Raw genomic sequence first — 135453 nt, 5'->3', positions numbered from 1 at the left:
GCTATAATGCATGGAAAATTTTCATAATATTGCTTTTTCAAGTATGCAATTTCTGCTGCTTGTGGTTGTGAATAAGAGGTGGTTTATGGGACACTGTTAAGATGTGGTGTATTCTGTATAGGTTATTATATCTGTCACCTTTTTGCTCTCTTCTCTCCCCAGTGTGTGCAGTGGACTGTTTTGGAATTTTTTTAATACATACACATATGTTACTGTATGTATGTTAGAGAAGGAAAGATCAAAGAAATATACCTTGCATTCGGAGGGAAAGGTGGCGAGGTTTGCGATGGTCCATAGTACTTGGGGGAGTTCATTACAGTCTGTGGATGGATCTTGAGAAAGCTAGGAAAATGAACCACTGGCCTACAAGAGCTGTGTAGAACACTGTTCTCTCTTTGACCGTCAATAAAGGGATCATTCTGCCCCTGCAGTAGTTTGCCTTCCTCACTTTAAAAAGTTTCTCTGTAACCCATGACACATGACTAGCTGCAAAATATTATTTAAACTGGGTTCACCCCTATTTAGGCAATAGGTTTTGACCTTGAATCATCCACCCTTGTTGATCATAATGTTCCATGTTTGGACACAGGCCATAGAATTTCCCTAAAATAACCCCTACACAATAGCTTGCTCCTGAGGGCATTCTGCACCAAAAAATAAAAATTTTGTGAACAATATTTTAAAATTCTGCCAAATTCTGCAAATGTTATTTGTTAAATAAATGTGAAGGCTCCAGTGTGGCACTGGGGAGCACAGGCCACTGGCTGTACAGAGGTGAGAGATCATTGTACAGCTCCCCCCCCACCCCTGGGACACAGACTCAGCAGTGTGGCTGCCCCCAAGCCTGACACAGCACAAGGACCAGGCCTGCCTCAGAAACACCCAAGGTCCCTGCCCCCCCATGCCAGGAGCACCAGGTGTGAGCAGGCAGGATCCACCTGTGGAGGTGCTTAGTGTGGGGGGGATCCAGGTATGGGTTGAGAGGGTTCTGTGTGGGGCAATCTGCGTGCGGGCAGCTCAGTGGGGGATTTGGGTGCGGGAGGGATCTGGATGCACAGGGGCTTGTTGGAGGATTCTGGGTGCAACAGTAATGGGACTCCGCAGGGGGGTCCGGGTGTGGGGGAGGATAGAGCTCGGTGGGGGATCTGGGTGTGGGGGATCCAGATGCTAGGGAGTGGGGTGGGATTCCAGGTGCAGCTGGTTGGGGCTTGGTAGGGTGAGGATCTGGGAGTGGGTGGCTCGTCAGGGAGGTACAGCTGCAGGGGGAGAGAGACTTGCCAAGGGGAGGGGGTTCTGGGTGCGGGGGGAGGTGAGGCTTGGCATGAGGGTCTGGGTATGAGGGGGTCTAGATGCACAGGGGTTGGGCAGTTTCGGGAGCAGCTCCCTGTACAGTGATCCCTCCCCCTGCAGCTGAGCAGCGATAGGTGCAGGAAGCGCGGGGAGGTGGGGGTTTGCAGAGCTTCCTACAGTCAGGGGAGAAATCTGGGGGTAGGTCTGACACTGCCCCGGATGCTGCAGAGGGGAAGAGGAAGTCTCGTCCTCTCCAGCCGAGCCGGGACTAGCAGCTGATCCTGGTGCAGGGTAGGAGCCACCAGCCGGCTCTTCCCCAGTCCTGCTCCCTACCACACAGTGATTTACCTCTTTGCCGGCTGCCCTGGGCACCCAAAACATACTGCTGGGGAGGGTCACATGACTGCTGTTATGGCTTCCCTTGACTTCCCCATCAGAAAATAATTTTTCTGCAGGAAAGCAAAGAAATCTGCCGGGGACATAAATTCTGTGCATGCATAGTGGCACAGAATTCCCCCAGGAGTAATATCTTTTAGAAAAACATCCAGTCTTGATTTTAAAAATTGTCAGTGATGGAGAATTCACCACAACTCTTGAAAAGTTGTTCCATGGTTAATTACTCTTGCTGTCAAAAATTTACTTATTTCCAGTCTGAATTTATCTAGCTTCAACTTCCAGGCATTGGATTCAGTTATGCCTGTCTCTGCTAGATTGAAGAGCCCATTATCAAATACTTGGTCCCCGTGTAGATACTTATACTGTTATATAATAGTTAATATCATTATTTCTAATCTGGTGCTCCCTCCATCTGTTCCTGTATCCACCTCTTGTCTCTCATCATATAAATGGTTTATAAGCTCTTTATGGTAGGCACCAACCATCTTTTCATTGTATGTATACAATGCCTAGCACAAATGGGGCCCTAGTTCTGGGGGATCTGGGCTCTACCACACTGCAAATAATTACATATGTGTACACTTACAGTTCAAGTGTGGACATTGGTTAGGAATTGGTTGACCATCAAGGTATTACTTGGTCCAACCACAGATGACCATGTGCTATTCACAGGCAAATAATGGATTCAAACAGTGGATTGTGATTTTCGTGGTCAAGTTATGTATGAAGAACATTAAATTCATGGTCTAACTATATAGTTATCCAATGACCAGTGTCCCTAAACGTATTCTGCCTTAGTGAACTCAAAGAGCTGTATTGAGAGGCAATGATGTTCAAAAAGTGATTTATCTGGCAATTTATGATTTTCAAACAAATGGAAAAATGCCAGCCTTTGAAACTATAATGAGAAACTCCGAAACCAACAACTCTGACATATGTTCCTTCTCTGAGGATGTATTTCTTTTCCGTTTCAGCCAGCATATGACAAAACAACTGTAAGGAATATCCTGTTGCTGGATGAATCCTTATATCCCAAAACTGCATCAGCACTTATTACATTGGATCTTCTTACATGATAGAATGATAACACAGGTGCAGAGCTCATTTTTGTGTCTCTGTCAAAAGCCTGCTCCTTAACATGACCCAACACCCAATTATATCTCTCTCCAACTTGTCAGTCACTGGGGTGGATCAAAAATTACTCATTTGGTAGGCATCTATCTTAATCATTAACTATGCCAAGCATGTGCTGTAGCTTTGCAGCACCCTGGAGCTCAACGGTGGAAAGAATTTCAGATGGCAGTAACTCCTGCTGGTTTGCATTTTACTCTATTTCCACTGGTACTGGATAATTATATTGACATTCATCCATGCGCTGGATTCCCGTTGAAGTAATAGATGAGAGATTTGCAGGTAGTACATGTGTCCTATGAAAAGTGGAGTGAGATCATATGGGACCAGCAACGATTAAAGTTATTTAGCATATCCTGCCTTCCTCCCCAACTCCAACCATGCCTTTTTCTCCAAAGCAAACCTTGAATCATCCACACAAGAGCTGAGATTTATATGTGTACCACGAAACTACTAAGCATTGTAGTTTGTGGAGTGTAATTGCCCCAACCACTGTCACTCCCTCTCTTGTGTATACATTGGCTTTAGTGAGCTTTGTATTGCCAACCCTAATACAAATTCAAAAATCATGATTCAGACCCACAAAATCATGAGATTGTGTTACAAATCAGGAGATTACAAATAATGGGTTTTGCTCTGGCTCCTGATATTTATTTTTTCCTTTGAGGAGAAGCAATGATCAGTTTGTGTGATCATATCAGGCTGAAAAGTTACAATCAAGAATGCAGGCTCCCCCCAAACCTCTGGTTTCTCAGAGGAGCACTCCACTTACCATCTCCTAGCATTTAGGGTGGGGAAGCTTAAATCCATTCCCATCTCCTATCAGATCACCCTCTTTCAGCCCTGCCCTGTAGTATTCTGCCCTCCTTCCTTCCCATATAGTGTCTAGATGTTCTTTTATCCCCCAATCTTCTACCTCTCACAATCCCCCAAAATATGTAGAGCCCCTGACCCTGCAGTATTCCTCCCTAGGCCTCCAAGTATGCCTATTACGCTTCTCCTCTTCCAACTCCTTTTCTGGATCTCCACACCCTCTTGACTGGAGCCACATACGGTGAAAAGGTAAGTATCTTAAGTGAGGGCAGACTTGTTTCTATCCTACTAAGAACAATGGGAGATGGTGGCCATTTTTACTAGAGACAACCTCACTTCCATCTGTAAATATAGTCATCTTGACTGTGAGGGAAGCCTGTGGCTTCAGTCTCACTGAAGAAAAAAATAGTGAGATGGTAGTCATTTCTGGGGAGCAGAGGGGGTTACTGTTACAGCATTAGTAAATTAATTTTTTTAAAAACCCTAAACTGGTGAAACTGAATAATGCCAAAAGAGTTGGCAACTCTAGGTTTCAAAGTCAGGGACCTCCATATGTAACAATTGATACCACACACATCGCTGAATAATTTACAGAGCTGGTAGGGATTTTTCAAAAATTCAAAGTTAACCCCATTCTATTACTGGTGGCCATTTACCCATGTCACTCTTTTAATATGCAGATCACTTGACATGGTCTGTTTTGGTTTCTTGCTAGATAATTCTCCCTCCTGATGTTCTTGCAATTGTAAGAAGCGTACAACACATCTTTGTCTCCCATTTTCAGTTACTGCTATGAGATGAGGGGTATCTGTGCAGGGGAAGGGAGGTCCCCTTTGCATATGGATCCTAGGAGGGGAAAATCCACCTCATTTCAAAGGCCTTCATCCCACACCATTGAAATTAATGGACTGTGACGAGATCGCTATACTGTATAAAATGCAGCTGCATCCTATAAGTTCCACCTAGTGGCAAGTTGGTTGGTCTATCATCTAGCAATCCTGTTCCATCATATTTGCAAAAACACATTTTATTCATTTAATCCTGTTCGTAATTGTGATAGATGAATGGTTCTTTGTTTAAGAAGTCTAAAAGGAGAAAGTGGTGTTGCAATCAAAAGCTTTTTAACTCCATTATGGATATCTTATAAAATGTTCGGATTAAAGATATGTTTGCATAGTTCTTGGGGGGGGGGGGGGGGGGAGTTCCTCCATAAATTAATGTTTGTAGTTTATTTGTGGAGTGATGATAGCTTGCTACATTTTATATAATTGTTTAAATAACAAATCAGCTAGACATGCTGCTGAGTGTACTTAAATAAAATAATTGAGGCCTGGCCTATGCTACAAAGTTAGGTCGACGTAAGCTGCCTTGCGGCAGGCTAGCTATGCAGCTGTCTACACTTAAATTTGCCTCCCACTGATGTAAACTCCCTGTTTCAGTGACTCCTTAACACTATCTCCCCAAGCAGCGTTGAGCCATGGTCAATGTAGTGAGGGTGACGCAGTCACTTATGTTGAATTGAACAGTCGTACAGCAGCTGTCAATGTTCAGCGCTGACAGCTTTAGTGATCATTGTGAAGTCTACTGCCCAGGGGTCATGGAGACTGGAAGGTGCCCAGGCTCCCTTTAAAAGCCCATAAAATTTTTTAAATGTCTGATTCCAAAAATTCCTAAAAGTCTAGCTTGGCAAGCAAACCTAGCATTCCATTGTTGTGTCTCACTGCCCATCTGACCATGCCAGCTACATGCTCCGGACACACTCCAGCTTGGAGTAGACAGGAGATATAGGATCTCCTGGGGGTGGGGAGAAGAAGCTGTGCAGACATAGCTATGGACCAGCCATAAAAACGTGGCACCTACAACTAGATTGCACAGGGATGCAGGAGAAGGGGTATGACGGGGATTAGCAGCAGTGCCAGGTGGAAATGGATGAACTGCCTCAGCTATATCTAACCATTGGGCTCCCTGCCCTTCTATCTTGTGCTGAGCTGCAGACCTGCTGCTTTTACAAAAAGCTAAATGCCATGCTTGTCAGAGACCCCCACTACCATGCTGCAGATCACCATGGATACCCCAGAGAAGCTTGAGTCACAGGCCCCTGACGTGAACAGCAAGGAGGTGGAGAAGGAAGAGGAGGAGGATGGGAGACAGGTGCCTGGGGGATCCAGCTATGCCATGATCTAGGACCTGTTTGAAACTTCACCACAGTCCCGTCAGTCATGGTAGATGAGCTTGGGCAAGCTGGATGTAGGGGAAGGGACCTCAGGTAAGTGTATAATTATGTTTCCCATTACAATGGTGTACTGATGGTGCCCCCAACTTCACAGGACACAGCTATCGACTTTTGATTAATTTAATTGTACTAGAAGAGGTGGCAGTACAACAAAGAGAGTCGGAGTTATCTGCTTTCCCCTGAAGAATTAGGCACGGGTAGGGGCGAAGGGCGGGCAGGTGCATATGGAGCAGTTTGTTTATGTACACAGGGATGTCCCTTGAATCCTTCTGAGAGATCTCAGTGAAACTTCCAGTGAGCTACTCTGCCATCCTCTCCCGAAGGTTTCTAGGGAGAGCAGCCTTATTTCTTCTTCCACGGTAAGACACTTTCCCACACCAGTAGGTGACAACTTCAACAGCCACCATTGCAATAATCAGGCCAGCAGCACAGGGGCTCAGGCAGCTTCGGGAGGCCAGCAGCAGCTGTGCTGTCTGCCTTTGTTGCCCTCAGCAGTGATATATCCACTAAAATCACCACTGCCTGGGGAAAATGTGACCAGTATTCAGTGCCATTGCCCTTTGCTTGGGCCCTATTAAATTCACAGTCCATTTTGGTCAATTTCAGGGTCATAGAATTTTAAAAAAATCATAAATTTCATAATTTCAACTATTTAAATCTGAAATTTCACAGTGTTGTAATTGTAGGGGTCCTGACTCAAAAAGGAACTGTCGGGAGGGAGGCGGGTTTGCAGTACTGCTACCCTTCTGCACTGCTGCTGGTGGTACCGCTGCCTTCAGAGCTGGGCAGCTGGAGAGTGGCGGCTGCTGGCCAGGAGTCGAGCTCTGAATGCAATACCAGCACAGAAGTAAGGATGGCATGGTATGGTATTGCCACCCTTCCTTCTGTGCTGCTGCCTGCAGAGCTGGGCCCTCAGTTAGCAGCTGCCACTCTCCAGCCGCCCAGCTCTGAAGGCAGCAGTGCAGAAGTAAGAGTGTCATGGTATGGTATTACCATCCTTTCTGGGCTGCTGCTGGTGGGCGCGGCCTTCAGAGCTGGGTGAGCGGACTTCAGAGCTGGGTGCGTGGCCAACAGCCGCCGCTCTCTGGCCACCCAGCTCTGAAGGCAGCGCATAAGTAAGGGTGGCAATACCGCAAATCACCTAAAATAACCTTGTGACACACACACCTCCGCAACTCCCTTTTGGGTCAGGACCCCCAATTTGAGAAATGCTGGTCTCCCCTGTGAAATCTATATAGTATAGGCTAAAAGCACACAAAAGACCAGATTTCCTGGGGGGAGTTCAGATTTCATGGTCCATGATGCATTTTTCACGGCCGTGTATTTGGTAGGGCCCTACCTATACTCATAGTTCCATCCAACTGAGCAATTCCCTTCTTGTTTCCCTCACCCCTGGCAGGCCATACCCACTGCGGCTGGTGCAGAGAGTGGCACTGTGCACAAGCTCTGTGAAGCAGAAGTGTCAACAAGCATGTTGTGTTTACAACTTCAGGGAAGCAAGGGAAGGGAGTTCTGAATCTTCACTTTCGCTTTCCGTTGTGACTATATTGACAGTGGCACCTCTGTGTGTTTCATCTGCAGCTGCAGCCATTGTGCCCTTGAGAGGATCCCCCTCCACAGCTACAGAACATGAGAGTCAGATAAGGCAAAGAAAGGGACTCAGGATGACATGTTCAGTGAGATCCTGCAAGCCAGTGCTGCATCAGACCATGTGCAAAGGGCCTGGAGGGTGAACGTTGCTGACAGATTGGAGAAGGAAAGAGTGGACAGGAGAAAGTCCCAGCAGAAAAAGAAGAGGGAGATGCAGAAGGACATAATGGAGCTTCTCTGGCAGCAAACACAGATGTTGCAGACTCTTGTGGACCTTCAATTTCAACGGTCAAGGCTCGCCTCTCTTTGCAGTCTGTGGAAATCTCCGTTACATCACCTCCTTACATCCCCTCTCAACATTCCATGTGGCATCATGGGTTGTATCCCTACCCCTACCACTCCAGCCAGGGGGACATTAAGGACAGCCACCATTTCACATATAGCAACTGTGCCTTTCATAGGTCAGTGTATATGAAGGTAAAATGGATATGAATGTTCTTTCTCCTTGTTAAGTTCTGTTCCATTACGTTTTTCAGGTACGTGCTAGTAAACTGCACCAATATTTCTTTGCACTGCTTTTGTTACTGAATAGCATTCTATTACTTTGAAAGTAATTTGTCTTTACTCGTTCAAAATGTATGCTGTAGTGCGCCTGGCAGTTCTGAAAGCACCCACTTACTTGTTACTGTTCAGTGTGACACAACTTATAGAATCAGTGACAAACAGCGTAATAATCATAAATGTACAGCAAGCACCACACAATTCCTAACAGACCCGAAAACAGCAGGGCCCCGTGGAGCACAGTCCCCCACAATGCATTACTGTGACTCACTGCTAAAGTGCTCTTTCAAAGCCTCCCTGACCTGTATTGCTCACATTGAGCTCTTCTAATAGCCCTTCTGTCTGGCTGTTCAAACTCAGCAGAGAGCCACTCCACCATTGCCCTGGCAGCAACTTTCCCCCCTTTGCTTCACAGATATTGTGCAGGACACAGTATATTGTGCAGGACACAGCAGGCAGCTATAAACATTGCAATATTTTTTTCACTGAGATCCAATCTTGTGAATAAAAAATGCCAGTGTCCCATCAGTCTACAAAAAGCACATTCAGCTGTCATTCTGCATCTGCTGATCTGGTAGCTGAATCCTTCCTTGGTGCTGTTGAATTGGCTAGTGTATGGCCTCATGAGCCAAGGGAGCAAAAGTGGTAGGCTGGGTCCCCCAGGATCGCTACTGGCATTTCAACATTGCCAATGGTAATCCTGGCACTGGGAGAGAGACACCCTGATTGTAGCTTTCTGAACAGTCCTGTGTTCTTAAAGATGTGAGTATTATGAACCTTCCCTGACCAGCCAACACTGATGTCAGTGAAGTATCCCAGGCGATCCACCAACACGTGCATAACCATAGAAAAGTAGCCCTTTCTGTTGATGTACTGTGCGTCAGGGTGGTCTGGTGCCAAAATAGGTATATGTGTGGCATCTAGTGATCCACCACAGTTTGGGAACCCCATTGCTGCAAATCCATCCACTATATGCTGTGCGTTGCTGAGAGTCACAGTCCTGCATAGCAGGAGACGGTTAACGGCCCTGCACGCTTGCATGCCAATGGCTCCCACAGTAGACTTTCAAACTCCAAAATGATTTCTCACTAACTGGTAGCAATCTGGCATTGCAAGTTTCCACGCTACAATCACCACTTGCTTCTCCACTGTCAGTGCAGCTCTCATTTTGGTGTCTGACCGTCTTTGATTTCAAGCCTATTGCACTGTGGAAACTTGAAATTCCAGATTGCTCCAGTCAGTGAGAAATCATTTTGGAGTTTGAAAGTCTACTGTGGGAGCCATTGGCATGCAAGAGTGCAGGGCCATGTCTGTCCAAGCCTATATAGGACATAGTAGCGTTTTGAAAGTTGTACACCATCTGCAAGTATACACAGCTCTGAAAAATATAATTTTTTAGCAGGTTTCATAGTAGCAGCCGTGTTAGTCTGTATTCGCAAAAAGAAAAGGAGGACTTGTGGCACCTTAGAGACTAACACATTTATTTGAGCATAAGCTTTCGTGAGCTACAGCTAGCTCACGAAAGCTTATGCTCAAATAAATTTGTTAGTCTCTAAGGTGCTACAAGTACTCAATTTTTTAGCAGAAATTTCAAAATGTGTTGATTTTCAATGCCTGGAGAAACCTCCTCTGTCCATAGATGCTAACGTATTGTCAGGTTTATGCTCTGCATTCTTCCGAACTGGGTTTGTTGGTCCTTTTCTTGCCTTTATCCTTTTCCATTATAGAAACATATGTCCCTGAAAATAAATTCAGTGTTCTTGTTAAAGATGCCATGAAGTTAGAGTCAGAATAGCTACAGTTCAGTTTCTGCCTATGTTTTTGTGTTACTGTGATACAAATAAGCAATCATTTCTCATTCTCTTAGCTCCCCTTTTGACATCCAGTGGCTGTTTAAAATCAGGAAATATATCATTCCAGTAATTGCAAAGAGAAACGTTAGGAAAGAAGCTCATAAGTCTGTAATTGCGAAGAGATATATTAGGAAAAGTTTTTGAGGTGATGTTTATGGATAGCTTCAGAATACCTTTGGAGAGGTACAGTTCAGTAAGTGTCAGACAGCTGGGATTTGTGAAAGGGTATATCATGTCAGACAAATCTGATTTTTTTTTTTAAAGGAAATCATTTGGATTGTCAAAGTTTTTGCCAGTTTCATAACTTTGCTGTTGATTATTTGAATAGTGGTATCACATAGGAGACTCTGTTATGGATGTGGGCCCAATTGTGCTAGTCCTGTACAAAGACAGGGTGCAATACTGTACAAAGACTCTGAGGAGAATGGCAATTCATATGAAGGGTTAGGGATGGCACTGAAAAGTGAGATGTTAAAATGATTGAATTTGGTGAGGAGTTGAGTTTCAAAAAATTTCAGAGAATAATTGCTCAGATGTTTAAATCAGTTCACAACTCTCTAGTTTGCTTCCCCCAAACATTTATGCAACTGAGTTTTAGTAGCACAATTGTTCTCAGAAAATTTCAATCCTGTGAGTATTCGCATAACTGAATTGTTGCATAGAAGCATACATGTACTTGCACTGGAAGAGTTTGCATGCTTGTCCAAATTGGTATTAGAAACAATATCTATGGCTTATCAGACCAGATGCAACCAGCTGATTTTTCTAGTAAATTCAGAACACTTACTATTGGTAATATAAGCTATAATCCATATCTCGCCATTGGTGTTTATTCAAAACTCCGTTTTTCTCTGGAATGCACACAACGTTCCCCACCCTCATCCCACTCTTTAAATGCTGTGATTCAGATTCAACACTGTGTTACTTTAGTTTTATGCTAGTGTAATTCCCCTGTAATCAAACATAATATAGGACTAGTGTAGTGGTGAGCCTGGGCTTCTATTTTTTTCTGATAGGTGTATTAAGTCCTTTCTCTGTTTTTTTTTTTTAAACATTATTGCTTGGATTTTCTAAAATCAATCAGAGCCCTGAAAAGTTTGGAGACGTTCGGATCCAAATCCAGTTCCAAATTCATTCTCTTCTTATTTTGTATCCCCAAGAAACTTCCCATCCTCAAATAAACTGGGTGTGGACTAGTGACACAGCATGAGCTTTTGTATCAGACTGAATTGGAGTCTGCACAACACAGTGCTCATTAAGGAAAAGAAGTTTAACAATATGCTACATGCCCCTTTCTTATCCTGACTCTGGAGCACTTCGCCCATCAGTCTAAAGCTGTTGTATTTTAAGAAATGTATTTGCAGATTATGGTTACTTTTAAGGAAAGGTAGGATGGCTGAATGGATAGAGCACTGGACTGGGACTTGGGAATTCTGTTCCCAGTCTGCCAGTGGGCGACTTTGTGGAAGTCACTTCACCTCCCTGTGCCTCAGTTTCCCCATCCTTAAAATGGAGTTAATGATGCTTACCTCCTTTGTAAAGTACTTTTCAATCTCTGGAAGAAAAGTGCTATATAGAAGTTAGGTATTATTGCTATAATAAGAAGCAACAGTTTACAGATCTAATTACATCAGCTTTTGGGTAGTAGTGTGATTTATTCTCCATCTAAGTACTAGCTGTGGGGCCCATCATGCCAATGGCAGTGTGTCCTCTGTTTCCAAAGTCCAATGGCAGTTGGGTGAGCTCAACAGCCCACTGGATTGGCCATATGTCTGCAGTACTGTATTGAGCATAGCTATTTCTAATGAACTCCTACTGGCCACTAGGGGGTGAGCTGAGATCATCCAATGCAATTAGATTCACTCCCAGTGTGTAGAAGGGAGGTACGATATTTATTCATCTAGACAGTCTAACAGCTGTCAATAGCGTTGGTATAGGGACTATTGAGAAATGAGCTAAAAGGCAAGTGTGAGAGGAAACTGGAAAAGTAATATAGTAAAAGCAGGGGTTGTTGTGTGATAAAGTGTCCATATTGTTCCTAATGGCATGGAAATGTACTTGGGCCTCATCTCTCTGAGCCAGCATCTATCATGGAAAAGACGGTACGTGGCTCCTGTAAGGTGGACAAGAGAGACTGGGATCCAGAGATCCACACTCGCCACCATCTTAGTATGAGTGACAACCACTGGCAAAAGCTGGTCAGGAATAAAATCATGTCTACTTGTTCTCCAGTATGTGTGCTAGTTACTGCAACTGTATTGTTACACATATTTATTCTGTCTGCAGGTTATGCGAAGTAGCAGTTAAAGCTCAGGAATTATTTGTGAACAGTTTTTTTGTCAATATTTAATGCTTAATATTGAAATTGAGTGTACTTTATACTTGTTGCTTAGTTCTGATTGGTCAGCTAACTCATGTGTTAGTGTATCTGTTCCCTGAGTGAATGATGTAATATTCCCATGAGAGGGCTTGCACTGAGGTGAGAATTAAAATTCCGAGGCTGAGCTCTGAATAGTTAGTCAAGCAACTTTGAAATTCTACAGTGTCACACATCACTAGTGGTTGATTTACAATGGTCTTTTCTCAGAGCACAGTTCTACAGGATTTAAAAACTGTCACACAGCCCTGCTGTGTCCATTCTCATGCCAGATTAGCCATCAACTGTCCATCACTGCAAGTTGCAGCCCCTCAACTGAAATCCAGACCAATCTCTGCACAACAAATATCTTTGACTATTGCTAAGAGTGGCTCGGATACTGCGTGAATCTTTGTTTGGATTTTTCTTGTTCTCCTTGCCCTCCTCATGTTTGCTTTCCTTGTACCAGTGAAACTTGCTCACTCAAATGTTCAGGTGAAAGAAAAATAAAATTGGATTGGGAGGAGTTATTGATGCTGATCTTACGTTGATATAGTGCCTTTCATCCAGAAGTATTCTCTAAATTCTTTATAAATGCCTACTTCAAACTAAATATAAAGTTCACCTATCCCTGAAATGCAGCCACCTCTGATGGGCAATGCAGGAGCTGTCAGCAGTCAGTTTTGCAGGGACACCAGCCAGCTGCTAAATATGCAGCGGAGTTCTGATGCTTGGTAGTGGATGCCGAGTGGAATAAGGCCACCCAGTGTCATTGTTTCCAGCTCAGCCTCAATGACAAATCTGCATGGGCAGACTCCCCATCCAGCCTGGATACCTTAGTCGACCTACAGGGTCGGTGGGTATAAGAGGCTTGCGGGGAGGCTAAGCCTCTTCAAATGGAGCGAGAAATGCTGGATATGACACACCTCCCTTGGAGTTGTGTCAGCCTACCGCCTTTGGCGTGCCACCACTAGAAGCTCCTGAGAAGTGGGGGGGGCCACTGGCACCCAGACCGTAGCCCTGCCTGCACTTCTCCCCAAAGTTCCACCCCTGCTCAGCGTGTTGCCCTGTAGCCCTGCTCTCGCTCTGCCCTTCCTGCCCCCCACAGCCCACCGTTTGTGCCTATCTGACCCCTCCCCCCTCATCACTCATACTTAAGACAAGAAAAAAGTGGGAGGGAGCCTCGGGGGAGGGGGTGGAGAGGAGTGAGCTGTGTCGACAGGCGTCACCGGTTTGGTGCTCTGCTCTGTTCAATGATAACAGTTGGCTGCGTGCGTGTGTTCCCTCTGCGTGCTGCCCCGCCTCTGCACAGATTGCTGGCACAGCAGACCCCGAGAGAACCCCCAATAACCAGATTCCAATAAGGTGTGAAGGCACCTGGCTAGGTTTATTGTCAAACAAAACACAGTTATAGTTTCCCGCAGACCCTACAGGACATACTACGAATATATGCCCCCGGAAAATGAACCAGCTCAGTCAGTGACGGGACTCTCCACTGCCCTCTAGGCCAAACAAAGACAACTCCTCAGGGGACATTCTTATACACAGGTACAAACAAGTTACATATCACTCCTGACGTACTGAGGTACAACCCCTCTATGTAGTAAGGTGCCACCTCTCACCTTGTACATGTTGGTTCCATCAAAACAACTCTATCCGTCATATTATCCTTTTGACCTGTCTTTAGGATGGGTCTGCATGTTTTATGTGGAATGGGTTAGTACCGGAATGTTCTGGTACCATCCTGGCACATGTTTATCTTACTAGTGCTTAGTACCTTTTAGGTATGTGTATATGTGCAATATCTGCCGCCTTCTTGTCAGCTTCTGTGAGTAGGGCCTGCCTTTGGCTCACAGATTAGTTTTGCTTTATGTTAGAAAAGTCTTAACCATTACTTTAGCTCAGGCCTTAAGTCTCATACCGGGCCTCTGATACAAGGGTTTGTTTCAGGGTCTTCTCTTACTGCAAGTGGTGGGTGGGGAGGACTATGGGGAAGCAGGGGCAGGAAGAGGCAGAGTGGGCACATGGCTTCGGGGGAAGAGGCCAAGTGGGATCAGAGCCTTGAGGTGGAGCAGAGGGTGGGGCCACCCTTGAAGCTGCATTGATAGCCAGTTGTTCTTTGTCCCCAATAGTATAACTTTTTTATGCCAGCGTAAGCTTCCAGAGAATAAAAGGCAGGAGGGTGGAGTTAACTGCAGTTGCCCACATAAAATACTGCTGCACTTTGGGAAAATTCCAGGTGTTGGCCTTGATTTTAAATTGTTTAGTGGAATCTGGGTGAATCAATATGGGTGCTGAGGTGAACTCCCTCCTCAGTTAATCAAAGGCCAAATGAACTTCCTTGGACCAGGTGAACTGGGCCCCTTTTGCAGGGCTGCCATTATGAGTGCAACAAGGCTAGCAAATCCTTTAATAAATCACCTGTAGAAATTGCAAAACTCAGTAATTGCTGCCCCTGCCCCCCACATGTCCATGGGTGAAGCCCAGTTGAATATTGCTGCCACCCTACATGGAAATCCTGACCCTCCACGTAACCCTTCTCTCTCTAGGGACAAGGGTCACAGTCTACTGAGCCATTTTCATCATAAGCCAGCGAGGGAGGTGAGGAGAAGTTATCCTTCCTTGCACAGTCTCTGTTGTCTCCCAGTCTCAGTGATTAATCAGGGGGCAAAGGTGGGGGGAAGAAGCCCAGGCCCACCCTCTACTCCAGGCTCCAGCCCAGGGACACTAATAGGATCAGCTATGGTAGCTGACCTTTTAGAAACATGACATGTACAATTCCCTGGGCTACTTCCCCCACAGCAGCCCTCACTTTCTCAAGCTCCACTTTACCCTTACCTCAGGCCTCCTTCCTTGTGCCTGATATGGTGTGTACTACTCAGTCTCTCCAACAGCACAACTTCCTCACACAGCTCCTGACATGCACAGCCCCCTGACTAACTGAAAGGCTTTTAACTAGTTTCAGCCAGCCCCTGATTGGCTTCAGGTGTCCCAATCAACCTAGCATTCTCCCTGCCTTCTGGAAAGTTCTTAATTGGACCCAGGTGTCTTAATTGACCTGGAGCAGCTGCCATTTCACTTATCCTGGTACCAGGGATTTGTTTAGTCTGGAGCTAATATATCTATCTCCCACTACTTTTCTATAGCCATCTGGCCTTGCCCCGTCACACTATGTATCTGTATTTCAAATGTAGTTATACCTGGGTAACGCCAACTAGACAAGTTGCTTTTAGTCTAGATAGTGGGTGGGGAAGGGCCTATTCAGGGTAATGGGCCAGTAGCAAAAAACAGTAGGCCTTAGGAGAAGCTTATCCCTCACCTGGTGATGAGCCTTCCTGAAAACACTCCAAACAGCCTGTGAGTAATGCTGCTAGGACTCTACAAAGATATGTGATCAGACCACATGATGCTGGACTCCATTTTGGGATGTCAGTATTTTTCCACAGACTGCTCTGGGAACCAAGCTTTGGGAACAAAGGGTTCCTGCCATATGCAAAAGCTATATAAGGGAGGGAGTGACACCATCTGGTGTTCTTCACTCCCCACACAAGAAGATTCCTGGAAACAAGGACTGAACTGGGGGGAGTGCTAGACCCAGGCTAACAGGATTTCTAGCCTGTGAATGAAACACCTGGGGATTCCAAGCTGTAAAGCAAGGGCAGCTTGCCCCTTAAGAATCTGCAGCCTGCTTGTATCATCTCTTAGGGTGAGAATCTGCTATTCATATCCAATCTATTTAGTATATTAAGCTTAGTTTGTGTTTTTTGTTTATTTGGTATATATTTGTTTTGTTTATTTGGTTTATTTGTTTATAGGTAATCTGCTTTGATCTGTTTGCTATCGTTTATAATCACTTAAAATCTATCTTGTAGTTAATAAACTGGTTTTGCTTTATCTAAACCAGTGAGTTGGAGTGAAGTGTGTGGGAATCATAGCTCTGGGACAAAGGCTGTTGCATATTCCTCTCCACATTGAGGGAAGGGGCAAACTTTATGAGCTTACACTGTACAGTTCCCTGCGCAGCACAAGATCATATAATTTTGGGTTTATACTCCAGGGGGGGTGCGTGAATGGGGAGCTTGGTGTTGCCTTGGCTGTAGCTTTCCTATGCAGGGGCTGGTCAGAGAGCTTGCATATAACTGCAGCTGGGTGTGGCCCTACCTGCTTGAAGGCTGATGAAAGTGCAGGCTGGAGGGCTTTGTAGCTTGTCACAGCAGTACAGTGTGAGAGGGAGCCCAGACTGGTGGGTCAAGGGGTCAATGGTACCCCAGTTCCAGCTGGCATCCTGGGGGCAACCTGTCACAATATTGTTTTAAGAATGGTTCAGGATTCTTGGTTTATTAATTACTTAAGTGCTGACAGCATGTGTGGTGCCGTACAAGACACGGGGAGTGTTAATTATTTTGCTCTTAAATGTGTCAAGTTGTCATGGCTTTCAGTGTCCCTAATTACCTTTTACTAATCTGCTTGGGGGAAAGCAGTTGCCAGGCAGGTTACAATTCAGGATGTAGAATTAATTAAGGGAAGGCAATCTGAGTCAAGGAATCCCCCACATCAAGCTTGTGTAGCTATATGCTGGAAACCTTCTGTGCATTCTTCTCTCTGGAATAAAGCTGTTTACTGTAAACATTGTGATTGATTCATTTATGAGTAGAACCTGCCCAAAATAATTTTGATACATAAGGTAAATATGGGTTCAACCCTTAACTCTAGACTCAAACTTTGAGGTAGTTGAAATTTAGAACTGAACTTTGCATCTGGACTCTCTCTCTCTAGGAATTGACATACTGGATCAGATCTGTGGTGCATCTGTGGTCCAGCAATGGCCAGTAACAGATGCTTCGGAGGAAGGTACAAGAAACCCTGCAGTTGGGAGTTACAGAAGTATGGGGGTTTGGAAACTTTCGGCCCCTATGAAGTTTATTCCTTGCCGTAATTGTTGAAAGTTGGCTTATGTCCCTCTATATCAGGCAAGTTGAATTTTGCATTGTTTGCATTTTGGAATAATAATTCAGTGTAATAAATGGACCTTTTAAATGAGCTCTTTCAACACTTGTGTATTAAATGATTGCCTGCATCATTATTCTAGAGCAAGTAGAAATTTAAGATTTATTGCCCGTTAATCTACTAAAGTACCTGATTAGATTGTTTGTTACGTGTTACAGATAATATCTAACCTGATTTTGAAAGTAGTAAATTATTAACCCAATTTCAAACAGATGTACTGTATAATGACAGCTTCTACAGTGTTAGCGTGAGAATAACAAACTCATAGTTCTCATATTCAGTTTGTGTCAAGTCAGCTGTGAAAGATTAACTAAATAATCTCATGTTTATTGAGTAATATGAACCTCATTGCCACATGGGAGGTCCATTGTACATGCTGTAGGTACGTAGATCCGGCAGTTGCCATTGAATTGCTATTGTAAGTGCTTTGCCCAAGGATGAAGGTGACAGGGAGTGAAGAGATTGGCAGTATCAGAACAAAACTAAAGAGATGTATTTATTTTAGAGGGTTTAAATTGGGGGGAAATAATCTGTCTGAACAGTAAGTTTAGGATGTGTCATTAGAACCCTTTGGGCCAAATTAATTGCTGGTATAGTTCCATTGAGTTACACCAGGAATGAATTTTGGCCCACCAGCATATATTAAAACCATCTCTGTGTCAAATTTCTTTTACCATTTGCACATGGTCGCTCTATAGCCACCAACAGTTGCCCTTTCCCACTGAGTTTTTTAGCAGGTGATTTCCTTCAGATGTCCCTTATAGCCAAGACTGACTGACTCCCTCCTGTGAAGTGTTCCTTCCGCTGCACATTTTGCAGGCCCTTCATTGTGACTTGGCTGCTTTATTTTGCTCCTTGGCCCACTCTTCCTTCAGATGTCTCTTAAAGGTGAGGAGACCCCAGTCCTTTCTTCTCCCTCATTTGCCAGGATCCCAAGGGCAAGAATACTGAGTAGGACATACAGGTTGTTTTCCTTTTTAAAAGAAACTGAGTCTTTTTCTCAGGCTTGAGAATTGATGGTTCCTTTCCTCTCCTAATTTGTGACCTCAGTTTCTTTGACATTGATGCTACCAGCACTGTCCCCTCTCAGCTGTGCGTGTGTGCGCACACACACAGATCCTAAACCCCACGCACACGGCGAAACACCGCACGCACAAAAATTTACATAGAAGCACAACAGTTTGCACAGAAGAAATTTTTTGCACACACGGCCTGTCAAAAATTTGCACAGAAGAAATTTTTTGTGCACGTGGCCTGTCAAAAATTAGAGGGAACATTGGCTAGCAGTACTAGCTCCACTCCATCACCAACTTTTTCAGTCAAGGAAAACTGTATCTTTGTTCATCTATAAATAAAGGCACCCACCCTGACACTTTTCAGAGTAACAGCCGTGTTAGTCTGTATTCGCAAAAAGAAAAGGAGTACTTGTGGCACCTTAGAGACTAACCAATTTATTTGAGCATAAGCTTTCGTGAGCTACAGCTCACTTCATCGGATGCATACTGTGGAAAGTGTAGAAGATCTTTTTATATACACACAAAGCATGACACTGTATGTGGGCCATGAGGAAATAATTACATGGAGTCTATATGCCCTCACCAGGAGTAAGTAAAGCTTACAGAGATTCTAGAATCTAGAGATTCTAGAGTCTTATGCAACATCCACTAAAGGAAACTGGAGATATAGTCTGAGATATGCTTTTGAGAGGCTACTACGGCCTCATAGATATATGCAGTGGTACAAAATATTAGGGCAGCTTTGTAATGCTCGAGACTGAACCATTTAAAAAATAATTTCAGGCCTATTGCACAGGAGTTTACGAAACATTTAATAAAGCTGCAGATATCATCTGAACGGATGAGGTGTAGTTCCATACTACCCTGGGCTGATCATGAGCTCAGAGTACTCAAAGGGACAGCCCGGTTGCTCCTCCTAGAGACAGAGGGTCAGGAAGGACTCTGTGCTGGTGAGAATCCTCTTTCCCCAGAAGCTTTTGCTGTTGTATTTATGTTGAGTCTTACCTTTGTGTCTGTAACCTGTGCTGCTGCAGACTACCAGTGATTGTAATATTTGGTTATGCTCAGTCACTTGCATTTTTGGGTTAGGCTGCGTGCAACTGAGTTATTCCCAGTTTACAGGGTTATGAAACTCTTCCCAAAAGTATGGAAGATAATTGGGAGCTGACGAGACTTTGTGACGAACCATTCCAGTGGGAAAAGAGAAGGTTTTAGAATAAGGCAACATTAGGGAAAAACATGTATATATCTGAACATGAAAGCTAATTCCTCCAAACTGCTTATAAAATCAGGTTGTTTAATGATGCAAGTGGTGGCAGCCAAATATACTGAACGGAAAGAAGATTGAGTGGGATTTTCAGAAGCGCCTATGTAACTTGGCAGTGCAAGTCCCATTAGCTTTCTAGACAATAGGACATCTGTTACTAAACGACATAGGTGCTAATGACATCTTCCTAAATGAACTAAATCTAGGTGCTTTTGAAATCCCATCCTATATACACAGACTCTTCCCCCAACACAGCAACTTGCTTGAAACATACAGATTTTGGGAGTTGAGATAGGTGCTCAGTATTGCAGCTATGAGTCACAAAAGGGAATTGTTACCCTATTCACTTTTTGATTTTCATAAATGCTGTATCTAAACTAGGCTTTAGACCTGTTTCCTGCAGTGATGTTACAAATGAGTACAGTTTTTTTTTAATCCACTTATTTCATGCTTTTCTCTCCATTTCTGTACTTCTCCAATAAAATCTGCTTTTAAGAGAACTGCAACTATATCTTCTAGCTGGTTAATTTCAGCAGACCGGTGAAGGGCTCCTTGGCTAGAGAGGAACTGATCTCTGACAAATGCTGGTAACAGCCAGTGTGAGTGCAAAGAGCCAAAAGAGCTGACGGGTGGTAGGTACTCCAGGGACAGTGTCTTGAAGGAATCTGCCAAAATAAGGATCAAGATTATAGGAATGCTTGACTTTGCAACCTGAACATTCCTTTAAGGTAACTTTTGAATGTGATGTTGTAGATAGTAGTGCATTTATTATTAGTGAAGTTGCACAATAGTTTATATTACATTTTATTTCACAATATGATGTTTTTAGGAGACCGTCTTACAGTAGGATGGTTTCAGTATCGCTCCTGAGGGGTTCAGAAAGGTCATAGAGTTTAAAGCCAAAAGAGACCACCAGATCATCTAGTCTGACTTCCTGTTTTATCACAGGCCCCAATGGCCCCCAGCATCCGCACACTAAACTCAACAAATCAGGCTGTAGCTTCTAGGATTTCACAGTTCATATCACTGTGATTGCAAAGGTGGTTTAGTTGGTCCAGGAAATACCAGTGAGTGTCTGATATATGACACTAATGCATCCACAGTGCCAGACTCCCCCCTCCCCAACTCCTGTGGTCAGCATGTACTAACTTTTTTTCTATATTGACCCTCAAATAATGATAAAAATACTTAGCTTTTGTACAGCACCTTTCATCCAGGGATCTCCAACATTCTCCCCATTTTACAGAAGGGGAATCTGAGCCACAAAGCAGTGACTGTCCCAAGTTCTCTCACAGCAGGCTAGCAGCAGAGCCAGGAACAGAACCTCAGGTTGCTACTGGCAAAGCTGACTAAGAAATTCAGCCATGTTGAAATTTTTGGGAGTTGTGTGGTTCAATATGCTAATTAGCCTTGAAAATCTCAGCCCAGATCTCTTGACCCTCAAACAGTCCCAAATCCTACTCATTTGACAATGTGGCTCAAGTATTCCCTCCAAACCTCCCATTTATAAAATACAGCTAATGTGACTTTCAGGTCCATACACAGAGAGAGGAAAAACAGAGGCCCTGAGCAAACTCCAGAGCAATGAACATAGACCAAAGTCACAGTATCTTCAGCAGGAATGGAATTGGACCCAGTGTCCTGATTTTAAGAAGCACTCTTCAGTCATTTTCAAATCTCTCTCAAAATCTCTACCCCTCAGTCTTGTGACAGCTGTGAATAAGACACAACATGATGTCTCACTTTTGTAATAGCAGTAGCTGCTTATCCAGAATACTATTCAACAGAGCCAGAAATGTCCTTTGGTATTTAGAAGTGTACTGTGCGGATTAGAACTCATTTGTCATTTCAGTTCCTGGTGAGGCCACTGACTTGGTTTTTTTTGATCGTGAGGCCTCTGCTAATGTTGGCTGGAAGGTCCTGGAGGCTCTGTCCCTGAAGTGTGTCTATCTGCAGCACATGGACTCATACTAGCTCCCAAGAGGGATATAAGATTTCCTATTTGCAAAGCACTTGATCCTGGGATGGAAGCTGTTGAATAGGGAGAGAGAATAGTACTGTCATGCTGAGGAGATTCCCTTTTAAAACAAAGTGGAAGATGATCCCAGAAACCTCTAGTAGCCTTGATACATATGCCAAATAAACCAGAGAACCCCAAATATTAGTGATAGAAGAGATCTATTCAATCACTTCCTCTTGCTAATTCAGGATTGTTCTGTACAATACATTTTGTCATCTTTTGTCCAAACTAGTGCAAAATGTCTCAAGTGATGAGGCTTTCACCACTTCCCCCGGGAAAATATTCTGGGGCCAAATCCATCTCAGCATCAGGAAGATTTTCCTGATGTTCAACCTAATTTTCCCTTTCCTTAATTCCATTTCATTACTCCTAGCTGTGCCTGGTGGAATAGTCTATGGCATAAGGCAGGTCCTGGAATCTGTCCCCATGTCTCTCAGCTAATGAAGCAAATCTGCTTCCTTGTCTTCCCTCTCCTATTAAGTACACTCAAACCCAATTTAATTATTTCTTGTCCTGTATAACCACCTGTCTTTAGGCAGTTCACATAGGACAAACCAATGTTTTTACAAAAAATGGTGCAAGGGTGTGATGTGTGAAGTACAAAAGTAAATCAACTTCAAATTCAGCTTGCTTATGCCAGTGTGTATTTGATTTATTTTATCAGGATCAGAATCTCCCAGCCTCAGCTCAAGATGAGGAAACTGTTCATGTGAGAGATGGTCTGTCTGCTTTGGAAAATTAATATACAGTATATCCAAAATGAAAGTAATTCCTAAGGAGCTCTGCTTTCTTTCAAAGAAATTATGTGACCCAATGGTCTTGATTTTATGGCAAATTGCTGAGTGGAAGAAATGGAGAAGAGACTGAATGAGAGACTCATAAAATGGGAAACGACAAAGCAGGAGCTGTGGAGAACTGGGAAAGATTTATATTATTTTTTAGAAATATCCTATGCCCCCCAGTGTACCTTTGTCCATATAGGTAGACCACAAAGGGGTTGTTAAAGAAACTAAGCTGGACAGGTAAAACAATGACCTAGATATGGATCATCCCCTCAAACCCAATGGCGAGGTTTATAGCTGTGAAGAGGGACTCCTCAGCCTCAACTCTGGCGTCAGGGCTGGTTGCCAAGGCTGAAAATCTGGAGATGAAAAAATACAGATCTGTTAAAAGATTTGTCTTGCAGAGAGGGAGGGAGCAAGTTGTCAAGGGCTGCAAGGGGAAGTACAAAGTTACAACACTGGCCTAGAATCTGGGAGTCCCAGGTTCAGTTCCCTGCTTTGGCATGGACTTTGTGTGTGACCTTGAGTAAGTCACTTGGCCTCTGTGTGTGTTCTCCATCTGTGAAGTGGACATAATAATGCTTCCCTACCTCACAAGGGTGTTGTGAGGGTCAATACATTAAAGATTGTGAAGTGCTTTAAGATCTATGGCTGAAAAAGCACCATATGAACTCTGGATGATTATTTCATTTCTTATTATGCAGGCTGACACAGAGACACTGACTGGTAGTTAGGAGTCTGCAGCAAGAAGGCTGTCACTTGCTCCTCAAGAGAATGGGAGACACCAAGGGCTATGTTATGCCTACCTAGGAGCTGGAGGGGAATGTCAAGGATAGGTAAGGCAGTATGCACGTCTGTTCTTTGAAATCCATTTCTCTGAGTGCTGGGTACATTTTGGCCAAATAAATCATACTTTGTTTGGAAGAACCTGCTTCTGCATCCCTGTTACTGGCCACAGGCACCTGAAGGAAAACTCTGGCAGGTGCCAAGTCCTTTGGGCCCACTTGGTTTTACAGGTATGACCTGGAGACCTAGTGAGGGAAGCAACTCACTAAAGGGCCCGCTCCAAAGAGGGGTAGAGGCACAGGCCTCCCGCTAGAAAGGGGTGCACTCGGGGGACTGGAAAAGGGTCACAGCAGAGGTTCCAACCCAGGGACCATGACAAGTGGTAACTTGCAATAAGTGGCAACATCAGTAAAACGTATTGACAAAGATAGAGGAAAAGTGGTTTCTTTTCTTCTTAGGAAGAAAGACAGAACAGACAAGGAAAATGAGTTATGAGTAACTCAATAAAAGTCAGCAAGTCCAGTTATGGAAAGAGAGGCAGCGAAATCCCAAGGACTGACAAAGACACAGAGGATGTCTACCTAGCAAAAAAAAAAAAAATCCGCAGTAATGTGTCTCAGAGCCCAGGTCAACTGACTTAGGCTTGTGGGGCTTGTGTTGTGTGGCTAAAAATAGTGTAGACACTTGGGTTGGAGTCCAGGCTAGTAAACCCGGTAAGGGGGTAGAGTCTCAGAGCCCGAGTTCCAGAGTCTTAGGTTCCAGTCCAAGCCTAAATGTTCATACTGATAGTTTTAGACCCACAGTGCAAGCCTGAGACTCTAAGACTTTGGTGCTGCAGGTTGGTTGGTTTGTTTGTTTGTTGCTATGTAGATGTACCCAAAGACACTGCTAGCTAAACTGCTGTACTCCAACGGTCAGAAAAGAAATGATATTCAAGGGGTGAGAGGACGTGACTGGAGCACCCCAATCACTGGTGGAGATGTCAGTGGATGCTTGAGTTGAAAGCCAGGATGGTCTAGCAGTACTGGAGGAGGAGAATTCTAGTGTAGTGTCAGAGGAGCAGCTGGGTCCCATCCAAACCAGGTTTAATGATTCAGCAGGACCTGGAGTGGAGGAACACACTACTCTGATAAGTGCCAATTCCATTAGGGGCATTACTCTAGTTAAAAGAGGGGGCAGATATTGATACCTTTCTCACTGCCTTTGAGTAAGCTAGTGATCTGAACCAGGTGTGCATGGCAGAACAGTTCTATTTTCTTAACCTCTTAAAAAGTGCATTGAGACACACAGTCAACCAGGAGAAGCAGGGACTCTGATTTATGAACAGTTTAAAAAAGCTTTCCTCCTTAAATTTTAACTGACCCCCAAGGCTAACAGGAAAGGGTTTGGGGGGTGCTGAAGTGCAAGGGTGTAACTTATGGACACACAGGAGGGATCAGGGTGGGATACTGGAGGTGTCTCTGGAAATTACTCTAAGTTTAAGATAAAATCCAGTCCTTCTCCCTGTAAAAGCAAGAGGAGTTGGATCAGGCACTGACAGCTGGCTGTAAGAATGCAGCTAATGGTGTCAGTGAAGATACAAATGGCTGAGAGGGAAAAGGGGAAAGCTGTGAAACTCAGGACACCTTCCCAGTGTCTGTAAGCAGATACACGAATCAGAGTTGGGCAGGGGAAGTGCCTCCACCCATGAGGTGTGAATCATTCTGGCTCCAAGGATAGGTTCCATGAAGCCAGGCTCTGTGGGGCAGGAAGCCATCTGTGGTTTCCCCTCATATAAACAGCCCTGGGATCAACACAAAACCCCATAGGGCATAGGTGCCAATGCTGTGGGTGGTCTGGGGCTTAAGCACACACTGGAAAAAAAAAAGGGGTGGGGGGTGTTTTAGCACCTGCAAGCCGCAGCATGGGCTGCAGGTATAAGAGGCTAGAGGAGGCTAAGCCTTCCCAAACAGGGCAAGAAGTGCTCAGTGTGGTGTTCCCTTTGGTGGTGCACTGGCCTGATGCCTTTGGACCACTGCCGCCACCACTGGAATCTCCCAAGAAGTTGGGGAGCCACCAGTGCCTAGACTGTGCCCCGCCCAGGCTCTGCCCGAGGCCCTGCTCCCACTCAGCCTCTTCCCGCCCCGCCCCCCACCATGGCCCTGCTTTTGATCCACTTCTTCCTGCCCCCACTCTGCTGCTTCTCCCTTGTGGCTCTGCTTCTTCCTGCCCCCACTCCAAAAGCACCCACCAGCCAAAAGAAAAGTCAGTGTCTATGCCACCGAGGTCATGCCAATGCTGGGGATGGCCCTTATTCCCTTCCTAGCCTGAGCCTAGGAAAGCAGAGCCCAAGAATTACACCTGATTAAGTCCAGCTTTGCAAAGGACTTAATCAGAGCCCTGTTCTGATTTCCCCAGCTGTTCAGGGGTTGCTTCCATAGGAAGGATGCCCCAGCCTGAAGTTGAGGCACCTTGAGGAATGTGGGTTCACCCCTCTTCTCACTCACAAAAGACAAATGGGAAGAGCAGGACCCAATCCCAGGCATAAGCTCAAAGGTTTTGGGGTGACAAGAGACCTGTGGGGACACATGAAAACTCCCCATATGTGACCTGCTAGTTTGATCCAGAGGGAAAGATCTATATCTGTGGCTACATATGACTGATTTGATAATGCTCAGCACTGTTTTATGACAAACATGTGGTGTGTGGTTATGGGGAAGGCTTACAGTGTGAAGGTCTGATGTTTGAAATCTGAGGAGGCGATAATAGGTACTCCATCTAGGGAGGATGGACTTCCTTAGAAGACAGGGTGAGTATTCTTGTTCTGTCCTTTTCTCAAGGGGAGAGATGTAGAGAAGTAGGGACACAGGCCTGCCACTTGAAAGGGGAGAAAAGGGTCTCCGAAGGGGGAACCTATCCAGGGACTGTGACAGGAGCATCATGGGGGCAGGGGAGAGAGAAATCTGGGAAAAGTTGGTCACTACCACCTGAAAACTTCCAGGATCACACCCTCCAGCTGTAGCTCCATTCAGCTGTGCAGATTTCCACCAGACATGGCTCCCAAGGCTATTTCTGTAGCAGAACACATTACACACAATGACATCCATAGCAGTTAAAGCTGGACATGGGATGCCATGAAAAGAATACGATAAATACCAAAATTGACTAATCTGTGGTAAAACAGATCTTAGGTTACTCCCATCTGAGAGAGAGGTATATCCGTGTTAGAATCCTGTTCGGGAGGAGTAGCTTGGTGATACAGTAGTGAAAACATGCCTTCTGGTGGTGGTGTTCATCAAGTGAACTTGGTGGTGTGGTTTCAATTCTTATTAAATACCACAACTCTGCAAGCAGGGGATGGCGTTGACTAGCAGTATTTATGTGTGTTTTCTAGCCTTTCAGCACTAGGTTCAGTTTCGATTCTGGGTATATGACTGTGTGCATGCGTGTATATTCAGTATCTTGAAACCCTTGGCTGACTGCCATGCGGTATCTTGGAAGCTGTACTGTAATAAAGAAGTAGGAAAAAGAACAGTTAAGCCACAGTTTATACAACTCACTGATTTATTGTAATAGTGAAGCTCTATTTTCCTTTGCTGGTACTTCTGTGAAAAACAAAAACAAATCCTTTGTGCAGAGGTGTTTATTATAGTCACTAATCCCATCTGTCAGATGTAAAGCAGGTTTAAAAAGAGGGGTGGGAAATCCAACTGAGATGAACTGACAAGAACCACTCCCAAAACTCAGAACTATCTTAATGGAATTGTTTGGAAGTTTTTTTAAAAAAAGTTAATTAAAATGTATACACTCCCCTGTTATTTTGACATTTCTGACTAATGATGCACATAGAAGAGCTTCAAATACAGTTAATATAAATACCCAGACTTTCGGTTGTTTATCTGAACCATTTGAGGTTTGCCCATTGTTCAGTCTGCCCTAAACTCTTCTCTGTCTGCTCCGACATTTGAAACAATGTTTCACGTATGCCTCTTTCTGACACTAGATTATTTTTTCACTTCCTTGTCCATTCCTGCTGATCCTTTATCTCTCATTGTGTTGAAACTCAGGGTTTCATTTTATTGTTACTCAGTATGTAGAGTGCTTGCAAGGAATAAATGGGGAGTAGGGATCAGCATTCACATTGCACTCTCCTTTAGTACCCAGCGCAAGCCGGGGAAGCTAATGATCCAACCAGCAGACCAAATTTGATGATGAATCCTGGTGATGTGCCACCCGAGGCACGTTGAGCATATGCTAAGAAGGAATAACTTGTGTTGGGGGATGCAGTGTAATGTCTCAGGAGCAGACCAAACCCATTCTATTTTGGAAGCTACTCCTTTGCTTCAATGAACTTCATATGAGTCTGATTTTGTTATCTTTCTATATTGTATAAACCCCATAATACCCAGATGAGCTTGGATTGCCAAACCTAACAAGAGCCACGCAGCTCACATGTGACTCTGGCCTGCAGACCAGGTAAGTTCTCATGTAGGCATAAAGGCTGTAGACACGAAGCAATTGTTTCTCTACAGTGACTCCTCTTAGCCACTAGGGGCTGGTGGCATCAGATCATCTCTTGCTGCTCTCCCTATTGGATCTAAGCCAGGAAGTCTGGGTAGCTGATAGGGAGGCGAAATAAAGAATCCAGTGCTGGGTCCAGGTTCCCCCCTCAACTCCTTCTTCCACAGCTTCAGCTCCTTTACCTCACAACCCAGCCAGATGTCCTAAGCTTTCCCTCCCTTTCCCCAGCTTTCAACCACTTCTCTGTTACAGGAGTTCTCTATATATGTATATATGTTAGTGGTTAGATAAAGTGCTAATAGATATGCAGCACTCAAAGATGTGTAGCATAGTTCCTGGATTTTATAGGACCAATCAAACTTCTTATCTTGCACTAGTTCCGCTGTGCAGTTCTTTACATTGCTCTTACCACCCATCTGTCAGTAGTATAAGGGGCCTACATCAATCAAACATAGTCCCTGCTCCCTGACCCCTTGGGACCCACACACCTGTCACCTTAAGACCTGCCCCTTGGCGGTATTACTTCCGGGGTCAAGATGGACACATGACCGGAAGCAAAGGGTGTAATGTGACCCTCTAAGAATTCTTCCCACCACCCTCTTCCAATCAGGATGGGTTTCACCCCCCCATAGGGTCACCCTGAAAGGAGATTTGACCAATCAGGGGGGTGTACTGGGGTGGGGTGATCTGTCTGGAAGTGGGTTGTGTGATCTGTCTAAGAACTCCTCCCACCACCCTCTACCAATCAGGATGGGTTTCAGCCACAGAGAAGCTCCCTGAGAGTGGATTTGTCCAACTGGGGGGCGTTCTGGGGCAGGGTGACCCCTTTAAGAGCCTGCCTACCACCCTCTACCAATCAGAGTGCAGCACCACCCCCAGAAGTCCCAGCACCACGTGGAAAAGGTCATTTCATTCCAAGAATGCATGTTTTAGAAATTGCAGAAATGCTGAGAGGAAACCACCCCCCATGAGAACTTCGGACTTTGAAGGCTCTTGGAGCTAAAACAATCGCCCACGGAGGAATGGCTATATCAGCGACAGCTCCGAGGAGCGTCCAAGGGGAGCTCTTTGGCCCAGCAGTTGATGGATATGCCAGAACCTGACGCTGAAACCCAACCGCTCATGAGGCAGCCCAATGAGCATGACGGCCTCTCATCGTCCGCTCCCCTAGAGGAGGAAAGCGACCGTGGCTCCTGGGAGTCACCGGTGGACAAGGTGAATGGGAAAGATGTTGCTCAGATAAATGAACGATTAAGAAGTTATGGTTGAGGATGGGGTGTAATGGGGTTAGGAACCGACCTGGGGTTGCATAAATCTAAAACCAAGCAGTGGGGCCACAGTTGTTTCTTTTCTGAAAATCTCTCGACAGCTCAACGAAGCCTTTCTAGAAGACCCGGAGGCCTGGGACAGCGTTGCATCAGGCAACAAAGACAAACTGGGCCCAACTTGTTTTTGCTCGATGCTGGTACAAATCGTTGATGAAGACGCCGAGGATGATGGCTATATAGATTTAAGGAGGAGGCTTGACATGGAGCTAACTGAGCCAGTGCCACGTCGTGAGTGTAAAAAAGTCATGCGTTCTATGGTACGTGTTGCTGTTTATGCTGTCCTTAATCACTGCCTTAGAGAAAAGCTTTTAGAAGATTGTGAGGACTGTGAAATAGATGTGCCAGCCCAACGGTACCATGGCTGTGTGAGTTGGACTTCGAGGATATAAACTGCAAGCTCTGGGAGCTGTGCGATGACCTGTGTTTGGAAAGCTTATTAAACGCTGTTATTGACATAGGTTATGCTTTGTAATGTCTGTGCATAACCCAAGAAAATTTAACACAAGGATTAGATTTGTAAGAAATCTAAAAGGATCAAGTTACAGAATGGTGAGGGGACAAACATGCGATATAAAACTTGGTAGCTGTAAATAAAAATATCTATTGAAAAGGGCTTTGTGATTATCTGTTTTTCTGTTTGAAGGTCTGTGGGGTGCTTAAGTAAGATAAAAGTTTTGATAGAGCAACTTGGTTTGTTTTCAAGGAGCTGTATGTCTTTTAAATAAAAAAAAAATATGCTCATGATGTGGCATTAGCTCAGTTAGTTCCATACCAAGCCTCCTCCTTCCGGTCATGTGTCTGTCTTGACCCCGGAAGTAATACCCAGGGGGCATGTCTTAGGATGACAGGTAGGTGGGGCCTGAGAGGTCAGGAGGCGGGGCAACATTTGATTGATGGTCTGCCCCTTATAGTACTCCTGTCCCATTACCAACCTCCTTAGCTGCCCAGGCAGAACCTCACTGCTGTGGGTCTAGCAGCCTCTCCACACCCTAATCTGAGCAGGCACTTGGGATCATTCTGCATTTCCCTTTCCTTTGAAAATGGCTATAAAATCTTTTACAATTCAGAATATTGCACCTAGCATTTTATCTTCTGTGGGAATTCTGCTACTGCCCTCAATCTCAGCCCTTTTCCTTGGAGGAAAGGAGCATGGGGGAGGAAGTTTCAAAGAGTGTCAGACTTAGAGAAGAGCTCATGGGGACAGTAGGCACATGAGTTAGCAAAGGAGGAGGCAGAGTTGTTTAACAAGGACGACGTGGGAATTAAATGAAGGGGAAGGGTATGTTGAGTGATTTAAGAACAGGACCAGAGGAAGTGACTGTTAGGGCAAGGCTTGAGAATGGGTGGATGGACAAAGCAGAGGGAGAAGGGGAAGATAAAGGTAAGGACAAGAGTGGTGTAAACAATTTTTTTTTTTTAAAAGTGTAAGGGGGTAGTCTGCTCCTTTAAGGGCCCAGGAAGCAGGTGACCTTGTTATTGAGAAAAGCCCAGCAGTCCAGGTGCTGGGAATCGTCTGACCCAGCTGGACAACATTTAGTGATTGGATCTGAGCCAGGAAATCTAAAGGAACATCCCTGCTCCATGAGGCTACCTGGGACCAGTGGAGGAGGGCTAAAAATGCACTCTTTTGGCTGCAGCAGAAGGCTGTGAGAAGACAGGCAAGCCCTGCAGACACCCATAGGCTGAGAACTGCTCCAGTCCATTAGCTATCAGAGGCCAGAGGGTCTCTCAATCTCACCTGAGAACAGGACTGTTGCTTTTTTGTTGTTCCATTTTCCCTTCTTAGTGTTGAAGAATAAACAGAGCCCTGAGAAAAGGGCTACAAACTGAACTGGGCATGACTGATTGTTTGTCACAGGCTGGAGATCGGGTCCACCAGCTTACTTAGTGAATTTAGCTCTTTTTTTTTTTTTTTTTTTTTCTATGAATTGTCCACAAACACATGGTGACTTTTACAAATTTTACAGATTACTTTGATAATCGTTGGATATGTTTATGGGTTTATGTGATGGAGTTGTCTATATTGAATAAAGGTGTTGAGTACAAAAGTCAGATCAATGCCCTGGGGCACTTTTGACCTGAGATCTTTTCTTATATGGCTATTGTAATAGAACAATATAATCCATAAATAAGTGGTGCTATAAATCAGATGTTTGTTTGCTCAATCAATAGATTAATCATCACTATCTTCATATTTAATAAATCAATGGTTCTTTATTAATCAACTGAAATCCAGCACAGGACAGATTTAATTAACTGGCACCAGTATTCTTAGCACAACTCTTTGTAATTCCAAATGCTGGTAAATATTTGCATTATGAGAGCAGATATTGTACAATGTACTTCAGGATGTTCTGTTGGCAGGTGCGGCTCTGACCTCTCCTGAACTGTCACTTTTCTTGCAATCAAGTGGGTCTCAAAACAAAGTGCTGATGTGTTGTCAGCAATGGTCTGGTATGTTTGCAGTGAAACCTGTTCACATAGACTGAGCTTCTATTCTCTTGATGACCTTATCTTTAGGGAAACTGCTTGATGTGCTAATCAAGGTTTCATAACATATACAATATAAAAAAAGAGGCACTAAAAGGAGGGAATTCCAACGGTGTACATGTTTTTAACATCAGAAATTCCGAGTCAGGCTACTCCTAAAAGTACATGAAATTCTGGCTTTGATCCTTCCTCACTGAAATCACAGGGAGGTTTTTCCATTGAATTGAACTGGGTGCAACATTGCACCCTCAGTGACATGTTCAAAGTTGCAGAGCAAAGTCAGGGGCAGAGCCAAAAAGTAGAACCCAAGAGTGCTGACTTCCAAAGCCATGTTATATCAGAAAGCTGTGTTCTGATAAGCAGTCAAGGGGCCATTCCCTCATTACAAAGGTCATGAATTTTGTCTTCAAACAAGGATTTTCTTAAAGTTGTAGCTGTTAATATCTGGTTAATCTTATGTGCCCTTTGAATAGTTCCCACATGAAGTCCACTGAAAACACTGTGACTAGAAAAAAGTTAGTAGTAATAATCAATCGCATTTAACATCAGGGAATGTTGACAGAACAGAGATTTCAGCAGAGGGATTTTCTCAAAACTTTGTGGAATTTCTTTTTCAGTACAGAGAAGGAAAAGACCTCATGGTTATTAGAAAAGCCAAAGAGAAGAAAGTGCCCATGAAAATCTATCCAGATATTACAGGAGACACCATGGCTTGGAAGGGAGAAAGCACGTTTAGTACAGTAAGTGCCAACATTAATCTTTCATTTATATATTTATTTATTCACACTGACAATGAAGGGCTTGCCTGAAAATGGAATTTTCCTAAAACTAAACCATGAGAAAGCAATTGCAAGCTCTTTAAGGTCTGAGCTAAAGAAAAGAGTTGGCAGAATTATGGACTGTGAATAAATTACCTGACCAATTTAGCCCTTTTTTCTGCCTGAACCATTTGTGAATGGATTTTTATTAATTTAATTTATATTCATAATAGTTTTAAGAGTTTGAGAGAAGAAATGTTGTCCTCTGGGTTGTTTTTGCTTTGCTAATCAGTGTGTGATTGGTCAGCAAAACCACTCGGTATTGGTACTTTTTCCTGCTAAGATGTCTGAAACAGGGGAATTTTGAGTATTGATCTTTTTCATGCATGATTTCCTTATTCACGTGAAAAAATGGTTATTTGAACACAGAAGAACCAGCATCCTATTTACTTGCAGTTTTAAGCATAGCCTTGGCTGTCCCGTATTACATATAGATTAAGCTCCTTGTGCTTTGCTTTCAAGGCTTGAAACTATATCTCTGACTGTTTGCCTTTTGCATTTCCCAATTCCATTGCAACAGTGCCAGCCTTTATGCTTTCCTCCCGCTTGCTTTCATCAACTTTTGTTTTTGTGCCTTCTTTACTGCTCCCCTTGTGTGGAAATCTTCCCAAGCCTGTTTTCCAAGCCACCATCCTTGCCACATTCAATCCCTCTAAAATATTTATTTCTGCCATCTGGTCGGCATGAAGTGTGGTAAGGAAGAAAACAGCCTAAATGTACAACACCAACCAGCTGTGTACGACTCACTACAGGTATGTCTACACTACAAAATTAGGTTGAATTTATAGAAGTCGATTTTTAGGAAGCGATTTTATACAGTCGATTGTGTGTGTCCCCACTAAGTGCATTAAGGCGGTGGAGTGCGTCCACAGTACCGTGGCTAGTGTCGACTTTCGGAGCATTGCACTGTGGGTAGCTATCCCACAGTTCCTGCAGTCTCCACTGCCCATTGGAATTCTGGGTTGAGCTCCCAATGCCTGATGGGGCAAAAACATTGTCACAGGTGGTTTTGGGTACATGTCATCAGTCGCCCCTCCCTCCGTGAAAGCAACGGCAGACAATCATTTTGTGCCTTTTTTCCGTGCAGACACCATACTGCTAACCACCATCATCCACTGCTTCTGCTGCAACTCTGCTCTCCTGGTACCATGAATCCACCTTGCAGGTCCTGTCGTCGTTCTATTCTCATGACATCCATCGTCATCCACTGCTTCCTCTGCAACTCTGCAGACGCCATACCATGGGAAGCATGGAGCCCGCTCAGCTCACCGCTGCTATTGTGAGCATTGTAAACACCTCGCGCATTATCCTGCAGTATGTGCAGAACCTGCAAAAGCAGGCGAGGAGGTGACGACAGCGCGATCATGATAGTGATGAGGACATGGACAAAGACTGCTCTCAAAGCACGGGCCCTGGCAATTTGGACATCATGGTAGTAATGGGGCACGGAACGCTGATTCTGGGCCCAGGAAACAAGCACAGACTGGTGGGACTGCATAGTGTTGCAGGTCTGGGATGATTCCCAGTGCCTGTGAAACTTTTGCATGTGTAAGGGCACTTTCATGGAACTTTGTGACTTGCTTTCCCCTGCCCTGAAGCGCAAGAATACCAAGATGAGAGCAGTCCTCACAGTTGAGAAGCGAGTGGCGATAGCCTCTGGAAGCTTGCAACGCCAGACAGCTACCAGTCAGTCAGGAATCAATTTGGAGTGGGTAAATATAATGTGGGGGCTGCTGTGATTCAAGTAGCCAATGCATTCATTGAGCTGCTGCTATCAAGGGTAGTAACTCTGGGAAATGTGCAGGTCATAGTGGATGGCTTTGCTGCAATGGGATTCCCTAACTGTGGTGGGGCAATAGACGGAACGCATATCCCTATCTTGGGACTGGACCACCTTGGTAGCCAGTACGTAAACCGCAAGGGGTACTTTTCAATGGTGCTGCAAGCACTGGTGGATCACAAGGGATGTTTCACCGACATCAGCATGGAATGTCTGGGAAAGGTGCATGACGCTCGCATCTTCAGGAACTCTGGTCTGTTTGAACAGCTGCAGGAAGGAACTTACTTCCCAGACCAGAAAATTACAGTTGGGTATGTTGAAATGCCTATAGTTATTCTCAGGGACCTAGCCTATTCCTTAATGCCCTGGCTCATGAAGGCATACACAGGCACCCTGGACAGTAGTAAGGAGCAGTTCAACTATAGGCTGAGCAAGTGCAGAATGGTGGTAGAAAGTGCGTTTGGATGTTTAAAAGCTCGCTGATGCAGTTTACTGACTAGGTTAGACCTCAGTGAAACCAGTATTCCCATTGTTGTTGCTGCTTGCTGTGTGCTTCACAATATCTGTGAGAGTGAGGGGGAGACATTTATGGCAGGGTGGGAGGTTTAGGCAAATCGCTTGGCGGCCGATTACGTGCAGCCAGACACCAGGGCAATTAGAAGAGCACAGCTGGGTGCCCTATGCATCAGAGAAACTTTGAAAATCAGTTTCATGACTGGCCAGGCTACAGTGTGACAGTTCTGTTTTTCTCCTTGATGAAAACCTGCCTCCTTGGTTGACTCTACTTCCCTGTAAGCCAAGTGACCTCCCCTCTTCAATCACCGCTTTCAGAGTCATTAAAGTCATTATTGTTTCAAAATCATGCATTCTTTATTAATTCATCACACAAATAGGGGGAAAACTCACAAGGTAGCCTGGCAGGGATGGGGGAGGAGGGAAGCATGGGATGGGGTGGTGGATGAAGGGAAGAGGGAAGGACAAGGCCACATTACAGTTCAAAACGTATTGAATGCCAGCTTTCTGTTGCTTGGGCAATCCTCTGGGGTGGAGTGGCTGGGTGCCTGTAGCCTCCCCCTCCCCCCCCGCATTCTTGGGCATCTGGGTGAGGAGGATATGGAACTTAGGGAGGAGGGCAGGCGGTTATACAGGGGCTACAGAGGTGGTCTGTGCTCTTGCTGCCTTTCCTGCAGCTCCACCAGACACTGGAGCATATCAGTTTGCTCCCCCATTAGGCTCAGCATTGCATCCTGCCTCCTCTCAGCGTGCTCCTCCCTCCTCTCATTGTGTTCATTTAATGCTTTCCTGGTCTCTGCCACTGTTTGCCTCCATGCATTCTGCTGAGCTCTTTCAGTGCAGGAGGACTGCATGAGCTCTGAGAACATGTCCTCGCGAGTGCAGTTTTGTTCACCTTCTAATCTGTGCTAGCCTCTGGGACGGAGACGATAGAGGGAGCATAGAAACATTTGCAGCTGTGGGAGGAAAAAACAGGAGAGGAGTATTTTAAAAAGATACATTTTTAGAGAACAAAGGGAAGACTATTTCACACTGAATCAAGCTATTCACATTACATAGCACATTTGTTTCACCCCCGCCCCCCCCCGACACAACCGCGTGGCTAGTGTCAAAGTTTGACTCAGACTCACAATTTATCAGACCACTCTGTTTTATTAGCAAAGCTGCTCTGCTAATACCTTTAGAAGTGAGCCCCCGAGTGGGGCTTGTGTCTCTTAATTTATACAGTTTTTTGGAGAACAAGTTACAGAGAAGTTACAGACAAAAGAAGAAAAAGATTTTAGTCACCACCCTTCGAGATCCCTGAGACCAGTCACGTATCTTCAATTACCTGCCACCCTTAACAATCTCAGCTTCCAGTTAACTTAACTAATTGCCCTTCACACCTTCCATTCTGATGCCTGCTTCTTAGACGTGCTGGCTCTATCTTAATTGCTTCTCCATTCAAAAGCTAACTGTCCCTACATGTGCTCCCTCAGATACTTTGTAACATGTTTTGGCATGCCCTCTCATATACAATGTATCCAGCATGTCCCCTTATACAACGTTATACTTATACAATGTTATACTTCCACACTAGTGTCAGGGAAGATCCCTCTCAGCTAAACACAAACAGCTCAGCATGAACGGGCCTCCCCTCACTGCGTGGCAAAGGCTTTTAGAGTACCTCCAGGACAGCTTCATGGAGATGTCCCTGGAGCATTTCCGCTCCATCCCCAGACACATTAGCAGACTTTTTCAGTAGCTATACGGGCTGCAAATGCATCCCAAGTCTTCAGGGCAAATTAATCATTAAACACGCTTGCTCTTAAACCCTGTATTGTATTTACAAAGGTACACTCACCAGAGGTGCCTTCTCTGGCTTCATGGTCCGGGAGCCCACGTTGGGAGGGTATTGACTCCAGGGTGATGAACAGTTCCTGGCTGCTGGGAAGAAGGGATTCTTTGCTTGCCTGCTGTGTGCTATCTTCAACCTCCTCCTCATCTTCCTCACCCACAAAATCCTCATCCCTGTTGCATGAGACTCCCCTCTTGCAGGTGTCCACAGATAGTGGTAGGGCCCCCCCATCCAGAATTGCATGCAACTCATCATAGAAGCAGAATGTATGGGGCTCTGACCCAGAGCGACCGTTTGCATCCTTTGTTTTTTGATAGGCTTGCCTCAGCTCCTTAACTTTCACGCGGCACTGCTGTGTGTCCCTGTTGTAGCCTTTGTCCATCATGACCTTGGAGATTTTGGCAAATGTATTGGCATTTCATCGTTTGGAATAGAGTTCTGCCTGCACAAATTCTTCTCCCCATGCAGCGATCAGATCCAGTACCTCCCATTGGGTCCATGTCGGAGCTCTTTTGCGATTCTGGGACTCCATGGTCACCTGTGCTGACAAGCTCTGCATGGTCACCTGTGCTGATCAGCTCACCACGCTGGCCAAACAGGAAATGAAATTCAAAAGTTCCCAGGGCTTTTCCTGTCTACCTGGCCAGTGCCTCTGAGTTGAGAGTGCTGTCCACAGCAGTCACAATGGAGCACTTTGGGATAGCTCCCGGGGGCCAATACTGTTGAATTGCATCCACGCTACCCCAATTTCTACCCAGCGAGGTTGATTTTAGTGCTAAACCCCTTGCCGGGGAGGAGTACAGAAATCGACTTAAAAGAGCCCTTTAAGTCGACAAAACAGGCTTGGTCATGTGGACGGGTGCAGGGTTAAATCAACCTAATGCTGCTAAATTCGACCTAAACTCGTCATAGACCAGGGCCTAGTGTCAGTGGCGTATTAACGCCCAGGCCGACAAATTTTCAGGGGCGGCAAATTTGTAAGAGCAGCCAGAGGCGCCAACTTTCCCCGGCACCAGTGGGTGCTTGTGTCCCCCCCACCCCCGCCCCAACTCCACCCCTTCCCCTCCCCCATTCCAACCCCCTCCCTGCCCCTATTGGTCCCCTTTCCCAAATCCCCTCCCCGGCCCCGCCTCCTCCCCTGAGCATGCCGTGTTCCCCCCTCCTCCCTCCCAGCCCCCCGAAGCTGTTTCATGCACAAGTGCTGGCAGGGAGAAGCAGGACCTGGCGGTGCGTTCAGGGGAGGAGGCGGAGGCGGAGTGGAGGTGAGCTGGGGTGGGGGCGCGGGGAGCTGCCGGGTGGGGGCGGCAATTATTTCAGGGCCTAGGGGTGGCAAAATCATTAATCTGCCACTGCCTAGTGTGCATGTGGTCTTTTCACCATAACATTTGTACCCTCCTCTCTCCTTTTGTCCCTTTTGACTCTCGACTGCTGTGCCTGTTGAATTTGGACTGTGTGCTGTGGAGGGCAGAGACCATAGCTGAATGTGGTTCAGGAGGCACCTATTACTTTTCGGAGCGCGCAAGAAATAACACATTTACTAAACATTATTGTAACCCAAACCCATTCAGGAGCAGCCTGTAAAATGTGACGGAAACCAAAGGCCATGATTTCCAATGAATGTCCACCAACCATTTTTTACCATGTTCACCTAGGAAGTGCAGAATACAGCATTACAAAAACAACAAAAATCAAGCACATTCTGTGTAATCAGAGCTAGATCTCTAGCTGATGTAAGTGCATCTCCATTGACTTCAGTCCAACTGTACTCATTTTACACCCATCTCAGGGTCTCGACCATAATCCCACATGATCTACAATAGGGCTTATCAGCATGTGGTCCATGGGCCACCCCTGACCCTCGGAACCCTCCTGGTGATCTGCACAATTGAGTCTCAATTTATTTAACTTTTTGGGACTGAGTTGGTGGATGGCAAAAGATGGCTGTAAAACTGTGTATCTTAGGAAGTGCTCCCAAAATAAAGAGGTTGGCTATGACCTTGAGAGGTATGCCAGCAGGCGTTTTAATTCCTGATAGGGCCACCCCAGGGACCAGACAAAAAATCAGTCTACTGGCCCTTCATGTTGGGCATTGAGTGAGAGGCCAACAACTTGTCTTTGTTTAAAAAAAAAAAAAAAAAAAAAAAGCTATAGAAACACAAAATAGACATTCTGGCAAACAGTATAATAGATGGGTATGGTGCATCCTTGTTCATGGCCCAAGCAATGTCTGATAGCAGAAGAAAAATTCATATTTAAGCTGACAATGTGATTGTAGCTATACTAAACTCAATGAGGAATTCATACAAAAATAAGTTTAAATTTCATTTCAACCTCTACTTTTCTACACTTCATTTCAGGTTTCAATGAACATGGAGTCTAATTGAAAACCACTGGGTTTCACTTGATTTTTGTGTAAAATCCACTGATTTGTCCATGACTTTCATGCAAATAAGTCAGTTGATCCAGGTTCTCTGGAAAGGTTCATGCAGTTTAGGAAATCTTTCTCTCAACATTTTTTTAAATCATAGACTCAAGTCAAAGCTCAGACCAAAATGAGATGAGTTTATGTTGTCTATAGGTTTTACTGCAAACATTTTGCATACCTCTAACTGTGATGATTTTCCCAATCTCACTGTCACTGGCAGTGACATTGCCGCTTATATCCTCTGATGATCCATGGTCTTTGGAAGGATGAATTTGTGTGTGACATTGACTGGGGCAAAAGTGTCCATGTCAATAGTTGTGAAAATGTGGGGGAGCCCTGCAGACAGTTTCCAAAGTCTGTTTTCCCCCTAAAATCTTATTAGTAATGTGATCCTAAGAGCCCTTGACACCCACAGCCATAGGGCACGCTGTCACTCATTAGAGCCATTCAACTCACTGCACCCAACACTGTTCTTATGGTATTTATCCCAAAGGTATTGTGTAGGTTATCATATAAAAACTAATAACATGCTGAGTATTAATGTCATTGTAAAATCCATGTGTTAATGTTATACACGAAGTTATGAATTCCCTCTGTATGATGTTACTAACCGATGTTTAAGACCAGACAGCCTAATCTAGGTAAAGGTGCAAAACAGGTCTGTCCTAAATAAAAGAATGTGGTTTTCCTCAATTTACATATTAGCAGTAAAAAATGCCATGGCGCTAAGCCAGCAGTGGTTATCCTGATCCTGAATTCAAGAGACAGAGAATTAACATGGTTCCTGCACCCCAGAGAGAGACAGGAGACTGGATCCCCAGGAGGCTTTCCTGACTTGTCAGACACACACAATCCTTTTGGATATATGAGGAACAGAGGGGGAGAGAGAGAGAGAGAGGTTTCCTTTATCCTTTACCTTAGGAGGCAAAGGAACCAAGCGATTTGATCTCTGTGATGGGTCCTGGCCAGAAAAAAGCTGGAAAGGAGACTGAGTGAGAGAAATCATCTTGAACCATGACTTTATCTTGCTGGTTAAGGTTGAGTCTTTTAGAAGCATATTTTCACTTTTATTTGCTTGTAACAATTTCTGCCTTTATCCCTTTTACTTGGTATAACTTAGTCCTTGTTTTTCAGTACAATAATAAACTTATTTTGCTTTCATTATAAAACATCCGTGCTATGTAAGATGAGCGAAGTGTGTGCTTATAGACAGCTAACAGGTTGGAGTGTGTTAGAGGACTTTCCCTTCACCCTCTCCCCTGGTCCTTGTCACACAGACAGAAAGCAGAGGACCAGAAATCTGAAGTTCAGGCAATGCAATGTTTATTGGGGTTAGTCCCCCTTCCTAGCTCTGACGCCACAGAGCATTTACCCTGTGTCCCGATTTCCACCTTCTCCTCCTTAGCAGGCCCAAATATATCTGCAATGCACGCCTACAGTCCCACCCCTTAAACTATGATTTGAGGACTTCAATAGCACAGATATAGGTGTGAGGTTTTTTTTGTAGGAGTGGTGGCTGAAATTCTGTGGCCTGCATTGTGCAGGAGGTCAGACTAGATGATCATAATGGTCCCTTCTGACCTAAATATCTATGAATCTTATGGTCATGTTCCATTTTCGGTCTGGGGTCTTCATCCCACCTCTTTTGTACCCCATGCAAGCACGCTGCTGGGGCAGGGGGCAGCAAAGGGAGCAATTGCCCAGGGGCCTGGCAATTGGCCGCTGGTGCTTCTGTGAAAGCAGTAGCCAGGAGCTCTGGGCCCTTTTAAATCGCCCAGGCTGGCCGCAGGGCTCCTAGGCATAGGCGCTGCGTGGGTGCTAATGACCGGCGGACTCCTCCTTCCTGCCACAGCACCTCTTGCCAGCGGTGGGCCCCACCAATTAGCTCATCCCTGTCCCCGCCAGTGCGTCCCGCCCGCTGCTGTCGGCTGTTTAGCAGGGTACTGGAGGCACTGGGGTGAGGGGGAGGAGCAAGGGGTGAGAAGCGGTGGGGTGTGGGTGGGCCTGGGTGATGCATGGCCCAGACGCTGAGAGTGGAAGGGGCGGGAGCAGCCCCTTCCATCCACTGAGACGCTGTTCTGCAGCCCTGTTCAGTGGCTACCTGAGAGAGCCTGGCAGGGGAGGTGACTTCTGCTCCCGGCTCGGGTGCCGGGTCCCTGGCAACCAAGCCAGGCAGGGACCGGAAGCTGCCTCCTTCCCAGCCAGGCTCTCTCAGGCAGCTGCCGGGCAGGGCTGCGGAACAGCAGCCTGGAGGGGCCAACATTAAAAGCGGCTCCCTCCTGCCCCCCACCTGGGCTCCTGCCTGCCAGGGAGAGCGGCAAAAGGTGCAGGGGGGGGGCAGGCGCAGCGGGAGGACAAAGAGCCCCCCCCAGCAGGTAACATGGGGCGGGGGGAGTGCAGTGGCCCTGGGGTGGGGCCACGTGACCTGCCCTTTAGATCGTGCCCCCCCCCCATGGGGAGGCACCAGTTGTACATGGGGCGCCCTCAGGGGAGGGGGTGGAACAGGGGTGGGAAGAAGTGGGGTGGGGCTGGGCATTGGGGGAAGGGTCTGGATGAGCGGGGAGTCGAGCACCCTCCAGGAAATCTGGAAGTCGGCACATATGCTCTAGGTGCGCGTGGGGTGGTATCGGCATCGGCGAAGGCAGCCGGACGGGCATGTGGAAGCCCTGGCTGTGCCAGAAGAGCGCACCCAGCAGTGCAGCCATCAGCTCACTGGGCACCAGCAGTTGCTCCTTGACTGTTTTGCCCTGGGGCCCGGAATTGCTGTTGGCAGGCCTGACCCCATGGGAGTGGTAAGGAGTGAGGTTGTGCTACAGTCAGGGACAAGCATTTCTTTGGTCTTTCAGTGTTTTATACCTTCCCCCCAATCCCCCTTTGCTCCTCCCGACTGGTTGCTTGACCTTGCCTTAAGAGAAGAGCCAGGCAGCCTTCCACTATATGCTCATAGATCACACTCCCACCCTACCCTGTAACATTTTAACTGGTTCTGATCTGTTCCCATTATACTAACAAACCCATCTGGCTAGGCAGAAGCAACACACATGCTGTCTTTGTTCATACACATTAGTATAAGATATAAGAGTATCAAAAGGTCAAACCCCAAATTCTGTCTCAGGTTGATAAACGAGAATTTACTGTCTCTGTAGAGGCTGCAAACTTAATAGTTTCTCTGTGACAGTCCAGAGAGAGGGACTGATCCTGCAGTAGGGTGATTTGGGGGTGAATTGGGGCTGGAAGATACTAAGTTCAGCCTTCGAAGATTAGCCAAGTTGGGCAAAGCCAGTGTGAGGCTAGTGGGCTGCGAGCAGGTTGCTGGGGTCAGAGCTCTGGATCAAAGCTGCACAGCCAGAAGACACCCATGATTACAAGGCAAACAGTGACCGAATCTGTTACTGGCCTGGGCGAACCCCAAAATGTCAAGTCAATAAGACACTAATAAAATATTAAATAAACTACTGCCAAATATTTTTGTGATTTTTATTTTATTTTTATGTTCCTGAATTATGTACTGCAGACAACTGATTGACCCTTCAAACACCATGAAAAATTCCTTCCTGGGGAAAGGCTACCCCACCACTTCCTACAGTCTCAAAGATTCTCCCCCTTTCATGCCAACAGCAGTAGCTGGGAAGAATAAAGCACCTGGATCTACTCTAGAGACACCAAAGGCAACTTTTGATTCATACATGAGTCAAACTTAAGTGGGATAATTTATGCCAAAAGTTCTCCTTCAAGAAGCGTGAAATGCTATTGTTTAAATATTGTCTTCCGTCAGAGACCACGAGGTTATAAAAATAAAATGAAATGGGGAACAAATTAAACACACCTTCCTTTGTGACTGAAATGAAATCACCTTTGGAATTCACTTTGTATTGATTTACTGTAGATGCAGAGCAGACTGTTGAGCCACACCCCTCCATAGTCAGAGACTATAAATTCTGCTGCTCCATTCCTCAGGAGCCCTCACAAGATGGGTGCCACAATGATCTTCATTTGGATGTTCCTGACAATTTCTGGAACTCTGCAGACTACCACAGGTAAAATGCCTACTGTTCTTGCAAGGTCATTCTTACAAAAATGTAAAGACACATTTTGCTCACTTTCACTGGGTCCACATCTAGAACTCCCAGTCATGCCAATGGGAGCTTTGTGCAAAGATTAAAGGTAGCGTCAGTGTAGGGCTACATTGGATAGCACAGCTCTGTTGAAAAATGTGAGCCAAACAAACTAGTTAATTGTAACTATTATTTGAACCATTTAAATAAACTGTTTAGTATGGTGAAATTAACCTTGCTCCCACCACCTAGTGTTTTGTGTTAGTGGCTTGTGCCACAATTAAAATCAAGTCAATCAATAGCCTGTAAGTTAACAATTTAATGTCTCCAAATCTTGGTGTTCAGGGTGCAAATTAAGGACTAATATGATTTCTCTTGCTAAAAGGCATATTTATTTTCAAGTGCGGCAAAAGTAATACTTCTAGACGCACATTGAACCACCTAGCTAATATTTTATTAAATACATTTTAACAAAATGTAATAAGATAGAATTGTGACATTATCAGAGTGTACTTGGGGTAAATGAACTGTTACACACCAGGATGCTGGCATCTTCCCCTTTGTGAGTGATTTTCTTTCTTCTTATCCTGTCATTAGTTTGGGTAACTGGTTCAAAATGTTAAACCACCCTATTCTAAACAATCCTGTCACGCTCATGTTATAGAATTTGGACTTTTGTACCTGGAAATAGTGTGGGTGATTTTCATAACTAGTATTTAAGCAGCATTATAGTTATTTCTGTTCACATCAGGCCCTTGGTTAAATAAGATTTGTGAAGGGTGAGTGTGCGATAGCTTGTGTTTATCCGTTCAGTGTATTTTTGAATGATTATAACAGGGGAATAAGGATATATGTTGAACTCTAATTGTAACCATGAAGCAGGGCAACTTCTTCAGAGCAACTTTGAAGTCTGGCTCCTTAACGAACCTAAAATATCCTTCCTAACCTACAAATCATGGGATCTGATCAACCTCTGTGCTCCCTGCTTAACAGGTGGCTGGCCTCCCAAGTATTTGAAGGTCCTGACTTAGCTCCTTTCTTTCTCCATTCTTTTTGTGTTTCTCTCTCTCTCTCTCTCTCTCCCCCCATCCTCTATTTCCTCCTCTGCTTCTCTACATTTCCCTCCCCCCACCGACTGTCCCTGCTTCTTCTAGCTTCTTCCAGTTTCTTCTTCTTTCAGCTCTCCCCACTACTACCCAATCCCTCCACCTCTGCTTCCCAGTGGCCAGGAGAGATTATTTGCAGTGCTCTCTATGCATTATGCCATTGGCTGTTTCAGACATCTCTGTATTTTTTGCACGAGACAGCAGGCAGTGGCGTCTCACTTAATCTTTAGCTCTGTGGTTAGGACATTCACCTGGGCTGTGGTAATTCTTGGTTCAATTCTCCTTGCTGCCTGACTTGGAGCAGGGATTTGAATTTGTCTCCCCCATTGCAGGAGAGCACCCCAGGAACTGGGATATGGGACATTTGGTGTGGGGGTCGCGCACGCTCTTCTTTTGACACTGTTCCACTTGTATAAATAATTAGTCATTGGAGCAGGAATTTGAACGTGGGTGTCTCACTTTCTGAGGGCATGCCCTACTATTGAACTAAAGAGCATAAGGAAGCGGCCACCATCCTCCCCCGTATTAGTTTGTTAATCTAGCCCTTTATTTCCTTTGCTTTTAGTTTAAAAATGCTCCAAACCACAACCTCCAAACCTCCAAAATAGGTCATTTTCATAATTTTTTTTAGCACTTTCAGTTTCAGGTCAACTCAAATAGATTTTAATTATTATTTTTTGGAAAGTGCCAGAGAACTGAAAAAATAACTTCAGGTGACCTTTAATTTACCAATAGCATTGTGCTTTGATTCCAAATTTACAATTTGACCCTGAGGATTTTGAGACTTTAAAGTTGCAAAAACAGGAGTTTGTACAACCAAATTTGATGTGTTCATAGATAAATGAGCAGTTTTGCCAGTGCTCTTTGTGCATCTGTAGCTAAATTTATCCTTACTGTACACGCTGCTTGCAAATAGGGACATGTTTACTTGAAGCATTTACTTGGCAGCTTCAGAGGTACAGATATTATGGGTCCATGACCAGAAGAAAAACCCCTGGAGGTGATACCTTTTCAGAAATTGGGAGGTGGGAAATTGGATACATTATTTTGTGTTTAGTCTCAGGCCAACATTTTTATTCATGGGAAATTTTGGTACAATTTACTTGAGCCATTTTTGATTTTTTTTTCAAGCTTAAATAAGATTGTCAACTTTGCAACATTGATTCAATCATTCTTTCTTTGTGCTCAGTTAACTAAAAACAACAACAAAAAACATACACCACCCTTCTAACTTGGCTGGGTTTGGGTTTAGTGCACAATGATTTGGTAAGTGTGAACAAATTGATCATGAAATAAAGATATTGATTATGGAATGTTTTCCTTACCAGTAGGAATACACTTCAATAGAGTTGCCTGAATGTAAGTGTAATTATTAATTATATATCCCATATGGAATACTCTGTAGGGTTACATAATTCTATAGGAATGTAATCGGGGTTGCTAGAGATTATTCTAAAAATTATAAAATATAATAGTAGTGATGTCCTTTCTATAGGTTTCTGAATCGTATAGAATTTTATAATAGGAATATCAATCCCTATTAAACTCTGTAGAACAGTTAAAATTATAGGGTATAATTTTCTATTAAATTCTATAGCACTTCTCTGTAAGAGAGACCAGGTGGGTGAGGTAATATCTTTTATTGGAGTAACTTCTCTGGGTGAGAGAGAACAACAAACTTTTCCATTAGATGCATTTGGCCAATATCTGCAGTGATTTGTGCTAGGACAGTCCCAACTGTGGCCCTGGATAGCTGACTGTAATGAATATTGTATTTGATTATAAATTGGAAATGTGCTGTGGAAATGGACCCTGTGCTGTGTCCTGCAATTTTTAAATGCCAGTGTTTGAATCAGCCCCATCGGTATAAGCTTATGATAGGGGCATTGCATCTCCAACTGCATCCCACTGCTTTCCTGCAGACTAGGGTGACCAGATAGCAAGTATGAAAAATCAGAACAGGGGTCGGGGGTAATAGGTGTCTAAATAAGAAAATGCCCTGAATATCAGGACTGTCCCTATAAAACTGTGACATCCGGTCACAAAATCACGTAGATTGCTCCTTTACCCCTCACCCCCATCAGCCACTCAACAGAGTGGAAAAGAAGAAATGATGAGAACCAACAACCAGTTATGGCTCTCCGATTCTCTATCCCAAGCCCAGTGCAGCTGGTTTAACGTGTCAGCTGACTATGATCCCCAAGACTGAAGGCCACACCTCACAGTGAGTAGACCTTCACCAGCCTTACGTAGCATTTTAATACCTGCTAATACAATGAGTGAACAAGAGCCCTGACCCCCATTACAAGTCAGCTTGTTCAGCTTTTAATGTGGGGAAGAGGCAACAAACAGGCAGGCAAGGCTAGTGTTGCCCAAATCCCTGTGTCTGATTCTGATCATAGACTCCAAAAGGAACTGCTGGAGATGACACTGTGTTACAGCACTACTTCCCACTTCAATGGCACGGTCACGCAAAGTCAGGGTGCAAGATTAAACTTTTTCATAGTGTATTCACTACAGAGAGGAGCTCAAATAATGGATTTTGGATCTGAATCTGAACTTGCCCAAAGTTTGGTGGGTTCTCAGATTGGTTTAATGGTTAGAGCCCATTTTTTATTCGAATGTATTCTGAATGACTAAAATGTTGAGAGATATTTCCTGTTTTTATAACACTGCAATCAGTATATAAAATGGAAAATAAATGCATGTGCTTTGAGCTGTTTTAAGAAGTATCAAACCTAAATCAAAAGAAAGCTGCTTACCTGTTAAAGCATTACACCGAACTATTAGACAGTTGTACAAACAACTAAACCTTAATAGTAACATCGACTGTTTTGGTACCCATTGCACAAAGTAATCTAATTGGATCTTCAAGGGTGAGATATATGGAGTTACTGCCTTGTTCAAATATTCCAGCTCCGTCAAAGATGGGAATTGTCTAGTCTGGGCTCTGATTGGTTTTCCCACTACTGTTAAAATGATCATCCACTAACATGCATTTCTGGGGAGACTGAATATTTGATCCCTGCAAAATCACTACTTGCTAATAAAGCAATATACTTGTTGATGAAGCAGTGGGTATGGAACCACTTTATATGTCTAATTCATAGTACTAGCGACATTCTATTGTTGTTTATTGTAATATTCACCATAGCATGATCCAATATTCACCACGTTAACTGAATATAGCTTCTTTTTTAAAAATGACATAGCTACCGCCAGTAGTTTAGCTGGATCCAGCTGAAGTATGTCAGGGTGACAGGCCCCTTATGAACAAGATAGGCCTGATTCTGATCTCACATACTGACTTTAGACCAATAAAACCAATTGACTTAAATGGAGCTTATCTTGTTTCTCACTTTTGTGAGATTAGAATCAGGCCCTGCGCAGAGACAGATTATGTAGTTTAAAGCTAGGACCAAGAAGAGGCCAAGGAACAAGAATATGTTTGGCCAACGTGTTCAAAGTCTTTAGAAATTATTTTTTTCTAGCTATTTGACATCAAGAAAAACTATACTAGATTTAACATTATAGCTGTTTGAGTTATTTCTAAATATGTTTGAGAGAGAAATGGCTGAATTAATAGTGGTATTGTCCATTGGTCAGTTGATTTTTCCAAGAAAAACTCATGCTCAGTGAAAAGAAAATCATCTTTTGTTGGATGGTTTATTTTGAATGAATGTCTTTCATGGAGCTAAAAGATTTAGCACCACCTTGTGGACACACATATTTTAAAAATTATTATTTATCTGTATTACAATAGTGGCTTCAAACACATTATAAGCTTCCCTGAAGAGCTTACAATATGAGCTAAGACAAGATGCAACATGTTGGTTTAACAAGCAATGGGGGAGGAAGGGGAAAGCTCAGTGGCTTCATAGGCTAGCTATGTGCACAGTTAGGTTACAAATACTTTTGATTATAGGCCATAAATCATCATGAAATATGAACGATATTGATGATCCCTCCTTATGACCAGCCTAGCTCTTTTAATCTATCCAGCCATCTCTCTCCCCAATCTTCCTCCTTTCTGCTGAGAAGTTCTTTGCTTTTTTACAGAGTGCTAGAAATGCCAGCCTTTTTTGTAGCTGTTGCCACCACCGTTACTATTGTGATGTCAGGAGAAAGGAAACCTTGTTCTGCAAGGTTGACTGATTTCAGAGTGGTAACCGTGTTAGTCTGTATTAACAAAAACAACGAGGAGTACTTGTGGCACCTTAGAGACTAACAAATTTATTTGGGCATAAGCTTTCTTGGGCTAAAACCCACTTCGTCAGATGCACGGAGTAGAAAATACAGTAGGCAGATATATATACACAGTACATGAAAAGATGGGAGTTGCCTTACCAAGTGGGGGGGTCAGTGCTAACGAGACAACTCAATTAAAGTGGAAGTGGGCTATTATCAACAGGAGGAAAAATCACTTTTGTAGTGGTAATGAGGCCAATGTAATCAGGGTGGCCCATTTCAAACAGTTGACAAGAAGGTGTGAGTAACAACAGGGGGAAATTAGCATAGGGAAATTAGTTTCTAGTTTTTGTAGTGACCCATCCACTTCCAGTCTTTATTCAGGCCTAATTTGATGGTGTCTAGTTTGCAAATTAATTCCAGTTCTGCAGTTTCTCTTTGGAGTATGTTTTTGAAGTTTTGTTGTTGAAGAATTGCCACTTTTAAGTCTGTTATTGAGTGTCCAGGGAGACTGAAGTGTTCTCCGACATGTTTTTGAATGTGATAATTCTTGACGACGGATTTGTGTCCATTTATTCTTTTGCATAGAGACTGTCCGGTTTGGCCAATGTACATGGCAGCAGGGCATTGCTGGCACATGATGGCATATATCACATTGGTAGAAGTGCAGATGAATGAGCCCCTGATGGTGTGGCTGATGTGGTTAAGTCCTACGATGGTGTCCCTTGAATAGATATGTGGACAGAGTTGGCAATGGGGTTTGTTGCAGGGATAGGTTCCTGGGTTAGTGTTTCTGTTGTGTGGTGTGTAGTTGGCTTGAACAACCTCTTGAACCCCATCATTTCACTTTCATCATCTTTTTCTTGCCTTCCTGAATTCTTTTTGCTTCAGGCGTATTCATGCCTGCTGTAACTCGGTTACAGTTTGATGTGCTAAAGCTAACAGCCTCCATACTGAGTTAGAGCATTTTAATGTCTTCAATTTTGATTTTAGGGACTTTAGACCAGCTTTCTCCATTTTAATTTTTTTTAATTACCCCTTTCAAAATTTTAATTCTACATTTCACATTTTTGGTCCCTTTCTTCTCCTGAGAATGTTGAACTTGTTTATATTGCATTATTATATGGTAATAGGACAGCTAAAGGTTCTTTTTGAATCAGCTCCCATTTCTTCCTTAGGACATAATTCAGAGTAACCCAGCATACTGTGTGCTCTAAAACTAGCTGTCCTAAGAAGTTAAAGTGCGGAAAAATTCTTCTGTAAAATTTGTCTTCATTTGACACGACCAATTTATAGGTGGGTGGAAAAAGTCACACGTTACTCTCTCTCTTTTTTAGATTCAGTTACCCCTCTTATCTCCCGCAACACTGCACTCACAATTTCCCCCCATCTGGGGACTAGCAGTATGATGTTACTAAGTATATTGGTGTACCTAGGAGTCAGAATTTGTATCCATGCTAATTTTGCTTTATGACCCTCTCAGAAATTTTAACTCATTAGATTCTATGGACTATTTTAGAATGGATGCTACCCAATAACACTATAGCCTCATCTGTCCTTCCTGTACTATATCCACTGATTTGTGCCATTCCACCAGGTTTCAGTAATGTCTGTTAAATCCAAATCCTGTTCCATCAACTCTCCTCCTAGTTTATCTCTTTCTGATTTTAAGCTGCTTCCATTGGTACTGAGATACTTCCATGATTTTTATTTTTGTCTGTTTGCCTATTTTTATTTAGCTCCATCATCTAAAGCCCTGTTATTTGTCTAGGACTTTCCCATGTGATCTCAACCTGCCCCATCTCCTGTTCAGCTACCCCTTCTTCCCTGTTCTTTACTGCCAGATCCAGAGTTGCGCTTGTATTATTCACATCCCTGGCAGATATGTTTGTCTGAGCTGAGTGCTCCTCTGCACTCAGAAATGTTCCTGCTGATTAAGGGTTTGATAGTTCCATTTAGGCACAGTCCTGCATTGGGGGTGGTGCAGAGCCAATACAGGGTCCTAGATCAAGCACTAGGTGAATTCTGATTCAGAGGTGCAGTGCTTTCCCCTTGGGTGCACACAAGGTACTTGCCAGCTGCCACACCCCTTCATGAGATGCAGATGATCAGCTAGCATATGGGCACTGTTCACCCCTGGATGTAAAATCTGTGGTTTGATATTAGACATGGAGGCAGCTAACATAACCTAGGAGGTTCCAAAAAGCAGGCCTTTATTTGCATTTTGCTCACAGCTGGCTGCCCTTCCTGACGGGTCACCATTAGTGTGTACTCATTTTGGTCCAGGATCAAGAGAGATTTTCTTGAGTTACGTGAACGATAAAGGAAATAAATCCTTTGTGTGGCAGTACCGTTATTGGTGTATGGTATGTTCACAAGTGCAATCACAAAGAAGATGCTAGTGTAAGATGATCAGATATTTTCTTTGCATATTGTCCCAATATTGTTGTTCATGGGGTCATTTTGCAGATGAAAGACGAGTCAGCTTAAGTGTCATGATTATAACACGACGAAATGAAAAAATATTGAGCAAAACTGATATATAAAATCTTGCAATTGCCACCATGCTCTCTCTGACAGAAGGGACGTCTCTTGCACAATGGATGATGGGATCTCTCTGTCAGCCAGGGTTAGTTTTCTGTTCTGGTAACCTCACTTCCTTTGAAAGTAGAATATTGTAGTGGTGATAGGGCATAGAAATGGGATGTGGGAAACCTAGATTTTATTCATGGCTCTGCCATGCCACTTTCCTCATTCACATGCCTCATTCACCTAAAAAGTAAAACAGGTATAATGAGAAATACTCAACTTCATAAAACACTTAGAGATCCAAAGATGAAAGACCTATTTAAGTTTCAGCCATAATCTTTTGCCATCGAGAGCAGTAAATTTTTCTGGGAATTTTTTCACTGAGCTCAGTGGGGAGTCAGGCACATTTTATGGTGTCCCGTCACAAGATATTACAAACATGGTATCTTCAAAGTTTTGCTCTACTTGTTTTCAGACATAACATCCTCCAGTAAAGTCATACAGCTTCAAATGTCATTTCCCCTTATAATGTTATAAATACATCCCAGCTAATACCAGGTTTCTCCCCGACCCCATTCATTAGCAATTTCAAAAAATCATTTGTGGTCTGGATCAAAAACCAAATATTTGAAATTTTCAGTCAATCAAAAAGTTGAGAAAAGTATGTTTCTTCTAATTAAAACATTTTATTTGAATACAATCACAACGTTTCGGTTTGATTTCAGCTCGTTTCACAGGTTTGGGGTGTTTTTTGTTGTTGTGTTTTAAAAAAGGAAATTTTGAAACTAAATGTCATTTCAAAGTAAATAAATGAAATATTTCTTTGACATTTTCAAAACCAAATATTCTTAATGGGGTGTTTAATATTGTAATATAATTGAACAATGAATTGAAACTAGCATGAATTGTGCAATGTTTTGGTGTTGCCGAATCTGCAATTTTGCTGAAAAAAGTTTTGGCCTAAAAATTTTGCCCAATTCTACGGCACTAATAAATATTAAAAACTGTTAATATAATTTCTTATGTTTCTCCCTACTCGCTGCTGGATATCCAACTTCTATGCTTCTATTATCTTCCTGCAGGAACATCAGGATCCACTCCATCATGGCCCTGGTACACAACAACTGGCAAGTGCTAAGTCATTCTGCTTTCATTAAAATGTTTCTCTCTGATAGGGTTCTGTGCTAGAAATGTTTTGAAACTGTAGCCTATGGTTTTAGAGTAGAATTGCCACATGAACTGAAATGAGAGAAAGGCTAGGTTGAATAGCAATACGAAGGGCAAATTTCAAATGTGGTACAGGTAATAAATGTTTGTCAGTAATTTGTTGAACTGTATAGGTCCATTACAAGCACCCCTACTCTTGCATACTATACCCTGAGAACACTGAGGTGTGGAGAGCAAATATAGTTTTTTTAGTCCATCCAACTCTCTCTCTTTTGTTCCACCACTCCACCCTCGAAGAGAAGAAGATCCTTACATTTAGATTGCCCACTAGCCTTTCTGCCAAGCATCTAAATAGGTCATTTCCCAGGAGACAGTCTAAGGGACTGTCCTCATTGAGGATGGTTCTCTCATAACTGTGGTTAGTCTGAAGATGCCGGTGTCATCTGTTTCAGTAAATACATTCTTTTTTGGTTTGAATCAAGAGTCAAATATTTGAGATTTTCAGTAAATCAAAAAGTTGAAAAAATATGTTCCAGATTATTCCAAATATGTTGTTTGAACAGAATAATAACATTTTGGTGTGATTTCAGCTATTTTTACAGGTTTTGATTAAAAAAAGGAAATTTTGAAACTCAAAGTCATTTCAAACTAAATGAAATATTTCTTATTTTTAAAAAGAAATGTTCCTAGTGGAGTGTTTGAAATTTTTATTTAATTGAACTATTACTTGAAAATGGCATGAATTGCACACAATTTTGATGTTGCCGAATCTGCAATTTAGCTGAAAAAACTTCTGGCCTAAAAACGTTGTCCAACTCTACCGCACTTATAACTGAAGCTATAATTTCTCATGTTTCATCCTTGCAGCTGCTGGACATACAAGCTCTCCGACAACAGGTAACTCATCACTTACATGTTTTCCATCATGACACAAAATGTTAATATGCTGAAATGCACATGTACAGATCACCACTGAATTGTATTTTAGGCAGAGCTGGTAGCGCCACTTATAATTAAGGTTGACTGACACTTTTTCCATGATAAGACCCAAATTGTAGTTGCTTATTACTTTGCCAAACCTCAACCATTAAGACTCAACTCCATTTGTGCAAGAGACTGATGTATTGTGGGATGTGTCAGGGTTCCCTCCCCACTCTGAACTCTGGAGTACAGATGTGGGGACCCACATGAAAGACCCCCTAAGCTTATATTCTACCAGATTAGGTTAAAACTTCCCCAAGGTACAATTCCTTTCCTTGTGCTTGGACGGTATTGCTGCCACCACCAAGTGATTTGCACAAAAGTTCAGGAAAAGGGTCACTTGGAGTTCCTGTTCCCCCAAAATATTCCCCCAAGCCCCTTCACCCCCTTTCCTGGGGAGGCTTAAGAATAATGTGAGTACCGACCAGACCCTTTGTCTCTAGGACACTGAAAATCACACAGGTTCTTAAAGGAAGAACTTTATTTAAAGAGAAAATAAAAGAATCGCACCTGTAAAATCAGGATGGACGGTAACTTTATGGGCTAAAAAAAAGATTTAAACAAAGAGGATTCCCCTCTAGGCTCAGCTTCAAAGTTACAAACAGCAGGACTAAAACTCCCTCTTAGCATAGGGAAAAGTCGCAAGCTAAAACAAAAGATAATCTAACGCATTTCCTTGCCTTTACTTACAATTTCTATAATTTTAGATGTATCATTTCAGGTATGTTTTCAGGAGATGTTTTATCTGCTTGGTCTCTCTCTCCATTCAGAGAGGGAACAAACAAAGACCTGGTCTACACTGGTAGGGGGCGGGGGGAATCGATCTAAGTTACGCAACTTCAGCTACATGAATAACATAGCTGAAGTTGACGTACTTAGATGGACTTACCATGGTGTCTCCACCACAGTGAGTCGACTGCTGCCACTCCCCCATCGACTCTGCCTGCACCTCTCGCCGAACTGGAGTACAGGAGTCAACAGGAGAGCGCTTGGGGTTCGATTTATCGTGTCTAGACTAGACACGATAAATCGACCCCCGCTGGATCGATCGCTGCCTGCCGATCCGGTGGGTGGTGAAGACATACCCAAAGAGAGCCCAAACAAAACCCCTACCCCCGGATCTGAAAGTATCTTCTTTCCTCATTGGTCCTTTTGGTCAGGTGCCAACCAGGTTATTTGAGCTTCTTAACCCCTTCAGTACATCTTTTCAGGAGGGATTTTATGCTACTGCATACATAAAGGTTGTTACCGTTCCCTTTATATTTATGACAGGACATTTCAGCTAAAACATTTCAGCTGTTACAAAAATAAGAGTAGGGAAAACATGTTGGTTTGCCCAGGTTAAAAACATTCTTCCAACTGTTTCACTGAAGAGTTCTAGTGCTTCCAGGATTGGGTGTGGGGATATGAAATTTAGCAGAAGGGATGTGCATTTTGCCATTCCTCTTGAAAATTCACCCTAGGTCTCTAGTTATGCTTCTGTTATCTTCCTGCAGAAACACCGGGATCCACTCCATCATGGCCCTGGTATACAACTGGCAAGTGCTAAGTCACTCTGGTTTCATTAAAATGTTTCTCTCTGATAGGGTTCTGTGCTAGAAATGTTTTGAAACTGTAGCCTGTGCTTTTAGAGTAGAATTTCCAAATGAACTGAAATGAGAGAAAGGACTGATTGAATAGCAATACGAAGGGCAAATTTCAAACGTGGTACAGGCAATAAATGTTTTGTTGAACTGTAGAGGTCCATTACCCACCCTACTCTTGTATACTGTACCCTCAGAACACTGAGATGTGGAGAATAAATATAGGTTTTTTTCAGTCCATCCAACTCTGTCATTTCTGTTCCATCACTCCCTCCCTAGAAGAGAACAAGATCTTCACATATAGATTTCCCTGCTAGCCTCTCTGGCCAGAGCCTAAGTAGGTCATTCCCCAGGAGACATTAAGGCACTTTTCTGACTCTTAAGATATGGTCATTCCCCTGATTTTGAAAGGAGAATATCTAGCATGATAACGAAAGAGAAAGAGAAAACATAGGCATAATAACCGTGAGCAACAAGAGCTTATGAAGAACACACCTTGGGAGAAAAAAAAGATTGCTTTTTAAATGAACACAATGAATGAAAGAAGGCAGTAGAGGTAATATATCTGTACTTCAGTAAGATGTCTGGTACACTGTTCTAGAAATATTCCGTAGAAGTTTGAATCTGATTTAACTTCAGTACGCTCAGGATTTGTGGGTTCTCTAATTGTCCCTTCTTTGTCTTTTCTTGCAGCAAGCACTCAGTTTCCTCCAGGGAGAACCACACCAAGTGGTAAGTGCTGTCTCGCCCTTGATTTACTAAAATTTATTTTTTTACTGTGGGATTCGACATCATACTGATCCAGATGTGTGACCTGATCTGGACATGTAATCCCCAGAAGTGGTCAAATGTGGTTTCATATGTGGGTCAGATTGACCCCAGTTGTCACGGTTTTACCAAGAGGGAAAGAACTAACTAATGTGCTAATAATCATTCCCTTCCATCTATTTTAGGGCTGGCATTGCGACTGGTGAATTCATTTAGCAGATGTGAGGGTCGTGTTGAAGTCTATTACGCAGGATCCTGGGGGACAGTGTGTGATGATTCTTGGGATCTCAATGACGCAAATGTTGTGTGCAGGCAGCTTGGATGTGGATATGGTGTTGCAGCAAAGACCAATGCCTATTACGGTCAAGGCTCAGGAAATATTGTTCTGGATGATGTGAGATGCCAAGGATGGGAATACAGTCTATGGGACTGTCCTCATTCAGGATGGCTCTCTCATAACTGTCGTCATTCTGAAGATGCCGGTGTCATCTGTTCAGGTAAATACCAAGAGTTTGCAGGTGTCTTGCAGGTGAATGACCACACTTTTCACCATGTCAAAGATGTTTTTGAAAGTCACATTACAAGGTTTTCAATACATGAAATACAGTTTTTGGAACTGGATCCCATATTAAAAAGGCCACTTTTCTACTTCCTCAAACATTAGTTCCATGCTTCAATCAGCCAGCCAGTTAGTTCCATGGTGAATGTGGTTTTGCTAGCATAGAATAAAGATATACAAGAAAAAAAAAAAGGTGAGGGGGAGGGGAGTCACCCTAGGATAGCCAAGTACTGCTGACATTAGTCTGAAGTTCCAAAGGGCAGCATCTGTCAACCAGGGTTAGTTTTCTGTTCTGGTAACCTCACTTCTTTTGAAAGTAGAATTCTGTAGTGGTGATAGGGCATGGAAATGGGATGTGGGAAACCTAGATTTTATTCATGACTCTGCCATGCCACTTAGCTTCTTTAGGCCTCATTCACCAAAAAAGTAAAATAGGGATAATAAATATAATATTGAGCAAAACTGATATAAATATAAAATCTTGCAATTGACACCATGCTCTCTCTGACTGAAGGGATGTCTCTTGCACAATGGATGATGGGATCTCTTTTTGGATCTATTAAAATGTCAATTTAAAATAATGTTTAGGCCATGTCCTCAGTTGATATAAATTGGTGTAACTCCAGTCAAGCCAATGGATCTACACTAATTTACAGCAGCAAAGCACTGGTCCTTTGTGTTTCCTTGGTTCTTTGGGGCATTCAGAAATTAGCCAATTGTATATAAATAGCTTATAAGTCATCTTACAACCTTGAATAAATACTGAATAAAACACAAGCAAACATACAAAATTCCCAAACTATATTCCCATGTCATTTTGTGCTAAAGGAAAGAAGAAGAAAATTTTATGCAGCAATATTCATAAAAAGAAAAGTTTTCTAAGAAAGTAATTTAAAATATCACAGTAATACAGAAATTTGTGTATATTAAGCAATAAAATAATTGATTCTTGTGTCCATATTAAAAAATTATCTATTTTTGTCTTTGTTTTCTCAAAAGAGAGCACTGCACCCACTTATGAAACTAGTACAACCATTCTTGACACCATTACAACTACGACGCCAGAGCCAACCACCACTTGTAAGCCCTATTTTATCTTTGCTTTACTGATATTGTATCTATTTTATATAGTACCCACCTACTGAAAATATAGACTAGAATTTTACAATTTAATGACCATATTCACTGAAATGAAATCACTAGCACGAGGACTGGATGATGGAGCTAGGCTGTTCTCAGTGGTGGCAGATGTGACAGAACAAGAAGTAAGAGTCTCAAGTTGCAGTGTGGAAGATCTAGGCTGGATATTAGGAAAAACTATTTCACTAGGAGGGTGGTGAAGCACTGGAATGGGTTACCTAGAGAGGTGGTGGAATCTGCATGTTTAGAGGTTTTTAAGGCCTGGCTTAACAAAGCCCTGGCTGGGATGATTTAATTGGGGTTGGTACTGCTTTGAGCAGGGGGTTGGACTAGATGACCTCCTGAGGTCTCTTCCAACCCTAATTTTCTATGATTCTATGACTTCAGAAGACTAAGCATATGAATAACAACTGTGGGCAACATGAGCTTTGGAAGAATGCATCATAGGAGAAAAAAATGATCACTGTTTTTGAGAAACAGAGTGAATGAAGAAGGCCGTGGCTGTAATGTATCTGGACTCAGATGTAAGACATCTGGTCACTATATCAGAAACATTCCTTGGACACTTTAGTTAGTATTGGCTTGAACCTAAGTATTGTCACATGGATTAAAATAGAAAGATGAATGCTTAAAGAAGCATTGTGATGTGCAGCAATGTATCAACTTTAGTTGTAGCGACCAGAGAGTTTTCACAGGGACTGATCCCAGAGGAGGGTTTCAGAGGGGGCTGGTAATATCGATGGGTGTCTGAAGTCAGAACTGCTCTGATATGCTATCGTAAGCCTGGAGGCAGCAGCTCCTCATGGGAGAGAATGTAGTCACAGAACAGCCAGCCCCTCTCACACCTTGCCATAAACCTCCCTTTCTGCAGGGGTATAGGGAGCACCGCAAGCGGAGTTTTGTGGCACACACAGTGTGCACCCCCTACGAAGGTCTTTCTAGTGCCAAACAACATTGGATGTGAGAAAATTTATGCTTTCTGAACAAGTTGCTACGTTTATACAGGAAAAAAGAAAAAGCTTTCTAGAAGCCTAAGTATTTTGTACTAATATAGTTTGTGTTATGTGCTTTTTTTCAGTTGAAACAATCAGTGATGGTGAGTCTGTCTACATACAGTATTGTTTACATTTATATTGATTTTAATTTACAGTGTTATGCATTTAGCTAACAACTTTCTGTGTTCTGGTTTGAAAAATGACAATGCCCTGTGAATTTAATTATGATTGTCATGAAATTGAAATTGAAGCCTTGGAAATGGGAAGTGAATTTCATGCTTGGGAAAGATAGTTCAGAGTGCTGGAGCCCAAAGTCTTCTATTAATTCACAGAAAAAGCACAGCACAAGCCATGGCTACGCGGGCCAACATTCCTCATTTGGTGGGACTTCTCGTGTGAGGCACATTGACCACTGAGTCCTTGGCCTCTCTGCTGAGATAATCATGTCAACTAGGACAGTGCTATGGCCGACCAGGAGCTAAAGGAGGGGGACTAGCTTCTCAATAAATGGCATTGCATTGCCAGTATGGGACAAATTTTAATTGGTAACCAAAAAGCATTAAAACATCGCCATGTGAAAATGGACAAATAGTCTAGCAGTCAATTGATTTGTGTCTTTCACAGAGCTGGTGCTAGGACTTGCAAATGGGCCAAACCACTGTGCAGGTCGTGTTGAAATCCTTTACTTTGGAGGCTGGGTAAAAGTTTGTGGTGATTTGTGGGACATGAACGATGCACGAGTTGTGTGCAGGCAACTGGGCTGTGGCGAACCTGTTGCTGCTCTGAGAAATAGCTATTTTGGAGAAGGCTGGGCAAGTCCTTGGATGACTAATGTGAACTGCATTGGCTCTGAAGACTTTTTGTGGTCTTGTCCTTACGAACACCCACACTATTCATGTGGCGTTTATGGAGATGCTAGCGTCATATGTGCAGGTATGTATTCTCTTTTATTGCATATCTGTAGCGTTTATACTCAGCGAATCAGCTTTGTGTTTGTTGTAAAATAGACTAAGGATTGTATTTTAAAAAGTTTTGCTTTATACTTTTTCTTTCAGTATATATCATATCCTTAGCAAAAATACACTTCAAATATGTAATCCATACTTTAAAGGAAAGTTCAGTAGGTGTTGATGTAGATTATACCGATGAGTGATATCATGAACCATCTAGTGTGTGTGTAGGTCAGGAGTTTTATCAGCTGGGTTAGTACGGTCCCAATCCGACATCCCTTAAGGTCAAGGGATATTTCTCCATTAACTTTAGTGGGATTTTTTTTGAGTCACAGGAAGCAGAATTTTATTATCTGTGGGTTATCCCAATGATTAATATAATTAAGTTTTTGTAAACATGGTGTTTCATGGTTCTGCTTTGTTGATTTGAAACATGACATCCTCAACGAAGGACCCATCCAATAGGAATGTCCCATGTCTAAAAGTCTGATGTTTCTGCATCAACAGGTTCTGGACTAACAGCGCCTCCAGAAACAGGTAACTCAAGATTTATACTTTGCCTTGTAAATTATGGACTTGATCCTGTTAGATGCTGAGCAATCTGGCTGTAATTCAGCAAAGCACTTAAGCACAGGCTTAAATGTATGCCCTTAAGTAGTCCTGTTGCAGTCAGCGAGACCACTCATGTGTTTAAATATTTTGCTGGACCAAAGCCAGACTGCTCAGTACCTGGCCGAATAGGTTCTGTATGTTGAACTGCACATCTCTGGAATCTGTACTTGAGTGTCTAAAGGTGCTTACAATGCAGGTATAATAGACGGGAACTCTAACCAGAAGTGTATAATACTGCTATACAAGAGGCTGAGCAGCTGCTATTAAGAACTGAAACAAAGGAGCTGTTAGATGCAATCTCTTACATTTTTTTCTTGCTGAAAAAGAAACAATGTATTATTTTGAAAGTATTGGTCTTCATTGTAGGCACTGAAAAGTTTTATCTCCTTTGGTTGTGGCTATTAAAACTGTAATAAGTATTGTAATAAGTACTCCTCAGGGAATACAGGAAAAAGCTGATGTACCCAAAACTATAGTTGTGGGCATGGAATTCACAAGAACTACACATCTAGATAAGCCCCTGTTTAGTTGATACTAAATAATAAGAAAGGAAAGATTCCTTCCAGAAGATTCTGCGGCACCACTTTATATTTGGCTCTGTAATAATGTTTAGTCCAGATCCTCACCCCATTTGAATTGGTGTGGCTGATCCAAGTCAATGTATCTACACCATTGTACACCAGCAGGGGATCTGGCTCTGCGAGATTCCTTGACTATTTGGCACATTCATCAAATTACCCAGTAATAAAGAGATGAACAATTGAGAAGACACCTTTAAACTATAATAATTGTTCAAAGAATAAGAAACAAACACAAATTCCTTCACTATATACTAGGGCTGTCGATTAATTGCAGTTAACTCACACAATTCACTCAAAAAATTAATCGTAATTAAAAAATGAATGGTGATTAATCAGAGTCTTAATTGCACTGTTAAACAATAGAATATCAATTGAAATTTATTAAATATTTTTGGATGTCTTTCTACATTTTCAAATATATTGACATCAGTTACAACACAGAATACAAAATATGCAATGCTCACTTTATATTATTATTTTTGATTACAAATATTTGGTCTGTAAAAATGATCAACAAAAGAAATAGTATTTTTCAATCCATCTCATCCAAGTACTGTAGTGCAATCTCTTTATCGTGAAAATGCAGCTTACAAATGTAGATTTTTTTTTTCTGTTACATAACTGCACTCAAAGACAAAACAGTGTAAAACTTTAGAGCCTAGAAGTCCACTCAGTCCTGCTTCTTGTTCAGCCAATCACCAAGAGAAACAAGTTTGTTTACATTTATGGGAGATAATGTTGCCCGCTTCTTATTTACAACGTCATCTGAAAGTGAGAATAGGCATTTGCGTGGCACTTTGTAGCTGGCATTGGAAGGTATTTACGTGCCAGATATTTTAAACATTCATATATGCCCCTTCATGCTTTGTCCACCATTCCAGAGGACATGCTTCCATGCTGATGGTGCTTGTTAAAAAAATAATGCATTAATTAAATTTGCGACTGAACTCCTTGGGGGAGAATTGTATGCCTCCTGCTCTGTTTTACCCCCATTCTGCCGTATATTTCATGTTATAGCAGTCTCAGATGATGACCCAGTATGTTGTTCATTTCAAGAACACTATCACTGCAGATTTCACAAAATGCAAGGAAGGTACCAATGTGAGATTTCTAAGGATAGATATAGCACTCGACCCAAGGTTTAAGAATCAGAAGTGCCTTCCAAAATCTGAGAGGGATGAGGTATGGAGTATGCTTTCAGAAGTCTTAAAAGAGCAACACTCCGATGCAGAACCTGGAGAACCCAAACCACCAAAAAAGAAAATCAGTCTTCTCTGCTAGTGGCATTTGACTCAGATGATGAAAATGAACGTGCGTTGGTCTGCACTGTTTTGAATCGTTATCAAACAGAACCCGTCCTCAGCATGAGCGCATATCATCTGGAATGGTGGTTAAAGCATGAAGGGACATATGAATCTTTAGTGCATCTGGCACGTAAATATCTTGCGACGCCAGGCTACCACAGTGCCATGCAAATGCCTGTTCTCACTTTCAGGTGACATTGTAAATAAGAAACGGGCAGCATTATCTCCTGCAAATGTAAACAAACTTGTTTGTCTGAGCTGTTGGCTGAACAAGAAGTAGGACTGAGTGGACTTGCAGGCTCTAAAATTTTACATTGTTTTATTTTTGAGTGCAGTTTTTTTGTACATAATTCTACACTTGTAAGTTCAACTTTCATATAAAGAGATTTCACTGCAGTATTTGTAATGGGGAAATTGAAAAATACTGTTTCTTTTGTTTTTTTACAGTGCAAATATTTGTAATAAAAATAAGTATAAAGTGAGCACTGTACATTTGCTCTTATGGAGAAGTTGTTGTTCTCTCTCACCAACGGTACTTATTTCAGTAAAAGATATTATCTGACTCACTTTGTCTCTCTTACAGAGAAGTGCTATAGAATTTAATAGAAAATTATACCCTATCATTTTAAGTGTTTATAGCTATAGAGTTTTTCATAGGCATTGATATTCCTGCTATAAAATTCTATATGGTGATTCAAACACTGATAGAAAGGGCATCATCACTATTAAATTTTATAATTTTTAGAATAACTAGCAAACTCTACTGCGTTCCTATAGATGTAATGTCTCCTAAGTCCAAACCCTTTTCCATTGACACCCCTTCTAGTTTATCTCTTTCTGCTCTGAAGCTTCTTCCATTGGTACAGAGACATTTCCATGATTTTTATTTTTGTTTGCCTGTTTTTGTTGAGCTCCATTATCTAAAGTCCTGCTATTTGTCTAGGACTTTTCCAGGGGATCTCAACTTGCCCCATCTCCTGTTCAGCTGCACTTTCTTCCCTGTTCTTTACTACCAGATGCAGAGTTGTGCTTGTATTATTCACATCCCTGGCAGATATGTTCGTCTGAGCTGAGCGCTCCTTTGCACTCATCCTGCTAATTAAGGGTTTGATAGTTCCATTTAGGCACAGTCCTGCAGTGGGAGTGGTGCAGAGCCAATACAGGGTCCTAGATTAATTTTTTTGAGTTAATCACGTGAATTAACTGTGATTAATCAACAGCCCTATATAAAAGTTCTAAATATTATTGTTATGTTGATTTATAATATTTGTCTTTAAATTGTTTAGGAGGTTTTCTTAAGGAGCCAATGTGCATTCAGAGGCTGGGATTTAGAGCATGTTTTGCTGTTCCTCAGCTCTTGCATATCATTGGCTATTTCTATTGCAAATTAATGTTCACCTCCTTGATAGCACAATAACAGGATCCATTGTCATTGTCATAAATGTCTTCTCTAATTGTGCCTTTGTCTTACTACAGCAAGCACCTCTTTCCCTCCAGTGAGCACCACTCTAAACGGTAAGTGTTATCTCACCTTGTTTTAATAAAATTTCTTCTTTTACTATGGGATTCGGCACCATCGACCTGATCACAAGATCAGCCCTACTAGTTCAGACCAGCAGTTCATCTAGCCCAGAATCCTGTCTTTTAACAGTGGCCAATGCCAGATGCTTCACTCAAAATTTCCCTGATCTGTTCATTCCCTCTGATCAATCCCCTGTCCCAGCTGCTGGCAGTTGGTGGTTTAGGTACACCCAGGGCATGGGGTTGTGTTCCTGACAATCTTGGCTAATAGCCATTGATGGACCTATCCTCCGTGAACTTCTCATTCTTTTATGAACCCAGTTATACATTTGACCTTCACAACATCCCGTGGCAACGAGTTTTACAGGTTAACTGTGTATTGGATGAAGTAGTACAGCCTTTTGTTTGTTTTAAACTTGCTGCCTATTAATTTCATCGGGTGACCCCCCCCCCCAGTTTTTGTGTTATGTGAAGGGGTAAATAACATCACCATACTCATGTTCTTCATAACATTCATGATTTTATAGATGTCTATCATATTACCCCATAGTGGTCTCTTTTCTAAGTTTAAGAGTCCCAGTCTTTTTAATCTGTCCTCGTATGGAAGCTGTTCTACAACTCAAAACAATTTGTCGCCCTTCTCTTTACTTTTTCTAATTCTTCTACATCTTTTAAGAAATGGGGTGACCACAACTGCAAGCAGTATTCAATATGTGGATGTACCAGGGATTTTATTGTGGCATTATGATATTTTTTATCTTATCATCTATTCCTTTCATCATGATTCCCATCATTCTGTCAGCTTTTTTGCCTGCCACTGCACATTAAGCAAATGTTTTCACAGAACTACCCGGGATGACTCCAAGATCCCTATCTTGAGTGGTAACAGCTAGTTAAGATGCCATCTTTTTGTATGTACACTTGGGATTACTTTTTCAAATGTGTTTTTCTAATGTTGATCCAGACGTGTGATCTGGCCATGGAATCCCCACAGCAGTCAATTGAATTTCCATACATGGATCAGATTCACCCCAGTTGCCAGAAAGTTATGAAAAGGAATGAAACTATGACTAATGTGCTAATAATAATTCCCTTCCATCTATTTTAGGGCTGGCATTGCGACTGGTGAATTCATTTAGCAGATGTGAGGGTCGTGTTGAAGTCTATTACGCAGGATCCTGGGGGACAGTGTGTGATGATTCTTGGGATCTCAAAGACGCAACTGTTGTGTGCAGGCAGCTTGGATGTGGATATGGTGTTGCAGCAAAGACCAATGCCTATTACGGTCAAGGCTCAGGAAATATTGTTCTGGATGATGTGAGATGCCAAGGATGGGAATACAGTCTATGGGACTGTCCTCATTCAGGATGGCTCTCTCATAACTGTCATCATTCTGAAGATGCCGGTGTCATCTGCTCAGGTAAATACCAAGAGTTTGCAGGTGTCTTGCAGGTGAATGACCACACTTTTCACCATGTCAAAGATGTTTTTGAAAGTCACATTACAAGGTTTTCAATACATGAAATACAGTTTTTGGAACTGGATCCCATATTAAAAAGGCCACTTTTCTACTTCCTCAAACATTAGTTCCATGCTTCAATCAGCCAGCCAGTTAGTTCTATGGTGAATGTGATTGTGCTAGCATAGAATAAAAATATATAAGGGGGAAAAAAAAGGGGTGGGGTGGGGGGAATCACCCTAGGATAGCCAAGTACTGCTGATATTAGTGTGAAGTTCCAAAGGGCAGCATCTGTCAACCAGGGTTAGTTTTCTGTTCTGGTAACCTCACTTCCTTTGAAAGTAGAATTCTGTAGTGGTGATAGGGCATGGAAATGGGATGTGGGAAACCTAGATTTTATTCATGACTCTGCCATGCCACTTAGCTTCTTTAGGCCTCATTCACCTAGAAAGTAAAATAGGGATAATGAGACATACTCAACTTCATGAAGCACTTAGAGATCCAAAGATGAAAGACCTATTTAAGTTTCAGCCGTAATCTTTTGCCATCGAGAAAGGTAAATTTTTCTGGGAATTTTTTCACTGAGCTCAGTGGGAGTCAGGCACGTTTTATGATGTCCCATCACAAGATATTACAAACATGGTATCTTCAAAGTTTTGCTCTACTTGTTTTCAGACATAACATCCTCCAGTAAAGTCATGCAGCTTCAAATGTCATTTCCCCTTATAATGTTATAAATACATCCCAGCTAATACCAGATTTCCCCCCCACCCCATTCATTAGCAATTTCAAAAAATCATTTGTGATCTGGATCAAAAACCAAATATTTGAAATTTTCAGTCAATCAAAAAGTTGAGAAAAGTATGTTTCAGCTAATTAAAACATTTTATTTGAATACAATCACAATGTTTCGGTTTGATTTCAGCTCGTTTCACAGGTTTGGGGTGTTTTTTGTTGTTGTGTTTTAAAAAAAGGAGATTTTGAAACTAAAAGTCATTTCAAAGTAAATAAATGAAATATTTCTTTGACATTTTCAAAACCAAATATTCTTAGTGGGGTGTTTGATATTGTAATATAATTGGACAATGAATTGAAGCTAGCATGAATTGTGCAATGTTTTGGTGTTGCCGAATCTGCAATTTTGCTGAAAAAAGTTTTGACCTAAAAATTTTGCCCAATTTTACGGCACTAATAAATACTAAAAACTGTTAATATAATTTCTTATGTTTCTCCCTACTCGCTGCTAGATATCCAATTTCTATGCTTCTATTATCTTCCTGCAGGAACATCAGGATCCACTCCATCATGGCCCTGGTACACAACAACTGGCAAGTGCTAAGTCATTCTGCTTTCGTTAAAATGTTTCTCTCTGATAGGTTTCTGTGCTAGAAATGTTTTGAAACTGTAGCCTATGGTTTTAGAGTAGAATTGCCACATGAACTGAAATGAGAGAAAGGCTAGGTTGAATAGCAATACGAAGGGCAAATTTCAAACGCGGTACAGGTAATAAATGTTTGTCAGTAATTTGTTGAACTGTATAGGTCCATTACACGCACCCCTACTCTTGCATACTATACCCTGAGAACACTGAGGTGTGGAGAGCAAATATAGTTTTTTTCAATCCATCCGACTCTCTTACTTTTGTTCCACCACTCCACCCTCGAAGAGAAGAAGATCCTCACATTTAGATTGCCCACTAGCCTTTCTGCCAAGCATCTAAATAGGTCATTTCCCAGGAGACAGTCTAAGGGACTGTCCTCATTGAGGATGGTTCTCTCATAAGTGTGGTTAGTCTGAAGATGCCGGTGTCATCTGTTTTGGTAAATACATTCTTTTTTGGTTTGAATGAAGAGTCAAATATTTGAGATTTTCAGTAAATCAAAGTGTTGAAAAAATATGTTCCAGATTATTCCAAATATGTTATTTGAACAAAATAATAACATTTTGGTGTGATTTCAGCTATTTTTACAGGTTTTGATTAAAAAAAGGAAATTTTGAAACTCAAAGTCATTTCAAACTAAATGAAATATTTCTTATTTTTAAAAAGAAATGTTCCTAGTGGAGTGTTTGAAATTTTTATTTAATTGAACTATTAATTGAAAATGGCATGAATTGCACACAATTTTGATGTTGCCGAATCTGCAATTTAGCTGAAAAAACTTCTGGCCTAAAAATGTTGTCCAACTCTACAGCACTTATAACTGAAGCTATAATTTCTCATGTTTCATCCTTGCAGCTGCTGGACATACAAGCTCTCCGACAACAGGTCAACTCATCACTTACATGTTGTTGTCCATCATGACACAAAATGTTAATATGCTGAAATGCACATGTACAGATCACCACTGAATTGTATTTTAGGCAGAGCTGGTAGCGCCACTTATAATTAAGGTTGACTGACACTTTTTCCATGATAAGACCCAAATTGTAGTTGCTTATTACTTTGCCAAACCTCAACCATTAAGACTCAACTCCATTTGTGCAAGAGACTGATGTATTGTGGGATGTGTCAGGGTTCCCTCCCCACTCTGAACTCTGGGGTACAGATGTGGGGACCCACATGAAAGACCCCCTAAGCTTATATTCTACCAGCTTAGGTTAAAACTTCCCCAACGTACAATTCCTTTCCTTGTGCTTGGACGGTATTGCTGCCACCACCAAGTGATTTGCACAAAAGTTCAGGAAAAGGGTCACTTGGAGTTCCTGTTCCCCCAAAATATTCCCCCAAGCCCCTTCACCCCCTTTCCTGGGGAGGCTTAAGAATAATGTGAGTACCGACCAGACCCTTTGTCTCTAGGACACTGAAAATCAAACAGGTCCTTAAAGGAAGAACTTTATTTAAAGAGAAAGTAAAAGAATCGCACCTGCAAAATCAGGATGGAAGGTAACTTTACGGGCTAAAAAAAAGATTTAAACAAAGAGGATTCCCCTCTAGGCTCAGCTTCAAAGTTACAAAAAACAGGAATAAAACTCCCTCTTAGCATAGGGAAAAGTCACGAGCTAAAACAAAAGATAATCTAATGCATTTCCTTGCCTTTACTTACAATTTCTATAATTTTAGATGTATCATTTCAGGTATGTTTTCAGGAGATGTTTTACCTGCTTGGTCTCTCTCTCAGTTCAGAGAGAGAACAAACAAAGGCCTGGTCTACACTGGTAGGGGGCGCGGGGAATCGATCTAAGTTATGCAACTTCAGCTACGTGAATAACATAGCTGAAGTTGACGTACTTAGATGGACTTACCGTGGTGTCTCCACCACAGTGAGTCGACTGCTGCCACTCCCCCGTCGACTCTGCCTGCACCTCTCGCTGAACTGGAGTACAGGAGTCAACAGGAGAGCACTCGGGGTTCGATTTATCGCGTCTAGACTAGACACGATAAATCGACCCCCGCTGGATCGATTGCTGCCTGCCGATCCGGTGGGTGGTGAAGACATACCCAAAGAGAGCCCAAACAAAACCCCTACCCCCGGATTTGAAAGTATCTTCTTTCCTCATTGGTCCTTTTGGTCAGGTGCCAACCAGGTTATTTGAGCTTCTTAACCCCTTCAGTACATCTTTTCAGGAGGGATTTTATGCTACTGCATACATAAAGGTTGTTACCCTTCCCTTTATATTTATGACAGGACATTTCAGCTAAAACATTTCAGCTGTTACAAAAATAAGAGTAGGGAAAACATGTTGGTTTGCCCAGGTTAAAAACATTCTTCCAACTGTTTCACTGAAGAGTTCTAGTGCTTCCAGGATTGGGTGTGGGGATATGAAATTTAGCAGAAGGGATGTGCATTTTGCCATTCCTCTGAAAATTCACCCTAGGTCTCTAGTTATGCTTCTGTTATCTTCCTGCAGAAACACCGGGATCCACTCCATCATGGCCCTGGTACACAACTGGCAAGTGCTAAGTCATTCTGGTTTCATTAAAATGTTTCTCTCCGATCGGGTTCTGTGCTAGAAATGTTTTGAAACTGTAGCCTGTGCTTTTAGAGTAGAATTTCCAAATGAACTGAAATGAGAGAAAGGACAGGTTGAATAGCAATACGAAGGGCAAATTTCAAACGTGGTACAGACAATAAATGTTTTGTTGAACTGTAGAGGTCCATTACAGACCCCTACTCTTGTATACTGTACCCTCAGAACACTGAGATGTGGAGAATAAATATAGGTTTTTTTCAGTCCATCCAACTCTGTCATTTCTGTTCCATCACTCCCTCCCTAGAAGAGAACAAGATCTTCACATATAGATTTCCCTGCTAGCCTCTCTGGCCAGAACCTAAATAGGTCATTCCCCAGGAGACGTTAAGGCACTTTTCTGACTCTTAAGATATGGTCATTGCCCTGATTTTGAAAGGAGAATATCTAGCATGATAACGAAAGAGAAAGAGAAAACATAGGCGTAATAACAGTGAGCAACAAGAGCTTATGAAGAACACACCTTGGGAGAAAAAAGAGATTCATTCATTGTGTTCATTTAAAAAGCAAAGAAGGCAGTAGAGGTAATATATCTGTACTTCAGTAAGATGTCTGGTACACTGTTCTAGAAATATTCCTTAGAAGTTTTAATCTGATTTAACTTCAATACGCTCAGGATTTGTGGGTTCTCTAATTGTCCCTTCTTTGTCTTTTCTTGCAGCAAGCACTCCGTTTCCTCCAGGGAGAACCACACCAAGTGGTAAGTGCTGTCTTGCCCTTGATTTACTAAAACTTATTTTTTTACTGTGGGATTCGACATCAAACTGATCCAGATGTGTGACCTGATCTGGACATGTAATCCCCAGAAGTGGTCAAATGTGGTTTCATATGTGGGTCAGATTGACCCCAGTTGTCACGGTTTTACCAAGAGGGAAAGAACTAACTAATGTGCTAATAATCATTCCCTTCCATCTATTTTAGGGCTGGCATTGCGATTGGTGAATTCATTTAGCAGATGTGAGGGTCGTGTTGAAGTCTATTACGCAGGATCCTGGGGGACAGTGTGTGATGATTCTTGGGATCTCAATGACGCAAATGTTGTGTGCAGGCAGCTTGGATGTGGATATGGTGTTGCAGCAAAGACCAATGCCTATTACGGTCAAGGCTCAGGAAATATTGTTCTGGATGATGTGAGATGCCAAGGATGGGAATACAGTCTATGGGACTGTCCTCATTCAGGATGGCTCTCTCATAACTGTCATCATTCTGAAGATGCCGGTGTCATCTGCTCAGGTAAATACCAAGAGTTTGCAGGTGTCTTGCAGGTGAATGACCACGCTTTTCACCATGTCAAAGATGTTTTTGAAAGTCACATTACAAGGTTTTCAATACATGAAATACAGTTTTTGGAACTGGATCCCATATTAAAAAGGCCACTTTTCTACTTCCTCAAACATTAGTTCCATGCTTCAATCAGCCAGCCAGTTAGTTCCATGGTGAATGTGATTGTGCTAGCATAGAATAAAGATATATAAGGGGGAAAAAAAAGGGGTGGGGTGGGGGGAATCACCCTAGGATAGCCAAGTACTGCTGATATTAGTGTGAAGTTCCAAAGGGCAGCATCTGTCAACCAGGGTTAGTTTTCTGTTCTGGTAACCTCACTTCCTTTGAAAGTAGAATTCTGTAGTGGTGATAGGGCATGGAAATGGGATGTGGGAAACCTAGATTTTATTCATGACTCTGCCATGCCACTTAGCTTCTTTAGGCCTCATTCACCTAAAAGTAAAATAGGGATAATGAGACATACTCAACTTCATGAAGCACTTAGAGATCCAAAGATGAAAGACCTATTTAAGTTTCAGCCGTAATCTTTTGCCATTGAGAAAGGTAAATTTTTCTGGGAATTTTTTCACTGAGCTCAGTGGGAGTCAGGCACATTTTATGATGTCCCGTCACAAGATATTACAAACATGGTATCTTCAAAGTTTTGCTCTACTTGTTTTCAGACATAACATCCTCCAGTAAAGTCATGCAGCTTCAAATGTCATTTCCCCTTATAATGTTATAAATACATCCAAGCTAATACCAGATTTCTCCCCCACCCCATTCATTAGCAATTTCAAAAAATCATTTGTGATCTGGATCAAAAACCAAATATTTGAAAATTTCAGTCAATCAAAAAGTTGAGAAAAGTATGTTTCAGCTAATTCAAAACATTTTATTTGAATACAATCACAATGTTTCGGTTTGATTTCAGCTCGTTTCACAGGTTTGGGGTGTTTTTTGTTGTTGTGTTTTAAAAAAGGAGATTTTGAAACTAAAAGTCATTTCAAAGTAAATAAATGAAATATTTCTATGACATTTTCAAAACCAAATATTCTTAATGGGGTGTTTGATATTGTAATATAATTGAACAATGAATTGAAACTAGCATGAACTGTGCAATGTTTTGGTGTTGCCGAATCTGCAATTTTGCTGAAAAAAGTTTTGGCCTAAAAATTTTGCCCAATTCTACGGCACTAATAAATACTGAAAACTGTTAATATAATTTCTTATGTTTCTCCCTACTCGCTGCTGGATATCCAACTTCTATGCTTCTATTATCTTCCTGCAGGATCATCAGGATCCACTCCATCATGGCCCTGGTACACAACAACTGGCAAGTGCTAAGTCGTTCTGCTTTCATTAAAATGTTTCTCTCTGATAGGGTTCTGTGCTAGAAATGTTTTGAAACTGTAGCCTATGGTTTTAGAGTAGAATTGCCACATGAACTGAAATGAGAGAAAGGCTAGGTTGAATAGCAATACGAAGGGCAAATTTCAAACGTGATACAGGTAATAAATGTTTGTAAATAATTTGTTGAACTGTATAGGTCCATTACATGCACCCCTACTCTTGCATATTATACCCTGAGAACAATGAGGTGTGGAGAGCAAATATAGTTTTTTTCAATCCATCCGACTCTCTTACTTTTGTTCCACCACTCCACCCTCGAAGAGAAGAAGATCCTCATATTTAGATTGCCCACTACCCTTTCTGCCATGCATCTAAATAGGTCATTTCCCAGGGGACAGTCTAAGGACTGTCCTCACTGAGGATGGTTCTCTCATAACTGTGGTTAGTCTGAAGATGCCGGTGTCATCTGTTTTGGTAAATACATTCTTTTTTGGTTTGAATGAAGAGTCAAATATTTGAGATTTTCAGTAAATCAAAAATTTGAAAAAATATGTTCCAGATTATTCCAAATATGTTATTTGAACAGAATAATAACATGTTGGTGTGATTTCAGCTATTTTTACAGGTTTTGATTAAAAAAAGGAAATTTTGAAACTCAAAGTCATTTCAAACTAAATGAAATATTTCTTATTTTTAAAAAGAAATGTTCCTAGTGGAGTGTTTGAAATTTTTATTTAATTGAACTATTAATTGAAAATGGCATGAATTGCACACAATTTTGATGTTGCCGAATCTGCAATTTAGCTGAAAAAACTTCTGGCCTAAAAATGTTGTCCAACTCTACAGCACTTATAACTGAAGCTATAATTTCTCATGTTTCATCCTTGCAGCTGCTGGACATAGAAGCTCTCCGACAACAGGTAACTCATCACTTACATGTTGTCCATCATGACACAAAATGTTAATATGCTGAAATGCACATGTACAGATCACCACTGAATTGTATTTTAGGCAGAGCTGGTAGCGCCACTTATAATTAAGGTTGACTAATACTTTTTCCATGATAAGACCCAAATTGTAGTTGCTTATTACTTTGCCAAACCTCAACCATTAAGACTCAACTCCATTTGTGCAAGAGACTGATGTATTGTGGGATGTGTCAGGGTTCCCTCCCCACTCTGAACTCTGGGGTACAGATGTGGGGACCCACATGAAAGACCCCCTAAGCTTATATTCTACCAGCTTAGGTTAAAACTTCCCCAACGTACAATTCCTCTCCTTGTGCTTGGACGGTATTGCTGCCACTACCAAGTGATTTACAGAAAAATTCAGGAAAAGGGTCACTTGGAGTTCCTGTTCCCCCAAAATATTCCCCCAACCTCCTTCACCCCCTTTCCTGGGGAGGCTTAAGAATAATGTGAGTACCGACCAGACCCTTTGTCTCTAGGACACTGAAAATCACACAGGTTCTTAAAGGAAGAACTTTATTTAAAGAGAAAGTAAAAGAATCGCACCTGCAAAATCAGGATGGAAGGTAACTTTACGGGCTAAAAAAAAGATTTAAACACAGAGGATTCCCCTCTAGGCTCAGCTTCAAAGTTACAAAAAGCAGGAATAAAACTCCCTCTTAGCATAGGGAAAAGTCACGAGCTAAAACAAAAGATAATCTAACGCATTTCCTTGCCTTTACTTACAATTTCTATAATTTTAGATGTATCATTTCAGGTATGTTTTCAGGAGATGTTTTACCTGCTTGGTCTCTCTCTCAGTTCAGAGAGAGAACAAACAAAGGCCTGGTCTACACTGGTAGGGGGCGGGGGGTATCGATCTAAGTTATGCAACTTCAGCTATGTGAATAACATAGCTGAAGTTGATGTACTTAGATGGACTTACCGTGGTGTCTCCACCGCAGTGAGTTGACTGCTTCCACTCCCCCGTCGACTCTGCCTGCACCTCTCGCTGAACTGGAGTACGGGAGTCGACAGGAGAGCGCTCGGGGTTCGATTTATCACGTCTAGACTAGATGCGATAAATTGATTCCTGCTGGATCGATACCCAAAGAGAGCCCAAACAAAATCTCCACCCCTGGATTTAAAAGTATCTTCTTTCCTCATTGGAAGGAGGAATGTATAAGTCTTATGTCACTTAAAGCTATGAATTAAGTAAAACTTGTTACGTTCCAAAGTTGACTGTAGATTCAGTTTTCATTCAGGCTGTAATTTTTGTCTCCAGTGCACCAGGTGCTTCTTCAAATATTTACTTCCAACCTGAATTAATAACATTACGCTTTTTTCCTTCTGATAATGTTATCCTTCTTCCCTGAACATTTTCTTTGGCCCATATTTTCTGTCTTCAGCTATATACATTTAGTGCCTAATCTTGAGAGGTGCTGAGCATTAAATGAGACTGTGAGTGGGATCAACAGCAGATCAACAGCTCTTGGGATCAGATGCTCGTCATAGAGCACCTTTTATAAAGACCATTGAAGTTATGGGAGGCTTTCCTTTAACTTCAGTAGGTTTTGACTCTGAGTGATAAATCATATACAAATATATGCAAAAGTAAACTATAAATGACTCATATGTATTTTTTTCTTACATTTTGTTCTGCAGCAAAATATACTTGTGGTGGTGTCCTTCAGTATTCATCCGGGACATTTCAAAGCCCGTTCTACCCTGGAAATTATCCAAACAATGCAGATTGTGTGTGGGAAATAGAAGCAGTGAGCAATTACCGTATAACACTTTCATTTAGAGATATCTCGTAAGTAAAGCACTAATTTTCTGGGCAATTCATGGGTTCAAAGTCATGGACTTTTCTAACTGGTACTCTCTCCATTTGAAGGGCATTTCTCAACAGGGTTTAACAATTCTAAGTGACCAGTAAAACTAAAATGAAAATTGCATGAATGGAGTATTTGTTGTTACTTGTTGAGTCCTAATAAAGTGAAGGGTACCATACAAGATACAAAATTAAGACAATCTCTGCCACGAACACTTTGCAGTCTGAAGGGCTTAATCTGAGATTTATGTGCTGCTTTGTGATGAATGCTTAAATAGAAGTTTACAAAATAGTTTACAAAATGTTCATGTTTATTCCCCAGGACAGAAGGTGGTAGATGCCAGTATGATTATATAGAGATATATGATGGACCACTCTACACTTCTCCTTTACTGGGGAAAATTTGTTCTGGTTCCTATCTCACATATACATCGTCCTCAAACTTGATGACAGTTCGATTTCACAGTAACTCGATTATCACAAACAGAGGGTTTCGTGCTGCCTATTACACCATTCCAGCAGATCAGAATACTAGTAAGTTCATGTTTAATACGGAACTTTGCTTTTCAGCAGACAAGCCTATTTATTGATTTTATTTGATAAATAACCATTGATTAATGTTCAACCACCTCAGTATAGTACCACTCACTGTCATCTTTCACACTGTGTGATTACTGACCTATTACTTTCAGACAATAGTTTGATTTTCTTTAAACATGAAACTGTTTGTTATCAAATTATTTTTGGACATTTTCTCTTATATTCAGCCTAAATTTACTTTTTCACCATCTCATTTCATTACTGTTACTTATGGCCCCTTGTACTACCTAACTGCTCATTCTCTTTGCGTCTGATCCTAGTCCTGATGCAGGCAAAACTCTCATTGCAATCACCCCAATTCATACAGTATGAGTCAATTTCATGTCCTCCCCCCAGCTCATTAGTTATTTATCTGAGGTCAATGCCTGTTTAGCACTTTACTGATACATGTTTAGTATTAGAATTATTTATATTTAGAATCATTCCCTGCACTTCCTTTCCCAGTTTTTGATGATCTTCCATGAGTCCCCTGCAATTTTTTCACATCTTCAGCTACAGAGGTACCCACAAGTGAACTTGAACAACTTTCACAGCCAGTCAAAACCTGATCCTTAAGTCCTCATTCAGGGAAAACTCCTATTTTTTCAGTGTGTCTTTTGCCCAAGAAAAGACTATACAGGATCCAGTCTCCAGTGAAGGTCTAGCACTTTGATGCTCACTGATGTGAGTCAGCCTCTGCACATGTATCTCCAAACCCCATAAGGCTTATGTAAGATCATAGATGCAAACCCCTGATTCTGCAACCCTTACTCATATAGAATAGCATGTAACTGGTTAGTTCCATTGGCTGATCAGGATAATTCATGACTGCAAAATAGCTGTCGACCAACACACCAATTTCATTTTACTTTACTGTTTGTCTTCACCTCCCCTTGTGTTTAGATCATTCTCTCCCACAAATACTGAAAGTATTTAGTTCATTTCCTTAATAAAGGCCATGGTAATATTGTCCTTAATTTTACTCAAGGAAAATTCCAAGCAACTTCAAGTGGACTTTCTCTTGACTCCAGAATTTGTTCTACTATGGTAACTGTGATTCATATGATCCTTAACACTGATGAGAGACTGTTGCGGTTCAATGACAAGACAGCACAAAGCTTTAAGCAAGCAAGCAGGATGGTCTGCCAACGGACTGGTCCTGTCAGCTTTCCTCCCTCTCCTTTATTCTTTCTCTCCCCCCGCGCATTACATTCTCCAACAGATAAAAGGAATACACTGACTTTGTTTAACATTCTTATTTACCAATTTCTATCTACCGCATTCCTTGCTCTCGGGCCTTGAGCCCAGTCCTGGGAGGCTTCCCACGGTTCATGTCATCTGGGCGAGATTCCAAGGTTCATGCCCTTGAGAGGAGCTGTGTGTGCACAGCTCCTACACAACACTCCGGGTGTGCCCTGAATGTTGCCAAGTGCATGAACCTTGTATGAATCCTACATCCCCTCCTTTTTTGTTTATTTGTGCTCAGCCATCTCATGGTAGCCATCCATTTGCTTTTGCAAGCCAATTAACTCCCGGACAGACAAGGTCATAACTCGTGGAGCCTGCCAGGGCGTGTCTCGACAAAGCCTTAACAAAAAGGAAATACATTGCACACAGCAACAGCAAAAAATAAGCCCAAGAAGGTAAAGTGTAATTGGCCGGGCCCCAATTAGCCATGCTAGAGTACTGGGAAGAGAGGTTCGCGTAAGCAGCGAGCATCATCTCATTCCCTATTTCCTCAGGGTGATGACATACTGGAATAAGGCACGTACCTAACAATTCTTCAGCTGCTACAAAATCAAATAAACAAAAGTGGGTAACATTTGCTATTGAAGCCAATCTTTCCCATAGGTTATATGTCTGTAACGGAGGAAGCGCTCCCAAGCCAACCCCTACAGGAAATAGCAGGCACAAAAGGCATACAATCAATACAGAATTAGCAGTGATTTGGGCGAGAATGGCCACAAACAAAGTCTCAGGAGTCTCTGGCTGTTGGTTTGCTGCCAGTCTTCGTTGAGCTGCGGCGACCAATGCTTTTACTGCTCCCCATGTCACGGGCTGGCTTGGGACGCTACGCCTCTTCCGTCTCCGTCCCACCATTGTCGACCTGGAAGGCACCGCGTTCTCCTCCAAGGTCAGCTGAAACTCCGGTATGGGGTTCGACAGCCCCTGGTGCCACGCCATGCTGTTTCAGTGCCGGTCGCACACACCGGGCCGGAACCCACAACGGTCCTGCAGGGAGAGAGACAGCGGCATATCCCCGACCCCAAGTGATTAAAGGCACTGGGCCCAGCCATTGCGGATCGGGCAGCTGACGGTAATAGACATGCGGTCTTTCCAGTACCTCGGATTTGTGAAAATGCCGATCCGCGGGGGTGTGCTGATCTGCGTTCAGCGTTAAATTATTTAAAGTAAACAAAAGGATATGCAATTGTTGCTGAATGTCTCCTAAGGTTCGGAGATGCAGCTCCCCTTGTTTTAATTGTTTGTCAAGCAAGGTTTTTAGCGTGCGATTGGCACGTTCAAGAATGGCTTGGCCTGTGGAATTATAAGAGATCCCGTGTTTGAGAAGGACGTCCCATTGGGCACAAAAGGTGGAGAGGGTGTGGAGCAATAGCCTGGGGCATTATCCTTTTTTATCTGGCTCGGGCGACCCATAACAGCAAAACAGGCTAGCAAATGGTGAATAACTTTGGGAGTGGCTTCCCCACGCTGTGGGGTCGCCCAGAGGAATCCCGAATAGGTATCAATGGAAACATGTAAAAACAAATAGGGGCGGAATTGTGGCATGTGAGTGACATCCATTTGCCACAACTGATTCGCTGCGGTACCTCTAGGGTTAACGGCATAAGAAAAGATAGGAGCAGCATCGGCACAGAGGGGGCAGGAGCGAACAATAGAATGTGCATGATCAGCAGGAATGTGAAACTGTCAGGCCAAAACAGAGGCAGACTGATGAAAAAAGGAATGGCTTTCAATGGGGTCAGAAAAAAGGGAATTTACCTGACCACGTAATGCGCGATCGGCGTGCTCATTGCCCTCAGTGAGTAGCCCAGGCAGAGGGGTGTGACTGCGAATATGAGCAACAAAATAAGGGAAATTACGAGTGGTGATGAGATACTGTAAGGACAAAAACAGGCGAAGAAGGTCCGCATCGACCTGAGGGGTAATGAGGGCAAGAGGTAAATGATCAATTACCTGATAAACATAATGCGTGTCCACAATCAAATTAAAGGGACAATCAGCAAAAAGTTGAAAGGCCAAAATAACAGCAGCCAGTTCTGAGCGCTGCGCGGAACGCTGAGGCAGCGTAAAACGAGAATGCCAACGAGGGGGGTCACCTAATTGATAGGTGACAACACCTCGACGTGGAGAGCCATCAGTAAAAAGAGTGACAGCTGAAACAATAGGTCGAGAGCGGCTAAGACGATGTACGATTAGTGGCACCTTTTCTGTGATCACCAACTGAGGATCTTTTGGGGGATTATAAGAAATCTCTCCCACATAATCACAAAGAGCAACCTGCCAGGCCAAGGAGGTGTGGTACAAGGAATCAAATTCACTACGTGACAAGGGGAACACAATGGCAACCAAATCAGTGCCCGTGAGTTGCACTGCACGGGCTCTATGAAATAGGTCGGACAAGGCGTCTAAATAAGGATAAATGTTCCGAGGAGGAGTGGAAGACAAATATATCCACTCTATGATAGAGACGGCTGTGTCTGTACGAGGTACAAACAGAGCCGCAGTAGGCGTATGAGGGGTGGCAAGGAGAACCAACCGCAGGGGACGAACCTCAGTGAGTCTATCCACAAACTGCTGACTCAACACTGCATTGATCTGTCGAATGCAGGCAATGTGCTCCTCAGTGACGGCAATAACTGCGCCCGGTGCCTGAGCTCCACGTAGGAGCTCAAACAACGGCTGCAGCATCGATGTGGGAAGACGGAAGTAGGGTCGAATCCAATTTAAATGACCCAAAATTTGCTGTAATTGAACGAGGGTTAGGGGTTGGGGTAAAACCACTTCCGGGCCAACAGGGGCAGCATAGGTTTGTAAAACCTTATGCCCGAGATATTGGTAGGGATAAGAGTGTTGGATTTTTTCTGGTGCCACTAACAGGCCATTTTGGCCGAGAACCTGGGACAAATATTCAAGCTGTTGTGCCGTGACCTGGGGACCACTAAGCAAAATATCATCCATATAATGGTAGACCTTTAGTGTGGGGTATCGGGCACAAAAAGGGGCGAGGGCCCGATCCACAAAAAGTTGACACAAGGTTGGACTATTTTGCATTCCCTGGGGCAAGACCTTCCACTGGTACCTTTGAGAGGGTCGCTGATTATTATATTCTGGCACCGTAAACGCGAATTTTTCGCGATCTTGTGGGCAAAGGGGGATTGTGAAAAAACAATCTTTTAAATCTAACACACAAAGCTGATCGGTTTGAGGAATTAAATTCGGGTTTGGCAACCCAAACTGCAAGGGGCCCATGGGTTGGATGCGTTTATTTATTTCCCTTAAATCGTGTAACAGCCTCCATGCACCAGATTTTTTCTTAATAACGAACACCGGGGTGTTCCAAGGACTAGTGGAGCTCTCCAAGCGCTGTGCATGCAAATGTTGTTGCACTAGCGAATGAAGCGCTTTCAGCTTTTCTAGAGGGAGGGGCCACTGGTCAATCCATACGGACTCTAAGGATTGCCATACCAATGGTAATGCGGAGGGCAAGGTGGGTGAGGGAGGATTTTGGGCCATTATATATTAATATTGAGGGTGGTGCCCAGCTTTGTAAGTAAGTCACGGCCCCAAATATTGAGATGGACAGGGAGCACAAAAGGGCGGATCGTAGCAAGGGCACGGCCTCCTGGTTTAGAGACCGTGACCCAAGACAAACTTTGGCGCCCGGGTTTGCTACCCCCGATCCCCCACAACTCTTTAGAAGGAACTGTTGGCCAACTGACCGGCCACTCCGGATCACGAATCACCGTAACGTCAGCTCCAGTGTCCACCAGCCCTGTAAAAGGAACATTATTTAAGAGAAGTGTTAACTGAGGTTTCGAGGGGCGGACCGACATTGTTAGAGCAACAAGTGGAGAGGACGTGTTGTGAGACGGCAACTGAGACAGCATTGATCCAAAGCCGTTCCCGCCCCAGGCTCGATCCTCTGCGGCTGGCACCTGATAGGGGACTAAAATCAATTGCGCAATTGACCGTCCATGCGGGAGCGACTGCGGAAGATGGGTCCACACCTGAACCTTAATAACGCCGGTGTAATCGGCATCAATGACCCCTGGGATGACAAAAAAACCCTGTTTCCCAGCGTGTGAGCGAGGGAGAACCAGACCCACAAATCCGGCAGGGAGAGGTCCCGTCACCTGTGTAGGTATGGCGCAAACCTCCCCCGGCAACTGAAAATCAGCGTCCTCCTGCATAATCAAATCAAGCCCTGCACTTCCGGCAGTCGCCGCCCTCATGGAGTCTATGGATTTTAAGGCAGAGGAACAGTTGTGTGAGTGGGAAACACCCCCGTTTGGCCCTGGGTTCGGGGGAGACCCGTCGTGCAGTTTCCCGACCCGCTACGACACTGATTAGCCCAGTGATAGCCCTTCCGACACTTGGGGCACTTCTTTGAGGGGCGGGCGGGCACCATCGATGAGTGGCACTCCAGCTGAAAGTGACCCTCCTTACCACAGCGGTAACAACGCTTCCCCTCCTTCCCGCTTTTCCGCAGGGCGGCGGGCAGAACCCCAGCTTTATGTGCTTGTGTGCCGATGTTTTGGCACGGCCGCAGCATGTCCGACAGCTCTAGAATGCCAGCGGCTTGTGCCGCCTGGAGAGCACGGCGGCAATCCTCGTTTGCATTTTCAACCGCCATTTTTAACAGAATCTCCTGAGCAGCTGCAGGGTTATCCACCTGTCGGAGGATAGCCTCCTGCAATCTGTTGGTAAAATTCATAAAGGACTCTGATGCACCCTGACGGATACTGGCAAAGCTTTTGGTAGGCTTGCCTGAATCCGGGACTTTCCGGAAAGCATGCTGGGTGCAGGTGGAAATAATGGGGAAGACGGCCTGAGGGAGTTGAGACTGCATCTGAACGGTAGCAAACTGGCCCTCCCCTGCCAAGTGCTCATAAATGATACCTTGCTCTCTATATACCTGGGCTTGGCGTTCCGCCATCTGCCGATACTCACTAAGCCAAATAACATACTGACTGGGCGTCAGCATCATGCGCAACAGCGCCTTCCAATCTTCAGGGATCAGGGTGTACCCAGTACCTAGCCCTTCAATGAGACCACGTACATACGTGCTAGTCAGGCTGAACTCGCGAATCGCTTTCTTTACCTCTTGGATCACCGAGTAAGGCAAACTGACCTAGTTTGCAAGCTGGTTGCCCTGGCCATCATCCTGCCAGGTCACCGGACAAACTGAGACCAGATTAGCCAGCTCCTCTGCTGTAATATCTGAGCGAGTCTTCGCTGCGTGAACCATTTGTTGCACCAGCGAAAGCCCCTGAGCAGACACGTATGACCCCCAGGGGGCCCCGGAGCATGGGGCCCCACGGGGAGATGGTGATCACACACCGGCTCCAGTGGGGAAGGCAAGGTAGGCGGTGGTAATAGAGGCACTGGGGGCGAAGCAGGGGGAGGGATGGCTGCAGGAGCGGACGGGGGTGGCGAGATCGGCAGCCCCTCTGTTGGCACGGGAGAGGGCCCTTCCGAGGCGACATGCTGTATCGCGTCGCGGCAGAGGTGCCAGGCATGTAAAGCCTGCACGGGCGCCCGAGGCTCTTTGTGCAATGTCTGGCCCAACCGCTCCCAGTCCGCTAGCTTAAGGGTTCCGGCTTCAGGGTACCACGGACATTGGACACTCACCTCCTGTAGCAGGAGAGTGAGTTCTCGAGTGGGGCAGTCATGCTGAGCCTTACGCAGCAAATAGTGTAGCTCATTACGGTGTTGCACTTGCAAAGCAGAGAGAGAGCTTCCCATACTTACCACAATGAAAAATACTCACCGGGATCCGCGAAGCGGATGAGTGATGCGTCTGAAACCCTTGCCGGGCGAGGTGAGTGCTGAGGGCCCCACGTTTGGGTGCCAGTTGTTGCGGTTCAATGACAAGACAGCACAAAGCTTTAAGCAAGCAAGCAGGCTGGTCTGCCAACGGACTGGTCCTGTCAGCTTTCCTCCCTCTCCTTTATTCTTTCTCTCCCCCCGCGCATTACATTCTCCAACAGATAAAAGGAATACACTGGCTTTGTTTAACATTCTTATTTACCAATTTCTATCTACCACATTCCTTGCTCTCGGGCCTTGAGCCCAGTCCTGGGAGGCTTCCCACGGTTCATGTCATCTGGGCGAGATTCCAAGGTTCATGCCCTTGAGAGGAGCTGTGTGTGCACAGCTCCTACACAACACTCCGGGTGTGCCCTGAATGTTGCCAAGTGCATGAACCTTGTATGAATCCTACAAGAGACTCTCTCTGATCACAAGGAGAGAAATTATAATTTGCAGATTTTCTTCGTGACAGTTATCCACAGCCTAAACCACAGGTCCCTGGTGCATAATTTGATAATTAAGACATAAGAAAGGTGAAATCATGTGGTTTGTCTTACGAACACCCTCCCCTCTCCCAACATACACACAGAATAGATAGCAGCAAATGTATTGGTTGAACATTTAATTATTACTGTATGCCTGAACGCACTAATAATATGTGTTTTATCCACCCACCAGCTCTTCTGTGCTTGCCAGAATACATGCATGCGGTTGTTAGCAGAGCCTACCTCCACTCACAAGGCTACATTGCAGAGAATATCAGCTTGAATGACCCTTATTGTAAACCAATTGTTACACCAAACTACGTTATATTCAACATACCATACAATGGCTGTGGCACAAGACGAGAGGTATGAAGTTGAATATTTAGCAGCCTGTGTAAGTAGGTCTGTGCAAACTGCAGAATTTATTTATTGAAACCTGCTGTGGTTCACAGGAGTTACAAGTGAACCAATGACTGCAGATTCAGATTCACTAAACACTCCCACCTAATTCTTCCTCTGCCGGAAGAAACTCCTTACTTATTCCTCATAAGGTCAAGCTACAATATTATGGGACAGGGAGGATATGTGAACAACCTCAACCCATGTTCACAGACTTTTTTCGAGCATGAACTGACGTTCACGAATAGTCAAAATACTTGGCATTTACATAGGCCCCTGTTCAGCAAGGTACTTACACATATCTATTTTAAAGCATTCACTTCAATAGGACTACTCATGTGCTTTAAGTTAAACGCATGTTTAAGTAACTTACTGAATCAGGACCTTTGTTCATGTCATGTTCAACCTTTGTACTAATGTTAACTCAGTTGGCTGTATTTGGGTTCAATGAAAATATTTTTTCACATCTCAATGTAATCACTGTATTATACAGCCAACAATTTTGTTTAAAATGTGCTGTGAATCGAAATGACCAAAGTACATTTCTTTTCAAAATACTTTCGATGGAAACAATGCTTTTAAAATGCGTGGTATTCTTTGGGTGCATCAAAAGCATAATGGTAATTGTGGCAAAAATTACTACATTAGATAATTCTGTGCTTACTGTGTCAAACAGGGAAACAGCAACACTATCATGTATTCCAACTTGATCAAAGCAACCTCTTCCGGTTACATAATCAAAAGAGAAAAAGATCTTCACTTGCATATCAACTGCAAAATGCTCCAAAACACATGGAAAGAAATCATGTACATTGCTGAGAATGTTCCTGAGGATATTAAGGAGGTCAATGAAACTCAGTACAGCAGATATGACGTGAACATTTCATTTTACGAATCACCATCCTTCTCACGGCCAGTGTATGACTCTCCATACTATGTTAGATTGAACCAGAATGTATTCCTTCAAGCTTCAATTAACAACGCTGACCCAAATCTGGTGTTGTTTTTGGACACCTGTGTTGCATCACCTGATTCCAGTAGTGTTACATCCACCACCTATGATATTATCAGGAATGGGTAAGGACTTTCTGAGCAATGATTAACAATGGATCTGTACATGCAGTTCTCTATCTGTTTTGTTTATGGAATAATTTGAATAGGGACAATGTGAATTGATTTCAGTTCCCTATGCCAATAAACTGTTTAAAAAACTTTTTTGGCCAATCCTGGCAAGACATGAGAAATAACAATAGAATGATGTTGAGACCACACAGTCAGGCAAGATTCCACTCAAGCATGTTGCATAGTAACTAGAGAGGTGAATTCAGTTGTGATGTAAGTAGATTTTGTCCCAAACTCCATTGAGGTCAATGAATTTTCACATGCCTACATCAAGATTGAATTCAGCCCCAAATAGTTTGTCTATAGAATTCAACTATGCATTTTCAAAATATTCTGATTCTCTCTTTTTTTTTTTAATTATTATTCATTCTTGTTCTGTTCTTGTATTTTGTACCATACTGGAAATGTTATTTCAAATGACTAATTCAGTGCTTGATTCAAATGACAGAAGTTTAATGTTTGATATTCCTGCTTTCCTATATGTCTCTCAGATGGCCCAGAATTGTTCATGTGGCTTGGCTTAAACCATTTCTTGTGGAAAAGTTAGATTAATGAATTATAGAAAACAAATTAGATTCTTAGATCTGGTAAGAAAAAAAGTCACTGTTCTCATCCATTATGGCATTTCCTATGCTTCTACGCTTTACCTGCCAGAATTTCAGTAGGCTTCTCCATTATCACTAGATTCTACGTCCTTCTGGGTATGAAAGGGTAAATCTTTCAGGAGCAGATCCCATTGTCAATAAATGTCTGACTCATTCACTTACTGGTGAAATTCTAATTGTATATAAACAATGTGGAATAAATAATGAAATTTCAAAATAATTCAGCCAGGTAGTAGAAGTTAAGTTTTAAGGAAGCCACCTGCATGAACTCCTATCTATTGTATAAGATAAAAATTAAATATTCAGACCAGCCCTTTTAAGAAACGATATGATAAAATCATTCAATGCAGAGAAAGTTAAATATTTTAAACCTACTGGTAATAATATTTATTTAAATTAAAACCCAAAAGGAAATAAATTTATCATATCTAAATTCAACCATCTCTTAAATGCGGTATCTGTAGGTGACACAAATATTGGCATGAATATAACATAGAAACACATATTGTACGGTATAAACTGAGATTTTTATAAAAATAATTCGATACCTTGAGATCTTTATTATGAGAGTGAGATCGTTAGTATTTGTATGCAATGTGTTGACCATATGACAACTTTTCACCTTATTTTGAGTTATCAGTGTATTAACAGATAAATTGTGTTCCTTTTCATGGTGGTTAAATTGAATCAGAATGCACTGGCATGAAATTTTGGCATTAGTCAATGCTGACAGGAAAGTGAAACTTACTAGAATTTTGTTCTGTGAAGCACCTGTGCAGCTGACTTACTAGAGATTGGGTTCATTGGAAATGTTGACTTTCTTGCTTCTGCTTCATCCAAAGCAGAAATCAGAGGAGTGGGAGTGAGTTGGATAAAATGGCACAGAATGGAAGAAGGAATTTATCATTATTGTTCATATCTAGTAGCACCTAAAGAACCCAATCAGGCATCAGGGCCTCATTGTGCAAGGAGCTGTATAACCATTTAGTAAAGAGACAGAGCCTGCCTTTCAGAGTGGAGCTGGTAGAAAAAATTGTGAATAAAATTTTTCCTGCAAAAAACAACTACTACTGTTCATCAAAGCTGAAAAGTTTCTCGGAGATGTATCTGTTCTGACAGAACTGTAATTGGGAAGGGTTTCTCAGGTGAGACGAAGAGAGAGACCTAGGCCAAGTGGTTAGGCTGCTTGCCTGGGCTGTAGGAGACCGAGGATCAAGTCCCTGCTATGCTGGGGGAACTCTGCAGAGCTGGGACTTGACCCATCTCCTGTGTAACTAGTCTCCCTTCTCCTGTGTAACTGCCTTGGCTATTCTGGGTTGGCTCTCTCTCACATATGGCTGTTTTCATGGAAAAAGTGGGAAAGATCTCATTTTTCGTCTGCATTGGAACAAAAACAAATTTCAAAACTGTATGTGAAATGAAATTGTTGTTTTCTGGCCAGCCTCACTTAAGAGCTTAAATCGTGGTTACATTTTCCCCTTAACAGTAACAATTAACACCCTTTGCATCAGCTGCTCTGCGGGGGTCATATGCACTGCAGCCTGGAGATATAAATAAGAAGATCTGGGCTCTTTCCATAGATTAGTTGCCAGGACACCTCTAGGTGACTCCTTTGCAACTTGGCTCTCCTGGGCCCTGATCCTATAAAGACTTATACAGAAGCTTAACTTTAAGCATGCGAGTTCAGTAAAACTACTCACATTCTTAGGCATGCACATAAATACCTTGCTGAATTAGGGAAAGCAATATTGTATGTTTTGCCTTCAGAAAAGTCAATGCCACTATTTTAACCTCTTTCATTTTCTATTCTTACTACGAATACATATTTTTCTCCCTTTCTGTTGTTAATACAGTGTTAATTTTTTTAAATCTTTGCACATAAGAAATGCTTAATGTCAGTGATTTATTTTTGTGCGTACACATGAAGATTAATTTTATTTATTTGTTTGTTTATTTTAGATGTGTTAGAGATCCAACCTACGGTACATACTATTCACCCTACAGCTCCACCATCCGGTTCAAACTTAATGCCTTCAAGTTTATTAACCAATATTCATCAGTTTACCTGCAGTTTAAAATGGTGGTGTGCAGGGTATATGATTATTCTTCCCGATGCTACCAGGGTTGCATACCCAGGTCCAAAAGAGATACAAGCTCTTACCAAGAAAAATTGGATGTTGTTGTTGGGCCAATTGAGCTTTGGAAAGATGGCACTGAAAACAGGAATGCTGGTAAATGCAAATAACGTTCTCTAGTATTTAATATAAAGTTCTGTAACTCACTTTTCATTTCATGTCACAAAATCTTTGTATGTCAGTTTACTTCTGATTTCTAGCACTGCAGCATGCTTTTACTGAGTTATCATCAGCTCCATTATAAACACCAGACACTTGTTTACTGACTAATAGCATCTGCATTAGTTCCTTATTTAGCACATTTCAAATCCATCATTTTAAATCTGCACATCCCAAAAATGCTAATTGAATCAATTATTCAGGAAGAAGGATGAGATGCAGTCCATCTCCTTATTATAGCTTCATTGATTTAATTATCCCCAAACTGTTTAAACATTGTGGTTATGTCTCACCTTGAATATCTCCAATAAAGAGAAACCTCAACCATCCTTGAAAAGTGATTCCATTCCCTAGCTAGTTATGATGTTTTCTTAATATTGAACCTAAAACATCCCTGTTGGGGGGTCAGTTCATGAAATAGTCTTTACTAATATAAAGATGGATTGTTGTGTCTAGAATGTCTTCTATAAAATAGAGTGAAATTGATTTATTTCTTGACCTGATCTAGAATGTAACTTTACAATTCAAGTTCTGTTTGTCCTGGTGTCTTTGGCAATAACTAGAGCAGAGAACGAACTGAAACCAAAACTCTCTCTCTCAATTCACAGAGCTGGACTATTCTGAACATCAGGAAGACGTGGATTCCCGTGGTTCACTTACTGCTACTGCTGGTCATTCCCAGGCTCCATTTATTGTTACGGGTGTGGTGCTTGCAGCTGTTATTTTCACTCTTGTTGGGTTTCTTTTGAAAAGTAAACTGAGGAGACCGATTCCGTACCAGATAATGTGAGACGCTAAAGACACCAGCATCTGGCAGACAATGATATCTCAGGGCATTTACATAATGATTCCGTTTCTAGCCTTTGCACTCAATAACTTTTATATGACAATTTGCACTTCAAAGAAAAAGTATGACAAACTTACTGTATGAGGCTACACTCTGAGTTCTGGTAAATTCAGGCTAGTGATTGGCCTGAGGTTAAAACCCCACCTCCATGGAAAAGTTTGAATCCAGATTCCAGTTCTGTAACCAGCTGCCATTTCCAAAAATGGACTGAACCCAAGCCCAGTATTTGACCTACTAGCTCCCTCCTCTCAATCTAGAGCCAGACTTTGCAGCTCAGGACTATCTCCAATCTAGATAGACGAAAAATACTATCAATAGTTTTCATGGTATTCTGCAGTGAGATTCAACAGAGCAACTCTTGTAATATAATGAATGTGTAAGCAGGAAGAAGGGTCCAGAGGTTAGAGCACTAACCTGTGGGGTGAGTCACTGTTTCACCATAAACAGCTTGTGTGACCCTGGGCCAGTCACTTAATCTCTCTGGGCCTTAGTTCCCCATCTCTAAAATGGGGATAACAGCACTTCCCTATCACATAGGGGTGTTGTAAGGATAGATACAATTAAGATTATGAGGTGCTCAGATATTACTATGAAGGGAGATATGGAAGTATCTAAGATCAATAGGTAGTACTTTGATTTGACAACTTTATACATAAAAAGGGCAATCTGATACTGGTTTTTATGTTTTATGCATACCTAGTATATCTTATTCATACCTGGCACATTTCAGTCACTTCTGATCATCAAGATATTTAGATTCTAATGCAAGTTTTCTCCCTCATAATCCTCCTCTCACTTCCTTTCAAAACCAGTGTATCTAACACCTGAAATATTCTGACATAGAAATTGTGGTACGTGCAGAGATGGGGATAAAATCTACATGTGGCAACACCAAATGATCCAAGGTGGTTATATAGAAGAAAGTATTTTTATTTAGTAATCAGCTATGCCTGGAAAAGAAATACAGAAAACATACATCCAGTTACATATGGAATTGCTAAAACACCCTGTTTCAGATTATCTTGGACATTGCTCTTTAAGGTTTAATTTCTCTTTGAGACAAATGCAATATATTGTGCTACTTTGTAAAATGGGATGATTTCCAGTCTAAATTAATTTCATATGTAAACATAGCAATTTACAATCAGAAGTTGGAAGTGTTTACAAAGCAATATTTCTGTTGGTGTACTTGCAAATAAAATGTCTATGCCTCTGAGTTCTGAACTAATGCTTTGCAATATGAAGAATATGATCTGTCATAAAGAAACTTTGCAGAATATCAATTTTTGCTTTTGTTTTTTCCATTTCCAAAACTGGGGTGGTAAAATCAGTAAGTACATTTAAACAGGCTTTTATAAGGAAATGAGATATTTCTGCCTTTATCCAGTATAAAAAAATTATGGAGAATCAGGGTTTAAGAAGTCAGCTATTTGAATGGGATAGGTCACAGATGTTTGATTCAGAAATTTTCTCTCTCCAAATTTTTCTAAAACAAAAACTAAATGTCAAGATTGCAGTGGGGAACAGCGGGGACTGCAAATCAGCCATTTGCAGCTCCCTGATCCTGAGGCTCACCCTATGCCAGAGGACTATGGCCCCTAAAGAGTCATCCACAGGTCAAGATTCACTGGAGCATATTGGTGCTCTGGTGGTGCTTACTCCCACCTCCTCTATGTCACCAAAGGCAGGGGTTGCAGGGACAGTAGCATAGCAGCTGGTTATACTAGCTCTATTCACCAGCTGGGGCCTGGACCCACACCAAAAGAATCATCAACTGGGGAGATGCAGCAGTTTTCCAGCTCTGCGGTGTGTCCAGAGCTGTGAAGAGATTCTGACCCATTCTTTTTAAAGTTATTTTTCTGTAGAGTAGTTGGCCTGAAAACATACGCTGTCTAGATGGATTCTAGATGTCCCATGCATTTACAATTCTTGATGTGGGTCCAAGCGCATGCTCCTGCCTTTACTTCTGTTGACTCTGATGAGCCATATGTATATTTTATTGGAGAAAGTCCAGTACATTCAGTATGTAACCACTATACCCTACAACTAGTATATTTTTAGTGTAAAAAACGCCCAACTGGAATCTGTTCTTGAACATCTGGCCAATTATTATATTTTAAAACATTTCTGATGATTCCATGAAATCCAAAGATTTTCTGATGCAGTTTTTTAAATTTCTTACCCCACCCTGAATTAACTGGTTTGAACTTCCCTTATCATGAACAGCACTTCATAGTGATGGGGAAAGTGTTCTGAGAAAATCTGGTGTATGAGATGGACTGTGTCTTATTGGTACTGGTGGGAGAAGAAACCACTTAATCTGTGTGGAATAGGTAAGATTAATAGAAATAAAATGGAATAAGACAGGAACAGTGAGTGATTCTCACATTGCTCTACACAGCTTTTGTTGGCAGTCCATGTAGATCTGGCTAGTCATATGGTGTTGGCTATTTTCCTTGTTTCTAGCTAATAACCTGCATTAACAGAAGCTAAAAATACATGACAGTCCTGATATTACTTTTTCATGTGAGCAATTGCTTTAGTTGCCCAAGGAAGTTATGTATTAATAGATGAGGCAGATATGGGGCACCCCCATGACCCCAGCCCATACCCCCAGCCCTTTGCCCTGACCCCTGCATCCCCTCACGCAGCCCCAGCCCTCTGCCCTGACCCCTGCACCTCCCCCCCACAACCGCAGCCCTGACTCTGGCACCCCCACACATACCCAGCCCTCCCCCCAGCCCACTGCCCTGACTCTTGCACCCCCCCACATCCCCACTCCCACCCTGAGCACCAAACAGGAGCTCCAGCACACACACACATCCCCGCTCATTCCAACCTGCACCCCCCACACCAAATGGGAGCTGCTCAGGTAAGTGCTCCGCACCCAAACCTCCTGCCCCAACCCTGAGCCCCCTCCCTCATTCTAGCTCCTGGCCAGACACTGCACTCCAACCCCCAGCCTGCTCCTTCACCCCCAGCCCTGTGCTCAGTGCACTCCCACCCTCATCTCAGTGCAGAGAGAGGAAGAGAATGGCTAGAACCAGGGAGAAGGTAGGTATCTACTCTATGTGGACAGGGCTGGGACTCCAGACCGGCAGCGGGCTGAGCGGGGCTGGCAACCGGGACCCTGGCTGACAGGAGCCGGCGGACAGAACCCCAGACCAACAGTGGGCTGAACAGCAGTGGGCTGAGCCGCTCAGCCCACTGCCAGTCTGGGTCCTGGCCCACTCAGCCTGCTGCCGGTCTGGGGTTCTGGCTGCCGGCCCCTTGCCAGCCAGGGTCCCGGCCGCAGGCCCTGCTCAGCCCGCTGCCAGCCCAGGTGAATAAAACCCCAGGCCGGCAGTGGGCTGAGGGGGCCAGCGGCGTAAGATCAGCATTTTAATTTAATTTTAAATGAAGCTTCTTAAACATTTTGAAAACCTTGTTTACATACGACAATAATTTAGTTATATAATATATGGACTTATAGCGAGAGACCTTCTAAAAAACATTAAAATGTATTATTGGCACCTGAAACCTTAAATTAAAGTGAATAAATGAAGACTCTGCACACCACTTCTGAAAGATTGCCGACGCCTGCACAAGAGCATGAGACTTATAGGATTTCAGTTTCAATTTTTAGAGGTACATAGATCCAAATTATAATCTGGGCAAACTGTTAAATAAAATTGACTGAATTCAACAGATGGTAGAGTGTTCAGATCTAGAATTTTATTTTGGGCTCACCTGTGGAAAATGCATTAAGAATTTAAAAACAAAATTGAAATCAGCTTGGTTTTGCAACCTGTTGTTGTATGATCTCTAGGAAATAATTAGTGTTGTGTTTCCCTCTCAAATCCATCTGGATTTTTAGTCCGTATTACCCTGGAAACAGTCTCATCATATACTAAGAACATAAGACCAGCCATACTGGGTCAGACCAAAGGTTCATCTAGCCCAGTATCTTGTCTTCCGACAGTGGCCAATGCCAGGTGCCCCAGAGGGAATGAACAGAACAGATAATCATCAAGTGATCCATCCCCTGTCGCCCATTCCCAGCTTCTGGCAAACAGAGGCTAGGGACACCATCCCTGCCCATCCTGGCTAATAGCCATTTATGGACCTATCCTCCATGAACTTATCTAGTTCTGTTTTGAACCCTGTTATAGACTTGGCCTTCACAATATCCTCTGGCAAGGAGTTCCACAGGTTGACTGTGCGTTGTATGAAAAAATACTTCCTTTTGTTTGTTATAAACCTGCTGCCTATTAATTTCATTTGGTGTCCCCTAGTTATTGTGTTATGAGAGAAGTAAATAACACTTCCTTATTTACTTTCTCCACATCATGTATCCAGGGTCTTGGAGTTGCTAGAAACTTCCAAGACAGCAACTGCCTTGAGTCCATCTTTGTAGCACTCAGAGGAGATGATGGGAGTTGGTAGGTTTGAGTGGGGTGCTATGCCAGGGAGTGGTGCAGAGAGGAATATTCTCTTAGACCTAAAGGAAGAGAGTTTTGGGGTCTGGAAGTCTTAGCTAAAAAGTCTTCTCACAATGAGATGGGCAGTCATGGATACCAACATTGGAGTATGGCCCTCTGCCCTTTTTTTGGACTTGATCTCTTACTGTATTCTTCCCCAGGAGCTTGGATTCAACTGGCAGGCTGTGCATACAGCTGGGTGAAATATTTGGGACAAATAGCTTATTTGCTGAAAAATACAGCTTTGGTTGATACAAAACTATTCATGAATTTGTGGCAAATTCACGAAATAGTTTCAGGAAAAAATAAACTTTTGGGGAACAGGATTCACAAGTGGATTTAGGTGCCAATCACAAAAAAATTGGAGGTTTTGAGACGTTCTGATCCAAATTCAGTTCCAAATTCATTTTTTTCTTCTTTTGTATCCCCAAGAAACTTCCCGTCCTCAAGTAAACTGGGTGTGGACTAGTCACACAGCATGAGCTTTTGTATCAGACTGAGTTGGAGTCTGCACAACACAGTGCTAATAAAGGAGAAGAAGTTTAACAATGTGCCACATGCCCCTTTCTGATCCTGACTCTGGAGCACTTAGCCCATCAGACTAAAACTTCTGTATTTCAAAGAACATATTTGCAGGTTATGGTTACCTTTAATAGAAGGTAGCATAGCCTAGTGCATAGGATACTAGACTGAGACTTGGGAATTCTGTTTCCAATCTGCCACTGGGTGACCTTGGGCAAGTCACTTCACCTCCCTGTGCCTCAGTTTCCCCATCTGTAAAATGGAGTTAATGATGTTTACCTCCTTTTAGGTTTCAGAGTAACAGCCGTGTTAGTCTGTATTCACAAAAAGAAAAGGAGTACTTGTGGCACCTTAGAGACTAACCAATTTATTTGAGCATAAGCTTTCGTGAGCTACAGCTCACTTCATCAGATGCATATTGTGGAAAGTTTAGAAGATCTTATTATATACACACAAAGCATGAAAAAATACCTCCTCCCGGCCCAACTTGATTATCATACACATTGTAAGGAGAGTGATCACTTTAGATAAGCTATTACCAGCAGGAGAGTGGCCTTCGCTTTCTGAGCCAGCATCTATCATGGACAGAACAGTGTGTGGCTCCTGTAGGGTGGGCAAGTGAGTATGGGATTCAGATATCCACACTCACCACCATCCTAGTATGAGGGAAAACTACTGGCAAACAGCTGGTCAGGAATAAAATCATGTCTACTTGTTTTCCAGTATTTATGCTATTTCCTGCAACTGTATTGTTACACAGGTTTATTCTGTCTGCAGGCTATGCGGAAAAGCAGTTAAAGCCCAGGATTTATTTTGCTGCTTCCTCAACAGTTTGTTGTGAATGTATAATGCTTGATATGGCATTGTGTGTACTCTATACTTGTTGCATAGCTGTGATTATTCAGCTAACTCATGTGTTAGTGTATCTGTTACCTGAGTGAATGACAGTGCAAGCCTGCTCATCAGAATATTCCGAGGTGAGAATTAAAAAATCTGACCCCTGAAAAGTTGTCAGGGCATCTTTGGAATTCACTTTTCATGAATGTTTGTACCAGTGAAACTTGCTCACTCAAATGTTCAAGGAAAGCAAACACAAGAGAAGAACAAGGACTTTTTAAAAAAAATCCAAACAAAGATTTACGCAGGATCCAAGCAGCACTAAGCAATGGTGAAAGATGTTTGTTGAGCACAGGTTGGCCTGGGTTTTAGTTGAGGGGATGTGACTTGCAGTGAAGGACAGTTGTTGGTTAAACTAGCATGAGCATGGACACAGTAGGGCTGTGTGACAGTTTTTAAAATCTGCAGAGCTGTGCTCTTGAGAAATCAGCCAGAAGTGCTGTGTGACATTATAAAAAGTCCCAGTTCTGTGGTGCCCCTTTGCAAAACACATCTATAATAAAGGGATGAAAGTGGGTCAGTTCCCTTCATCTGAAACAAATATATTCATATAGACTGAGAGAGAAACAGGGATCAAAGGGTAAGCTACCTGCTGAGAAATATGGGGAAAAAGAACCACCTCCTGGTCTCAGCTGCCATTTGAATTGACAAAGAAGACAAGAGGCTTCATGAGTGGATCACAGAGCTTATCTTCATACTGATGAGATGTGGCTAGGGAAAGCAAGCAAAGGAATCTGCTGTAATCTGTGGTTTCAGGGTCTTTCTTATGGTATTTGTACTGAGAACTAGCATCTTGAAAATTAGCTGCAGAAAATCTGCATCCTCACTATCTGAAAGCGCAGGGATCTCTTGCCCAGGCAGCGACCTGTGAAAGAATGATACACAGGCTGTAAAAGAATATATATCACATGTGTCAATAAAAATGTCCAAAACATTGCTACAACCCTGTAAATATATACACTGTATAACTGTCTGTTATGTACAATTATATAGTGGGATGGTTAACGAATGACTGACCTGGGCCTATGCCAGTATTACTGCCACCTTTATGGGTAAAGAATTGTTTTGTTTGGCTTCTTTTTATGAGCGTTTGTTTTACTAATAAGAAAAGGAGTAGGAGCATTTTTTCTTGGTTTTAAAATACTTTGCAAAAAGGTGAAACAAAGCTGCAGCTGGGGTATAATTGAATCACAGGGATCATTCTGCTACTTCCTCTCCAGCATGGACTCTGGCTCATTTATCCAGGCTTCCAAGCAGGTGTTTCAGGAAGGGGACTTCAATTGACATCAGGTGCTCAGTGGCCTGGGCCCTGGCTATCTAAAAGATTCCCCAAAGCTCCAGGTTGGAGGCCGTGGTCACCAGCTCAGTTCCTCAGGCACAATATAAGTCTGTGCAGGAGACAGAGCTTTCTCAGGCATCAGTCCTAGACTGGGGAAAGAACTCCCCCCGAAACTAAAGATCCCTCCAAACCTCACCACCTTCTGCTCTAAGTGCAAGGTGTGCTGCTTCGACCTGCCTTCTTGAATGCAAACACAGAGCAAAATGTACGTACAGTGGCGAATTAGCCACTGGGCCAACCGGGCCGGCCCCCAGGGGCCCCGGCCAATTGGGGGACCCTTAGAAAAATGGGCACTCCTGCGCCCCGACCCACTCCACCTGCCCGGTGCTCCTGCAGGGAAGTGGGGATGCTCCTGGGCTCCAACCCCGATCTCCAGCAGAAGCGTGGGGTGGGCAGAATAGGGCAAGCCTATGCGCCCCAACCCTGCTCCCTGGCAGGAGTGCTGGGCAGGCAGGGGAGGCCCCTGCCCTCTGACCCAGCTCCCCGGCAGGAGTGCTGGGCTGGGGGGCGGGGTGGGGAGGGGCAAGCCCCCCTGTCCCGACCCCATTTCCCTGGCAGGAGCGCTGGGGGCAGGAGTGGGGGGGACAGACTGCAGGCAGAAGGGGTGGGGAGAGGCCCTCACTTGCTCTGGCCCAGGGGCCCACAAACCCCTATACCACCCCTGGGTACATAGGTTTGTTTTTAACCCTGTCAAAACTCTCCACTGCACGTCCATTCCTCCCTGAGGGGAGAATGAACCACAGACAGCAGATGTTAGTCATGTCACTTAAGGCACTGAGAGGTGCTCAGCTACTGCAGTGATGAGACCAGTACAAGAATCTATCTAGAATAGAATCAAATCAGTGGAAGAACCCAGATGGCATGTGGAATGGAAATGTACAGAACTGAACGCAGGGCTCCTGAGTCACAGTCTAGTGCCCTGGTAACTGGACTATCAGAGTTTGGGCTGCAATATATTGTTTATGTTACACCAATTGTCATGGGAATGTACCAGCCCAGGCATGAAATCAACTTGCCCTCCCATTACAATTATGATGAAAATAGATTTCACTTGCTCACCAAACAAACACTGAAAATTACTCTTCCCACATGAGTTGTATTTTGTGGCACTGCCTTATGCCTTCCAATACCTATGCATTACTTGAAACTTTGCTACAGTTAAGTTTAACAGTGGTGCATTTCTTAATTTTTATTATTTGACTAGAAGTGCAATGATAACTTAATAAATTAATCTAGCATTAAAGCACATTCACCCTTCAAGTCAGTATTATCTGCCTTCTAACTAAGATATTTCTAATCTTTTCTAAGGCCATATGTACAGTACAAAGTTTGGTCAATGTAGTTAAGTTGGCATACAGTTACCAACTTTTGTGTATTGCTCAGGCACGTGCACACTTGGCTGTTTGCATCGCCACTGTACGTACTCCCCACAAGTGGTTGTGTTGATGAAAAATGCAGTGCACCACAGATAGGTGTCCCAGTGTGCCCTACGCAGACATCTGGCATAATGCCTTATGGGATATGTTTGTAGTGATTTGCCCATGGATTTCTGGGAAGTAGGATATAAGGTACCACAATGCCACTTTCTCCATCCTTCAATGTTTTTTCCATCCCATAATTTCCACACCATTTAAAAAACTCTTCCAGTTCCGTGTGTTGATTTGCAGTCCTCCACCATCTCCCAGGCAGAAGCATGAAACATACAGAGTTCAGTTCAATTTTAATTACCGTTGCTAATACAGTATGCACGATTCTCCCGTGTTATTGGTACACCTCAGTCACTCCTATTCTCTGCCCGGGGCACGTAATAGTCCAGTCTCCTGTGGGCTGTAATACTTTGTTCTAATTTTGGTTGTTTGGTTTAATGGGCAGGTGCTGGGTGATGGTATGGCCGGTGATATACAGGAGCTCAGATTAGATGACCTGGCCTTCATTTCTAGGACTATGATTTGCATATCTACAACCAGGTGTGCAAGGAGGAAGAAGAGGAGATGTTCAACCACGATGACTGGAAGCTGATGGAGGCAGCAAATAAAAATGCCAGGTTACTGCAGGCATTCATGGAGCAAATCCACCTAGTGGTTTGCTGCTTCTGGGCCTGAGAAACAAGCACTGATTGCTGCAGAACTTTCAGATGTGGAAGGCCACGTTCCTGGATTCATGTACTGAGCTCCAGCCAGGGACACCAGAATAAGAGCTGCTTAGACAGAGGAGAAGCCAGCAGTGATCACGCTCTGGAAGTTTGCAGTGCCAGATTGCTTTCTGTCACTGGCCAATCTATTTGGAATTGGAAATTCCACAGTGAGGGCCATCGTCATCCAAGCGTGAAATGCCATTAAATGTATCCTCCTGCACAGGACTGTAACTCTCGGCCATTGGGGTGAGGTGATAGACGGGACACACATCTCTATTCTGACATCAACTCACCTAGCCAGTGAGTACATAAAAAGAAAGGAATACTTTTTCATGGTCATATAAGAGATGGTGGATCACTGGGGATGCATCACTGATATCAGTGTGGACTGGCCAGGAAAGGTGCATCTTTAAGAACACAGGACTTTTTTAAAAGCTGCAAGCAGGAACATTCTTTCCTGACTAGTGCATTCCCTTCGGTAATGTTGAAATGCCTATAGTGATTGTGGGGAACCCAGCCTACCCCTTGCTTTCCTGGCTCATAAAGCCGTACACTGGCCACTTCGACAGCATCAAAGAAAAATTGAACTACCAGCTCAGCAGGAGCAGGATGACAGTTGAATGTAATTTTGGTAGATGAAACGGTCACTGGTGATGTTTACTAACCAGTTTGGATCTCAGGAAGGCAAACATCCCCATTGTTATATTTGTGAGGTGAAGGGGGAAAGGCAGGGAGAGGGGATGAGGTGAACCATATATCTGCTGAACTTTTGAACAGCCAGACTTAAGGGCAATTAGAATAGCCAACTGTGGAGCTATACAGCTGAGGGAGACCTTAAAAGCATGTTAACAGTCAGCCAGAGTAGTATTGTGTGATGCTTTTATGGACTGCTAGTGTGTCTTAGTGTATGAAGCTTAAATATGGGTGGGTTATTGACCCCCCTGACCATTGTGAATTTTGTATCTCTGCAAGTATGCTTGGCGTAAACTAATACTCTGAGTTTCCGAAAACAGAACTTTAGTGTTTGCAAAAAAAAGGAAATAAACTAAAAGTGCAGAAACAAAGGGTAGATACATCGAAGCAGCAGTGTAAGAGGGTAACATACTTTTATAAACATTTATGATATGTGTTAAAAACATACACATTACAGTGTTTCATTCTTGCTACAAACAGGTAGTGCATTGTGCTGATTCTGTTGGTGTCGTTATGGGATTCCTTGTTTTCCCCTGACATGGGGTGGTAATGGTAAGGGTTCATACTGTGCTGCCATCTGTTTTATTGGGGCAGGTATAGGGAGCAGCAACCATGGATTGGAGAGGCTGCTGTGTCCAAGATCTTTGGGCCTGTAGCTCAATAATGCTCTGCAGTATCTAAGTTTGTTGCCTGAGCAAATCCATGAGATCCTGGTGCAGTTCTCAATGTATCTCTCGGTCCCTCTGCCTCTCCTGTGGAAACCGCTCTCTCCATTCTTGGTCCTTCTTCTTGGTCTCAGACATTTGGCCCCTCCAATCTCTGTGTTCAAGATCAGCAGCTGTAAATGGCTCTGGAGGATCTTGTAGGATGTATCCTCCCTGGTCTGCTTCTTTCTTTGCCTGATCAGGGTCAGATGTTCAACAGGAATGGAGGGGGCACCTCTCAAAGCCAGCCCTCCAGAGGCTGTTGATTAAAACAGATGGATATAGCATTATATTTACAGTCACAATGGAAAGGAAAAGATAGGTTTCAAAACTCCCTTATATTATTCCCATAAATTTCTTTAATAAGAAATGCTAATGGTCACTTTAACTTTAGAGCACCTCCTTACAGCACCATTCTGCACCTCAAGCTATGGTGAGTATGTGGGATGGTCTGTAGCCTGGAAGCTATAGATGTAGGGTGTCCCTGGGCATGAGTACAGGGAAATTGTGGTGAGTAGTGCTAATAATTTCCCAAGCAGTGGTGCTTTTGGCTGATATCTCACTCCTGAGGGTAACAAAAGCACAGAGAACCCAGCTGCTACTGCCACCCCAGAGCTGCCCGGGACCACAAGCTACAAGTCTATTTACTGCAATGGTGCCGCAGAACTCCTCGCAAAGTGGCATGGGAATGTCTTCTGTTGTGGGGAAAGAAACAAGGCTGCCATCCCTAGAAATGTTCAGGAGAGGTCTCTGGAGTCTGTCCGGGAAAGTTTATTGAGATTGTTCAAGAGGATATAAGAGACATTTCTGCTCAGATAAACAAAGCACGTCTCATGGGAAGAATTGTGATCCCACATGCCAAACCGAATAAGCAACAGAATGGAAAAGCAGATGCCGTCTCTGACTCTTTCTTCTGTCTGTAACTGAGCACAAGGCACTGATCTGATGTGGGCTGTGTAATTCAAGATGTTTGTTATCAAGGTGTTGTTATCAAGGAAGTGCCAAGAGATAGGAGAAAGGCTACTGGAAAAACATTTCCCGTTTGTAGTTCTAAAATCAAGATGACCTTTCCCTGTTTGCTTTTAGGCCCCTTTGCCTCATTCAATCAGCTGTCAGGATTTCCTGAGTGTCAGCTTCAGTGCAGCACCTTTAATCAAACACTAAAGTTGTCTTTAAAATCAAGATGGTGGCTCCTATGCCAATGTGAATGTTCACATTGCTGGCTGTGGAAAACACTGTCCAAATGGCTCCTGAATATTTCTTGAACAATGTGTTTGCCCCAGTGCAGGTAGGTTTCCTGAAAGAGAGCAGAAACACTTAGGAGTCAGTGTCAAATCAAAGCTGGCTTCAGACCTTTTTCCAGATCTTGACTGCTGCTTTATTTAGCTCTTTCCTCTTCTTCATATTTTCGATTAGAACTTGAAGTATTCAGTAAAAATAAATCATGGGAGCATATTGAAGTCACACAAACTATAGAACCTCTCACTGGAGAAAACAGAGAGAGTGTTACATGTGACAGTCTCCCATACTGCCAACCATGTCTAGTACATGTGCAGGTGAAAGAAATAAAATTGGATTGGGATGGGAGGAGGTGACATAATGGTTATTGATGCTGATCTTACATTGATATAGTGCCTTTCATCCAGAAGCATTCTCTAAATTCTTTATAAATGCCTACTTCAAACTAGATATAAAGTTCACCTGCTACTGAAATGCAGCCACCTCTGATGGGAAATGCAGGAGATGTCAGCATACAGAAACACTACTCAACAGTTTAGGACAAGAAGTGGAAACTTCAGGGGGACTCTCGGCAGGAAAAAAAATATTGAGATGAATTGGAATTTGGCCAACATGCAGAGTTCCGTTGCCCTATTCTCTAGGTGGCATGTAGGGTGTGGTGGGTGGTGTTCCATGGGTTATTTAGTGGTCACAGATACACATCACCACCAGTAACCCAGCATGATAACACTATGCTGGAGGAATAGTATGATTCTATTTCAGAGGGAAGAGTGCCAGCTACTGAATCACCAGTATCACTTTCGGTAGCCCCTGGGTTTTCCTTGTAGGTCTCTATCCAAGAACTGATCCAATCTGACATTGCATAGCTTGTGGTGGATCATAGCTCCACAGGTTCATAGCCTAAGGCAGTATGGCAGTGCAGCTCTTACACATGGGTGTTTGATGATTTAGGAACTTCTACGCAGATGAGCTGCTCTGGTTCATACAGGAAAGGCCATAGATCAGTGCTGTTAACCTCCATGAGTAGGGAGTGTCAGGAATCAGGGCCTGCAGCAGAGCTAGTCTCTGACCAACATAGGAGCACAGCTGGCCTGTACCTGATTGGTTATACTGCCTAAGTGGCTGGAAGGGTCAGCAGACTGCTCTTCAGCCCAGCAACAGCAACACTTCAGCAGCTATTCAAAGCCTTCACCCTCAGCTGTGATGGATCCTGCTTGTTCCCAACCTTGCTCCTGACTTGCCTCACTCCAGGTTGAGCTTATTTGTACACCACATTCAACAGTTGTCCTTGGCATTCCTTGATATGCCATTCATGACCCGCTCATCTGCTGGTGGCCAGGCATGGTATACTTTCACTCCCTGTCTTGCCAGCAATCCTGTTTCCAAGAGCGGTCCAGAAACCAACAACCCTTTGCAGTTTATTCTGTCCTCTAAAGAATTCAGAGAGGTAAAGAGAGGATCCAAAGGCAACCCTGGCAACCGCTACAACTGCCCCAACAGCTCCAGGTTTTCCTGTTAAATATCAATACTATGTCAACATGTTTGGTAAAAAGAAACCTGATACTCTTAATCAAAGCTACAACTGCTCCATCAACTTTCCAGAAGCAGAAGTTCCCTTTCGATGCATTTACTCCCTCTACAAAACTAAACTATGGGCACTCTGGAGCTAGCTCAAGGAAAATATGCAGAAGTGGTTCTCTCTCCCCTCCATGTTTCCAGTGGGGTCCTCTTTTCTTAAAGACAGCTCCCTCTAGCCTTGTGTGGACTATCAAGCTCTGAACAAGATTACAATCCAAAAGACATTGGCACCCTGACAGTAGGATTGTCTGTCTATGTGGACTCTCTCCTTCAGGCCCTACACTCCCAGCACTCCTAGCTATCTTCGAGACACCACTGACTTCCTGAGGAAACTACAATCCATCGGTGATCTTCCAGAAAACACCCTCCTGGCCGCTATGGATGTAGAAGCCCTCTACACCAATATTCCACACAAAGATTGACTACAAGCTATCAGAAACAGTATCACCGATAATGTCACGGCAAACCTGGTGGCTGAACTTTGTGAGTTTGTCCTCACCCACAACTATTTCACCTTTGGGGACAATATATACCTTCAAGTCAGCGGCACTGCTATGGGTACCCGCATAGCCCCACAGTATGCCAACATTTTTATGGCTGACTTAGAACAACGCTTCCTTAGCTCTCGTCCCCTAATGCCCCTACTCTACTTGCGCTACATTGATGACATCTTCTTCATCTGGACCCAGGGAAAAGAAGCCCTTGAGGAATTCCATCATGATTTCAACAATTTCCATCCCACCATCAACCTCAGCCAAGACCAATCCACACAAGCGGTCCATTTCCTGGACACTACTGTGCTAATAAGCGATGGTCCCATAAACACCACCCTATACCAGAAACCTACTGACAACTATACTTACCTACATGCCTCCAGCTTCCATCCAGGACACACCACACGATCCATTGTCTACAGCCAAGCTCTAGGATACAACCACATTTGCTCCAATCCCTCAGACAGAGACAAACACCTACAGGATCTCTATCAAGCATTCTTAAAACTACAATATCCACCTGCTGAAGTGAAAAAACAGATTGACAGAGCCAGAAGAGTACCCAGAAGTCACCTACTACAGGACAGGCCCAACAAAGAAAATAACAGAAAGCCACTAGCTGTCACCTTCAGCCCCCAGCTAAAACCTCTCCAATGCATCATCAAAGATTTACAGCTTATCCTGAAAAATGATCCCTCACTCTCACAGATCTAGGGAGACAGACCAGTCCTCGCTTACAGACAGCCCCCCCAACCTGAAGCAAATACTCACCAGCAACCACACACCACACAACAAAAACACTAACCCAGGAACCTATCCTTGCAACAAAGCCCAATGCCAACTCTGTCCACATATTTATTCAAGTGACACCATCATAGGACCTAATCATATTAGCCATGCCATTAGGGGCTCGTTCACCCGCACATCTACCAATGTGATATATGCCATCATGTGCCAGCAATGCCCCTCTGCCATCTACATTGTCCAAACTGGACAGTCTCTATGCAAAAGAATAAATGGACACAAATCTGATATCAGGAATCATAAGATTCAAAAACCAGTAGGAGAACTCAACCTCTCTGGCCACTCAGTAACAGGCTTAAAGGTGGCAATTTTGCAACAGAAAAGCTTCAAAAACAGACTCCAACAAGAAACTGCTGAGCTTGAATTAATATGCAAACTAGATACCATTAACTTGGGTTTGAATAGAGACTGGGAGTGACCGGGTCATTACACATATTGAATCTATTTCCTTAAGTTAAGTGTCCTCACACCTTCTTGTCAACTCTCTAAATGGGACATCTTGATTATCACTACAAAAGTTTTTTTCTCCTGCCGATAATAGCTCATCTTAACTAATTAGCCTCTCACAGTTTGTATGGTAACTTCCAACTTACCTGTGTGTGTATATATATATCTTACTATATGTTCCATTCTATGCATCCGATGAAGTGAGCTGTAGCTCACAAAAGCTTATGCTCTAATAAATTTGTTAGTCTCTAAGGTGCCACAAGAACGCCTGTTCTTAATCCTAAACTTGTACCCCATACCATTTACTAATGAATGGTTCGAAAGATTCCACTTTACCAAGGTTTTCACAACAGGAAGGAGACAAATGAGGACTGTCTTTTGTACCAGGTAAGGCCATTTCAAGTATTTAATCATGCCATTTGGATTGTGCAATGCCCTGGCAACTTTCCAGCATTTAATAAATGACATCTTTAGTGACATTCTGGACCAATTTTTCATCATTTTACATGGGCAATATCCTCATTTTCTTTGAAAGTAAGGAATCCACAGTCATCATGTGTGCACTGTCTTGGAGGGCCTCTGTCAAACCCATCTCTATGTGAAGCTTGAGAAATGTGAGTTCAATAAGGACACAGTGGAATTCTTGGGATGTATCATCTTACCTGAGGGGCTCACCATGGACTCGCATAAGGTGGCAGCAATATCTGACTGGGCTGTACCCACAAACATATGCAGGGGTTAGCTAAGGGACAACCTAGGTATTGAAACTATGTCACAAATTGTTGCTCTTGGGCCTTTTTGGCCTATTCAAGACCTGGAATTTGGTCTTGAGAATCTTCTGGTGGACAGGCCTATGATCTTACAACAAGGATTATATAAGTTCCTGTGACCTCTGCCCCCAAACCAAGAATCCACAATCAAGATCCTTAAGTCTGACCTCTGCCCAAGGCTCTGCAGTCTTGGTCTACTATATCATTGTAGATCTGCTATGTTCCCAGGGACACTAGTTGCTCTAGACCTCCTAACAAAGATGGCAAACTTTGTCCCTTGCCATTCCTACTGCACAGGGGACACTCAGCTGATCCAAGAAAATGTCTTCCATTATCATGAGTTACTAATGGGCATTTTATTGGAATGGGCTCCCTGGTTCATCTCCCAATTCTGGTGGGAATTTCTCAGACTCCTTCGCATTGAGTCTCTCACCTTGTCCACCTACCACCTGCAGACTAATTGACTCTCACTGTTTGCCTGTCAAATCTTGGAGCATTATCTTTGCTGCTTTCGGAGTTACCCCTAGGAAAAATGGCTCCCTCTGCTGTGCTACACTAAATTCACATATAATAATGCAATGCAACATAGCCCATTCTTTGCAAACTGTGGCTTCCACTCCCGCTTCCACTCACACTTGCCCAAGAGTTCCCCACTAGTGTCCACCATGGATTTAGCCTCCCACCTACACTGGGTGAACGCCAGAACAAGGAACACTTGAAGTCCTCCAAAGAAGCCTATAAACTCCAAGCAGACAAGACCATCAGGTTGCCCCCAATCTGGCTGTAGGGGGCAAGATGTGGCTTTCTGCCCAGAACCTTAAAATGAGCTGCCCATCCACCAAACTAGCCAACCAATATCTGAGCCCCTTCAAGACTGGGTTAACCCAGTGGCCTTCAGGTTACATCTCCTTGAGTGCTTCAAGATCCACCCTGTCTTTCACATCTCACTTTTAAAGTCCTACACCAAGAACCCATACCCAAACCGCTCCAACACACCACCATCACCCATAACAGTTCATGGACAGGAAGACAATGTTTCCTACTATATTTTAATGGTTTTGAGTTGCATGGTTTCAGTTCCATAATTTTAATATAATTATATTATTTTAAGAATGATTCAGGAGTCTTGATTTATTAATTACTTAAATGCCGACAGCATGCTTGGTGCTGTATAAGACACATGATGAGTGTTAATTATTTCCCTCCTAAATTTGTCAAGCTGGGCAATCATGGCTTGATGTGATCCCCAGTTACCTCTTACTAATCTGGTTGTGGGCAGTCAGTTGCCAGGCAAGTATAATTCAGAATGTATAATTAATTAAGGGAAGGCAATCTCAGCCAAAGAGTTCCCCACATCTAGCTAGTGAAGCTATGTGCTGGAAACCTTTCTGTGCACTCTTCTGGCTGGATAACACTGTTTACTGTAAACATTGTCATTGACTAATATATTAGTAGAACCCTCACAAAATAATTTTGATACATAAGGTAAAGATGGGCTCAAACCTAAACTCTGGATCCAATCTCTCCCAAACTATGAGGCAGTTGAAATCTAGAACTGAACTTTGCATCTGGATCCTCTCTCTAGGAATTGCCATACTGTATCCGGATCTATGGTCCATCTATGGTTCACCATCCTGTTTCCAGCAATGCCCAGTATCAGATGCTTCAGAGGAAGGTACAAGAAACCCTGCACATGGGAGTTATGGATGTATAGGATTTTGGAAACTTCCTGCCCCTATGAAGTTTCCTCCTTGCCCTTAATTGTTGGAGGTTGGCTTATGTTCCACTAGATCGGGCAAGTTGAATTTTTCATTGTTGGCATATGGCAATAATAATTTAATGTAATAAACGGACCCTTTAAATGACAACGCTGTGTATATTAAATGACAAATTGACTGCATTGTTGTTATAGAGCACAGGACTAGTAGAAATTAGTAGGTTAACGTGCAATAAAAAAAATTCATAAAGTACGTGCTGGTTTGTTTGCTGTGTGTTATAAATAATGTCTAACCTGATTTTGAAGTTAGTAAGTTGTTAACTCAGTTTCAGAGATGTATTGTATAATGACAACTTCTACAGTGCTAGCGTGAGAATAACAAGCTCATAGTTTTCATATTCAGTTTCTTACGTCAAGTCATCTATGAAAGATTGATTAAAGAAGCTCATGTTTATTTAGTAATGTGACTCTCATTGCCATATGGGAGGTCCATTGTACATGCTGTACGTATATAGGTCCTGCAGTTGCCATTGGATTGCTATTGTAAGGGCTTCGCCCAAGCGTGAAGGTCACAGGTAGTGAAGAGATTGGCAGTATCAGAACAAAACTGAAGAGATGTTTTTAATTTTGAGAGTTTAAAGGGGCGTGAGGAGTCTTTCTGAACAGTAAGTTTAGGAGGTGTCATTATAGTTTAGTCATTATAGGTGTAGTTTTATTGAGTGACACCAGGAATGAATTTGGCCCCACCAGCATATATTAAAAACATCTCTGTATAAAATTTCTTTTACCACTTGTGCATGGTCACTCTATAGCCACAACAGTCGTCCTTTGTCACTGAGTTTTTTAGCAGGCGATTTCCTTCAGATGTCCCTTACTGGCCAGAACTACACAAGACTGACTCCCTACCTCCTGTGAAGTGTCCCTGCTGCAGGATGTTCTACAGGCCCTTCATTAAGACTCGGCTGTTTTATTTTACTCCCTGGCTCCCTCTTCCTCAGAAGTCTCTTAAAAGTGAGGAAACCCCTGTCCTTCCTTCTCCGTCATTTGCCACATCTCACTAGGATGTCCAGGTTGTGTATTCTGTTTTAAAAAAACTGGGTCTTTTTCTCAAGCTTGAGAACTGATGGTTCCCTCCCTCTCCTAATTTGTGACCTGAGTCTCCCATGGCATTGATTCTACCAGTACTACCTCCACTCCACCACCTTTTTCCCCTTAAGGAGAACTGCATTTTTGTTCATTATCTCTATAAATAAAGGCACCCACCCTGACACTGCATGTGGGACATGAGCTAACCTTTTTACATGGAGTCTATATGCCCATATCAGGATTAAGTAAAGTTTACAGAGATTCTAGCACAGGGTCTTATGCAACGCCCACTAAAGGAAACTGGACATATAGTCTGTGATATGCTTTAGACAGCCCACCAGAGCCTCATAGATAAATGTAGTGAGTGCTACAAAATATTAGGTCAGGTTTGTAATGCTTCAGACTATACTTAAATTAAAATTATATACTATATAATATATAATACTCAAATTAAAAAATAATTTTGCACAGGAGCTAACTGAACATTTAATAAGGCTGCAGGCATCCTCTGAAGTGATGAGGTGTAGTTCCATAGTATCCTGGGATGATCATGAGTTCAAAGTATTTAATCAACTCATTTCATGCTTTTTCTCCACTTCCATACTTTTGCAATAAAATCTGCTTTTAAGAGAACTGCAACTATATCTTCTAGCTGGTTAATTTCAGCTGACCGCTGAAGGGCTACTTGGATAGAGAGGAACTGATCTCTGACAAATGCTGGTAACAGCCACCTGTGAGTGTAAAGAGCCAAAAGAACGAGATACCCCAGGGACAGCGTCTTGAAGGAATCTTCCAAAATAAGGATCAAGGCTTGAGGAATATGCTGCCACTGGGAGAGGCCAATGACAGCTGGATACTGACATGTTAAGAAGTGGGCTGTATTGATTTGAAGGAAAGCTGGAATATTTTGGACTATCAAGACAAAAATATGGTTGGTTATAGCTATTCTTCTGGAGTGAAGGATTTTGCCAGTGAAAAGGTGAGAAAATGTGCCAGTACAAGAGCAAAGATCGATATTAAAGTTGAGCAACACATTATAAATAGAGTGATGTTGGCAGGAAATTCCCATAAAAACTGGTAGGTCAGGTAGTTCTTACATACACAATATCTTGTACCTCTCCCACACTGTTGAAAATGTGTGTTACTTCTCTATGTAAATATTTTCTTCCTACGGATGATACCGCAGGGATGAGAGTTTACTTAAATCTACTGTCAGTAAAATCCTAACCCTATTTTCTAAACCTCAGGATGTCATTTTAGGGCTTGCCTATTCTACAAAGGTGTACAGGCATAGTTAAAGCCATACAAACCCCCATGGTGTAAATGCAGTTATATACCCATAAAGGTGCTTTTTATCAATACAGTTATTCCCATATGGGAAGGGTAATAACTATCCCTGTATTAAGTCACTTTATAGGTGTAACTGTGTCCACACCAGGGCTCTTACCAGTATAACTATTCTGGTAAAAATCACCCCTGCCAGTGAAATAATTGCAGCAATAAAACTTATATATGTAGACCAGATCTTAGAATGTATAAATGTATTTCTGAGGGGATCTAGGGCCTCCCATGAGGTGCTGAATCACTGAAATTGGTGGGAATCAAAGGCACACAGCTAGGAGATGCTTGGCCTCTTCCAGAATTATGATTCAGATCCTTAAATTGTTGTTTTGCTCTTCCATCTCTGAAAACCCAGTTATCTATCTAGATAGGTTGGGGCACACCTTAATTCTGGCATATCCTAACTTCTGAATGCTTGACAGTGCAATCTTAATGTTCCTTTTAAAGTAATGTTTTATTGTGATGTAGTAAATACTAGTGCATTTATTATTTAGTAACACTACACACTAGTTTATTTTACATTTTATTTCACAATATCATGTTTTAGTAGCTAGTGTCTTACACTAGGATGGTTTCAGTAACACTCCTGAAGGGTTCAGAAAGATAATAGAGTTTAAGGCCAGAAGGGACCACCAGATCTAGTCTGACCTGCTGTATATCACAGGCCACCAATGGCCCCCAGCACCCGCACATTAAACTCAACAGGTCAGGCTGTAGCCTCTTGGATTTCAGAATTAGTATCCACAGATTGCAAATTTGGTTTAGTTGGTCCAGGCAATACCACTGAGTGTCTAATATATGATGCTGAAAGATCCCCAATACCAGACACTCCCCCACACACCGCTCCTGTGATCAGTATGTACTAACTTTTATTCTCTATTCGGCCTCAAATAATAACTATAATATTACTTAGCTTTTATACAGCACTCTTTATCCATGGATCTCCAAGCTCTATACAAAGGAGAGTTTGATGCTCTCCATTTTACAGAAGGGGAATCCGAGCCACAGAGCAGTGACTGTCCTAAGTTCTTTCACAGTAGGCTAACTGCAGAGCCAGGAACAGAACCCCAGGTTGCTATTTTCAGAGCTGCCTAAGAAATTTAGCCACACTGAAATTTATGGGACTTGTGTAGCTAAATCTGCTAGTCAACTTTGAAAAGCTCAGCCCAGATCTCTTAACCCTCAGACAGTCCCAAATCCTACTCAGTAGACAAGGAGGCTGTAGTATAAAATGTACCTAATGTGACTTTCAAGTACATATGCAAAGAGAGAAAAAATTAGGCCCTGGGCAAACTCTAGAGCACTAGGCACAATCCCCTGAAATGTTCATAGCCCAAAGTCACAGCACCTTCAATAGGAATGGAACTGGACCCAGTCTCCTGGTTTTAAAAAGCAAACTGCAATCATTCTCAAATCTCTCTTAAAATCTCTATACCTCAGTCTTGTGACGGATGTGAATAAGATACAGCATGATGTCTCCGTTACTTCTTTATATCCACTGCATTCTTAATATCAGCAACTGTTTTTCCAGAGTACTATTCAACAGAGCCATAAATACCCTTTGTCATTTAGGAAGTGTATTGTGCAGGTTAGAACTCACTTCATCATTTCAGTTCCTTTGGTGAGAGGCTTCTGCTAACGTTGGCTGAAAGTCCTAGAGTCTCCATCCTTGAGGTTGGTATGTCTGCAGCATGTGAACTTATCATATTACCTCCCAAGAGGATTATAAAGTTTCCTATTTGCAAAGCACTTTGAGATCCTGGCCTAGCATTTGTGGAATAGGGAGAGAATGGCACTGTCATGGTGGACGAGATTCTATTTCAGTACCGAGAAAAATTTCGTCTCTCAAACAGGATGAAGATCCCAGAAACCCTGATACATGTGCCAAATAAAACAGAGAATCCTAAATACTAGTGATAGAAGACATCTATTCAACCACTTCCCCTTGATAGTTCAGGATTTTTCTGTATATTACTTTCCCCCATCTTTTGTCCAAACTAGCGTAAAATGTCTCAAGTGATGAGACTTTCACTCCTTCCCTTTGGAAACTATTCTGAGGCTATTACCCTGGAATTACGGGGAATGTTCCCCCATAATTTGATCATGCTAACTGCAGCCATATTGTGTGCATTCAGCCACCATGAATTAATAAAATAGAACATCACATAGTTAAGAGTTAATTGGACAAGCAAGGCTTTTGGAGGCAAGGTCAAATATTAGCTGCAGACTTGCAGTTTCTGCTAATCAGAATGGGAGGAGGGGAGAAATGAGTCAAGAAATTATGAGACTGAAAGAAAATAAGTAGTTGGAGACCTTGAGTTTTGCACCTTTGATATAGAAGCTTATTATGGTTAAGGTTGTTAGGAATCTTTTTTGATAAGTAATTAATTAAAGTTAGAAGAAGTGATGACCCAGTAGGGGTCACTATGAGCTATGTGTTTTGTAAAAAAAAATAGTTATAAAATGACTAGATAATAGAGTGTGAGTACTTTGGAGAAGTTCTCTGAAGCTATCCTGAGAGACCTTTTCCTGACACCATACTCCCTGGCAGGGAAGCAATCGATCATCGCTGAGCTGCTGCTAATTACTCGACACCATCTCAGATTTTAGGTAATTATTTGGGATGGTCTAAACATATTGCTTATGTCTGTGTGTGCTTAAATCTAGTAAATAGTAGTTTTATACAAGAGCACACTTACTTGTATCAATCTTTCATCAGCTGGAAGCACTGTGTTCCCTTTGATTTATTCCTGACATTGACTGGAGTGAAACAGTTAAGTTACTATTGCTTTGGGTTCTGAAAAACCCGGGTAACTGGCTAAATGCATCTAATTTTTCCCTTCCTTAATTGCATCTCATTACTGCTAGTGATGTGCTCTGCGGAATAGCGTAGTTGATTGGACAAGCACTGGAATCAGTCCCCACATTTCTCAGCTAATGAAACAAATCTGTTTCCTTTTCTTCCCTCTCCTACTAATTATACTAAATTGGCCAAGTAATTCTGCCAGTTTGTTGAAAATATGGAAATAAATCACTTTATCAACATATAGTAATTTAATTATTTCTTGTCCCATATAACCACCTGTCTTTAAGGTCCTTGCTTAGCAAAACCAGATGGTTTTTCCCAGCAATGGGGTGAGGGTAGGATGTGTGAGGATCAAAAGTAAATTAACTTCAAATTCAGCTTGCTTATGCCAGTGTGAATTTGATCTATTATATTAGAATCAAATTCTCACTGACACTGTAGAAGTTCATCCATTATGTCAGGTTACGAATCTCCCATTGTCATTCCTCTCAGTGAGGAAACTGTTCATTTGAGAGATAGTCTACCTGCTTTGGAAATCTAAATCTATCTATATATTATGTGACAGACTCAGAACAGAAGGATAAGAGAGTAGTAGAAGCTTCAGAATGAGCAGGTCCCTGTTCCATGCATAGCCAAACAAAGGCTACTCCAGCTAATCAAGACACCTGATGCCAATGAACCAGTTAACACCCTTAGGCTAATAGAGACAGCTGGAATCAATCAAGGTCTCACTCATACTGCTTAAAAGCTCTCCTTTCCAGTTCCCCCAGGGGAAGTCCAGGTGAAAGGAGCTGGAGGAGAGGAAGCATTGCTGAATCCTGAGGTCAGGGTAAAGCTAGGAAAAGGGGACCATGGGGAAGTGGCCCAGGGAATCAAAGCAGGGTCAGTGGTGAAGGGAAAACCATGAACAGCTGCTACCATGAGGGTCCCTGGGCTGGAACCCGGAGTACGGGGTGGGCCCGGGTTCCCCCCTCCCCCCATGCTTTACAGAGATCTCCGTGAGAGGCGAAGCAGACTTTGGTCCAGGCAGGAGGCCAAACTGCACCTACTGAGCTCTAAAGAGCAACAGAGACTGTGGGTATTCCACCTTCCCACCTCCCATACTGGCCTGTGATGAAAGTAGCTCAATAAGCTGTGACCTTTGCTGCTATACTGAGAAAGGGAGGTCATACTGAGGGCCTTAGTGAGCTTCTGAGGCCACTGAATCCACCTGGAAGTGCGGGACCCACCAATACAGGCTTGGAGCTTTGTCACAACTGGTGTGAGAAGTGGGATAATTGACTTATCATTCACTGCACGGTGGAAGAAAGGGAGAGTTTTAAATAAAAAAATTAAAAAACACAACCCCCCCAAAAAAGCACTGGGTTTGGGGCATTCTCACCACAATGGAAGAAGTAATAAAAGCACCGTTGCAAGCCACTGCAGCCCAGCAGGAGGCGACCAAAGCCCATGAGATGGTGCAACAGTAATCCATGCGGCTACAACAAGAGACTAACCAATTATTGATAGGACAGGCCTCTCCGGATCAAGCCCTCTTACAGGAGCTGGTAGACCAACTGAAAGCCCTCACCGCCAAAAACCAAGGATCTGAAGGGTCACAAGTATGGAGGGCTGCTGGTTGTCTACGGAAGATGACAGCCAATGACGACAGAGGCATAGCTCCTCTCCTTTGAGAGGACCGCCTTGCGAGAGGCATGGCCCCAGGACCAGTGGGCTAGCATCCTCACTCCCTTCTTATATGGAGAAGCCCAGAAAGCTTATCATGACATGCCTGTTGAAGTTGCCATTGACTACCCTCAGCTGAAAGCAGAGATCCTGGCACAATTGGGGTAACAACTGCAGTACAGGCCCAGAGATACCATGAGTGGAGGTACCAGGAGGGCAAGCCTCCGAGGTCCCAATTGTTCGACCTCATCCACTTTGCACAGAAGTGGTTACGACCCGAGGCATGCAACCCGGAGGAAATGTTGGAAACTTTCGTCATAGACCGCTATATGAGGGGATTGCCGCTGGATCTTCGTGCATGGGTGGGCCAGAAAGGCCCCTCCACTTACGATGGTGTGATCACGTTCGTGAAGAGATGGATAGCAGCCCGAGAGCTGTCTCGATGACCTAGAGAAGCCCCCTTCCGAAACAAGTACCCAGCCCCGACCCCAGCAGGCCAGATAACCAAGCACCCGGGGAGCTCCCGGTGGAAGAAGGTAGTAGACACAGAGAAGGGGGGGAATAGCCTGAACAGGGGGAACCATGGGGCAAAGACCCCTAACCCAAGAGACAAAGGAGTGCCTAGAGCCCCTTACAAGTGTTACCATGTGGGGAATTGGGACACCTAGCGGCACAATGTCCCAATCTTGAGGAGCCCATGCAGTGTAACCTGGGGGACTGGGTAGACCCATGCACCCTAATCAACCTTGTGGGGGTTGCAGTCACCCCACATCAATATACAAAACCGGTGAAACTAAATGGGATAGAGACCATGGCGCTTGTGGACTCTGGTAGTGTTGTCACCCTGATTTCGGGGAAACTAGTGAAATGCAGCCAGTTAATACAGGCTAAGTGTACAGGAGTAACGTGTACGTGGGACCATTAGCTATTATCCTGTCACCCCTGTGAGGATCAAAATCCAGGGGAATATCACCGAGGAACAAGCGGGGGTGGTCCCTAATCTCCCATACCCAGTGCTCATTGGAAGGGATTTCCCGGGATTTGGAAATTTGGTCCTGCCAGAGGGGCGGGAGAGTGGAGAGGACCCTGAAGTTAAGGAGTCATCCCTAACAGAAAGGCACCCCCCATTCTTTGCTGAAATATCACAAGAGTTGTTCCCTGGCCCCAGAAACGGCAGAAAAACCACGAGGGAAAGGAGGGAGGCAAAGGCTTTGGGCACCCGGATTCTGCTTCAGGGCCAGAACATGGCCCTGGTAGGCCAGCGAGCCTGTGAAACTGAGGGAGAGACCCCCTGAAGTGGAGGAGGAAGCAGAGGCTAGTCACAACCTCAATGCCACTGAACTGACCAAGGAGGTGGAGGCCAGTCCCTCGGAGTCCTGTCAATAGGTCCCGAAAGAGAGACTTTCAGGCTAGACCAGGAAGAAGACCCCAGGTATGCTAATGTCAGAAAAGAGGTAGCTGAGATAGATGGGGTACCTGTGGAGAGAAAGGCCCGAGGACCAGCACCCTATTTCATGATTTAAAAAGGCGTCCTGTACCGGGTGGTTCAAATGCAGGAACAAGTCATAAACCAGCTCCTGGTACCCCAAAACCATCAGAGGACAATATTAAGTCTCGCCCATAGTCACCTCTTTGCGGGACACTTGGGGGTAGAGAAGACTCGGGCACGGATCTTGCATAGATTCTTTTGGCCAGGGGTACATGAGGATGTCCAGCGGTACTGCGCCTCCTGCCCTGAGTGTCAATTGCACAGCCCTCACCCACATCTAAAAGAGCCCCTTTGATACCCCTACCAATCACTGAGATCCCTTTTGAGCAAATAGCTATGGACCTGGTGGGGCCTCTAGAGAAGACAACTCGAGGTCACCAATATGTGCTTGTCATCTTGGACTATGCAACCATGTATCCAGAGGCCGTTCCCCTATGAAATACAGCCTCCAAGTCCATAGCAAAGGCGCTGGTGGAAATTTTTACCCGAGTAGGGCTACAAAAAGAGATTCTAACAGACCAAGGAATGCCTTTCATGTCTAAGCTGAGGAAGGACCTCTGCTCTATGCTCCATGTCCAGACTCTGCGAACCTCGGTTTACCACCTGCAGACCGATGGCCTGGTAGAGAGATTCAACCAGACCCTCAAAGCCAGGGTAAAAAAGGTGATAAGCAGGGATGGAAAAGACTGGGATACCCTGTTGCCCTACCTTATGTTCACCATCCGTGAAGTTTCCCAAGCCTCCACTGGATTCTCTCCCTTTGAGCTATTATATGGCCGCCACCCCCAGGGCATACTAGATATAGCTAGGGAGATTTGGGAAGAGGAGCCCAATACAGGGAAGAATATAGTTGAGCATGTATTGCAAATGAGAGACAGTATAACCCGAGTCACCCCCCTAGTGCAGGAGCACCTGGAGAGGGCCCAAAAAGCCCTACAAGCTCACTACAACTGCCAAGCAAAGGTTCGGCAGTTCCAACCCGGAGACAGAGTAATCTCCGTGTTAGTACCCATGGCAGAAAGTAAACTCTTGGCCCAGTGGCAGGAACCCTAATGGTAGGAACTGTCAGTATAGTATATTCAAAATGAAAATAGCTTCTAATGATCTTTGTTTTCTGTCAAATAAATTATGTGACCCAACTGTCTTAATTATTTGGCAAATTGCTGAGTGGAAGAAATTGAAAGAGACCTTCACAAAATGGGAAATGACAAGGCAGGAACTGTGGAGAACTGGGAAATATTGATATTAGTCTTTATAAACATCATGTGCCCTCCTCCAGTGTATTTGTGTGATATTATCCTGCCTGAATAATACAGCTAGACCAAAAGGGGTTAGTGTAGTGTCAGAGCAGCAGCCGGGCCCCATCCAGACCAGGTTTACTGACTCAGAGGGACCTGGAGTGGAGGAAACTACTCCTGAGGAGAACTGGCTGGTGGCACTGGAAGAAAAACAGCTTGCTGATTGGGACTAACAGAGCCAACATGAACTGGAACTTGTGAGACTAGGGAACCAGGAACACACTGATCTGATAAGCAGGGTTAGAACACTAGAAGCCAGTTCCACAAGGGTCATCAGCCCAGTTCAAAGAGAGGGGAGCTATTGATGCCTATTTCACTGCCTTTGAGAAAGCTAGTGATTTGAACTGACCCCTGAAGTTAACAGGAAAAGGTTTTGAGGGGGGCTGAAGTGTAAGGGTGTCATTTACCTAGAAGTGGCTAACCAGATGAGGGATTACTTCCCCAAATGGGAAAGGGATCTGGAACCACTACCATGGACCAGTTGTATGAAATATTTGGGCTGGAACAGTTTTATGACATATGTCCGCATGTGGCTAAAGGATCAGAAGCCCACGGGTCTGCACTTTGCAGGCAGACTGACTGATGAGTTTGTAAATAATTTGTCTGGTTCTGAGGGAGGCAGGGGGGAACACCAGCGTTAACTGCTCTAAACGTGGTTCCCAGGAGGTAACAAATGGAAGCACCCTGAAGTCACAGAAGTCTACGAGAATTCGATGATCAGATGTTTTATTTTGAAGGGATTGAGTTGGGTTTGCAAGACAGTCTCATATCTCCAACAGTTCTATTGAAAGTGGGGGTTTCTCTCAATTTCAACAGAACTTCAGAACATCTGGATCCCCAAAGCATTGTAATGTTGTGAGTGCAGCACTTCAGTGCTTCATATAACCCCCCTGGCAGTGGCACCTTCTTCCAATTGGCTACTTCTCAGCTGGTCAGATGAGAACAGAAGTCATATCCATCCACCAGCAGAGGGCATGAGGCTTGAAGACATGGACAAGGGCATGAGCATGGAGAAAGACACGGAGGACTGCTTCCACTCCTCCTCTTTGGGCGAGGCAGACCCTGACCCTCCTGAGAGAGTGACACTTGTGGCCAACGAGAAGATGTTTGAGGAGGTAAGAGGGAGAGAGATTTTAAAACTATCTGGTAGGAGGTAGAAGGGAGAGTGAGATGGACAAAATATTGATGCAATGGGGAAAAATGTGAGTAGGGAGGGTTTGTTGGGTGAATGGGTAGGTGTGGATCTGCGGAGAGCTGCGCTTAAATAGTTTGCTTTAAAAGTTCAAGCATAGAAACACTTAGATTTCCAAGAATGAATGTAGGTTATATGGATTGAGAATATGTGCATTAATAATATGTAGGTCTATTATTTCCTTCACAGGTGTAAATAATATGAAATATCAGTATTTGTGCAGAAACCACCTAAAATTATGAATGGAGACTGCTACGAGTGAAGCATGTCAGGATAAGGTTTAAAAAAAAAAGCATTGTAAACAATATCTCTCTTCAGAGACTGGTTGCCAAAAAGTTAGGAATGTTTTGAAAGAGTGAGTAGGTAGGGAATTTTCATGCTATCAAATCTATAAAATCCCTTTGCCGGTTTCCCCCAGATTTATGGTAAAAATTCTACTGCTGGATTAGATGTTGTTGTATTTGAAACTTTTTGAGAATTTGGTTTGATGAAGTAAAAACGTGTACTGAAAATAAGGCTAAGGATCTTAATTGTCAATAGCACCCCATATTAGATGCTGTGTGTATGTATCTGATGCACAATATCTTTGAGGATTTCTCAAAAGATATTGTCCAAGCTGCTTGGTCTGCCAGTCTGGTCCTGCTGATGGGAAGCAGGAAATTACTGCCTTGTCCATTCCTGCTGATCCTTTATCTCTCATTCTGTTGAAACTCAGGGGTTCATTTTATTGTTTTACAGCATGTGGAGTATTTGCATGTAATGGGAGGTGCAGTGAACCATCTCAGGACTGCATCAAAGCCATTCTAATTTCGAAGCTACGCCTTGCTTAAATAAACTTCACGTATCTGATTTTTGTTATCTTTGTGTATTTATTGGCAGTAAACCATGTAAAACACGGATGAGCTTGGATTTCCACACCTAGCAAAAGCCACGCAGCTCACATGTGACTCTGGCCTGCAGACCAGGTAACTTCTCATGCAGGCATATGGGCTGCAGGCCCATAGCAACTATTTCTCTAAAGTGATGCTCCTTACCCCCCAGGAGCTGGCATGGCATCAGATCCCCTCTTGCTGCTCTCCCTGTAGGATACAAGCCAGGAAGGCAGGATACCTGATAGGGAAACAAAATAAAGAATCCAATGCTGGGTCAAGGTTTCCGTCTCTCAACTCCTCTTTCCACAGCGTCAGCCCCTTCACCCCATGACTCAGCCACTTGTCCTAAACTTTCCCTCCCTTTCCCCAGCTTCCAACCACTCCCCTGTTCCAGGAGTTCTCTACATCTCTCTCTATGTGTCAATAATTAGATAAGGTGCTAATAGATGCATTCAAGGATGTGTAGCGTAGTTCATGAGTTTTATAGGACCAATACAACATCTTGTCTTGCACTTGTTCCTCTGTGCAGCTCTTTACATTGCTCTTAATACTCACCTGTCCCATCACCAACCTCCTCAGCTGCCCAGGCACAACCCCGCTGCTGCACATCCAGCAGCCTCTCCACACCCTCATCTGAGCAGGCACTTGGCATCGTTCTGCATTTCCCTCTCCTTTGAAAATGGCTATAAAATCTTTTATAATTCAGAATATTGCACCTGTCATTTTATCTTCTGTGGGCAACCTGCTATTGCCACCCCCCAAGTCTTCCTCAATCTCAGCCCTTTTCCTTGGAGGAAAGGAGCATGGGGGAGAGTATCAGACACAGAGAACAGCTCTGTTAGGATATAGATATTCAGGCCTGTCTGTAAAGGCCTATACTCTAAGAATTTAGGTGTATTCTTATCACTTGACTAGTTATAGAGGTACAAAAGAGAATCAAAATCACTGACTGCTGGTGTAAGGGCCTTCTCTTACTGTGACAGTTTGAGGCCCTGTTCTTAGGCTAAGGCCTTTGGCTAAGCAACAGAGGCAGCCATAAGCTGGGAAGTGACCGGTCACATCCTCACATTCCAAACTAGTCACATTGAAATAAGGTGCTATTGGGCTGTTAGGAATACAATCCTGTCCTGAATACAATCCTGTCCTGATAATGCCTATCACCTCCAGAGAAAGGGAAGTGCCTAGAAAATGTAAAAGGAAACAGCATCCTGTCTGGCAAGAACTCACTTATCAATACTGGGATGTGAAATCCTCACTTCTGTATTGTTTTGTCATTATAGTTCCCACTTTGCTATTGTTTGTCTGTATAATCTCTGTCTGGTTCTGTGATTGTTCCTGTCTGCTGTATAATTAATTTTGCTGGGTGTAAACTAATTAAGGTGGTGGGATATAATTGGTTACATAATCATGTTACAATATGTTAGGATTGGTTAGTTAAATTTCAGGAAAATGATTGGTTAAGGTATAGCTAAGCAGAACTCAAGTTTTACTATATAATCTGTAGTCAATGAGGAAGTGAGTGGGCGTGGGTGGGAGGGGGTGGGCGTGGGTGGGAGATGGGAACAGGGAATGGGGGTAAGGAAATTGGAATCATGTTTTGCTAAAGGGGGAGATGGGAACAGGGAATGGGAGTGGGGAAACTGGAATCCTGTTTTGCTAAGGGCAGGAATGGGAACAGGGACACAGGTGTAAGGCTCTGTGGTGTCAGAGCTGGGAAGGAGGATAGTAAGGAAGGAAACTGGAATCATGCTTGCTGGAAGTTCACCCCAATAAACATCGAATTGTTTGCACCTTTGGACTTCGGGTATTGTTGCTCTCTGTTCATGCGAGAAGGACCAGGGAAGTGAGTGGGTGAAGGAATAAGCCCCCTAACAAGCTCATGGGGACAGTAGGCACGTGAGCTAGCAAGGGAGGAAGCAGAGTTGTTTAACAAGGAAGGTGTGGGAGTTAAATGAAGAGGGAAATTTGTAATGGCGGATTTCCTCCAAAGCGTGTTGAATGATTAAGGGCAGGACCAGAGGAAGTGGGTGTCTTGGCCAGGCTTGAGAATGGGTTGATGGACAAAGCAGAGAGAGAGAAGATAAAGGTAAAGACTAGAGTGGTGTAAACAATTCTCCCAAAAAAGAAAAAAATAGTGTGTAAGAGGGTGGTCTGCCCCTTTAAGAGCCCAGGGAAGCAGGAAGTAGATGATCCTGTTATTGAGAAGAGCACAACAAGCAGGTGCTGGGAATCATTTGACCCAACTGGACACATTTCGTGATTGAGTCTGAGGATTCCGAGCTAGGACACACAAAGGAACACTGCAGCTCTGTGAGGCTGCCTGGAGCTTGGGGAGAGCTGAGAGTCCACTATCTTGTGGCTGCAGAAGAAGGCTGTGAGAAGAGAGGCAAGCCCTGCAGTCACCCATAGCCTGACGGATGGTCCAGCCCATTAGTTATCAGAGGCCAGAGGGTCTCACAATCTCAGCTCAGAACAGGACTGTTGCTTTTTGTTATTGTTCCATTTCCCCTTTTTTTGAGATGAAGGATAACCAGATCCTTGAACAAAGGGCTAAAAACTGAAGTGGGTGTGGTCAATTGTTTGTCTTAGGCTGGTGAACAGGTCCACCAGCCTACACAGTGAATTTAGCCCTTTTCTTTTTGTTCATGAATTGTCCACAAACACACTGTGACTTTTACAAATTTTACAGATTACTTTGATAATTGTTGGATAAGTTTATGAATGGGTTCATGAGATGGAGTTGTCTGTTGAATAAATTAGTTGAGTACAAAAGTCCGATCAATGCCCTGGGGCACTTTTGACCTGAGATCTTTTCTTGCATGACTATTGTAATAGAACAATATAATAAATAAATAACTGGTGCTACACATTAGACATCAATTTGCTCGATCAACAGATAAATCATCACTATCTTCATATTTGATAAATCAATGGTTCTATATTAACCAACTGAAATCCAGTATAGGACAGACTGAATTAACTGGCACCAGGCTTCTTGGAGCAACTGGTTGTAATTCCAAATGCTGGGAAATGTTGGTATTATGACAGCAGATACTGTACAATCTGAGTTTAGGATGGTCCATAAGCAGATGTAGCCCTGGCCTCTTCTGAGCTGTCACTGGTGACTTGCAATCAGGTAGTGGGCCTGAAAACACAGGGTTTTGATATGCTATCAGCAGTGGTCTCTGATATGTCCGCAATCTGTTCACATAGACTGTTTCTGTTCTTCTGGTGGCTTGAGCTTCCTGATGTGCTAATCATGATTTCACACACATATATAATATAAAAAGATGAGGAAATAACTGGGGAAATTCCATTCCATTTATGCCTTTGTAATTGCTGTAGGTCAGAGATTCAGAATCAGCCTGCTCCTATAAATATGACATTCTAACTTTGATCCTTCCTCATTGAAGTCTCTGGAAATTTTTTCATTGACTTGATTGGGAGCAACATTGCACCCTCAGTGACATGCTCAAGGTCACACAGCAAACTCAGGGGCAGAACCAGGAAGTAGAACCCAAGAGTGCTGACTTCTAAGACCATGCTATATCTGGTGAACCACACTGCCTCATTACTATTTCATAAAGCTATGCCTCAAAAAGCATTGAGGGCCATTCCCTCATTGACAAGGCTGTGAATTACCTCTTCAGACAGGATATTCTTAAAGCTGTAGAAGTTAATATCTGGTTAATCTTATGTGCCCTTTAAATGGTTTCCAGATGAACTTCACTGAAGACACCATGACTAGAAAAAAGCTACTAACAATAAATTGACCTTAATGTCAGAGAATGCTGACAGAACAGAGATTTCAGCAGAATGGAGTTTGTTTTGCAGTACAGTGAATTGAAAAACACCTCAAGATGATTAGAAAAAGCCAAAGAGAACAAAGTGCCCATAAAAATCTATCAATGATAAGAGACACCATGGCTAGGAAGGGGGAAAGCGTGTTTAGTACAATAAGTGTACAAATTAATCTGCCAATATATTTTTTTTATTTATTCATGCTAACTGTGCAGGTCTTGTCTGACAATGTAATTTTCCTAAAACTAACCCATGAGAAAGCAAATGCAAACACTTTGAAGAACAGAGTTGGCAGAATTATGGACTGTGAATAAATTACCTGACCAATTTAGCCCTTTTTTTCTGCTTGAACCATTTGTGAATGGATTTTGTATTAATTTATTTGCTATTCATAATAGTTTGAAGAGTTTAAGAGAAGAAATATTGTCCTCTGGGTTGTTTTTGCTTCACTAATCAGTGTGCAATTGGTCAGCCGAGCCATTCAGTATTGCTTCTTTTTCCTGCCTAGATGTCTGAAACAGGGGAATTGTGAGTAGTGAATGACAAATGATTTTGTTCATGCATGGATTTCTTTATTCACATGCAAATATGGTTATTTGAACACGGAAGAACCAGCATTCTATTTACTTGATGTTTTAAGCATAGCCTTGGCCATTCCCTATTACAGAGCTTATCAGTTAAGCTTCTTGTGCTTTGTTTTCAAGGCTTCAAACTGTATCTCTGACCATTTTCTTTTTGCATTTCCCCATTCCATTGCAACATGTATGCTTTTTATGTTCCTTTAAATGACGTTATTTTTGTACCTTCTTTACTGCTCCCCTGTTATGGAACATCTGCCCAAGCTTGTTTGTCAAGCCACCTCCCTTGCCACATTTAAATCCCTCTAAAATATTGACTTATGCCATCTGACCTGCATGAAGTGTGGTAAAGAAGAAAACAGTGTAAGTGTAGAGAACCCACAAGCTGCGTACGTGTCTGACTAAGTGTGCACGTGGTCTTTTCACTGTAACATTTGTACCCTCTTCTCTTCTTTTGCCCCTTTTATGATTCTTGCTTCTGTACTTTGCTGCATTCAGACTGTGTACTAGTGAGGGGAGAGACAGTATCTTAGCGTGTTTCAGGAGGCAACTAGTATTTTTCTGAGTGCTTAAGAAGTAATATATTTATTAAACATTATTGAAACACAAATCCATTTAGGAGCAGCAAATAATATGTGACAGAATCCAAGAGCAATGATTTCAAATGAGTGTTCACCAATAATTTTTGCCACCTTCACATAGTTAATATAGAATACAGCATTACAAAAAAGAAGTCAAGCACATACTGTAGGTAGTAGTAAAAGGAGTAGAATGTCTGTCTGTCAAACATTGACGCCGCCCCTTGCTACATAATGCCCCTCCCAGCCGTCACCGTATTACTTGAGAATGGGGTTGAGAATGACATGTGACTGGAAGAAAGGGATGGCATGTGACCTCTCTAAGAACTCTTCCCTCCACCATCTACCATGGACTACCCCAAAAACAGATTTGACCAACTGGGGCAAGTACTGGGGCAGGATGACATGCCTGGAAGAGGGTTATGTGATCCTTCTAAGAATTCTCCCCACCGATCTCTACCAGTCGGCGAGGGTTTCATCCATTTAGACTGTCCCTGAAGGGAAATATGTACCAATCAGAATAGTTATAGCACAAGCGTCTAATCCAGAACCCCTGATCTCTGGACCTCAGTGGTTGGCTGACTGGCAGCACCACCCCAGAAGTTTCAATGCTGCATCAAAGAGACCATCTCATTTCAAGAACATGTTTTTCAGAAATTGTGGAAATGCTAAGAGGAAACTTGGACTCTTTCACTACCATCATGAGAACTTTGGAATTTGTTTTAGCTCCAAGGGCATTCAATCACCTGCAGAGAAAGTGCTACATCAGCAACAGTTCTAAGGGGGAAGAGGAGGAGGGAGTGACTGAGGGGAGCCCTTTGGCCTAGCCTAGCAGTTGATACACTAGAACCCGAGATCCGAGCTGTCAGGGTTTCCTCCCCGCTCTGAATTCTGGGGTACAGACGTGGGGACCCACATGAAAGACCTCCTAAGCTTATTTCTACCAGCTTAGGCTAAAAACTTCCCCAAGGCACAAATCCCTTGTCCTTGGATGGACGGTATGCTGCCACCGCCAAGTGATTTAGACAAGATTCAGGGAAAGGACCACTTGGAGTTCCTATTCCCCCAAAATATCCCCCCCCAAACCCCTTCACCCCATGTCCTGTGGAGGCTTGAGAATAATATCCTAACCAATTGGTTACAAAGTGAGCACAGACCCCAAACCCCTGGGTCCTTAGGACACTGAAAATCACTCAGGTTCTTAAAAAAAGAATTTTATTTAAAGAAAAGGTAAAAGAATCACTTCTTTAAAATCAGGATGGAAGATAACTTTACAGGTTAACAAAAGATTCAAAAACACAGAGGAACCCCCTCTAGACTTAGTTTCAAAGTTACAAAAACAGGAATAAACCTCCCTCTAGCAAAGGGAAAATTCACAAGCTAAAGCAAAAGATAATCTAACATGCCGTGCCTGGCTTTTACTTACTATTTTTGTAATATTAGAGACTTGTTCAGGATTGTTTGGAGGAGATGGATTTCTGACTGACTCCCCTCAGTCCGGAGAAAAACACACAAAACAAAGAGCACAAACAAAGGCCCCCCACTCTCAGATTTGAAAGTATCTTCTTTCCCCATTGGTCCTTTTGGTCAGGTGCCAACCAGGTTATTTGAGCTTCTTAACCCTTTACAGGTAAGGGGGAATTCTAGGCTACTCTTGGCTGAACGGTTATGACACGAGCTCTCATGAGGCAGATTTACTAATGTGATGGCCTCCCATTGTCTGCCCCCATTGTCCAGTTACCTTAGCCTTTGGTACCTCGAGATGCTTTTTTCAGGGGGAGGACTAACACTATCTGCCTGTATTACAAACCTAACCCCAGTGAAGAAATCCACTATTATGATTTGATCAGCCTGTACCCTTTCATAAACAAAGCCAAAGAATACCCAATCAGACTCCCTGATCTCATTCATGACAAATCTGGACTCTTCACAAATTATTTTGGAATTGCAAAAGTTAAGTGTATACCTCATGAGGCCTATTTTCCCCATTGTCACCTATGCCAAACCTGTGCAGAAACTGAGCAGCAGCAGACATGCATCCATACTGATAAGGAGAGGGTGATCTTGGGGACTTGGTGCATGGTGGAATTGAATGTGGCCATAGTGAAAGGGTGTGTGGTGGCAAAAACCTATGAAATCCTGCATTTTGAAGAAAAATCTGACAAACTCTTTTCACAGTATATAAAATTACACCTACATCAGAAACAAGAGGCTTCTGGGTATCCCAGCTGGAGGACAGATAAAGAAAAACAAAATAAGTACGCTAATGATTTCTACCAGAAAGAAGGCATTTGTTTATGCCAACATGAGATCATGTTTAACCCTGCAAAGCGCCAAATTGCTAAACTGTTTTTAAATTCTCTGTGGGGTATTTAGAAGCAAAGAACAAACCCACTCAATATCAGCATTGTGAGAGACCCTGATGAACTCTTTCAGTACCTCTTTTCCTCCTGTTAAGAAGTTTTATCCTGAGAGTTTATTGATGGTGAAACAGCTTGTGTGTCTTGGAAGCATGTGCACAGTCTCTGGCAACACCAACATCTTCACAGCTTGTTCCACCACTGCTTACACATGCTTAGAACTATACAATTTGTTAGATAGGTTGCAAGAGTGGTGCCTGTGGCATGACACAGACTAGGTGATATTTGTGAAAATGGAGGGTGACTGGCGCATGCGTCTCCTTGAATCTTTTCACTGGCACATGGTGACTAGCTTCCATAGCCGTTATGTCATGTCACACATGTGACATTATGTGACTGCTCGCGGCGCGTGCATTACTCAGTTTGGACTCAGAAATGGAAGTATAAACACTGTTTGTGCTGCTGTGGAAATGTTTATCAAAATTTTTTTACACCGTCTAACAATGGAAGGCAAATGCAAATGGAAAAGAAAATCCACAGGTGAAAATCGAGGCTCCCAACAGGAATGGGAGAATAAGTGCTCTTTTGTTGAACGTAATGGTAAGGCCATCTGTCTTCTTTGCCAGACATGTGTATCTCAGTTCAAATCTTCAAACTTGCCGTGTCATTTCACTTCAAGCCATGCACAGGTGGGTCAAAAATTCCCACAAGGTTCTGAACTCCGCACTTTAAAACGGAAAACTTTGAAAAAACAAACAGATGTAGAAGCCCAGTTCTTCACCAGATTTGCCAAACGATCACAGACTGTAACGTTAGTCTCCTATTATGTGGTCGGGCACATAGCCCGTGTGAAAAAGCCCTACTCTGAAGGTGAGTTTATAAAAACATGCCTCACTGATGTGATTTCAATACTGTCACCAGAGAATGAGAATCTACAGAAGAAAATTTATGGCCTGCAGCTTTCATGCCACACAATAGAATACAGAATCTCTGACCTGAACAGTGACATCGAATCACAACTGCAATTGCAACTTCAGTAGTGTGAGTATTTGAACATCACTTTGGATGAGTCGTGCCTTGCACAGGATAAACCTCAATTATCGGTATTTGTCCACACTGTGTCTGATTACTGTGTTGTTAGGGAAGAACTCCTTGATCTCGTGTCATTAAAGGATAGAACTCGTGGACAAGATCTAAAAGAGGCGTTGATGTTGGTAGTTGCAAAAAAACCTTGCCTTTACAGAAGCTCAATGTCATTGCTACAGACGCGGCTCCGTCCATGTGGGGATCTGCAAATGGATTAGTAGAGCTCTGTAAGTCTGATGACAGCTTTCCTGAATTTTGGACATTTCACGGTATTATTCATCGGGAACAACTGGTATCTAAAAATCTCAAATTTGATCACGTCATGAAACCTGTCTTGCACATTGTGAATTTCATTCTCTCCAATGCACTCAGTCACAGACAATTTCAAAATCTAATTGAAGAACTGGATGAAGACTACTCCCTTGCCGATTTGCCATTTCACTGCGCAGTTCAATGCCTCTTGAGAGGTAAAGTTATTTCCCCTTTTTTTTTGAGCTCCTGGAACCAGTAAAATTGTTTATGGAGGAGAAGCACAGAATACATCCCGAGCTTACAGATCCTGGATGGGTTCTAGATTTGGCATTTTATGCAGACATGCTGCTGCATTTGGATAAACTAAATGTGGACTTACAAGGAAAATTCTGATTGCTGTTTGATCTAGTGCAAAGCGTATTTGCATTCATGAACAAACTGCAGTTGTTTCACAGACAAAAGCTTGAGGGAGAGGTGACACACTTTCCCTCAATGTCACAACTTCAAGCCAGATCAAAAGATGATGCAGCAGAACCCCCAAAATGGAGCACAACTAGACATGTGAGCATGATTAAAGATCTTAAGGACAGTTTTGAGGAAAGAGTCCAAGATTTGCAGCAGAAAAGATCTCAAATCAAATTTCTGATTGACCCTTTTAGTCTGAAGCCCACTTAGTCACTGATGAAGCAACATCCCAGATGGAAATAACAGAACTTTTGGAAGATGACAAATTGAAATCTGTTCAGAAGACAGAGGGGACCCTTACTTTCTCAAATATATACCAAAGGGTAAATACCCCAACATCAGCGGTGCAGTCCTAAAATTAATCTCGATGTTTGCCTCGAGCTATCTTTGTGAATCTCTTTTCTCGGCACTCAAACATGTGAAATCCAAGCACTGATCCGTTTTGACAGATAGCCACTTAAGAGAACTGCTGCGTGTGAGCACAACTGAACACAAATCAAACTTCAAGGGAATTGTTGAAAGCAAGGATTGCCAGAAGTCCCATAAAGTAAAAGGGTAAGTTTTTATTATTATCGTTTACTATACATCATAAATGTATAAAATATACATGATCAAATTATGTACAGTAAATCCTCGCTTAACTTTGTAGTTATGTTCCTGAAAAATGCTACTTTAAGCCAAACAATGTTAAGAGAATCCAATTTCCCCATAAGAATTAATGTAAATAGGGAGGGTTAGGTTCCATGGAAATTTTTTTCACCAGACAAAAGACTATATATATGTATATAGTATATACACACACACACACACAGAGTATAAGTTTTACACAAACAATTTACTACTGTACACAGCGATGATGATTGTGAAGCTTGGTTGAGGTGGTGGAGTCAGAGGGTGGGATATTTCCCAGGGAATGGCTTACTGCTAAATGATGAACTAGCATCATCATTGGCTGAGTCCTCAAGGGTTAACTCATTGTTAATGTAGCCTCACACTCTACAAGGCAGCACGAATGGAGGGAGGGGAGACAGCATGGCAGACAGAGACAGACCCTGTGTGTGTGTGTGTGCGTGTGAGAGAGAGAGAGATGTGCATTGCTCCTTTAAGTACGCTGACCCCACTCTTAAGTACATTGCCTTTTTAAGTTAATCAGCAAGCTGAGATGGCAGCTGCTGACAGGAAGCTCCCTCCGTCCTGAGCCCTGTTGTGTGTCCCCCCATGCTCTATGGAAGATGGGGTAAGCGAGGTGCAGGAGCAGGGGGGAGGCGGAAATCCTGACATTAGCCTCCCCCTCCGCTTTCCCCCCCCACTGCACAGCAAGCAGGAGGCTCTGAGAGCAGCTCCAAGGCAAAGGGCAGGAGCAGCACATGGCATGGCAGTGGGGGGAGGGACAGCTGAACTGTTGGCAATTGATAGCCTGCTGGGCGGCTGCTGCCCAGGGAACTTAGGGGAGCGGGGAGGTGATGGGGGGCAGCCGGTACACCCTGGTTCCAAGCCCCCACCAGGTCACTGCAACGGGCTGCTCTTCCTGCAAGCAGTGGCCAAAGCAGGTGGCTGCCAAATGACGTTATAAGGGAGCATTGCGCAACTTTAAACGAGCATGTTCCCTCATTGATCAGCAACGTAACAACGAAACAATGTTAACCGGGACGACTTAAGTGAGGAGTTATTGTAATTATGTATGTGCATATATATACAACTACAAATACATATATAACAATTACATATTACTGTGGCTCTTTGGCAGTGTACATTGGTAAATTCTGGCTCCTTCTCAGGCTCAGGTTGCCCCCATCCCCCGCACCATATCAACGCATCACAGAGTTTGTATCAGCTGGTCCAAAAACTTATGAGTACCAAGCTGTCGGGAAGAAAGGCCTGGTATGAAAGTCAAAGGGATTACCCTGAATGTAGCTATCTGTGAAACGATCAGCTCTGACAGACTGAAAGATTCTCTCCTGGGCTGTAGCATAAACCCAGGAGAGGACACCCCAAAAAAGTTAGAGGTGCAGCAGCCCCCTATTGTAAGGATCAAAAATCAATGGCAAATAGAGAAAAAGACCCTTAAGAAACCACAGAAAGTTGTTTACAACAAGATGGTCATCAGAGAATGGTTTAAAACCCTGCCCTATGGTTTTTGAAAATGGATACATGGTGGAAACCCCCCTTTTCTGTAATTCTTGCAGGGCCTAGTAACAACAGGAAAAGCTACTTTATTAAAAATGTGTTGGATAATGTTGAACGAATGTTGTCTGTTGTGCCTGAGAATATTGTGCGGTGTTACAATTGCTGGCAACCTCTGTATGAAGAACTGCTTGGTAAATACGCTTTTATCAATTTTGTGGAGGGGGTTGCCTGATGCTTTTAACCATCACCGGTAAATATGATTATCATAGAAGATTTGATGTACTCTGCTTGTGAAAGAGATGAAATTGAGAGAGCCTTTACCAAGTGTGTGCATCATAGGAACCTGAGCATTAGGTGTATAGTTCAGAACATATTTTGTCAGAGAAAAAAATGTTGCACAATTAACCTAAACACAAAGTACATGGTTCTGTTCAAAAACCCCGGGATAAATTGCAATTCACTATGCTTGTTCGGCACATGTACCCCAGCAAGGCACAATTCTTTCTAGAGGCTTTTGAGGATGCTACCTGTGACGCATGGCCAGAAAGGGTTAAACATCCTGCAAAATAAATGACTCAGATCTAACCCTTAAAGACATGTGGGGAGATAATGTTTGTGTTTTTGTGTATTTACATATATATGGGTAGTGGTCAACAGTATAATCAACAGTCCCTGTCTATGCTGTATTCTGATAATTCAGAGATCAAAAGAACATCCTAGCATTTAAATGAATTGTAAACACGGGATATCTCTATATTCATTTCTCTTTGAAATGTACAGCAAATCATTGGTCAATGGTGGAGGAACAGGCAATTGTTTTATGCTAATTCGTATAGCTAAGTACTGGCGATGGACCCACTTCAAAGGCTCCCTAATTACCTGTTGTTCCCCGAGGGACTCCAACTTGTCAAAGAAGGCCTGAAATAAAAAAATCCTTTGGTCACAATCCTTCTTCTCTCAGATCTGCTTAAGCTTCATCAGAGGAAGTTTAAGTCGCCAGATTGAGATCCCAATTATGCTGGTACTCCCTGAAGGTGATATTGAACATTGAACTATAACCTGTGGACTAAATTCTAAGCACCATAGCTGCTATGTATCTGAACCTCCAGAATTGAACACCTATCTGAATGTATATTGATCTTTTAACCTCACTCTCTTTTGTTTTTTTATAAATTTTAGTTTAGTTAATAAGAATTGGCTGTATGCATGTATTTGGGTAAGATCTGGAATATTCATTAACCTGGGAGGTAATATGTCTGATCCTTTGGGATTGGTAGAACCTTTTCTTTTATATGATGAAATAAGATTTTCAGAAATTTTCGTCATATTTGACCTGGGTACCTGGATGGAGGTCTGAAGCTGGGTTACTTCAAGGGAACTGTGTTTTTGGCTTCTGGGTAGCCAATGAGGTAATAAAGAAGCTGTTTTATGCTGGTTTGGTAAATTTAAGTATTGAAACTATCCACCAGCTTTGGGGATTATCTGTCCCATTCTTTACAGTTCACCCTAATTGAGTGACCTCTGCTGGCCCCCACTGGGACCCCAGTCACACTATCAAAAAACCTTATGGCTACCTGGTGGTGGATTTAAATGCTTCTATACCAGATGCTTATAGATTAAGAACTAGCCTTTTCCCTCCAGACTGGCTGGTGGTTTATACTTTGAAAAGAACAAAAGCCAAGCATAAAAAGAGATGAATTATCAGCATGTCTTTTTTAACTGCTGAGGCTGCAAACCGAAAACATGTCTAACTGTAGGAAGAAAAACCTGATTCTTTTAAAATTACTTAGCAAATTGTCCCCACAGCAAAGGAAGGCTAAAAGGCATTTGGCCTCTGACAATTTAGTAGTGGCAATCTCAGAAATAGCACTCAATACCTTAAAAGGCAACTTACCTCTGACACAGAATCTAGAGTGTGCGCTGAAAAAGCGATGCAAATTTATAAAAACTCTGTAATAAATGGGTCTCATTTGAAAGAAAAAAATGTCTAGTGTCCAGTGGGGTTTATAGGACCTCTGATAATGTGGCTTTTGACCAATCAATAACCGAGTATGCAGAAAAATTGTACCTGGTGCCTAGCCACCAGTTGGAGCAATTAAGGGGGTATTTAGCATTCATAGAATATTAGGGTTGGAAGAGACCTCAGGAGGTCATCTAGTCCAATCCCCTGCTCAAAGCAGGACCAACACCAACTAAAACATCCCAGACAAGTCTTTGTCAAGCCGGGCCTTAAAAACCTCTAAGGATGGAGATTCCACCACCTCCCTAGGTAACCCATTCCAGTGCTTCACCACCCTCCGAGTGAAATAGTGTTTCCTAATATCCAACCTAGACCTCCCCCACTGCAACTTGAGACCATTGCTCCTTGTTCTGTCATCTGCCACCACGGAGAACAGCCTAGCTCCATCCTCTTTGGAACCCCCCCTTCACGTAATTGAAGGCTGCTATCAAATTTCCCTTCACTCTTCTGCAGACTAAATAACCCCAGTTCCCTCAGCCTCTCCTCGTAAGTCATGTGCCCCATCCCCCTAATCATTTTCGTTGCCCTCTGCTGGACTCTCTCCAATTTGTCCACATCCCTCCTGTAGTGGGGGGACCAAAACTGAACGCAATACTCCAGATGTGTCCTCAACTGAATAGAGGGGACTAATCACTTCCCTCGATCTGCTGGCAATGCTCCTACTACTACAGCCTAATATGCCATTGGCCTTCTTGGCAACAAGGACACACTGCTGATTCATATCCAGCTTCTCATCCACTGTAATCCCCAGGTCCTTTACTGCAGAACTGCTGCTTAGCCTGTCGGTCCCCAGCCTGTAGCGATGCATGGGATTTTTCCTTCCTAAGTGCAGGACTCTGCACTTGTCCTCGTTGAACCTCATCAGACTTCTTTTGGCCCAATCCTCCAATTTGTCTAGGTCTCTCTGGACCCTATCCCTACCCTCCAGCATATCTACCTCTTCCCCCCAGCTTAGTGTCATCTGCAAACTTGCTGAGGGTGCAATTAATCCCATCATCCAGATCATTAATAAAGATGTTGAACAAAATTGGCCCCAGGGCCGATCCCTGGGGCACTCCACTTGATACCGCCTGCCAACTAGACATCGAGCCATTGATCACTACCCATTGAGCCTGACAATCTAGCCAGCTTTCTATCCACTTTATAATCCATTCATCCAATCCATACTTTTTTAACTTTCTGGCAAGAATACTGTGGGAGACCATATCAAAAGTTTTGCTAAAGTCAAGATATATCACATCCACTGCTTTCCCCATATCCACAGAGCCAGTTATCTCATCATAGAAGGCAATCAGGTTGGTGAGGCATGGCTTGCCCTTGGTGAATCCATTTTGATTGTTCCTGATCACCTTCCTCTCCTCCAAGTGCTTCAGAATGTATTCCTTGAGGACCTGCTCCATGATTTTGCCGGGGACTGAAGTGAGGCTGACTGGTCTGTAGTTCCCTGGGTTCTCTTTCTTCCCTTTTTAAAATATGGGCACTATATTTGCCTTTTTCCAATCATCCAGGACCTCCCCTGATTGCCACAAATTTTCAAAGATAATGGCCAATGGCTCTGCAATCACATCAGCCAACTCCCTCAGCACCCTTGGATGCATTAGATCTAGGCCCATGGACTTGTGCATGTCCAGCTTTTCTAAATAGTCCTAACCTGTTCTTTCACCACTGAGGGATGCTCACATACTCCCCATGCTGTGTTGCCAGTGCAGCAGTCTGGGAGCTGACCTTGTTTGTGGAGACAGAGGCAAAAAAATCATTGAGTACTTCAGCTTTTTCCATATCATCTGTCACTATGTTGCCTCCCTCATTCAGTAAGGGTCATTCATTAGCGGTAAGCAGGGCCTCCGCATTCCCCAGATGGATGCACGGGGCCACCCATACTTATGTCCACAGTTTAAAGCCTTTGGTGGCATTGCCGATTATGCAGAAGGTATCTTTACTGTGTGTCAGTTTAATTTTCACATCCACGCCATTCAACAAAAGTTTTTCTTGAAAAAACAGGTTGCTGTGTAGACGACCCAACAGTCCTGCTCTAGGTCATCAGGTTTGCCCACCTCACAAATCCTAGATTCTCACCATCCAACTCTGTTGCTTCGCGTTCTCTGGGAGTGCCTTTGTAAAACAGGACAGTGGAAAATTGTGTGTCAAGGGTGTTGTCGCTGTAATTGAGCACTGATTATGTAAAGGTCCTGTAAGGGTAAGGGTAAGTGTAACAGTTGTTGCTTTGGTTTATGAGTTGGTCTCCCAATGTGACATCCAACTGACTGAATAGAGATGCCATGGGGTAATTCACCAGACCCTCCTTGGCCACTCTGGTGAGGGTACTTCCATCTTCTTTTACAATCTTGCAACAGTGGTCCAGCAGTCTGTTGTTTAAATCCATATAATGTATGCCATTCCCTGCTATAAAAATAGTCGATGGGGGCAGCCTCCGTGAACAAAAGCCATGCTGATTAAAATATATTTCTTTTATCAGGTGCAGAGCATCTCCTCTGTCTCCCAGGCTTCCTCCTGGACTTTCACTTGTGGCTGGCCCTGTGAGTCAAAGCCCTTCTTTTAAAGGGTTTTGGAGGACCCATGCATCGTGGTTATGACACATTTCTCTTTCTTTTCCTCCTTTTAATGTGCATCAGTCCTGATCCCTCCTGTGCAGATGGACTACCCACCTTCTCCAGAACAGCTCAGGAGATATGGCCTACCACCTCTCTAGCTATGTTTTGGGTTGCTGTTTTTAGATGGGATTTAACAATCTCTAGCCACTTCCTCCAAACCTGTATGGCTTTTCAAAAGAGGCTATGGAATATTCCACCCATGCCACCCTAAACATCACAGGGTCCCCATGATATCGAGGAAGGGCATATCCAGTCTGGGCTTGTAATAGTTTCTGTAAACAGTGGAGTCCCTGTAAATTTTTAGGGTCACCCTAATGTTTTGCTTTTTAAAAACTTTGCTCTCTCTGAGAATGCAGGTGCAGCCTGATGACCACCTTGAAAAGTAAAATGAGCTGTTTCTGTTCTGGTCTATCTTTATTTCAGTGGTGATGGTGTCGATCTGATGTTTACTGGCAATGGTGAAATGTGGTTTATCATTGATGATGGTGACAAATTTGTTGTTCCTTCCTCGGATGTGGACGCAGCGTAACAGAGGAATGGAAAAGCTGGTGCTCAACAATGTCCATGTATAGATACAAGGAGCTGAACTCCTCCTGTAATGTCTGCTGAGACGGGGATTTTTTGGACACTGTGATTGGGGCCCAAACCCAGAATATTAGCTAGCTCTGTGCTGGTAGAAAATGTATAAGCACCATCGGGGGATTTAAGTCTAACTTTTCTACCCACAGGGTCATAGTTCATGACCACCGTAAGTGGTCCTGGATGACTAGCCACAGTACTGTTCATGTAGTCCGGTAATTCGGGTATGGACAAGTAACAGCCTTATTGTAGGGTGAAACTCCATTTCTTAGCTCCAGAAGTGATTTTGAAAGGGATGTCTTCATTGATACTGTTCCAGGTGTGTGGGTATTTTATTTCTGCTAACCCCACCTCTCAGGCCCCCAGGAGATCCAAGGATTTAATTAGCTGTATTGTAAGGTTCAAGTTGGTATTTTGGGGAAATCCCAGAGCTGGCATTGAAAGGCAAAGAGATGTAAAAGCTGCCATGACTAATTTCCGCCCCTCTCCCCACACCTCTTTGCGGGAGTAATTGTTTTCTTTCATGTCTAAATGTCAGAGTTGAGAAGCTTCCACCCACCTGTTAAACATATTGAGCCATCCAAACATTTCACCACAAGCTGTTTTTTTCTCCCTTTTGCTTTCTCTGCTTGAACTTTTTCAATCCTGTAAATCCTGTCCTCTTTGGGGTTAACTTTTTGTAATTCTTCAGGGTAAAAAGATCCAGTAACTCTCATTTCCATAATCTTTGAATTGGTATACATTGATTAAGGCTTCATCCACTATAAATAACTCATTGCTAAACGTTTGTTCATAACCTTTTCCAAAGCTCCTTTGATTTTAGATCGTCTCATATGGTTGCCTTTACTAAAAGGGGCAACAACTGGCTTTATTTTAAAACTGTCTCTGTAAGCCATTTTCCATACCTTCAGAGAATTTGAGGAGTTAACATCAGTGGGTCTGGTACATGTAGTTCTGTGAAACCTCTGGTTGTAACTCTTTATAAACTCAGGTAACACATCAATGTGGCAAAAGGTACGGTGAGATGTAAAATAGCTCCACATCCTAGATTTTAAAGTTCTGTTAAATCACTCCACAACCCCCCCTTTGACTTCATTATTAGTAACAAAATGGTGAACATCATACTGCTTTAACAATCTGCTTAAAGGTTTGTTTAAAAATTCTTTTGGCTGATTGGTTTGTAATTTTGAGTCATGTGACCTTTGCTGAAAATAGCTTTAAAGGTGTTGGATACTTCGCTATCTCTATTGTCTTTTAGGCCTAAGGTCCAGGCATATTTAGATAGAATGTCTATCGCTGTTAAGTTGTACTTAAAACCACTGTTGGTTTTGGAGAACTGGTGCATATCCACCAAATCTGCCTGCCATTGTGCCTCCACATCTGAAACAATGGTCTTGTTTCTCATAAAATGTAATTCAAGACAGTTTACGTAATGATGTAATATACAGCGGCGGTCCCCAAACTTTTGAGGTCATGCCGTCCCCTTACCTCTGTCCATGCTCCCCCAGCCACCAGAGCTGGGGCCAGGAGTGGGGCCACAGCTCGGGGGGTGGGGGTGGTGTAGACGGGGGTAAGGGAACCAATGCTGGGGATACACTATGGGTATGGATTTGGCTCCAGAAGTGGGACTGCGGCTAGGGGCCAAGACTGGGGGCAGGTGTGGAGCCACGCCAAGGATGGGGACAGGGCCAGCTCTGGGCCAGGAGACAAGGATGTGGCTGGAGGTGGGACTAGAGCAGAGCTTGGGGGTAGAGAAGGGCTGGGTGGCGCTCCCTTCCCACCCCACATTGGGGCTGTCCTGGGCTTCGCCACACCCCTCCAGATATTCCTCCAAGCCCGCTAGGGGTGAGCTCCCCACAGTTTGGGGATCTCTGCTATACAAGGATGTTGTAACGTTGTCCATGGCAAAGCAATGTCTGATGGCACAAGAAGAATTCAGGTTTAAACTGGAAATATAATCTACTTTTCCACACTGCATTTCAGGTTCCAATGAACATGGAGTCTTATTGTGAAATTAACTAAAAACCACTGAGTTTCACTTGATTTTGTGTAAAATCTACAGATTTGTTCATGACTTCATGCAAAGAAATCAGCCAGCCCTGGTTCTCTGGAAAGGTTCATGTAGTTTAGCAAATCTTTCAGTAAACATGGTCTGAGTTTTTGACTTGCATTTGTGATAAAAAAACAAAGAGAGATGAATTTGTGTTGGCAAAGAGAGATGAATTTGTGTTGGTTTCACTGCTAACATTTTGCATAGCTCTAACTGTGGTGATTTCCACAATCTCACTGTCACTGGCAGTGCCAATGGAGATTATACTCTGTGATGAGTAAAGCTGTGAGTTTAACATGGAGGTCATGGAAGTCACGGATTCTGTGACTTTCAGGGACTTCTGCAGCAGCTGATG

The 135453-nt window shown here is 43.1% G+C and overlaps 1 protein-coding gene and 1 long non-coding RNA gene across 2 annotated transcripts; both read left to right on the top strand.

The window, feature by feature from the left end:
• Nucleotides 1-28481: 28481 nt before the first annotated feature.
• Nucleotides 28482-88253, top strand: LOC102934228 (deleted in malignant brain tumors 1 protein). The gene is made up of 25 exons (XM_043551961.1): nucleotides 28482-28816; nucleotides 28971-29294; nucleotides 32037-32159; nucleotides 52705-52734; nucleotides 54282-54345; nucleotides 55095-55133; nucleotides 55355-55666; nucleotides 56728-56808; nucleotides 57947-57964; nucleotides 58488-58796; nucleotides 59321-59350; nucleotides 62787-62825; nucleotides 63940-64251; nucleotides 66527-66556; nucleotides 68140-68181; nucleotides 68921-68959; nucleotides 69181-69492; nucleotides 70814-70858; nucleotides 71766-71795; nucleotides 73488-73638; nucleotides 73979-74190; nucleotides 81970-82142; nucleotides 82852-83252; nucleotides 85862-86133; nucleotides 86805-88253. The coding sequence occupies exons 1-25, from the start codon at nucleotides 28685-28687 to the stop codon at nucleotides 86984-86986; spliced, it is 3702 nt and encodes a 1233-aa protein (XP_043407896.1). The 5' UTR covers nucleotides 28482-28684; the 3' UTR covers nucleotides 86987-88253.
• A 22590-nt stretch (nucleotides 88254-110843) lies between these two features.
• On the top strand, nucleotides 110844-121523 carry LOC122466489. Its single transcript, XR_006292052.1, has 4 exons — nucleotides 110844-110897; nucleotides 115343-115641; nucleotides 116457-116559; nucleotides 120310-121523. It is a non-coding gene; the product is annotated as an uncharacterized LOC122466489 (long non-coding RNA).
• Nucleotides 121524-135453: the final 13930 nt, after the last annotated feature.

Source organism: Chelonia mydas, chromosome 7, assembly GCF_015237465.2.
Source record: "Chelonia mydas isolate rCheMyd1 chromosome 7, rCheMyd1.pri.v2, whole genome shotgun sequence".
In the NCBI taxonomy this organism is placed as follows: domain Eukaryota; kingdom Metazoa; phylum Chordata; order Testudines; family Cheloniidae; genus Chelonia; species Chelonia mydas.
Note: the sequence above shows the minus strand (reverse complement) of the source record. Positions and strands in the feature narration are given on the sequence as shown.

What these genes read in the sequence shown, in the direction of transcription:
- LOC102934228 (XM_043551961.1), top strand. Translation starts at nt 28,685, where the DNA reads ATGGATATGCCAGAACCTGACGCTGAAACCCAACCGCTCATGAGGCAG. An exon ending in TCCAGCAGATCAGAATACTA is followed by an intron (nt 74,191 to 81,969) that starts GTAAGTTCATGT and finishes TCCACCCACCAG; the next exon opens with CTCTTCTGTGCTTGCCAGAA. An exon ending in CACTGAAAACAGGAATGCTG is followed by an intron (nt 86,134 to 86,804) that starts GTAAATGCAAAT and finishes CTCAATTCACAG; the next exon opens with AGCTGGACTATTCTGAACAT.